Genomic DNA, 144179 nt, shown 5'->3' on the forward strand with positions numbered 1-144179 from the left:
GCTTTTCACTTGGTATCCCTCATATTTAACATCCATGACTTTTTAAAAATGCATTTATTTATTTGTTTGAAAGTCAGAGTTATAGAGCGGGAGAGGCAGAGGTAGAGAAAGAGCGAGCTTCCATCTGCTGCTTCAGTCTCCAGAAGGCTGCAACAGTCAGCGCTGGGTCGGGCTGAAGCCAGGAGCCAGGAGCTTCATCCGCGTCTCCCATGTGGGTTCAGGGGCCCAAGCATCTGAGCCATTTTTCTGCTGCATTCCTACGCCATTAGCAGGGAGCTGGACTGGAAGTGGGACAGTTGGGACTGGAACTGGCACCCATATGAGATGCCGGTGCTGCAGACGGTGGCTTTGCCTGCTATACTACAGCGCCGGCCCCAACTTCCATCACTTTCTAAAATGCACTTTGACGTGGGAGAAAGGATTGAAGGAATCTGATTCAATTTTGGATTATGCAGTATCATTTTAAGCTGTCGTCATGATACAGTTCAAAGACACATAAAATCATAACTGGTCAAAGTCTTTGGTCTTGCCGGCCAGGTAGCCTGGGAGAATCTTGTCCATGTAAATCACGATTATTGGAGCTGGAGTGGTGGTATAGTAGGTTAAGCCTGTATGGGCATTGCCAGCTGTATCTCTGGCATCCCATAGGTGCACCGGTTTGAGGCCCGGCTACTCCTTTTCCGATCCAACTCTCTGCTTATAGCCTGGGAAAGCAGAGAAAGCTGGCCCCATGCGTGGGCCCCAGGATCCATGTAGGATACTGGGAAACAGCTCTGGCTCCTGGCTTTGGATCAGCCCAGCTTTGGAACTTGTGGTCCTGTAGGGAGTGAACCAGTGGATGGAAGACCTTTCTCTGTCTCTTCCTCCACCTATAACTCTGCCTCTCAAATAAATAAATAAATCTTAGAAAAATTAGCATGATTATTTCTACCACAAACTTCCCCCCGAGCCTGGTCTGGTATTACTTTGAAGAGAAGCTGTTTCTGAACAAATGTGGAGCCTCATGACAGTTCATTTCCAATGCGAGACTAGGTCTTAGGAAATCCACAATGAGGTTTTGCTACATCAAGCACAGGTGAATCACCTTACCTCGCTATCAGTTAAGGCTGGAATTTAACTACAAATTTAGCTCAGCTCCATGAAAGTCATTCATGGTGCACATAAAACAATGGCACAGGAAGCCAGACAATGTGGGATTGTCTCCCTACCAGCCTGAGGATGGAGGCAGCCACCTCGTCATATTTTCTCACTCCTGGAAGAACATTCGAAGCACTAACTATATCATAATAGAGCCAGCCTACTCAGACACAAAGAAAAAAATGTAACAAATGTAGCTAATTACCCACTGGAATGCAGTGGGTAATTATAGGACTCCTGTACTTTAACCAGAATATAACTCTCAATTATCTCAAAAGCCTAGCTTTATATAATCAGAAACAGTTACCAATCAAAGAGATTACACAAAATGATAAAACCTTCGATTGTGGAATTGTAACTGAGATAAAAAAGAAATTTAATATTGGTTAAAAATAGCACAGAGAATAAGAACGTTCATCTAATGTGGCATCAGGTCTTTGTGGTCCCAGTATCTTGGTAACACTTGTTCCTACCGCAAGCATTTTCCTTCAGTACTTTCTGTAGTCATCTGTTCTAGAAACATTCCTCTGACAGCTCAGATGGACTTGTTCTTTTTTTTGGTGTCCCAAGTCGGTGGCAGCAGTCTCTTCCTTCTATTCCACCCACTTCTGCTCTGGGAATGGTAATTCCAATCGTTGCATGCTTGTAAACAGAGATCAGTCTTAAACTCCTGCAGTTCACATCTATTCTGTCAACTAACCCTGTTCACTCTTTCTCTAAAACACACACAGAGTCTGACCGTGCTTCATACACTCCACTGCCTCTCCACCAGGCTACCTCACCCGTGTCTTCACTGCATTGTTGCAATGACCACTTAGCTGCTCCCTCCCTTCAACAGAGACCCAAGGAGGATTTACCTGGAAGCTAATGAACGTCTCTCATGGCCAATTAATGCATGTCTTCCTTCATACTTGTATATCTAATTTTTTACTTGTAATTTTTCTTAAAGAAATCTGCCCAGATTGTATAAAGCTCCCTAACATCTGTATTCACTTGTTCTTACCTGCTTTTGCCTTCCTAGTCTAGTCTCAATAACACAACCACAGTGAACTTTGAAAACCGCTGCTTCAAACCCTCCACTGGTTTCCCACCACAGAGATTTTCAACTGGCCCATGATGCATTCTGAGACACTGAGTCCTCCTGCTCACCCTGCCCTTGACTTCTGGCTCCTCCTGGGAAGTGCCCAGCAGGTTCTGCCTTGGGGCTTTTGTACTTGCCATTCCCTGGCCTTCATGCTCTTCCCAAGGCTCAATCTCTCACTGCCTTCATTGCTTATAGCTTTATTTCACCAGCTGATCTAAATTTCCTTTTAAATTCTCAAATTTTCCACCTCACGTCCTACATCATCTCGTTTGCAGTCACTATAATCAAACTGAACATTTCATGCATTTATCTTGCTGCTCATCTGTGGCTCCTACTCAAAATGTCCCCAAGTACCTCTGCAATGCCTCCTGGCACACAGGAGGTGTTTGTTGAAATAAGAGAAAGTAACTGCTTCTGGTAAGGGTGCCAGGGCAGGGTCCACAGAGAAGACGTGTGGAGGCTGAATGCTGATGGTCCCAAGGAACGTGAACACATGGCAGTGAGGAAAAGTGGTCAGGAGAGCATGAGCAAGGGCACACGAATCAGAACACGTCAGTACTCCAACGAACCCCCGGAGGCCGGAAGTCATAAAGCAAAGAGGTTTTCTTAGCTCAGTTTCAGGGGCTCAAAGTGCAGACAACGCGGTACAGGCAGACAAGGAGAGCACGCGCAGCAAGAAGAGATGACATCTCCAAACAGGAAGCAAGAGAACCAGTGAGGCCACACTCAGGCTCCTACAAATCGGGGCTTTTAAACCTCTTAGCAAATCTACCCATGGTCTCATGAGCACTGTCTCAATCCATTTCAAGATCAAGCCCCAGGTCACCTAAAGACCCCCAATAAGGTCCCGCCTCTTAACAGTTCCACTTCACCTCCCAGTACCACCACCCAAGGGTCCGGGCTCTCAAGCTACGATCCTTTGTGTGTGTCTTGGTGGCCAGGAATAGGGGGCAACATCTAAACCACAGCAGCATACAGACAACAAACTATATTGTGTCTTTGGCAGCAGGAGCTCTCTGGTCTCACACAAGACTCTTTTTACAAGAGTGTGGCCCACTGGGCTTGCAACTGGCCACCGTACCTATAGCACTAGACTGGCACTTCTGCATATACTGTCCCCGCCTCCTGTTTCACTTAGCGAATCCCATCCACTTTCAGGGATCATCACCATCACCTCTACTGGTGAGCTCTTTTGGACTGCTTCAGACTTGAGTTTAACTGACCAGGGTCCAGTGCCTTTCATCTGGGTTTCCACCGTGTTCTTTGCTCTAACATGGGCAGACCATCGCTTCCTTCTGGGCCCATCTCCCCACTGGTGCCTCCTCACTTCCCTGCCCAGACGGCATATGGAATGATGAATACGTAAACAGGTTCCCGCAGAGCAAGATGGAGCAATGACCCAGCTGGCAGACACGGACACAGCCAGTCTTGGAAGGAGTGGTTCTGCCCTCCAGGGGGGCATGGGAGGAGCAGAAGCAGAGTGTATGAAAACAGAGAAGGAAAATTCCACTTCCTGTAGTACACCGGGCAAGTGGACAGATGCTCCACTTCCTGTGGTACACCAGGCAAGTGGACGGATGCTCCACTTCCTGTAGTACACCAGGCAAGCGGATGGGTGTTCCACTTCCTGTAGTACACCAGGCAAGCGGATGGATGTTCCAGTTTTCCCCAGGGACAAGCTCTTTAGAACAATAAATTTAGACTCAGGATCCAGATATCGTAATCAAGGATGTTCTTAAATTCCACGTACACAGTTAAGCCCGAGAAAGTCAGCCTTGTGCAGACAGCACCCAGCAGAGGGACCAGAGGTGTTGAAGTGTGGAGGAACCACAGTGCCAACTGGGACAGGGGAGGAAGGCCGGGGAGGCAGGTAGCTATCCAACCACACAATGAGGGCTACAATGAGAAAGTGCATATATTGAGGTGTCTTTTTTCAATTTTATATTAGGAAAACAATCAAGGATATACAAAAGCAGAGAGGGTAGGATGATTAATACCCAAGAAACCACAATCAATAAGGATCACTATTTTTTCCCTTTTAATCTTCCCAGCAATGCTATGTAGTAAACAAAACAAATGTTACCATCTTTTTTTTTTTTTAATCAAGGAAGCCATACTTCAACACCACAAGTTTTTATTGCCGGCTAAAAAGTAGCAGGTGGCAAAACCGTGCTCAGGTTTAGATGTCTGATTCCAAGTCGAATAAATTCTACTACCCCTTAAAGGCCTGGTGAGAAATCAGGGATAAATTTCTCTCTCATCACCATCTCCCTTTTGCTGTCCAGCCCATCCTCTTAGAATAACTTAATAAAAGAATAAATTTGAGTCCATCTACTTCTTTTCTAACCAAATTAAACATTTGTTTCCCTGGAGCAGAGCAGCTTTCCTGGATGAGATATTGTTGACAGACATGAGGACATAAGTTCCATCCTCATGGCTTACAAGGCCATCCAAGCACACTAGTTCTTTACCAGGCAAAGAAAACTGGCCCACTGTGGATTACAAATGGCCTCTTTCACTCATTGTGCAGCATAGAGCTACAGTAATTTTCCCTGCTCTCATTACTTCCTGCAACACACAATGACAACTCCTGCAGCCAGAGGGGTGGAGTAAGAAGTCACTCTTGGATAGGAAACTTCCTGCATTTCCCTCATCACATGTGCTCATGATTTGGCACGAGCTCTTGGCCATCTGCAAGTCCCGCGGCTGACATGGACTGACCGACAGGGAGGAGCAGAGCATGCTGGGAAGGGGCAGCTTTCTGTGGGGAGGGAGGGGACTCCCCCTGCTGCAGTGCTTGCTGGGTGCCTTCCTCTGTTGCCCACTGGATTCGGAGCCCTGCAGGTAGTTCAGTGAAAGCCATAAGCTCCCTGTGGCACCAGGCATTCAAAATCCACAGCTTTGGAAAGTCAACGAGGGACCACAAATGCAAAAACTCCTGTCACTACCTTCACCTTTTAGCAGAGAGCTGTCAGGAATTCCATCTGGACAAAACTGGGGGCGATGCAATTAACCTGCTTTACAAGTGAAATTAGGAAAACGCGTCCAGAGTAAAGCCGGAATTTCTATTACTAATAATTACAGCTGTCACTTACTGAGCAATTACTGTGCCCTTAGCACCATACTAAGAGCTAGTGAGATAATTTATGTAACGTATGCTATAAGATCCACTAGCCTCCTAGTAATCCAAACACTTAGGAACGTCCTGCCTGCCCACTTGAGGAAAGGGAGGTTAATGCACTCAGCTCGAAGCTTGCGTGGCCAGCATTCAAATTCCTCCAGCTGTCCATGTGCAAAGATCTTGCTCTGATTCGTTACCTCTCATGGCCTAATACAAACAACACTTACGCATGTGATTTATATTAATCCTCTGATCATTGTTTGCAAGAGAAAATATTTTGTTTGGCAGAAGTTATGTATCATTTCCCAATTTGTATTAATTAATGGTTTTAATGATTGGATTAAAAGTGACATTGAAAGGGGCTGGCACTGTGGTATATAGCTAGTAAGGCCGCTGCTTGAGATGCTGCGATCCCATCTATCTATCTATCTATCTATCTATCTATACACATACATATACATATATACATATATATACACACAATGCTTTATGTTAATAAAATATACTGTTTCAAATATAATTGTAATTATATGCAATTATAGGAGCAAATTTGGTAATCGGATAATGTTGCTTTTTTTCTTGACTACCCAATGCCTATAATTTACTTTACATTGACAACAGAGAAATATTTGCTTTTCAGGGTCATAGAAATCATTCTAACATTATTTTCAAATTCTTATTTTCCTTTTGGGCATAATGAACAAAAAAGAATGATTCAAAAGGCAATAATAAGTGGATGTGAGGTATGGAATACAGGGATTCTGAATTTTTTTTATAAGATAGGAGAATAGAGATTCTGAAGATTATTCTATACATTTCTTAATCTGGACTCCCACTGGCTGCTCTCAAAACAGAACACTCATAGAAGGTAGCACCATCAGTGGAAGAGCAACCTAAACCTTGTCACCATAACCATCTAGGCCTGGCCAGAACACCACAAATCCCCACTGTCGCAGCAGACACCTGCTTTTGAAGGGACTTTATTTCTGAAATTGAGCTGCTTTGTCCTGCACTAATTCAGGAGGGTATGAAGAAACAGAGGAGCTGGCATTGCTATAGCAACTGAAGGGAGAATTCTAATTACTTCTATCCCATATGTATATTTCATAGGAACTTAGAAAGGCAGGAAGTAGAACTCAGGAAGCTAAGCACAGATTGGAAATCACATAGGATCTGAAAGCCTTCTTCCTGTGGGATGAACACCCTACTGTTCTCTATGCATCAATTTCTCCTTCGGACCACAGGAGGAGAAAGTCCTAGGCTGATTCATGGCATCTCTTGGTGAATTACTGATGGACTCCAAGAGAAAATTTCTGGAAACACCTCAACAGAATGGTCCACGGTAGAGACAGGTCTCATTCTCCTACATGCTCAACTCATCAAGCTCTTGAACTTGACGGTCATATTATCCTCTGATCTATTTTAAAGACATTGTCCTAAGAGGAAAAAAATAGATCTTGACAGACAGTGAATTATAAATAAACTGAAGATACAGAGCTTGAAATTCTAGCTGCTTCCCTGTCCCACCACCAATATTCTCACTCAACTCTGAGTACATGCAAAACTGAAAACATTTTATTTCATCCATTAATGACATAAAGGGATGCAGGAGAAAGACCTTACAAACAAACACCAAACTGAGCAGAAGCAAGTCTTGAATTAACTTATTGTAACTGTGAGCTCTGTAGAAAACTCTGCTCTCTTGTCCAGACGCATCATGGCACTTCCATCAGCTTATCCAGAACCGATATTTACAATGAGCTGTTTGATTTCAATCACTTATTCACATCTCTCAAATCAGGCTTTCATTAAAAATCCATTCACAAGTAACTGGTAATACTAGCAACCCAACGTGTATCTCCAGCTTTCAAACCAGATACTAAGACCCAATGACAGTTCATTCATGCAGGATGCCACTTAGCCCTGTGGGTGAAAAGCATAAACTTGTTTGTTCATAACTTGAGCATGACACACAGGCTCAGCTATCATTCTCTGTTATGCAAGTGCATACTGATAAACAGGAAGAAATAGTAGCCAAGTGTTACTTACCCTGAACAAATGAATTTAACTACTGTTTTACACACGTAAATCTTACGATCCCTTGAGTGGAGGTAGCAGTGCCAGTGTGTGCAGTGAAGTCAACCAGGCGCAGGATATCAGGATCATAAGGGCTCTCAGCTCTCACGGTATGATGTTGCTTCGCTGGTTCAGTGGGTGCCATCTTCCTGCATGTCTCATGCTCGAAGGTTGAGCCTGTTCTGACCTTGCCTTCACGAGGGCCCATCTACAATAAGGATTAAACAATATAGTCTTGGAGAGTGAGAAAGCATCTACACCTACCAGACAACTAAGGGGCCACAACAGACACCACTTAGGGATTCTCCTGCCCCTCCCCCAAGGACTGTGCATGTGTGGGTGTGGTCTGTATCAATGAGATTAATTTTCATGGATTATATATTTATATATTTTTATGTTACATATTCTTATGTTATATTGAATAATTATATAGGAAATAAGTAATTTTAAAAGGTCATTTCCACTATTACCTAAAGTCAGTAGAGAATATGTAGGATGCTCACTGTGATCTCAGCATTCTATACCTACTCCATCTCCTAGATCGGCAAATCTTATTTCCAAAATAAATACCCTTCAGATCAGGTACAGCCACACAGGTAATAAAAACACCAAAAAGAAAGACAAACATGAGTAGTAACCACTTTAATCAATCATTCGGTGGTCCTAAAGGACCTTCCTCAACCAGGTCTTTACCACGGATGTGTAAGCCAGTGGCCTAATTTGTGAGACAAAGCCAACAGATCTTCAAGTAAACACTGCTTTTTAAAATATTTATTTATTTGAAAGGCAGAGTTTGAGAGAGAGAGTAGGAGAGAGAGTGGGGGGGGGGGAATCTTCCATCCACTGGTTCATTCTCCAAATGGCTGCAACAGCAGGGGTGGGGGCAGGCTGAAGCTAGGCACCTAGAACAGGATAGTAGTCTCCCAGACAGGTGGCAGAGACTCAAGTACTTGGGCCATCCTCTGTTGCTTTCCCATGTGCATTAGCAGGGAGCTACACTGGAAGCAAGGCAGCCAGACTAGAACTAGCACTCATGTAGGATGCTGGTGTTGTGGGCGGCCGCTTAACCGGCTGCACCACAATGCTGGCCCCAGGGAAATTCTTGTGTTCTATATGTATCCCACATGCCAATGCCTATAGAGAAAAGAATTTTATATATATATATAGTTCCACAACTATAAAATAGGCAGGAACTAGAAACCTCCTAATCTCATTTCATGCCAAACAGTCTGGGAGAAGCCTGCATGCAATTTCAGATATGATTTGCTTCAACCTCTTGATTGTAGTTTAGAGGATCTTCAAGTTTTCTTTTAAACTATCTTCCCCATCAGTTCATCTTACTGTTGAGTAACAATCACAACCAGGGATAACAGGGCTGTGCCTTCTGAGAGCACCAAGCTGTCTGGAGCTGCTATCAAAGGGAGACCATGTGGGTGCTCTACGTTGAAGCCAACAATATACCAAGAAAAAAAAAAAAACCTTCAAGAAGTGTCTGCCGTGCCGAGAGCCTGGGAAACAGCTCCATCATCTTCACATCCTATGGTACAGATACTGCATTCCACATACTTCCAAATTTCCTGTCTCCACATCCCTAAACACCATGCTTCCTCAATGCCAGCATATCTAGACACCCTCCATCCTTGGAGGCCCTGTTTGTGTGAGGCTCTAGACCCCTCTAGACCCCTCTCCATCTATCCCTCTTATCTTCTTTCTATGCACATAAAACTCCAACCTCACCAGAATTTTCTTCTCCTTTGCATTCGTTTGTTAATCAACAACTTCCCATTTTGCTCAGCACCTGTGCTTTGACTTTATTTAGGTAAATAGCCCTTCTGGATAGTTCTCTCTCAAAGGCAGACTGTCAGGTCTGGTATGTGATTCAGAAGTATTTAATACAAGTCTTCTGAACAGACTTTTAAGACTCATTTCTATGGAAGAATGTATTTTCATAAACATTTTCAGAATCCAGTCTTCTAAATAGAAAGATGGAATCTCCATAGTATTTTATTTAAAATGAAGGAAAATGGCCATGTAAAAGATCAGTCTTGTTTTCAACATACATCACAGGCAGGCAGGCTGAGATACCCTCTTTAAAGTTTTGAAAAGGAATTTTGCAGTTCCTTAGTCATTGCAACCTCTTTGATCTATCTACCTTCTGTGTTAACCTGCTCACTACTCTATCCCCAAAATACCTTTTATGTCCAAAATTGAAGCATCTATGTGAAACAGTTGGCTAATACATACATTTACCCATGCTCTGGAAAACCACAACTTGGTTTTCCTTCAGTTATTTACAACACCTTTGGCATTGTCTGAAGTCACTAGTCAATCTAACATTTTGAAAACCTAAAGCCTATGGTATTCTCTTGGCTTATAGTCCCTCTTATTGTCTGATAAAAGCCACTGACCCTGTCTTCCAGAAAACACAAAACATATACAGCGAGGGCACATTTATCGAAACTTACAAAGCATACTCCCAACTTTACTAATGCTGACATGTAGATCAGAATGGTAACTCGTCCCACCTCCCAGAAAACGCAATGTTAACAGAGTGAGGATGTTCCCCAAAGCTCCACCATCCACCAGTGGACTCGAGGTTGGAAGTCCTTGGTCAAAGTCATCACCTCGGCTGGATGAGCATCTTGAAAGGATGATTGCCCTTACAGAACCCAGCTGATTCTGTGTCTAGAATACCCTCTTGCAAGAGGGTCCCGAAACCATCACTGTTGGACAGAGACAGGGGATAACCACTTAGTTCACCTTCTCTTAAACCATGGAATTAGTTGTTTCTTTGTTCTGAACTACAATGCCAATGTTTTCACTTATCAATATGATGGGATTTTGACAATAATTGCAATTTGCAGTTGTTTTCCATAAACCACCTATTTATGTGCCTGTTCTTTATAAAAGTGAGAAAAGTCTCATCTTTCTAGATTATAAGGTATGTGGAAGAACATAGAAAAACACCAGAAAATCAAGTTTTTCTGGATGCAACACAATAGCTTAGTGAATAATAAGATGATGGGATACAGTAATGGGCAGAAGTATTTGGTAGAGACAGATTAATCAATTCCAGCTTTATAAAAAGAAATTGCTTTGAATATCTATTTCCTCAGTTCTACAGCTGTTTAAAGAAAGGTTGACCAGCCGCAGCCTGAGTTCTTCCAAGGCTCCTGGGAATTTGACTCACAAGAGGAACTGTGATGCAGATTGTACCAATCAATTTTGTAAGATGTGGAGGTCATCTTCTCGTCTATTCGTGATTGACAAGTGGTAACTATACAAACTTACAGGATACGATGATGTTTCCGTCCATGTATACATTGCATAATGAGCAAGTCAGACAAGTAGCATGACCATCACATGCAACATTTACCATTTCTCTGTGACAACAACATTTGAAATCCTGTCTTCTAGGTATTTTGAAGTCACTAGTCACCTGACTATACAATAAAGTAGTGACTCTACTGTGCAACAGAACACAGAATTTAATCTTCCTGTCCAGCTGTAACACTGTACCCCATAATCAGTCTCTCCCTATTCCACCTCCCCTGTCTCCTCCTCACCCTGGGATTCACTTTCTTAGACTACATATATTTATGAGACTGGTTTATTTGACTTAACACATGCCCTCTGGACCATCTGTGTTACTACAAACAGCAGGATTTCAACCTTTTGTTGACTCAGTAGTATTTCACCGAGTACACGTACCATGTTGTCTGTATCCATTCATCATTGCTGGACACCTACGCTGATTCCATATATTTGTCATTGTGAATGATGAATCAAAACACATGGGAGTACAGTCATCGCTCCAACATTCTGATTTCTTTTCCTTTGGCTATATACCCAGTACGGAGACTGCTGGAATACAGGGTAGTTCTCTTTGTGGTTTTCGTGAGGAACCTCCATCCTGTTTTATGAAATGTGTGTAATTACCTTACAAATGTGTAAGACTTCCCTTTTCTCCACATCCTCAGAAACATCTGCTACCTTTGTTTTTAATAACAGCTTCTTTTTTAAAAAATTATTTATTTATTTAACAGCCAGAATTACAGAGAGCAGGAGAGACAGAAAGAAAGGTTCGCTCATCCACTGGTTCACTCCCCAAATGGCCACAACAGCTGGAGCTGAGCCGATCCAAAGGCAGCAGCCAGGAGCCTCCTCCAGGTCTCCCATGCAGGTACGAGGGCCCCAGCACTTGGGCTTTCTTCTTCTGCTTCCCCACGCCATCAGCAGGGAGCTGGATCAGAAGAGTAGCAGCCGGGACTAGAACCAGCGCTGATATGGGATGCTGATGTCACAGGCAGAGGCTGAGCCCACTATACCACAGTGTTGGCCCCTCTCACAAGAGTGAGAAGATATTACATTGTGGTTTTGATTTGCATTTCCCTATGACTAGTGATATTGATTATTTTTTCGTATACCTATTGGCTATTTGTACATCATCTTTTTAGGACTATTTATTTAGGTATGTTGCTCATTTTAAAATTGGGGTATTTGTATTCTGCTTTTGAGTTGTACAAGTTTCTTATATTTGAGAATACTCTAAAACATTTGTGGAAAACTGGAATTGGAAGATAAATTTATTGCAATGCAAAAACATTTGAAATCTAAGTATATTGTTTTCTTTTTATAAACAAATATTTATTTATTTATTTATGTATTTGAAAGGCAGAGTGAGAGAGAGAGAGAGGTAAAGACAGAGAAACAGAAATTTTCCATCTTCTGATTTACTCCCCACATGGCCACAACGGCAGGGGCTGGGCCAGGCTGAAGACAGAAGCCAGGAACTCCATCTGGGTCTCCTACAAGGATGGCAGGGGTCCAAGCACCTGGGCCATCCTCTGTTGCTTTCCTAAGAGCATTAGGAAGAAGCTGGATTGGGAGTGGGGCAGTCACCAATCCAACCATACTGAATGCCAGCATCACAGGCAGCTGCTTAACCCACAACACCAGTCCCCAGTTTTTTCATAATATGAATTTTCTATGAGCTTCTTGAAGCCTCCTTGTATTTTGGAAATTAACCTTTTATCAGATGCACGATATGGAAATTCTTGCTCCCTTCCGTGGGTTCTCTCCTTACCCTGCCAACTGTTCCAACTATTTCCTTTGCTATGCAAAAGATTTTTTTTAGTTTGATGTAATCCCTTTTGTCTATTTTTGCTTTTGTTGCCTGTGTTTTTCAAGTCTTAAGCACAGCAGTGACCTTTGCTGTGTCCATTCTGGTTGTGATATTGGTTGAAAATCTAAAGTCAAAGGTGTCTATTATACTCAGATTCAAACACCTCTTAAGAACAGGCTTTTTTTTTTTTTTTGACATAGGAAAAGAATTAAAAACCAATACAGTATTTGAAAAAAAAAAAAAACAGGAGAAAATAGATGATATGGTTATATAGTTTTTTGACAAACAGAGTGGACAGAGAGATAAGGTTATATTTTAAACACTCTGTGACCTACCTAAGTTCTAAATGAACTTCAAAATTTAAAGATGAGAATGCTATCAATCTCTCTCTCTCTCTCCCTCTCTCTCTTTCTGCCTCTCAAATAAATAAATAAATAAATCTGAAATAAAAGAAGGGAGGGAAGGAAAAAGAAAAAAACACAAAGCCAACTTGCAATCTCCATCTTCTGATGATACAACCGTTTTGAATAAGAGGCAAGGTGCTCATCTCCAGCCTCTGACAAAAGCATATTATGAGGATTGCAAGCTGACACATTTTCAAATGTTACAACTTTCAGGAATCAGTGAGAGAGAGATGCAAGAATAAACATCAAGATCTTGGGTCATACAACTGTCTGTTCAGAGAAGGCAATAAAAACAGCTTAATAACAAGTCATCAGATAAATATATGTCGCACGGATTCTTGTCTCAGGTATTTGCTGGTGAGCGAACATTTATATACATCACAGAAATGCCTAATTCTGTGGTCAGAAGACAATCATGCCCCAAATGTCTGCAACAGATCGAAAGTGCCACAGGGGACAAAACAGACTACTGATCTAGGTGGGAATAAGATCGAAACTGCCATGGGTGCTGGAGGAAGTAGTGCTTCGTGCAGGTACCTGGGAGAGAATAGAAGCCCAGCGGAACAGGCAAGAGGGCAAGATCTGCGCCAGAAGGCAAGCTCGGCAGCAGAGAGCATCCATTTGGGAAATAACACTAGGTAACTTGGAGAGGAAGCATGGGCATTTAGGTAACCGTGTTTAGAAACGATGCAGTGAGGAGAGAGGACACGACAACCCACACTAGCAGAGCACATGCAAGGTGTGCGGGACCCGCCCTAAGAGTCACCGCAGAAGGCTGCAGCCAGCCAGGGCTCTGAGACACACAGACCAGCTCCGGAGGTGAGCGGAGTAGTTGTGCTCACGAGATCAATTTCCATAATTTCCTCTAAAGACACAAAAGCTGCTTTTCTGACATTCTCCTTCTGGGTATCTATTTCATGTGTGCTTTGAAGAAAGCCCTTAGAAAAGTGGTAATTGTTCCTAATCATGTGTACCTGAACACGACACAGGTTAAACGACCTCCGTTTCTTCCTCTGGCTCAGAATCCGCTGAATGCTTTCCCTTTTGATCTTCTCAACAGTCCGCAGGATCACAAGCCAAGACATTTAATTAAAGCCAGAATTTAATAGATACCAGGTTGGACAAGGAAAACTTATTACATTATGAATTTTAACACTACTCTAGCTTCATTAAAACTGAACATTAAAGCACTCGATGGAACGGAAAGAAACTTGAAAGGTTGCTGTCACTGCCTGCTTGTCTTAACCCTCTCATGATTTCCTAGCTTTACTGTACACCTTTTCTATTAGAATAATTTCTCATTTGTTGGCTGCACATGACCAGACCCTGGTATATCTTTTCAAAACCTCCTGTGCAAGCATCTGAACAAGTCTGCTCTAAGAGAAATTCACCTGAGCTCAAAAGGTCACAAAGGCTCTGTGAACACGCGTGGCTTTCTACAGATCTCCATCAGCAAGAAGTGAACGCAGCTGCTCGCTTCCAAGTCCGTTATTTTTCCCAATGCGCGATGATGCTTCCTTCACATGAAATTATAATATGATTTCAAATTCACTATCAATTAGCACCAAGTTACTTCTTAATACCAATCTTTTTTTTTTTTAAGAAGCTTATTTTTATCTCCTTGAAAGGCAGAAAGACAGGGATCTTCCACCCGCCAGTTTGTTCCCCAAATGACCCAAAGAGCCAGCTGGACCAGACTGCAGCCAGGAGCCCACACTCCATCTGGGCTTCACTTGGGTAGCATGGGCTCAGGCACTGCCCCCATCATCCACTGCCTCCCACAATGCACCTGCAGGAAGCTGGTCCAGAAGCAGAGGAGCCAGGATTCAAATCAGCACTCTGACATGAGATGCATGGGTCCCAAGCAGAGGCTTAAACCACTGTGCCACAAGACCTGCCCCTAATATTAGTTCTACATCAGAGTGCATTTCTAAAACTAAAAACTAACTCCCAAACAGTCCTCCACTGTCCAGATCCATAAGTCCGTCCAATAAACAAGGAGCTGCCGGCTAGGGGTGAGAACAGCACTCGAGCTGCAGCAGGTGCCTCCTTATCTTCCATTGCCTGAGGTCCCTTCTGCTCACCTCCGTTTCTTTTTTTAAAAAAAGAAATCTATTGTATGTATTTGAAAGAGTTACAGAAAGAGAGAGAGAGAGAGAGAGAGAGAGGTCTTCCATTCCCTGGTTCACTCCCCAAATGGCTGCAAAGGTCAGAGCTGAGCTAATCGGAAGCCAGGAGCCAGGAGCTTCTTCTGGGTCTCCCATGTGGGCACAGAGGCAGAAGCACTTGGGCCATCCTCCACTACTTTCCCAGGCACATTAGCAGGGATCTGGATTGGAAGTGGAGCATAATAGGATTCGAGCTGGCGTCCATAGGGGATGCCGGCGCTGCAGGCCAAGGCTTTAGCCCGCTGAACCACAACACTGGCCCCTCTCCTTGGTTTCAATGTGTTAATAAGAAAGAAAAAACTTTGTCAATCAGTAGGCTCATTAGTACTTGTCAAAGACTTGGCTCCCAAGACAGGACTTGGCTAATTCTCCTTCCTTGTAAATCACCAGATTTTTAAAAAATTCTACTCAGAATCATTAAGAGGCATGGAATACAGAGGCTAAAAAGGTCTTTTCTGGGAATCATGAGGAATTGATTCCACAAAACCAGCAAATTCATTTACAAGTAGACACTTGCTAAGGTTCACTAAGATGGAGAGGCACTCCTTGGCTTCATCCTATTTGGTAATAATTTGAAAGGCTTAATTACATTTCTCCACGAGTGTTTGGATTTGCAAAAGCCTGACTCTCCCTGCAGGAAGCAGACTGAGTGGCATCTCCATTCCAGCATCTCCATAGCAATCCCGCAGACCAGACTCTGTTGGGAAATGAAGCTTCCCGAAGCCTGGGAATCTTAGCTGCCTTAGCTCTCTTGAGGATTCACACACAAGCAGCAAAAGTGCAGGTGGACAGCAGGGGGCGGCTGGAACAGCCAGCTCTCTGCTTCCTGCTCTGCACCAAGGCCTGCCATGCGGCTTCAAGAAGCCAGCCAAGCTCTGCAGAGCGCCGCCACTCTCTCCCGCAATCAGCAAGATGGCCGGAAAGGGCGCTCCTCTGTGATTGGCCAATTGCACGGTAGACCTTGACAGAGCAACCCATAAGCTCAAATCTCAAGAGCCCAGTAAATGGCTTTGACGTTCCCAGCCCGAGAACCCCAGGGAGGATGCAGCCTGAAGTTCCCCAGGACTCCTGATGAGACGCAGACCTCGTGACTCAAGATGTGATATTTGCCTACATTTTGTTCTTAGTAACAATGTGGGAGGGAGCTATAAAAACCTGCGTGGGAGAGGGTGCTTAAATTAGCCGCTGTAGCAGTACTGGTTAGTCACGAGAAGCCTGAATTACACAGGGGCTGGAAGCGACTCCCCATGCCTTCGGCAGAACTGGACACAGCACAGGCACCTCCGTGCCCGCTTTGTCGCCACACAACGTCAGCCACGGCTCCAAGTCCAACACGCAGGAGTGAAACAGGAAGACGGCAAGAATTTGGGGAGAAGAGTGCAGTTCAGTTAATAACATCCTTTGATGTGGAAAGTAAATGTCTATGAAAAAGAAAATAAGGACAGAAGCATGGCGACGCCATCGAAGATTTCCACCCCAAATAGGACAGATCCCAGGAATTCAGCTGTGACCAGGATCAGGAGGCTGCTGTTAAATCCTTCCCAGCTGATGAAACCAACCAATCAATGACGGAGGAAACCGGGATTAGAAAGAACCAGCTTCTTACAGGCATCCCCGTCCTGCTTCAGCTGAGATAACTAAGCTCAGCCAGCTCAGCCTGCAGGGAAGAAACGCCCACGGAAGGCAACAGTGCGTCTGACAAAGCATCCACACGGTGTAGCTGTCCCACTTGAAGACGCAGGGCTAACTGTTAACGTGACCTCTCATTTCACGTGATTTCGAGGTCTCCAGAGATTTTTTATTTATTTATTTATTTTTTTTTTTTACAGGCAGAGTGGACAGTGAGAGAGAGAGAGAGAAAGGTCTTCCTTTGCCGTTGGTTCACCCCCCAGTGGCCACTGCGGCGGGTGCACTGCGGCCGGCGCACCGTGCTGATCCGAAGGCAGGAGCCAGGTGCTTCTCCTAGTCTCCCTTGGGGTGCAGGGCCCAAGGACCTGGGCCATCCTCCACTGAACTCTTGGGCCACAGCAGAGAGCTGGCCTGGAAGAGGAGCAACCAGGACAGAATCCGGCGCCCCGACCGGGACTAGAACCCAGGGTGCCGGTGTTGAACGCGGAGGATTAGCCTAGTGAGCAGTGGCGCCTGCCTCGAGGTCTCCAGAGAGTTTTAACACTGGGTTTCCTCCTCTCTCGATGGTGAGGCAGGCCTGTGCCTGTGCCTGTGTATGGGAACAATTTGAAGGCCAGAAGGGTTCAGGGATGCAGCCAAGCTTATACTTTGAGTGGGAGGCAGAGGGGATTGGGCCTCTGAGGAAAGGCGTCTTCCTATTCTAATTCCCAACAACGATTTGGTTGGAATATGCCCTTGAGGTCCTCTTGAAACAAGGTGCCTTGTTTCACGTTTTGGTGTAGACTTATTAACTCACTACATGGTCTTCCCAGTTTCAATCCTGCTGCTAAATTTTTCCAAGAGGATGTAATGGTGACCAGAAGCACAAAGTTCTCTGCACAGCCTCGTTCAAGCATCACCTCTTTCCTTCCCTTTCATTCACAAAAGACATGATTAGAGCTTGTGAGGCCGGCACTGTAAACACAGCAATAATGCTGGCCCAGGGAAGGCGTCATAAAAACGCGTCTTCCCACGGCTGTCGGAGAGAACATAAGATGCGCCCCGGTGACGGGCCAAGCTCCAACAACAGAAGGGGGGCTTCTCCCTGCATGCCCTCGGCCTGGATGGCTTCGAAGCCTGAGTTCCCCTTCCCAGTCCCTCCCTGACGGATGACACGGTCATCTGAAAGGTGTGCTTTCACAGGGTAAAGGCCCCGGTCTAGATAACAAAATCAAACTGTTGGTCGGCCCAGTTGGTGGGACGCCTGTTCACTGAAGCAGAGGCGAGGAGAAAGCTGCCGCTGACCCTGCTGCGTCACGGCAGTTTATTTCCTGGGAAACCCCCAGGCTGATAAAGATGTGGGCAAGCACTCAGAGTGCACATGAGAGCCCTCTAAGCCTTCCCCCTCCGCCTCCCGCACTCCTAAATCTGAAAGCACCAGCAAGCATGGGTGATCCGATGTCACGGGCACTTTGCTGCTCATCTACGTGATAATGGCCATGTGGGGCCCAGCGTTAGTGCATTTCAGGGCAAGTGCTCTAACTTTCAAAAATATCTTACTGAGGCTTTTTCTTGAAAGGGAGAATAAAAAGAATAAGCTAATTAAGTAGGTTCAACCTTCAACTGCATTCAAAGGTAAAGTGAGCCTGAAGAGCTTGGAACTGGTGCCACACAGATGACAGACACGACTTTCTCAGTGACCTAATTTACGTGAATAGTCCGACCACCCTCAGGACGTGGCTCTCGGGCCCAACGCACGGCCACACGCAGAGATCAGAGGAGAGCTCAGCGCACTTGGACACGAATCCTGATTCATTCTGCCTTTCACCACGGACATCCCTACATTCAGAGGCCCTGCCCTAAGCAAGCACCAAAACTCTACCAGGAGAACCACAGAGAAGGCAGAACCTAGGGCCTGTTTTTCCTGTTCTCAGCCGGGAAAAGCTGTGGATCCAGATGCTGACTTGAGCCTCTCCCCTTCTCTTCCCCCCTATAACTGCGGTTGGATAGAAAGGCATCTATCTGTTCTCTACAGGTGCTGAGCAAGGGGGAGACACACCAGCGAGCCACGGTGAAACCTTGACAGAATGCAGAAAGCAGGGGATGTTGTCCCAAAGACCAGTCAAGGGAAACAGGCCCCAGAAAGGACACAGGGCAATGAAAGATGCCTCAGTGAGCAGGGATTTCCTTGGAGTCCAGCTCGGGGTAAGCAGTTATGGAAATGGAGGAATGGACTCAGGCAGAAATCAAAGTATTCAGAAAAGCTTATGGGGAAGTTGCCCAAGTTCAACTGCCCCTACTTCATATTCTTCTTTTAAGCAACACCAGAGGTTGTAATTAGGAGATGGAAATACAGAATTTATTCCTTTCTTTTTTTAGATTTTATTTATTTATTTGAGAGATAGAGTTACAGACAATGAGATGGCGAGACAGAGGTAAAGGCCTTCCTTCTGTTGGTTCACTCCCCAAATGGCTGCAATGGCCAGAACTGCACCGATCCAAAGCCAGGAGCCAGGTGCTTCCTCCTGGTCTCCCACGTAGGTGCAGGGCCATCTTCTACTGTTTTCCCAAGCCATAGCAGAGAGCTGGATGGGAAGAGGGGCAGCCAGGACTAGAACCAGTGCCCACATGGGATGCTGGTACCACAGGTGGAGGATTAACCTACTATGCCACAGCCTGGCGCTCAGAATTTCTTTCTAAAGAAATGGAATTAGCTACCTCTCCCAAAAAAAGACTCTCAGGATTCCCCAACCACTGTGTGTCATGAATGAGTTATGGGTAGGGTGACTGTATGATGTAGGATTCAAACTGACACTATTCAGAGTGAAATAGAAGGCTGTTAATATGCTTTTGTGGTGAAGTGACCTTGTGGTGCAACAGGTTCAATGGTGACTTGCCATGCTGGCATCCCATACTGGAATGCTGGTTCAGGTCCCTGTGGCTCTGCTTCTGATTCAGGTTCCTGTTAATGCACCTGAGAAGGTGATGAAAGATGGGTCTTGGATCGGACCACTATCACCCATGTGGGAGCGGCCATTTGGGGAGTGAACCAGTGATGAAGACATCTCTCTCTCTCTCTCTCTCTCTCTCTCTCTCTCTCCCCCTCTTTTTGAGTGTGTATTTCCTTTTCTCTGTCACTCTGCCTTTCAAATGAATAAATATTTTAAAAATAACTTTTCTGGGAAAACAGGTATACACTAGGACTGTCAAGTGCAGGTGTGTCAAGCAGTCACTGTAGCTCCTTGTTCTCCGAGATACTGAACACGGAAGTTGAGTGGAGCCTGGTCCCTGACCAGATGGTACCTCAGCCTGTTACTACAGCATAACACAGATATTGTCATTTTCTATCTGCTATATCAGGGAAGGGGAGCGGGGGGGAGGGGTTCAGAGTGCTAAGTTGAAAGGCAAGTCTCAAACCTACGACCCCGAGGGATGTTCTGTTGGACTACAGAGTATTTACAGAAGACTGGCAAGATATTTAGGAATCAAGAAGCTGCATACAGAAGCCTGCATTTACTGCTTAGAAGGGTCTCTTTCCATAGTAAGCCCGCATTCCCCCAATCCAATGGGACTGAATAGAGAAAAAAGTTCTCTCCCTGTGAAGCTTCACTCATTTGTCTTGCCTGCATGCTCATTCCCAGTGATTCTACTACTCACCGGCACCCCACAGTACCCCTCCCGCATTGGCCTGGAGGAAGGGGGACACAGTGACCTCTGCTTCCCAACTTCAGACTCCAGCAGGACTGACGCCTGCCCACAGACCAGTCCTCCCCAAAGTCGAGATCTGGTCTAATGAGCAAGTGTGGAAGCCACCTCTAGTAACCGAATGGCCCTTTGTCTGAAAAGAACAGGAGCCGCCCAGGGCTGGTGCCGATGTGCAAGGGGGTTGCACGGCATCCCATATGGGCAATGGTTCCTGTCCCAGCTGTTCCACTTCCAATCCACCTCCCTGCTAATGGCCTGGGAAAAGCAGTGCAAGATGGCCTAAGTGCTTGGGCCCATGCTAACCACGTGGAAGACACAGATGAAACCTCTGGCTCCTGCTTTGGCCTGGCCCAGCCATGGCTGTTGCATCCACCTGGAGAATAAACCAGCGGATAGAAGATCTCTCTCTCCCTCTGCCTCTCCCTCCCTCTCTCTGTGTCTCTCCCGCTCTCTCTGTAAATCTTTCAAATAAATAAATGAATCTTTAAAAAAAAATTAGGCACCCCAAAATAATGAGATTTTTGATAAAACTCAACAGCACGATAGAGAAGACCTATAATCCCAATATGAACAAACAAAATAACTGAGCCGTCACCACCCATCCGTGCCATTCCACGTAGTCACTACATCTCCTTTTCTCCATGGCACTTGCTGCTCCTGGAAAGTGCCCAGCTTTGTTTGTTAAGTCTCCTTACCATAAAGTCATGTCCACAAGAATTACCTAACTGCTGGCTATGCCTGTACACTGGGCACCTAAGCCAGACCTCGGACTGAGGCAGCACTTTGCAACTATACTGTTCAGTGGTGAGGAAACAATCACTAGATGGAAGACAGGAAGAAGCGGCTGCAAGTGCCTCCCTCGGCACTTGCACCAGAGCTAGAGTGGAGCGAACAAGGTGCCCTTTCATCTGTGGACGCTGCCTGCAACTTTGACTTTTATTATTCTAGGTATGCATTATTTTTAGAACAACCTGAAAAACAAGGAACGGGAAGAAACTGTTCGTGGAGCAAAAACAGCCCTTCCTAAGCTGGGAATTCTTTGCTAGCAGAAAAATTCTTCTGCACATGCGCCAGGAGCCAGTGGTTTCACCTCTGTATCCCAGGTAATGGACTACCTCTCGGCTTGCTTGTTAACAGACGCTATGAAATTCCTCAACTGGCTGAAAAGGAAATGAGGTGCAAGGAGGGATTCTGGAGTCAAACCTTTGTTCTCTCCTTGTCACCTGTGTGTCCTTAGCTCTCTGTCCTCAGCGAGTCTCCCTCCATAGCACAGGGGTGATGGTGAGAACCAAAAAACATAGCAGGCAAAAGCAACTGACCCTGGCTGGCCCAGTAAGTACTCCACAAAGAGCAGCTCTTCTAATACATACATACGTATGTGTATATATGTATATTTCTATATCTCTAAATAATTCAACCTCCCTCACACAGATGAAACTTCAGCTTTTTTTTTTTTTTTTGACAGGCAGAGTGGACAGTGAGAGAGAGACAGAGAAAAAGGTCTTCCTTTGCCATTGGTTCACCCTCCAATGGCCACCGCAGCCTGCGCACCACGCTGATCTGATGGCAGGAGCCAGGTACTTCTCCTGGTCTCCCATGGGGTGCAGGGCCCAAGCACTTGAGCCATCCTCCACTGCACTCCCTGGCCACAGCAGAGAGCTGGCCTGGAAGAGGGGCAACTGGGACAGAATCCGGCACCCCGACCGGGACTAGAACCCGGTGTGCCGGCGCCGCAAGGCAGAGGATTAGCCTAGTGAGCCACGGCGCCGGCCAGCATCTTTTCTACAACCATTAATTAAGCATCAGCTACATGCCAGAAGCTGTAATAACTCTGGAGGAGATGAATGAAAACAAGACAATGATGCACACTGTGCCTGTAAGATGTTGAACTCAACGTTCTTCAAGAGCTCAGACTTGGGGAGCTGAAAATCACCAGACGGCTTTGAGTAAAGATCTGTTACCTCCTTTCACACAATCCCTGAGTTTTGTTTGTATGCTTTCCTCCCAGCCTCTACTTTTTGGTGTATGAATGAGTTTTAAGATCAGTGACTCACTTCTTTGGCATCCGCATTGTCGCTCCCCCTCTTCGTGGAGGAACGACACAGGACCCTGCGCTGTTCTTTCGTCTGCTCAGCCCTCCCCGGGTTTGCTGCTGGTTCTTCCCGGGTTGGCTACTATCCCTTCCACCTCCGTGGAAGGGCGGTTCCCCCTGCCATGTTCCCCACTTCCGCAGGGGAGCGGCACACCGCCGGCCGGCTCTTCTCGGGGGCTGCACAGGTGTTCCTTCAGCTAGATGTTCCCCATAGATGTTCCTGGTGCATGCCATCTCTCTCCTCCTTTATAGTCCTCCTCCGCCAATCCTAACTCGGCTGCCCACACGCCGAGTACGCTGCTCTCCTCCAATCAGGAGCAAGTCCTACAGTTTATTGGTTGAACTGGAGGCAGCTGCGCAGAAGCTGTTTTCTCCTCTCCCAGCGCCATATTGTGGGAGAGCAGATGCATAGAATAAGTCTTAATTCCAGTAACAATATAGTCCGAGTTGCTCCCCACAGTGGGAGAGCAGATGCATAGAATAAGTCTTAATTCCAGTAACTTAGTCCAGTCCGGATTGCTCCCCACACGCATGTAGGCATCAACTACATTTCAAATGTTAGCCTTACATTCAACTTCTGTTAGATCTAAGGCACCTAAGTTAGGATAAGGGAAAAATGCTACGCCAAATCAAAATAATTTATAGACATCAGCTGAAAAAAATAGGAAATAATTATTTTAAAAATCCAGACAACTGTCACAGATTCAAAATATTTCTATTCTTTAATAATCTGACAATCTTATATAAAATAAAAGCAGAACTTCTAACGTTTTAGACTTCCTGCAGCCTTTCTCTCTCACATGGGGCTCTAAAAAGTAGAGAAAATATATCTTTTATAAACTCAATTATTGGGGCTGGCATTGTGGTGTACTGGATAAAGCTGCTGTCTATGACACTGGCATCGCATATGGGTACCAGTTTGTGTCCCAGCTGCTGCACTGCAATTCATCTTCATATAATGGCCTGGGAAAAGCAATAGAAGAGATGGCACAAGCGATTGGGCTCCTGCCACCTGCATGGGAGATCTGGATGAAGTTCCAGACTCCTGGTTTTGGACTGGCCCAGCACTGGTTGATGTGGTCATTTGGAGAGAGAATCATCATTTGGAAGATATTCTCTCTCTGTCTCTCTCTTTCTTCCTTTCTCTATGACTCTCGCTTTCAAATATATAAACTTTTAAAAAAATTCTTTGAATTCATTGACTGGAAAAGTATAAGAGGTTCCTGGTGAACAAAAATCAAAAAAGAAATCGTGGGAAGAGAAAAAGCAGAGGGATCATTTTCAAGAGGGAAAATCCCCAATGGGAGGCCCTAGGAGAGGCAGAAGTGGCTCTGCTCTTGCCCCGGGCATGGGTGGTGAGATGCTGCGCTCTGGCCTCAGCAGTGGAGGGACTAGGTGGTTAGTCCCAAGACAGAACCATGTAGAATGGCTTTTCAGTTTCTCTGCCCTACCAACCAACACCACACATACACAATAGATCCATGTGTTCCCAGCTGGGGACATACACAGGAGAAGCAGGGTGGTTCCAAATCACATGGGACATGCAGAAGGAACGAGGAAGCCATGTGCCCACAAGCACAGTGATGTGGACTGAGGGTTTCCCTTTTGGGAACACTCTCCTGCTCCCAGCCCCATCCCACCTGCCCATTGTCAGCGGGAGCACTACTCATCGTCAGCGGGAGCACTATTCACCAGTTTACCACGTCCTGATCTCCCCTTCTGCTTGCCTCTTTCAACAGCTGTGTGAGCTCTGAGCTGTGACTTCTACCCTGGGATGGCCACTGGACACTCGCTGTGTAGTCTGGAAAAGACAGTCGATGAGAACGGGCCGCAGCAAAAAACAGCACAAAGGGCTGCACCGAAGGAAATAACTGGCCTTAACCTGAGAGCTTTACGAAATCAATCGTGCGATTTGCTGGATCCAAACATGACGTAGCAATGAACAGAAAATGTTCCACAGGAGGACCCTCAGAGCCTCTGCAGAGACGGGCAGATCTGTGTCCCAAGGGAACGTGTTTGGGAAAGGGACAGAAGCCACCAAAAGGAGAGGACTTGGAGTTGGCGGGGATCAAATCCCGGGACTTCTTCCAAGGACTTCTTCCTTGAGTTTCTGTGCTCATGTGGTTTCTAGCCGGTGAGTTTACTGAGATGCACTCCTTAAGATAACTACTATAAAAGGTTGCTTGTACGAGAGATAAAATTTTATTTCTTTTTTTTTTTTCAGATTTATTTATTTGAAACAGTTAGAGAGGGGCCGGTGCCGTGGCTCACTTGGTTAATCCTCTGCCTGCGGCCCCCAGCACCCCACATGGGCACTGGATTCTGTCCCGGTTGCTCCTCTTCCAGGCCAGCTCTCTGCTGTGGCCCAGGAGGGCAGTGGAGGATGGCCCAAGTGCTTGGCCCTGCACCTGCATGGGAGACCAGGAGGAAGCACCTGGCTCCTGCCTTTAGATCAGCACAGCACTGGCCATAGCGGCGATTTGGGGGGTGAACCAATGGAAGGAAGACCTTTCTCTCTGTCTCTCCCTCTCACTGTCTATAACTCTACCTGTCAAATAAAAAAAAAATTTTTTTTAAAAAAAAGAAAGAGTTAGAGGGAGAGAAAGAGATACCTTCCAAATGCTGGTTCACTCTCCAAATGGCCACAGGGTCCAGGGCTGAACGAAGCAAAGCTAGGAGCAAGGAGCTTCTTCCAGGTCTCTCACATGGGTACCAGGGGCCCAAGCACTTGGGCCATCTTCTGCTGCTTTCCCAGGCCACTAACAGGCCACTGGATTGGAAGAGGAGCAGATGGGACTCGAACTGGCACCCATGGGATGCCAGCATCACAGGTGGGCTTTACCGGCGATGCCACAGCACCAGCCCCAAAACCTTATTTCAAATTCAAGGACCAACAAAGGACAGAAGCCCAAGTCCTCCCATTATATAAGACCTTCTCTGAAGATTGAAATTACAGCAGCCAAACATCCTGTGATATTGTCCATTATCCACATATAGTAAGAGACTGATGACTAGAAAAACTCAAAGCAAATACAATAACACGCTGAAACTATGCCCAATTCAGAACACTATACATGAAATGCATGACATATCTGATTTTAAAGTTACTCTTGAAGAGTGTAGATCTAAACTACAGATCCTAAGACTTCAAGAAGGAGTCACTCTTAAAACTGATTAATGATTTTCTTCATCAAGCTAGAAAGAATACTAACACAGCTATGCAAATTCTGAACTCAGGTAGAAAACAAAGTCACTGCTGATCTACAGAAGAAAAACGTCATTAACCTTGAGGCCAGTGTGGCTGCAGCACAAATAACAATCTTTGCAATTAAGATTTAGAGTCAGTCAGTTTAGAATATGTTAGTATCATAGTTATCGCAAGACATTTTGCAAGCTCAAGAGATTTGCTTACAAAAATCTCAATTAATAAAAAAGCTCCTAAATTAATCAAGGGTTAATGCACAGATCTAAAGAACTAATATTTAATAAAAATTCTTTCAAAGATACAAGCTGCATAGGTGGGATATAACACATATACGAGAAGCTGCAAATTTTCCTTAGGAAGAATTCTCCAGAAGATTGAAATCACATAATGTGAAGTCACATAGCATATTGGAAAAAAAAATACTTACGGCCATTTACCATTATAGGGTTAAACATACACACTGTAGGATAGTAGTGACCAAAATCGGGAGACAAAAATGACGATTTTGTGGCTTGTCTCTGTCTTGTGTTCCTAGGCAAATCCATTTCTTCAAACTTCCATTCTTTCATTTTTAGTATCATGACACAAATGTCTGCCTTGAATCTCTCTCAAGTTTTTGAAAGAAATAACTTGGAAAATTCATGTAAAAGCATTTGGAAAGTACATATCGAATGACTTCCAGTGCTGTTAATAACACGGACTCATCACTCCAATCCATGTACAAGGTTACTGTAGAAAAATGGATTTGAAAGTATGACACATTTTCCACTTCTTGTTAAAAATTTTGCACTAAAATAAACCCTAGATTTTATGCCATTCTCCCATGTAGTCTTGTATGGCTGGCCTCTCACATATTTTGGTATCCTAGAGAAATTCAATACATTCTGGCATCCTGAAGAAACTCAAAAGTCTATCTGCTCTTTACCCAAACTGCCCTTCCTACCCAAGAGGTAGAGCTCTGTGTCACCAGGATGCAAGGACACATCACAGGCATCGAGAATCTAGAACACTTTAGGATGAACATACTCTTAACAACAGCTTGTCCATGTGTCAGCATCTTCTGCACTAACAACTACAACATTTTTATAAAGCAGGCACACTGATCTGATAGCGCAGTCACTAGTTCACTTAACAGCTTTGATACAGGTGAAAAAACTTGAGTCAACGGGTGAAGAACTTTACCCCAGGTCTTGTAAATAGGAAGTGACAGAAATGAGCTTGAACTCGGGCATCTAACATGTGACACAGTGTCCTACACTCCGCTGCCTCGGACAGTGCAGTGTCATTGAGGCAAAAAATACAAAACCAGTGTCTTCTGTGTTTCTGATCTACCCTGAACAAGAGCTGTCATTGCATGTATAACCCTAGCTATCCACTGATGGATACCCTTAATCTTGAAAGAACTATGTAAGGGAGAGTTACAACCTGAATGTTAAATATGACAAAATTTGAAGCCTAGAACAGTTAGAGCAAAACTGTGAGTCATAAGGAAAGCAAAGATGGACCCACCAAGATCTGTGTAGGTCCCACATTTGCCCTTCTCAGAAAATTCTAGATATTTGCTGCAAGTTCATGAAAGCTGAAGAATATAGGAACCTAACTCGAGCAACACACAATGACTAGCCACTGCAAAAATACCAGAAAACATAAATCTCCAGTAGGCATACGCAGGCGGTTACTGCTTTCTGTGTACCATCATGGCCCATTTGCAGCAAGGATCAGGAAGAACTGCTAGAGTATGATTTTATTACAATTCTAAAACTTCTGGAATCCCAGATTTCCAAAGCTCATATCACAGAAAGAGAAAAGATCCCTTGCCAAAAGTGCTCAGAGTACCGAGGCTCCCACCTGATGCACTGTCACGGTCTTTCCTCTTGGTGTTCCCTGTTGCAATGTTATCCTTAGCGGGGATTTCGTCAGTGACCACAGAACAAAGTGGATAATTTCAGACAACTCCTTTAAGTATTTTCCCTGCGTGTCACAAAACGCAGCTATTTTGTGGCCCTTCAAGGCTGTACACAAACATGAATCATAGCTTCCTGGTTACAATGATTGCCAATTATTTATTATTTTATTATTATAAAATTGTTAATGAAGACAACAGTCAAAATCCTCCATCACACAGCCTTCTTTTGCCTGCAGTTTCAGTTACCTGTGATCAAGTGTGCTCCGAAAATATATGGAAAATTCCAGAAATACGCAATTCATGAATTACAAATTGCAGTCATTCTGAGCAGCATGATGAAATCATGTGCCATACAGCTCCACCCACATCGGGGACACTAATCACGCCCATGTCCGAAGTATCCACACTGTGTATGCTGCCTGCCTGGATTCAGTGAGTGTCCTCTGTGTTACTGGACTGTCTTGTCAAGTGCTCCAGTGCCGCAAAGTGCTTTCTTCAAGAGAAAAGATGAAAGTAAATGTATTGTATGCTGAGGTTGCTAAGCTCTAGAGTAAGAATGAATTTTCTGTCTTTGACATTGTGCAGGACAAAGAAACTCTTGCTAGTTTTGCTATCAGTCTTTAAACTGTAGAAGTTACAGCCACACTGTCTGATAAGGTTTGTATGCACAGCAAAAACCATGATATATTTATATAGAGTTGGGTACCACCTTCCATTTCAAGCCTCCACTGGGAATCCAGGAACATGGTACCCGTGGATAAGGGACTACTGCACTTCAAAATGTTTGTGGAAAACAGAATTAAACGATATGTAAAATTTAGTACAAAAAAAATGTTTGAAAGTCAAATCTATTAGCAATTGTCAAAAAAAGCTTACTCGTGTTAAATAAAAACTGGGCATGGATTTTGAGACATTCTTGCACCAAAATCAACATCTTTTAATTTCATTTTCCATGAACTTTTTGAAGTACCCTCATATTCTATTTGCCTTTTCTTGCTCCCATTTACAGAGATACAGAGGCTGGCGGTGTAGCATAGCAGGTAAAGCCACCACCTGCAGCACCAGTATCCCATAACGGCTCTGGTTCTAGTCCCAGCTGCTCCACTTCTGATCCAGCTCCTTGCCAATCCACCTGGGAAAGCAACAGAAGATGGTCCAAGTGTTTGGGCACCTGAACTCATGTGTGAGACTTGGAAGAAGTTCCTGGCTCCTGGCCTCAGATCGGCACGCCTCCGGCAGTTGTAGCCATTTGAGGAGTGGAACAGAGGAGGGAAGATTCTGTCTGTCTGTCTCTCTACCTCTCCTCTTTAACTGACTTTCAAATAAATAAATAAATATTAGAGAGAGAGAGAGAAAGAGAGAGAGAGAGAGAGAGAGAGAGAGAGAGAGAGAGAGAGAGATACAGAAGGGCAAGTGAAATCCAGCAAGTCAGGGATGGAAAGGGAAGGTAACTCATGCCTTTTCCCCATCTTCTCAGAACACAACTGAGAAGAAACAGATAAGCCAGCCTGAAAGCGATTAAAATAAAAATTAGAGTATTTCCAATTTTACAAAGCTATGTACCAGTACTTTACTAAAAGTATTAAGTTCATGGACACAGCTATTCAGGAGCAATATTTTCTGACTTATCTACAGGATCTACTTTCAATCCCCAATACTTCTTAATCTTTTCATTATTTGGTATGTGTGGATCTCAGGGTGTATTTCATTTACACATTTCTTTGCCTATATCCCTATAAATTTGTTCTTAAGAAACTGAGCTTTCTGGATTTCCTACTGCTGGGAAATGAGACCCAGTATTGAGATAAACGGTGAGCTTCCATTTCCTGGCAAATTGGTTAAATACTGAGTATGATTATGCCTCTGTAAATTTTCAATGGCATGGAAATTTCACAAGAAACAGGCTGTCCGGCAGCCTAGAATTCAGTTACATGATTTCTTTTCCTCTCTGGGGAAGGTGGTGAATTTCTCATTGCACCGGTTACATTTTACACAGAGAAAGTCACTTATTTCCAGAGAGAGCTTTAGGATGGGAGAAGACTACTGGAGAAAAAAAAAAATTTCTTTGCAGCTTTTGAACTTACTTTCAAAGAGCAGGAAAATACTTGATGAGTTTACTTTGGCATTACAACAGGGACCCAAAAGAGATAAAAGACATTAGGTGGATCATTTTGTCGCTAAAGTGACTAACTTCATCTGATGGGAAAAGCATCCTGTGGTCACCAGAGATGGAACCTCCCGGAAGGAGCCTCACCCTGCAGCCACACTCACCCTCCCCTGTGCTGAGGTCTGGGTCCTCCTCGTGTGTGGGTGCACAGACATCAGCAGGATCTTGCCTAAGCTGACGAATACAGCCTTGTCCTGTGCAAACCACACGCATGAGCCACATTCGTGACTTTCAATTTTCTAGTGCCACCTTTTAAGAGGCCAAACAAGTTTTAGTGATATGTGCTAGCTCAAGATATCAAAATACTATCTTTTGAACATGCAGTCCACGTAAAATAGTATTTTGCTATATTAATTATTATTATAATGCTTATGATAGTACTATTAATATATTCCCAAATCGATGGGAGCTATATTGATATTTTATATTATATTCATATTAAGTATTAATATTAGTGCCTGGCTTTGTACCAAGTCTTTGAAAGCCACACTACATTTATGAGCATGTCCCAAACCAACCTAGACACATTGCAAGCATTCAATGGTCACTTGCGACTGGTGGCTCCCATACTAGACAGCACAGGAATGGCTGGCTAACCACACTTGTGGAACTTTTTGTTATTAACATTTATTTTAATAATACAGTTACAGAGAGGCAGAGGCAGAGACAGAGAGGTCTTCGATCTGCTGGTTCACTCCCCCAAATGGCTGAAAGGTCCAGAGCTGAGCTGAAGCCAGGAGCCAGGAGCTTCTTCCGGGTCTCCCACATGGGTGCGGAAGCCCAAGCACTTGGGCCATCTTCTGCTGCTTTCCGAGGCACATTAGCACGGAGCTGGATTGTAAGTGGGGCAGCCAGGACTGGAACTGGAGCCCATGTGTGATGCTGGCGCTGCAGGGGGCAGCTTTACTTGCTACACCATAGCACTGGCCTCACTTGTGGAGTCACTAAAAACCTTGATATCAGGCTTCTCACTAGATTGTAAGTTCTTAATCTCAGAGCACCAGCCTCCCCACTCCAGAATCAGGCGACTGCTGTATACAGGAACACTGACAAGCCATGTGTCCCAGGCAACATCAAACACAAGACTTGCACTATAGGCAATACTCCTTTGGGGTTCAGAGTTCTGGGTTGAACATTTGCCCATTTTTTTCCCCTTTAAGATAAGTATTTGAAAGAGAGAAAGTCAACAGGTACGGTCAACCTTCTGATCACTCTCACTTTTCCAGCAAAACCTGGGGTCGGGCTGACCCGGCAGCTGAGTGTATCTCCCCTGTGTCACAGCATCACTGTATTTAAGTCACATACTGGCAGGGGTAGGAGTGACGCTACTGAACGGCAATGCTCTTAAATGACTGGGTGAGCACCTGTTCTGGCACAAGCACGGGACGTAAAACTCTGCTAGGGACATCTCCACCTGTGAGCACTGAGAACCAGGTGACAGTGTGGCACACAGCCTCTCTGCACTTGGCCAGAAAGCCTGACAGGTGGATTTTTGCCTGCCCCGTCTGCTCCTACCCACCCACATCCTGGTTGTCCAACCATCATGTCTGCCATCTGTGTGTCCACTGGCCCAGAACCACTCTGAGACTTGGATGTCCAGCCCCAAAAGCAGCATTCAGTCAGCACAGCACCAAGCACACAGATGAACTCCAAGAATCTGAGGGGGTTCTCCAAGATCCTAGCTTTCCTCTGAGCTGGGCTCCATTCTAAAGGCACTTAGGGAAGCTGAAGATTTACCCCACTGACTTGGAAACGGGATCGTCACAACTGCCTACTAAGCACGTTCAATTCTGCTACATGCTTGGAAGTCACAGCTAAAACTGTATCTATTAGCATCGTTGAGAGGCGCCGGGTTAAACCACCCAGGGAGACAAGGAGGTTGGGTGACACACCACAAACCAGAACAGGAACCACTTCTGTCCACACCGGACCCAGTGCTGTGTTCAGCCTCATTCCCTGTGCTGGAGGCTCCAACACAAGTGGAAACTGGTACCTTTTTTTTTTAATTTTGAGGACGTGTATTAGCAGTACTTATCAAAATGTGACACAGGCATCTTCTTGGCTCATTCGTTTCACCTATAAGAATGTATCCTATAGAAGCACACACGTGAGCAAAGACATTTAAATGTGGTAATGAAACCCTGACATTAACATAGACGTCAGTTAATACAGCCTTCAGGATGAATGGCATACATCTGTGTATACTGATACTCAAAGATCTCCAAGACGTAAAAGCACTCCAAGTGCCAGCCTATGTATACAGAAGAGGAAAAACATATGGTACACATGCACAGCAAAGACTTGGAAGAATATTTGAAAACCCCTGAAGAGTGGTGATTTCTGCTAAATGCAGGGGTATTGGGGGACGTCATTCTGCAGCATTTGACGAGTTGTGTTGAAAACTATTTCCACAGAGCTTGTATAATTAGAAAGTAAACATATTAGGAAAAATATCCCCTAACCCCATGGCAAATAATGCAGAGCATTCACGAGGGGCATCTTATTTAGAAATGTAGATGTTCTTTTTAAATAATAATAAATGAAGTTTTTTTAAAGTCCCACTGTGCTAGAACATTGTTTATAAGTCATTTGTATTATGGCTAAAGAATAAAGAAAAACTAATTAAAGAATAATTAGCTAATTAAATAGACCTTCTTTTCTCACTGTTAATTCTGTTGGGGTTTTGGTGTTATAAAAGAAATTTATCACAATTCTGGAAAATACAATTTCATCATGCTTTCAATGTTTATGCTTTTAAAAACAGGGTTTGTAAATTATAGTCAGAACAAAATAAATTCCTCATAATGTATGTTTAAAGTAAGGGAATAAAAGAATTGATTCAATATGCCTTCTTTAGCCAATACTGATGGATTTCCCAAGGTCTGACCTCACAGGACAGGAGAGGGGCTCGTATTCACCTGGGACTGCCCCAAAGGGGAGGACCAGAGGAGCCCTTGACAAAGCAAACTTCCAATCACAGCACCCATGGCCAGGGTGTGTGCACAGGAAGCGGACAATGCTGGGGTCTTTGCTTCTAACTCTGATTTGCACCCATTCCCACACTCCCTTCATTCTCCCGTAGGCACTGCAGCTTCTAGTAATCTTTATTCTGTGCTTAGACTGAAGTTAATTTTAGCTTCCAAATACCAGGGAGAACATACAATACTTGTCCTGAGTCTGGCTTGTTTCACTTAACATGCTGTCCCCAAGTTCTATCCATTTTTGCTACAAATGACAGTTCGTTCTTTCTGTAGCAGAATTGTATCTCATTGTGTGTATCTGTAGACCACACGTTCTGTAGGCACTCATTTGATGATGGACAGCTTGGTTGATGGCCTATCCTCAGTACTGGGAACAGTGCTGCAATAATATGGTGGAGCGAGTACCTCTTTGATACAGGGATCTCATGTATTTTGAGTATACATTCAGTAATGGGATTGCTGGGTCTTACGGCAGTCCCATTTCTGGTTTTTAAGGCATCCATACTGCTATCCATAATGGCTGCACTAATTTATATTACTACCTACTAGTTCCCTTTCTTTCTATCCTCACTAGCACTTGTTCATTTCTATCTTTCTTATAATACTCATTCTAACATAGTTGAGGTAGAGCTGGATTGGAAGTGGAGCAGCCGGGACTAGAACCGGCACCCATATGGGATGCCAGTGCTTCAGGACAGGGCGTTAACCCACTGTGCCACAGCGCCACTATCATTGTGCTTTTGGTTTGTATTTCCCTAATGGCTATTCACATTGAGCATTTTTCCTTTATTTATTTTTTGGCTATTTGTATTTCTTTTGAAAATTGTTCATTCTGGTCCTGTGCCCATTCCATAACTATATGGTTGTTTGTTGTTATTGTTGAGTTCGTTGTGTTCCTAACATAATTCGGATATTAATCCTTTGTTAGGTAATAGCTAATATTTTCTCCTATGCTGTCAGCAATCTCATTACTCTATTGACTGTCTCCTTTGCCCTACAGAAGCTTCAGAGTTTGACATAATACCATTCGTCTACTTTTGCTTTTTTTTGTCAACATGGTGAGGCTCTTCTTCAAAAAATCATTGCCAGAACCAGTGTCCAAAGGGTTTCACCTATTTTCTTCTGGAAATTTCAGTGTCAATTCTTAGATTTAGTTCTTTTGAGTGGATTTTTGTATATGTTCACAGGTAGAGATCTAATTCTTCATATGTATATCCAGTTTAGTCAGCACCATTTATTGAAAAAACCATCTCCAAAATATGTTGTTGGCACCATTGTAAAGAATCAGTTGGTCAGGTCTTCAAAGAAGGAGGTACCTTTCTCTGAAGGGAGGAGACAACCTCCACTTTGACTATGACCTTGTCTAAACAAGATAAGAGTCGGAGAACTCAAGGGGCTTCCATAGCCTTGGAAACTCATGACTGGAGCATAGGGAGATTACTGATGCCATAAACAGGAGTGTCAATTTGTAAAGTCAACAACAGGAGTCACTGTGCACTTACTCCTCATGTAGGATCTCTGTCCTTAATGTGCTGTACATTGAGACTTAATGCTATAACGAGTACTCAAACAGTATATTTCACTTTGTGTTTCTATGGGGGTGCAAACTGTTGAAATCTTTACTTAATGTATACTAAACTGATCTTCTGTAAAAGAAGAAGAAGGAGGAGAAGGAGAAGAAGAAGAAGGAGAAGAAGGAGAAGAAGAAGGAGAAGAAGAAGGAGAAGAAGAAGGAGAAGAAGAAGGAGAAGAAATTATCAATTCCCAACTTGACTCTCACTGGGATTAAACATGACAATAGGTCTGATCTGATTTCTTCATCATTTAAAAAATCATCTATTATTTTTCACTTTATGTTTCTGTGTGGGAGCAAACTGTTGAAATCTTTACTTAATGTATGCTAAACTGATCTTCTGTATATAAAGAGAAACGAAAATGAATCTTGATGTGAATGGAAGGGGAGAGGGAGTGGGAAAGGGGAGGGTTGCGGGTGGGAGGGACGTTATGGGGGGGAAGCCATTGTAATCCATAAGGCGTACTTTGGAAATTTATATTCATTAAATAAAAGTTTAAAAAAAAAGATTAGAACATGCTAAAAAAAAAAAAAAAAAAGAATCAGTTGGTGCTGGCGCCGCGGCTCACTAGGCTAATCCTCTGCCTTGCGGCGCCGGCACACCAGGTTCTAGTCCCGGTCGGGGCGCCAGATTCTGTCCCGGTTGCCCCTCTTCTAGGCCAGCTCTCTGCTGTGGCCAGGGAGTGCAGTGGAGGATGGCCCAAGTGCTTGGGCCCTGCACCCCATGGGAGACCAGGAGAAGCACCTGGCTCCTGCCTTCGGATCAGCGCGGTGTGCCGGCTGCAGCGTGCCGGCCGCAGCAGCCATTGGAGGGTGAACCAACGGCAAAGGAAGACCTTTCTCTCTGTCTCTCTCTCTCACTGTCCACTTTGCCTGTCAAAAAAAAAAAAGGTTAAAAAAAAAAAAAGAATCATTTGGCTATATGTGGATTCATTTCTGCGTTCTCTATTCTGAGCCAGAATTATGTTGTTTTAATTATGGTAGATTTGTAATTACCTTGAAGTCAGTTATTGTGATGCCTCCAGCTTGCTTGCCTTAGCTAAGAAATTCCTTGCCTATTCTGAATCTTTTGTGATTCCATATGAATTTTAAGATTTTTTTTAATTCTGTAGAAAACATCATTGGTATTTTGAAACCAGATGTATTGAATCTGTAGATTGCTTGAGGGAAGTGTGAACATTTTAATGATATTAATATTTTCAATCCATGATCTAGGAATATCTTTCCTTTTTTGTGTGTGTGAGTTCTTGATTTCTCTTACAAGTGTTTAGTAATTATCTTTGTAGAGATCTTTCACTTTTTTGGTTAAATTTATAAATAAGCATTTACATTTTTATAGGTGTTGTGAATGGGACTTTTCTCTTGATTTCCCCATAAGCAAGATCACTGTTGCCGTGTAAAAAAAAAGAATACCCACAGTGGCTGAGGCTAGCCCATACCAAAACCAGGAGCCAGGTTTCCCACCTCAAGGGCTCCCACATGGGTGGCAGGGACAGGACTTGGTTGTCATCCCCTCTCCGGTGGAGTGGCGTTCTGTTCCACTAGGTTAGGCCCTGCTGAAGAGGAGCAGCCAAGACTCAGACCAGCACTCTAATAAGGGATGGCTGCATTACAGACAGTGGCTTCCTCCACTCTGCCACAAAAAATCCCACCCCACAGCATTTCTGTGAGCTGTGTTCCTTCTATACATGATCAGTTGGGAGATTTTTTAACTGTGAAACTATGGTGAATTAAAAAAATCATTTCATTGATAGATATGCAATATGCATATCAAGAAATGTACATAAATAGATAAATGAGATACTGACCTCTGATCACACTCACAACCAACACACAAATAAAGAACAAAACATTACTAGTACCCCAGGAGTTCTCACTACCCCCCTTCTCCACATTTGTTTTAAACATGCGAAGAATAGTATAATGTCATTACATGGTATGATTCAGTGAAGCAATATTATAACTATATACCAAATGATGAGATACCTACACAATTTTTATACTCTGTGTATTAACTACTACAAATAAGAGAGAATCTATGATATTTTTATTTGTGGGTATGATGAATTCCCTTAGATAATGATCTCCAGTTGCATCAATTCTGTTATAAATCCTTGGATTTCATTCTTATTTATAGCTAAGCAATAGCCCATTGTGTATATATACACACACCAACTTTTCTTTATCCAATCATCAGTTGATAAACAGCTGGACTGGTTCCATATCTTAGCTATTGTGATATGATTGGCTATAAACATGGGAGTGCAGGTATCTCTTTCATATACTGATTTCATTTGCCACGTGTTTTCCTTTAATAATTTGATGTTTTCAGATCTTAAGTTTACATTATGTATTCACTATGAGTTGACTTTTGCATAGGATATAAGGTGGGGTTTTTTTGTTTTGTTCTGTTTTTGTTTTCCTTTTTTTATTTGACAGGTAGAGTTATAGACAGCGAGACAGAGACAGAGAGAAAGGTCTTTCTTCCGTTGGTTCACTCCCCTAATGGCTGCCACGGCTGGCGCGCTGCATTGATCCAAAGCCAGGATCCGGGCGCTTCCTCCTGGTCTCCCACGTGGGTGCAAGGACCCAAACACTTGGGCCATCCTCCACTGCCCTCCCAGGCCACAGCAGAGAGCTGGACTGGAAAAGAAGCAACCAGGACTAGTACCTGGTGCCCCAACTGTGGCTAGAACCCGGGGTGCCGGCACCGCAGGTGGAAGATTAGCCAAGTGAACTACGGTGCCGGCTGGGTTTTTGTTTTTTCTTAAGATTTATTTACTTGAAAGGCAGAGATACAGAGAGGGGGCGGTGGAGAGACAGAGAGAGAGATCTTCCATATGGTGGTTCACTCCCCAGATAGCTACAACAGCTGCGGCTGGGCTGGGCCAAGCCAAAGCCAGGAGCCAGGAGCTTCATCCAGCTTCCCATATGTGTGCAGAGTCCCAAAACTTGGGCCATCTGCTGCTGCTGTCCCAGGCACATTAGTCAGTAGCTGGACTGGAAGTGGAGCAGCCTGGACTTGAACCTATACTCATTAGGGGATGCTGGCATTGCAAGCAGTGGCTTAACACACCATACCACAAAATAAGTGCAGGTAAGGATCTTGTTTCAAACTCCTACATGTAGAAATTCAATATTTTCAACACTATTTGTTTAAGAGATTGAGCTTTAGCCAGGTAGTCATTTTAGCTCATTTGTCAAAGGTTAGATCATTTTAGATGTATGGATTAATTTCTGGAGTTTCTATTTTTGTTCCATTTGTCCATATGTCTAGTTCTGTGCCAGTATCAGGCTGCTTTGATTACAACAGTCCTGTAATATGTCTATAATCTGGTACTGTGATGCCTGCAGTTTGTTTTTACAGTTTAATATTACTTTGAGGGGCCAGCATTGCACCATAGTGGGTTAAGACACTGCCTGAAATGCAGGAATTTCCTATGTGCACAGAGTTGAGTCCTGGTTGCTCCCTATATGATCCAATTCCCTGATAAAGCACCTTGGAAAACAGTGGGAGATGGCTGAAGTACTTGGGCCCCTGTACCCTGAGGGACACCTGGAAGAAGCTCCTGGCTGCTGCATGACTCAGCCCTGGCCACTGGCGACCATTTGAGGAGAGAACCACAGGATGGAAGACAGCTGTGTGTGTGTGTGTGTGTGTGTGTGTGTGTGTAACTCTGTTTTTCAAAAAAATTTTTTCAAAAATTGCTTTGGCTATATGTAGCGAAAATCTTTTAAAAATTGTATATAGACGCAACATATCAGCATAATTTAGACCAACAGATAGCATCATGAATGGGAAAAGTTTGAAGCATTTTTCTAAAATTTATTTATTTGAAAAGTGGAGTTACACAGAGAGAGAAGGAGAGAGAGAGAGAGAGAGAGAGAGAGAGAGAGAGAGAGAGAGATTTTCCATCTACTGCTTCATTCCCCACATGGCCGCAATGGGTAGGATTAGTTCAGACTAATGTGAGGAGCCATGAGCTTCTTCTAGGTCTCCTAGATGGGTGCAGGGGCCAAGGGCTTGGGCCATCTTACTCTGCTTTCCCAGGCATATTAGCAGGGAGCTGGATTGAAAGGGGAGCAGCCAGGACTCCAACTTGCACCCATGTGGTATGCTAAAGTTGCAGGCAGCAGCTTTACAGCATCGGCCCCAAGTCTGAAGCATTTCTACTAAGATCTGGAACCAGATAAAGATGCCTACTCTTACCACTATTACTCAGTATACTTCAGAAAGTTTTAGCTGGAGCCATTAGGCAAGAAAAAGAAGTCAGATACAAATTTGAAAGGAAGAAGCCTGATTATCCCTGTTTGCAGATGACAGGATTCTTTATACGGGGGAACCAAAATATTCCACTAAGAGGTGGTTAGAAGTCATAAGAAACTTTGGGAAAGCTTCATGATAAAAAATCAACACAAAGCAATCAATATCATTGTTATAGACCAGCAATGCTGTGGCTGAAAAGGTACTTATTTCTAAGATCAATCCCATTCACAATAGCTGCAAGAAATTTAAATGCCTTGGGATAAATTTAACCAAGGATTTGAAAGAACTCTACAATGAAAACTGCACACCATTAATAAAAGAAATAGAAGACACAAAAACCAGAAAACTATTCCATGCTCATGGATTGGAAAAATTAATACTATCAAAATACCCGTGCTACGCAAAGCAATTTATAGCTTCAATGATATTTCAATCAAAATACCAAGAATATTTTTCAGAAATCTAGAGAAAACAATCCTAAAATTTACAGTGACATTGAGTCTGATCAAATGCTTTTTCTGCATCTACTGGGACGATCATGTGGTTTTGTTCTTCATTCTGACGTTACTTATTACATTTATTGATTTCTGACTGCTGAACTACCCTTGTATCTTGGAATAAGCTCCTCGTGATAGAGATGTCTGATCTTTTTGATGTAGCGTAGAACTTGGTTTACTTTTGAATCTATGTTCATCAAGGATATCAGTCTGTACTTTTCTTTCTGTTTGTATTTTCAGTTTTGGTACCAGAGTAATGCTGGCCCCATAAAAAGAGCTTGGCAGAGCTCCAACCCTTCTGAATTGTCTGACAAGCATTGGTTTTAGTCCTCACTTAAATGTTTTGTGGAATTCAGGGATAAAACCATCAGGTCCTGGACTTTGCTTTGAGGAGAGACTTATAATTATCACATCATTCTCACGGCTTGTTATGATTATGTTTAGATTTTCTCCATCTTCTTGATTTAATCTTGGTCGGATTTAGGTATCTAGAAATTTATCCATTTCTTTAAGATTTTCTAATTCATTAGCACACAGTTAGCTGTTCATAGTAGTTTCTTATGATCCCTATTATTTTTGTGGTATCATTATGTCTCTTTTTTCTCTGATTTTAATTTTTTTAACTTTTTTGTATGTATGGTTAAAGGATTCTCTATTTTATCTTCAAAAAGCCAGATTTTCAGTTTGTTTGTATTTTTTTAAAAATTGTGTTTTTTAAAAAAAATTTTCCATTTCATTTATTTCTGATCTGATCCTTATTACTTCTTGCCTCCTGCAAATCTGGGGATTGGTTTCTTCTTTCTTTTCCATGGCCTTCAGATAACCATTAGAATATTTATTTTAATTTTTTTTATTTGAGAGGTATAGTTATAGACAGTGAGAGAGACAGAGAGAAAGGTCTTCCTCCCATTGGTTCACTCCCCTAATGGCCGCAATGACTGGAACTGCGCCAATCTGAAGCCAGGAGCCAGGAGCTTCTTCCAGGTCTCCCATGTGAATACAGGGGCCCACACACTTGGGCCATGCTCCATTGCCCTCCCGGGCCACAGCAGAGAGCTGGATTGGAAGAGGAGCAGCCGGCACTAGAACCCGGCCTCCATATGGGATGCCGGCGCCACAGGTGGAGGATTAACCTACTGCACCATGGCGCTGGCCCCGATTTCACTTTTAATTTCTTTAGCGATCCACTGGTCACTCAGTAGAATGTTGTTCAGTTTTCATGTATTTGTAAAATTTCTCTTGTCTTTCTGACTTCTAGTTTTATTCCCTTGTGATCTGAGATGATACATGGTATGATTTCAGTTTTTTAAACTTTTCTAAGACTTGCTTTGTGGCCCAATATCTGGTCTACCTTGGAAAATGTTCTATGTGCTGTGAGAATAATGCATGTTCTATGGCTGCTGGACGACAGGTTCTGTAAATGTCTGCTAGTCTATATGCTCAAAGGTATGATTCAACTTTGATGTGCCTTTGTGATTGTCTGTCTGGATGATCTTTGTATTGATGACAGTGGGGTGCTAAGGTTCCCTGCTGTTACAGTGTTGGAGTAGATCCCTGCCATTAGGTCCAGTAACTTTTACTTTGGAGATTTTGGTGGTCTTCTGTTGGGTGCATATGTATGTAACATTTTATTATCCTTTTTTGAATCAATTATTTTATCGATATATTAATGTCCTTCTTTATCTCCTCTTACAGTTTTTATTTAAAGTCTTCTTTATCTGAGCACAGCTACTTTAGCTTGGTTTTAGTTTCCCTTAGCATGGTTTATCTTTTTCAACCCTTCTGTTCAATCAATGTGGATCTTTATCTCGATTTTAAGGGAAGAGCTAAAGAGGGAGGGAGAGCTAGATTTTCCATCCACTGGTTCACACCTCAATGGCTCTTAGAACCAGGGCTGGTCCAGGCTACAGACAGGAGCTCAGAGCTCCATCCAGCTCACCTGCATGGGTGACAGGTGTCCAGGCACTAGGGCCATCTTCTGCTGCTTTCCCAGGTGCTTTAGCAGGTGACTGGACCAGAAGCAGACCAGCCAGGATGCAAACTGGTGAATCACTATGGGATGCCGGCATTGCAGGATGCAGCTTAGCTCACTGTGCCATAATGCCTACCCTGCAGCCAAACTGTTTTGCCTTGGGAGTTTAATCCATTTAAACTGAAGGTTAATACAGATAAATAAGAACCAACTCCTGGCACTTTGTTGACTGCTGACTATTTTCCAACTTCTCTTTCTTTCTGCCTCTCTTACTATTTACCATTGTATTTTGGTAGCTGTCATGACAGCATTGGACTTTCTTCTCTTCCTGTCTGTCTTCCATGCTAGTAAACTTTGTACTCTGTGTTATGATGCTTTTATTTCCCATGTAGACTGTCCTCAGGATTTCTTGTAAGGCTGGTCTGCTGGTGGAGAATTCTCAATTTTTTCTTGTCTGGAAATGCTTTGTTTCTCCTTCATTTCTAGAGGATAGATTCACTGAATATCACATTCTTGGTTGGAAGTTTACTCTTTCAAGACCTTAAGCATATCATAGCAGCCTTTCCTGGCCTGTAAGTTCTGCTCAGAAGTCTGATGTCAGTTTAACACACACAAAACACGTGGCAGATGTCACTATTTTAATTTGTCTGCCATTTTTGCCCCCAAGGCTGTTTATCTGTCTCAGGTGCTGCGCAGAGCTGTGACAGTCCAAGTATCTGCCAGGATTTTCCAATTCTGTGTTAACAGCTTTCATCAAGTCATTTACACATCTTATTTACACAGCTATGCTGAGAGAGAGAGAGAGAGAGAGAGAGAGAGAGAGAGAGAAAGAAACCCAAGCACACACTTAAGGAGCGCCATTGCCGAGAGAACACATTCCAGATATTCTAGACTAATGTGACACAGACAGGTGGACTGACCATGCTTACATCACCGAGATGACGGGGCATATCCAGTCGCTGCGTTCCTGTGGAGGTTCTAACTCTGCTCAAGTTCTGGGTCCTTACTGTCTGAACAGCGTTTTGCAGCCTGTGTATGGTTCCCTAAAAAATTTTCCACTTTGCAACAAAATATAAAATTCTAGACAATCTCTCACTCAGTTTGGTCCTAATTAATAAGTGTTTTCACAGGGAGAAAAGCCAAAATTAGCATTTAAATTGTGCATTTGCTTCTTTATAATTTAACCAGACAATCACATTTCCTCGAGCACTGGAATTCAAAAGAACAATTCCATGGGCATCAAAACCATCCCCTGCGCACATAGGAAGAGGATGCACTTCGCAGAGACGGCTAAACGCCGACAACAGCAACAAGAAATGGATGGCTTATTATTATTTTATAATCCGGGCTCTACAAGGTCCAGCGCAGTTAATGACGTGTCCAAAAACGCACAGTTAATATTGTGAGGTAAAAGGCAAACTGGAATGGTAGAAAAACTGAGTGTGCTGTGGAATTCTGAACTTGCCTCTGACTGAAGTGTGAGCCACTGTAACTCCTGGCAGTAAGTATACAGCACTTTATGGAAAAATCACTCTCACTATTCACGGTCTCTTTTCCTTTTAATAAACAGGTAGATTTCTAGTATTAAGATTCTATGTTTGCTCACTGCCACGGGTGACCGATCTCAGAGCATCTTCCATAGCTAAGAAGATTCATGCTTAAGGAATGGATGTCCGTGGTCACCCCACCCAGACACTGAAGTGGGTAAGACAGGGGTGTCACTTGTGTAAACACATCACAGAGAAAATCCGGCCTCCAGGGGCTGCGTCCCATCTGTGCCAGATGGGAACCAAAGATGGGGACTTCTGCGTTACATTCTGGTCAGGAAGGAAATGCTTTAACACTAGGTCAACACTGAGATGCTAAAACAAAAACAGAGTGTGGGGGGATCTGAGTGTTGATCCATGGACCGAGGGCTTGCTCCCGAATTAGTGTTCCCATGGCACTTAAGTTAATTCTCACACCAGCCCGTGAGAAGGCGTGCCTGCTCTCTTTTATCAAGCAAGAAACTGAGACTTGGAAGGAGCAGAGTTACCTAGCCCGCCTGGAGCGACACAAACATGAGCCCCAGAGTTCAGTCAGCTTTGCCCACCCACAGTTCAGGAAGTGCTTTATCCATGGGGCTGGAAGTAGGTGTTGAAGGAAGAGTACTCTGAATTCGATGAAGACCTGGAACGCGCTGGCTTGCCCTAAACCAGCCAGATTTCCTGGGTCAGACCTTTTCAGAGTGTTCACTATGGAACAATGCACAAAGCATCTGTGTCTAGGGCGTGGCCCTCACTCTTGGCCCTGTTTCAGGGTAGCTGGCTGCAGAAAACCTTCCTTCCAGAATGCCTGTTTCCACTGAGGACAGAGCTAGCTCACTGCAGGGAAGGTGACAATAGTCCCAGAGAGGGGCCCCACGCTGCTTCCAGACCACATACCGCAGACCACCTCCAGCGGCTAGTGCCTGGTGCTGTCCACGGCAGCAGGTGCTTCCTCACTTTCCCACACACCTGAGAAGACCGCTGCTAAGACTCAGCACATTCAGTGCTGTGACTCAACCCATGGTGGAAACCGTCCTCTAGTAGCATCTGTGTCTGTCCAGTTACACACACACACACACACACACACACACACACATTCAGGGATCATTCTCAGTGCCAAACACTGCCCTGGGCCCCCAGAGAAACACACAGAGGAACAAGAACCGGAACTGCGGGGGAGTACAACACAATGGAACACAACCATCAACACACTCGAGCGTGCACTGACAAGGGGCACAGCAGGTGCACAGCACAGCCTGGGGAGGTGCAGGGTCAGGGAGAGGTGCTGAGCTTGAGGCACGGCTGTACCTATGGGCTCTGGTTTCCCTGCGAGAAAGCTTTCACTACCTTTTTCTTGTGCCCTTAGTTGAGTACAGGCTTTTCAAACCCTAGAAAACAGGAAAAATCATTTAATTTTTCAAAAATCAAGAACCTCTGAATAAGATTTTATTTCCTTTTTTCCTTTCACAATATCAAAGACTTCACCCATAACTTCCTGATAGCTTATTAAAAATTTCACTTAGCCATGAAGACCTGAAATAAAGGCCAAAACACTACCTACCACCGTGCTTTCTGAATAATTGATAATATTAATAGTAATCATTTGCTTCAAAGGTTATATTAGAATATTAATGAGAAGGGGAAGTGCTTTTATTCTATTAAGTAACTGTGTCAGGACTGTAAACAGATGTTGTCACACGTAAGAAACAAACTTGAGTTCGATCTGCAAAGAGCTTTCAGAAATGGTATAGCAAAGTGGATAGTCACAATCCTGGAAGTTAGTTTAGCACAAGCTAACAAATCAGAACCCAGGGGGCCCTGGACAGAGGCAGGGACCTGAAGAGCCCAGGAGCAACAAGCTTTGGCTCTTTGTTGGAGTTTAGGGAGCTCTAGCTGGGTGGAGGGCTGGGGGGCAACAGAGCAGCCCAGGACAGACCAGCTTAGGGCACGCCTTACACCATCTTCATGACTATGACGACCACACGGGGGCCTATCTCTAACCAGTCACCATGTCTCCAAGGAATTCTTTTCTAGCTCAATTTACCTACAGAGATAACTTTAGGACTCAGGAAACACAGGAAAAAAAGACCCCTTTGACTCTGAGGTTACTCTGTAACAATCAGTATCAATTCTGCTTTAGTAGTGCACTATCAACAACCCCTCAAAGGCAGTCCATGGGCAGGTGTCTGGCCCCAGTCAGTAAGATGCTGGTTGAGACATTTGCTTCCCATATCCAGGGACCTGGGTTTGACACCCAGCTCAACTTACAGGTCTCACTAACGCAGATTCTGGGAGACAGCCGTGATGGCTCCAGGAGTGGATCCCTGCCAACCTCATGGGAGACCTGAGCTGAATTACTGGCTCAGCTTTAGCAGGGCTTTTAAGGAGTCCCTCTGTCTCTTTCTCTTTCTTTTTCCACTCCCCTGCTCCAAGTATCTCTGCATCTCAATTAAACATATATATATATATGTGTGTGTGTGTGTGCGTGTATATATATATATATATATTAAAAACCTCTATTCTACCATTTCTAGGAGAACCTACGTTATTTGGAAATATCTAAAATGTTATTTATTTAGAGACAGCAAGCAGAACCAAGAGCAACCTGCTCTGTGTCTCGTTGGTTCAAACTACAACTGAAAGCAAGCTCCTCTATGTTTTATTAAGGCCACTTGTCTGCTCCCCACTTCCCTTCCCAGAAAAGGAATCTAATCATGACCAATAACATTCCCGTTAGCTGTTCTGAAGCAGCGGGGTTGCCATCGGTTTGTGGCGTGTTGAGAGCTGCGACTGACAGTTCACCAGAACTAGAATAATTAATCGGAGAGGCACAGCCCTGCCAGCCCACTCCCTCCGCTCTGGCCACAGCTTCCAAGGTTCTCGAAGGGTGAGCACCAACCAGAGCCCACAGTCCCTGGAGACTTTATAAATCATATTAACAAATGCTCTTCTATTTCTCATTCCCTGTCTTGAACACTTTGTAGAAAGGAAAAAGAAAGACAGAGGGAAGGAACAAACTTTTTTCATTGTTTGAAATCACCTACACCAAACGTTAATAATAGGGCTGTATCAGTCCATAAACTAGACTCTAATAAGTCAAAAGGAGGAAAAGAAAAAGTGTTATATCAAAAATGTTGACTTTCAAAATGATTTTCAAATAAAGCACTCTCATTGTTCAAGTGAATCTGAAATAATTTTAGGGCAACTAAAATATAAAATAATACCATATTGTTTTCGTCTTAAGTATTTTTTTTAACTTTTATTTAATGAATATAAATTTCCAAAGTATTGCTTATGGATTACAATGGCTTCCCCCCCCATAACGTCCCTCCCACCCGCAACCCTCCCCTTTCCCACTCTCTCTCCCCTTCCATTCACATGAGGATTCATTTTCAATTCTCTTTATATACAGAAGATCAGTTTAGCATACATTAAGTAAAGATTTCAACAGTTTGCTCCCACACAGAGACATAAAGTGAAAAATAATAGATGATTTTTTAAATGATGATGAAATCAGATCAGACCTATTGTCATGTTTAATCCCAGTGAGAGTCAAGTTGGGAATTGCTAATTTCTTATTTTTTTTTTAACAGAAGATCAGTTTAGTATACATTAAGTAAAGATTTCAACAGTTTGCACCCCCATAGAAACACAAAGTGAAATATATTGTTTGAGTACTCATTATAGCATTAAGCCTCAATGTAGAGCACATTAAGGACAGAGATCCTACATGAGGAGTAAGTGCACAGTGACTCCTGTTGTTGACTTTACAAATTAACACTCCTGTTTATGGCATCAGTAATCTCCCTATGCACCAGTCATGAGTTTCCAAGGCTATGGAAGCCCCTTGAGTTCTCCGACTCTTATCTTGTTTAGACAAGGTCATAGTCAAAGTGGAGGTTCTCTCCTCCCTTCAGAGAAAGGTACCTCCTTCTTTGAAGACCTGTTCTTTCCACTGGGATCTCACTCACAGAGATCTTTCATTTAGGTGTTTTTTTTTTTTTTTTTCCCAGAGTGTCTTGGCTTTCCATGCCTGAAATACTCTCATGGGCTTTTCAGCCAGATCCGAATGCCTTTAGGGCTGATTCTGAGGCCAGAGTGCTGTTTAGGACATCTGCCATTCTATGAGTCTGCTGAGTATCTCACTTCCCATGTTGGATCACTCTCCCCTTTATTTATTCTATCGGTTAGTATTAGCAGGTACTAGACTTGTTTATGTGCTCCCTTTGACTCTTAGTCCTTTCATTATGATCAATTGTGAACTGAAATTGATCACTTGGACTAGTGAGATGGCATTGGTACATGCCACCTTGATGGGATTGAATTGGAGTCCCCTGGTATGTTTCTAACTCTACCATTTGGGGCAAGTCAGCTTGGGCATGTCCCAAATTGTACATCTCTTCCCTCTCTTATTCCCACTCTTATGTTTAACAGGGATCACATTTCAGTTAAATTTCAACACTTAAGAATAACTGTGTATTAATTACAGAATTAAACCAGTCATATTAAGTAGAGCAGACAAAAAAAACTACTAAGAGGGATAATGTATTAAGTTGTTCATTAACAGTCAGGGCTATGCTGATCAAGTCACCGTTTCTCATAGTGTCCATTTCACTTCAGGTGGTTTCCTTTTTGGTGTTCAGTCAGTTGTCACCGATCAGGGAGAACATATGGTATTTGTCCCTTTGGGACTGGCTTACTTCACTCAGCATGATGTGTTCCAGATTCCTCCATTTTGTTGCAAATGACTGGATTTCGTTGTTTCTTACTGCGGTATAGTATTTTAAAGAGTACATATCCCATAATTTCTTTATCCAGTCTACCGTTGATGGGCATTTAGGTTGGTTCCAGGTCTTGGCTATTGTGAATTGTACTGCAATAAACATTAGGGTGCAGACAGCTTGTTTGTTGTTTGCCAATTTAAATTCCTTTGGGTAAATTCCAAGGAGTGGGATGGCTGGGTTGAACAGTAGGGTTATATTCAGGTTTCTGAGGAGTCTCCAGACTGACTTCCATAGTGGCTTGACCAGTTTGCATTCCCACCAACAGTGGGTTAGTGTCCCTTTTTCCCCACATCCTCTCCAGCATCTGTTGTTGGTAGATTTCTGCATGTGAGCCATTCTAACCGGGGTGAGGTGAAACCTCATTGTGGTTTTGATTTGCATTTCCCTGATTGCTAGTGACCTTGAACATTTTTTCATGTGTCTGTTGGCCATTTGGATTTCCTCTTTTGAAAAATGTCTATTGAGGTCCTTGGACCATCTCTTAAGTGGGTTGTTGGTTTTGTTTTTGTGGAGTTTCTTGATCTCTTTGTAGATTCTGGTTATTAACCCTTTATCTGTTGCATAGTTTGCAAATATTTTTTCCCATTCTGTCGGTTGTCTCTTAACTCTCCTGTTTATTTTGCAGTACAGAAACTTCTCAATTTGATGCAATCCCAATAGTTGATTTTGGCTTTGACTGCCTGTGCCTCCCGGGTCTTTTCCAGAAATTCTTTGCCTGTGCCAATATCTTGAAGGGTTTCTCCAATGTTCTCTAATAGCTTGATGGTGTCAGGTCATAGATTTAGGTCTTTAATCCATGTTGAGTGGATTTTTGTGTAAGGTGTAAGGTAGGGGTCTTGCTTCATGCTTCTGCATGTGGAAATCCAGTTTTCCCAGCACCATTTATTGAATAGACTGTCCTTGCTCCAGGAATTAGTTTTAGATCCTTGATCAAATATAAGTTGGCTGTAGATGTTTGGGTTGATTTCTGGTGTTTCAATTCTGTTCCATTGGTCTATCCATCTGTTTCTGTACCAGTACCATGCTGTTTTGATTACAACTGCCCTGTAGTATGTCCTGAAATCTGGTATTGTGATGCCTCCGGCTTTGTTTTTGTTGTACAAGATTGCTTTAGCTATTCGAGGTCTCTTGTGCCTCCATATGAATTTCAGCACCATTTTTTCCAGATCTGAGAAGAAGGTCTTCGGTATCTTGATTGGTATTGCATTGAATCTATAAATTGCTTTTGGGAGAATGGACATTTTGATGATATTGATTCTTCCAATCCATGAGCATGGAAGATTTTTCCACTTCTTGGTATCCTCTTCTATTTCTTTCTTTAAGGTTTTGTAATTTTCATCGTAGAGATCTTGAACGTCCTTGGTTAAGTTTATTCCAAGGTATTTGATTGTTTTTGTAGCTATTGTGAATGGGATTGATCTTAGAAGTTCTTCCTCAGCCATGGCATTGTCTGTGTATACAAAGGCTGTTGATTTTTGTGCATTGATTTTATACCCTGCTACTTTGCCAAAGTCTTCCATGAGTTCCAATAGTCTCATAGTAGAGTTTTTTGGGTCCCCTAAATAAAGAATCATATCATCTGCAAAGAGGGATAGTTTGAGTTCTTCCTTCCCAATTTGTATCCCTTTAATTTCTTTCTCTTGCCTAATAGCTCTGGCTAGGACCTCCAGAACTATATTGAATAGCAGTGGTGAGAGTGGGCATCCCTGTCTGGTCCCAGATCTCAGTGGAAATGCTTCCAACTTTTCCCCATTCAATAGGATGTTGGCTGTGGGTTTTTCATAGATTGCTTTGATTGTATTGAGGAATGTTCTTTCCAAACCCAGTTTGCTTAGAGTTTTCATCATGAACGGGTGTTGTATTTTATCAAATGCCTTCTCAGTGTCTATTGAGATAATCATATGGTTTTTCTTCTGCAGTCTGTTAATGTGGTGTATCATATTGATTGTCCTGCGCACATTAAACCATCCCTGCATACCAGGGATAAATCCCACTTGGTCTGGGTGGATGATCTTTCTGATGTGTTGTTGCATTCTATTGGCCAGAATTTTATTGAGGATTTTTGCATCTATGTTCATCAGGGAGATTGGTCTGTAATTCTCTTTCAGTGCTGCATCTTTTTCCAGCTTAGGAATTAAGGTGATGCTGGCTTCATAGAAAGAATTTGGGAGGACTCCCTCTTTTTCGATTGTTCTGAATAGTTTGAGAAGAATTGGAGTCAGTTCTTCTTTAAATGTCTGGTAGAATTCAGCAGTGAATCCATCTGGTCCTGGGCTTTTCTTTGTTGGGAGGGCCTTTATTACTGTTTCAATTTCTGTCTCAGTTATGGGTCTGTTTAGGTTTTCGATGTCTTCCTGGTTCAATTTAGGTAGGTTGCATGTGTCCAGGAATCTATCCATTTCTGATAGGTTTCCCTGTTTGCTGGCATACAAGTCCTTGTAGTAATTTCTGATGATTCTTTTTATTTCTGTGGTGTCTGTTGTTACGTTTCCTTTTTCATCTCTGATTTTATTGATTTGGGTCTTTTCTCTTCTTTTTTTAGTTAGTTGGGCCAATGGGGTGTCAATTTTGTTTATTTTTTCAAAAAACCAGCTCCTCGTTTGGCTGATTTTTTGGAATGTTTTTCTTGATTCAATCCTGTTGATTTCTTCTCTGATTTTAATTATTTCTCTTCTCCTACTAGATTTGGGTCTGGTTTGCTGTAGGTTTTCTAGATCCTTGAGGTGAATTGAAAGCTCATCTATTTGGTGCCTTTCCAATTTTTTGATGTAGGCACCTATTGATATAAACTTTCCTTTTAACACTGCTTTTGCTGCATCCCATAAGTTTTGGTATGTTGTGCTGTTATCCTCATTTACTTCCAGAAAATTTTTGATTTCTCTTTTAATTTCTTCTATGACCCATTGTTCATTCAGGAGCATGTTGTTCAATCTCCATGTGTTTGCGTATGCTCTAGGGATTCCTGAGTTGCTAATTTCCAACTTCATTCCTTTATGGTCTGAGAAACTGCATGGTATGATTCTAATTCTTTTAAATTTGTTGAGACTTGCTTTATGGCCTAGTACATGGTCAATCCTAGAGAAGGTTCCATGTACTGCTGAGAAGAATGTAAAATCTTTAGCTGTAGGTTTAAAAGTTCTGTATATATCTGTTAGATCCATTTGGGCTATAGTGTCATTTAAATCTACTGTATCTTTGTTGATCTTCTGTCCTGTTGATCTGTCTATTTCTGAGAGTGGAGTATTGAAGTCCCCCAGTACTACTGTATTGGGGTCTAAGTCTCCCTTTAAGTCACTTAATAAATCTTTTAGATAAACCAGTGCCCTGCAGTTAGGTGCATATACATTGATAATTGTTATATCTTCTTGTTGTATTGATCCCTTAATCATTATATAGTGTCCCGCTTTGTCTCTCTTAACAGTTTTTGTGGTAAAGTTTATGTTGTCCGATATTAAGATGGCTACGCCCGCTCTTTTTTCATTTCTGTTGGCATGGTATATCTTTTTCCAGCCTTTCACTTTCAGTCTGTATGGATCTTTGTTGGAAAGATGTGTTTCTTGTAAGCAGCAAATAGATGGGTTTTGTTCCTTAACCCAGTCAGCCAATTGGTGTCTTTTAACTGGACAGTTCAGGCCATTCACGTTCAATGTGACTAATGATAAGTGGTAACTTTGCCCTGCCATTTGCCAAAGATAAGTTCTAATATATGCTTTGAATTCCCTGTGATCTTTTGCTGTGAGCTTTCCTTCCTTTACCTTCTTTCATATTGATGACCGTGTTTCTGTGTTTCTGTGTGTAACACATCTTTAAGCATCTTTTGCAGGGCTGGACGAGTGGCAACAAATTCTTTCAATTTCTGTTTGCTATGAAAGGTCTTTATTTGACCTTCATTCACAAATTATAGCTTTGCAGGATATAGTATTCTGGGCTGGCAGTTTTTCTCTCTTAGTATCTGGGCTATATCTCACCATTCCCTCCTAGCTTGTAGGGTTTCTGATGAGAAGTCTGCTGTGAGTCTGATTGGAGATCCTCTGAGAGTAATCTGACGTTTCTCTCTTGCACATTTTAGGATCTTTTCTTTATGTTTCACTGTGGAGAGTTTAATTACAACGTGTTGTGGTGAGGATCTCTTTTGGTCGTGTTTATTAGGGGTTCTGTGAGCTTCCTGTACTAGGATTTCTCTGTCCTTCTCCAAACCTGGGAAATTTTCTGCTAATATCTCACTAAAAAGGCCTTCTAATCCTTTCTCCCTCTCCATGCCTTCAGGAACTCCTAGAACCCGAATGTTGGGTTTTTTAATAGTATCCTGAAGATTCCCGACAATATGTTTTAGATTTCTAATTTCCTCTTCTTTTCTTTGGTCTGACTGTATCCTTTCCTGTTCTCTGTCTTCTAAGTCCGATATTCTCTCTTCTGCTTCACCCATTCTGTTTGTAAGGCTCTCTATTGTGTTTTTCATTTGATCTATTGAATTCTTCACTTCATTATGATTTCTCGTCACTATCACAGTTTCCTGTTGTACTAGTTGTTTCGTTTCATTTTGATTCCTCTTTAATATTTCATTTTCACAAGAGAGATTTTCTATCTTGTCCATTAAGGATTTCTGTAGTTCAAGCATTTGTTTTTGAGAACTTCTTAATGTTCTTATCAATTTTTTGAGATCTGCTTCTTGCATTTCTTCTATCTCATCATCTTCATAATCTTGAATTGGGGTGTCTTTTTCATTTGGGGGCGTCATGGTGACTTCCTTGTTTTTATTACCTCGGTTTTTGCGTTTGTTATTTGGCATATTGGAGATATTTGGTTTCTTCACTGTGGTGCTTTTTCTTGTTATACTATGACTCTAAATTAAGTGGACTGTCTTTTTTTGATGGAGCCTTAGAGGCTTGAGATGGGTGTGGCCTGAGAGCTCTGTTTGGTGTGCCAAAGGTGACACTCCCAGGTTAGGCGTGGTAGATCTCTCTCTCTCATTTTTTTGATTCAAAAGGGAAGTAATTCCACACAGCTGAACAAAGTTGGAGGTAGTTAGCAAGCAAATGATATACCCACAGGAGCCAGAGATCAGAAGCTCTTTCCCAAGGACCACACAGGGAATCTGTTCTGCTCTCAGAGTGGGCTCAAATTCTCCTTCAGTCTCCCACTGGGTTGCCAAAGTTACAGAATTGTAGCGTCTCTGGAGAGTACTCACATGAATTCTGTGAGTTCTCTCCCCCACCGTCTCTTTTCTCACAGTCTCAGTTCAGTAGCACCACAAATTTACTAGGTCCTAATCTCCTGTTAATTCGCCCCGCCCAGAGTCAGGTTTTTCTGCTAGGCTCAGGGCCGGTGCAGACCTGAGGTCACCCTGCTTATGATGTATGTCCAAGATGGTGCCTGCTCTTTGTCTTGCTCGCCCTTGAGAGGTGAGCGGAGAGAGAGAAACCCGTGTCCGTACCAGTCACCTTTTTTTTTTCTCTCTCTCTCTCTCTTCCAGTTAGCCTGGTGAACTCCCCCCCCCCCCCGGGGGTCGTTCCCTCTAGTCTCCTCTCTCCGCTTGCCTGCTGGTGTCTCGGGCTATTGAGGTTCGGCTCACCTCGCGTTCCAGCGCTGGTGTGTTGAGTCTGCCGCTGGTGTCCCGAACTGTGGGCTCCCATGCTCTCCACGCAGGTCCGCTGTGAATCACGCATTCCGGAAGAGTTTCTTCTGCTGTTTCCTCCCCTACTCTTCCTTGAACCTGCAGTATCTCCACTTTTATTAAACTGTCTCTCCCCGGACTATCAGTGTGCTCCCTTCCTATTCTGCCATCTTGCCCCCTCCGTCTTAAGTATTTTAAAAATGAAGTTAAGCTAAATATATTAGATAAACATTTCATTAGGAGTGAAATAAAACTGCCTTAATGTTTTGTCATTTCAAAAAATATAGCTCTTATAATGCATGTATTTTAAGAAATTCTTCAAATGTATCAATCCCTTTTATTTAACCATTTTTCAGCTAACCAGAGAGACAAATACTATGGTTTATGTAAGCAAATGCCATCTTTTTAGAATCTGAGGGAAGGGGTTGGTTTGGGCAACTTGTATCACACATACCATTTGCGCATATGCATAGATGATGTATTCTGTCAACTATCACAAAACTCTGCACTACCAGGAATTCTAAAACCACGTTCAAGCTCCTCCTTTGCCTCCATGTGACACTAGTCTTTTTCTGCCCATGAGATCTCCCAGGTCTTTTCTTCAGCGCCTTCCCTATTAAGTTGCTTAAAAAGACAAGGATTCCCTGCAACCCACGGCTGCCTAAACCTTCCCATCAAGATTAAGATCTCCAGGGCCAGCGCTGCGGCTCACTAGGCTAATCCTCTGCCTTTCGGCTCCAGCACACCGGGTTCTAGTCCTGGTCGGGGTGCTGGATTCTGTCCTGGTTGCCCCTCTTCCAGGCCAGCTCTCTGCTGTGGCCAGGGAGTGCAGTGGAGGATGGCCCAAGTGCTTGGGCCCTGCACCCCATGGGAGACCAGGAGAAGTACCTGGCTCCTGCCATCTGATCAGCGTGGTGCACCAGCTGCAGCGCACCAGCCGCGGCAGCCATTGGAGGGTGAACCAACGACAAAGGAAGACCTTTCTGTCTGTCACTCTTTCTCACTGTCCACTCTGCCTGTAAAAAAAAAAAAAAAAAAAAAAAAAAAGAGAGAGAGAGAGAGAGAGATTAAGACCTCCTATCCCTGACTGCTGCCTCCACCAGGCAGCTCACTCATCCTCCTGGCCGCCCTAAGGAGCCCTCTGAAGCCAGGCAGTGTGTCCTTTCTCTCTCCTTTTTCCCAACAACAAACACCAATGAGTCCTGAGGAAGTAGGATTTTCTCTGTATACTTGGGAAAAAAAAGAAGCTCGAGAACCAATTACTGGGAAGGTCTTAGAGTTTAGGAAACACAGCCCTCTGCCCCGTCCCCTCCCCCCATGGGAGAGCTCACAGGTGTTTGGGAGAAGCCCAAAGATCTGTCTAATGGGCCACAGAAGATGCACTTAACCAGAAACCTGGGCTCTGCAGCACACTGGGCAGTGGGCATCAGGGTCAACGTGACAAGAGGGGAGCCTGACCAGGCCACACTCACATCCCAGGGCTTTAACACCCAGACCTGCAGGCAGGAGGATGCTCTCCTGGACAGCCGACAGCCTTCGTGCCGCCATGCCATCCGCAGGGAGCACTGTCCAGACCTGCAGGCAGGAGGATGCTCTCCTGGACAACTGACAGTCTTCGTGCTGCCATGCCATCCGCAGGGAGCGCTGTCTGAACAGGGAGGGAGCAAATCTCAACTCCAGTCCTCTTCCCATCCTTAACTGACACGGATCCGTTCTCTGGATTCCTGGGACTCGTTTCTAGAAAATGACCGGCTGGACAGGGCAGACCTTGACCGCCCTTTCAGTCCCAATCTATGGGAGCCGCCCCACATGCGTGGCTGAGCGCTTCTGAAAGAATCTTGTTGTAAACCTAGAGCCAACACCCAGCAAACATTTCTGAGCTCTGAGCTCTGAGCTCCGGCTGGCCCTCCTGGCATGCTCAGGGTGAGCGCAGGGCTGTGTTCCTGAGCCCGGCTCTTCCAGCAGGTCACACAGGCTGCCAGACCACAGGCAGCACCCACCACCGAATGCACTATTGCTTTTCTTCTGCTAAGAAAAACAAAAACTCTCCCAACTTCTCCTGACCTCATTTCACTCCACTTCTGTCTTCCTTGAAGCAAAATTTTCCAGAAGACCTGTTTACCCTCACTCTTTCCAATTTCTCTCCTGTTCCCTTTCAAGGATCCTCCTCTCAGCTCTGAAACTCCACAAAATGCCTCTGGAACTGGCCTGTCAAGATGAACAGGGGCCTGCGCCGTGGCTCACTAGGCTAATCCTCCACCTTGCAGCGCCGGCAGCCCGGGTTCTAGTCCCGGTCGGGGCGCCGGATTCTGTCCCGGTTGCCCCTCTTCTAGGCCAGCTCTCTGCTGTGGCCAGGGAGTGCAGTGGAGGATGGCCCAAGTACTTGGGCCCTGCACCCCATGGGAGACCAGGAGAAGCACCTGGCTCCTGCTATCGGATCAGTACGGTGCACCGTCCGCAGCACGCCGGCTGCAGGGGCCATTGGAGGGTGAACCAACGGCAAAGGAAGACCTTTCTCTCTGTCTCTCTCTCTCACTGTCCACTCTGCCTGTCAAAAAATTAAAAAAAAACAAAGATGAACAGGACGCTGGTGCTGCAACCCTGGTTCCATTCTTAGCCTTCCCCTCCATCCAGCTGCGTGTTTTACAGATGGGCCACTCCCACCTCCCCCAGACTCAGTCTGCATTCTCTTCTGCGGAAGTGAAGAAACTCCTTAGTCTCCCATTTCAGTCCAGCGGGTCTTGCTATTTCTTTGCATCCCTGAAATGTGTTTAGAGATCACTGGACAAGTATTCCCTGGCATTTACTCACTGAACATTAACTGGATGCTTGCATATGTGGGACACGCAAAAATAAATCAGACTTTGTTCTGCTATACAGGAGATTAAAATCTAGAGGGAGAAATGCAGCAGAAGTATGAACGAATACAATGCCAGGTTCATATGAAAGATAAGATTTTCAGGAAATGTGCAGATTGGGTGCTCCTGGAGTTTAGAAGAGAGATTACTTCCATGTACAACACTCTGGCAAACTTCAAGAAGGAGGTTAAACACAGAAGAATCTAGAAAGGTGGGGGCACAAGGGAAAGGCATGCAAGCAAGGAAAGAGGAAACAATTTGAATAAATGTGAAAAGGAAGAAAACGAGAGGTCAGCCGGTACCCAGTCGTGCTGGAAGGGGGCTGTATGAAGAACCATGTAAAATGTGGGTGGGGTGTGTGGGTGTGAGTTGAGTTTTAGGTACAGCAAAGTTGAAGGACTAGTTGGACAATAAAGTGGAGTCGCCCAACATGGAGCTGGAAGTATGGAACTGAAATGACTTGAAATTCAGGTGAAAGTTTTGAGGTCTTCAAAACAGAGGTGGCCAGAAAAGCGATGGCTTTATTAAGGGAGAACACAGGAGGAGTGAAAGTGAAATGATGCAGAGTTGCTTTCATATGTGCCATTCTCAGTACATAAGAGCATGCGAACTTCAGCACATTCAAGGTCATAGTCAGTCAGCAAACAGTCACTGAGCACTGCGGATGCTGACGCTGATGGGAAACAAAGGCCCTGTCTCCCCTTAAGAATCAGGTGTCCTAATCAAAGGCAATAATCACACAAAAGCAAGCACATTCATAACTCTCAACTTGTGAGTGCTAGTGTGGTATCTGACTCCACTTTCTGATAATGTAGACCCTGGGAGGCAGCAGATGATGGCTCAAGTCAACATGTCCCTACCACCCACATCAGAGACTTAGATACAGATATATAGAGAGAGATAGCTATGGACACACACACGCACACACACATAAACACACACACATTTGTGATTCAGAATAAGGGAGTGTGGTAGGCTGCTTTTCAATTTCTCAAAAAATAACAGCTGCCATTTATGGAGAACACAAGCCTTAGCAAAGACATTATTTCATATACGCCTTAGCAAAAAACACCAGTTATGCAGAAAAAAGCTGGGCTTAGAGAATTTTAATTACTCCCTGAGTTCACTGAGCAACCCAACGGGCCAAGCCAGGATGCGGTACCTGGTTCACCTGACTCAGGCTGTCCTCTGGACCAGGGTGAATATCTATTCTCTGTATGTCTGCTCTGACCCTAGAAGGCAGACTCCCGCTTCCTGGTTCTGTCACCCAAGCCTGCTCTGCTTCTGTGGGCATGAACTTGTACCCACTGCACTCTCCTTGAGGCTCCTACTGTGACCAACGCAGGGGAGAGCCAGTCAAAGCCATTGCATCCATTTACCATTGCTACGTACGTGTCACGCTAAATGTGGTAAATTAGGAGAGCATCACTACATTACTCCTCCCAAGTGCCTGGGACTACTCATGCTGCTGCACAGCTGGTGACGTGCAGGGACTGCTGAATCCCAGGCTGCTCACTCCACAGGACCCTTCTCATCCCAGGCAAAGTGCCGAGGGTTTTAAGAGTAAAACAGTAGACTCTTATAGGCTTCTTAAGGCTGATTCTCAGAACCCACGCGCCGTTTCTCTGGCCACGTTCGATGAGTTCTAGCCAGCACTGGGGCCTGCTCAGAGTGCAGGGGTGAGACGTGAGACTCCACTTCTCAAAGGGAGGAGCTGAGAAGCATTTGTGGCCACTTTTCATCTACTAAGCATCACCTTTGGCCATGTTCTTCTCACATGAAAATACGTTTGTCACCTCCTAAGAGTCCCCAACTCAATCCATCACAATGTGTAATCCAGCTTCCACAATCTCTAGCTCACTATGAGGTCCTTGAAGCAAAGTTCCCTTGATCCAGAGGCCAATTATCTGCCCCCCCCCCCATCCAACAGACTGTGGTTAACAAGGATAGAATTTCAAAACAGTTCCCAATAAAAAAGGAAAAGAGTAGGAAACACAGCATCTCGTGTGTAACAATTCTGAAAACCTTCCAGGGACATGTAGTCAGGGTCTCCTGTGCTAATGGTAGGAACTGTCTCTGGATTGGGTCTCAGCTTCATTCCTCTCCAGGAATGGTGCATTAACTGATGGTGCATTAACCGTTCTGTGACTCCCGGCTCCCTGTCAGGGCTCTTGCTGTCATGCTCTGAGACAACCTTCCCTCATCATTAGAGAAATGGTCCATGTTCACATCCAAGGAGCCTTCAACTCCTGGCCATAGACAGTGAAGCCATGGAGTTATCTTTTCTTTTTTTAAAGATTTATTTATTTATTTATTTGACAGGCAGAGTTACTGACAGAGAAAGTTCTTCCTTCCGTTGGTTCACTCCCCAGATGGCCGCAATGGATGGATCTGCGCCAATCCGAAGCCAGGAGCCAGGTGCTTCCTCCTGGTCTCCCATGCAGGTCCAGGGACCCAAGCACCTGGGCCATCCTCCACTGCCTTCCCAGGCCACAGCAGAGAACTGGACTGGAAGAGTAGCAACCGGGACTAGAACCTGGAGCCCATATGGGATGCTGACGCCACAGGCAGAGGATTAACCTAGTGTGTCATGGCGCCAGCCCCAGGGTTATCGTTCCATAGTGGACAGCCACTGGCTTTTCCAGGCCAAGTTGATATAATGTCCTTAAAACCTTTGTGGGTTCTCTGTAAAAATGATTGAGGTCTACTCCATCCCGAAGAAGCCATACTCATAATTCTCTTTTAGATGAATTCTCTTTTCGTGAGAAGAATGCATGAGAAAATGTCTAAGATTTTTTAAAGTCCTTTTGTCTAACTTAGAAAGCCTGTCATACATCCTATTAAATCTTTTCATTATCTCAACGGGGGCTGGCTCAGCCATTATACTTCTTATTTCTTCCTTTTGGAATATTCTGCCAATAGGGAGGATGAGAAACAGTTTTATACTCCAACTCAGTCCAGAGCTCTCAATATTTTTCAAATTTTGCTTGAAAACTCTGATTCCTGTTTAGTTTATTTCCCTTGTCTTGATAGGATTACAAGTGAGTCCTCAACAAGTTCATGATAAAAAAAATCCATGAAAAAAAAAAACTAGCCAGTAATTTAAAAAATGTTTTGCACCAATATAAACTTACCTTTTAATTTGATTTTTCTTGAACTTTGTGAAGGACCCTCACCTATTCCATTAAAAACAAGAACATGTAGGCCAGTACCATGGCTCAATAGGCTAATCCTCCACTTGCGGTGCCGGCATACCAGGTTCTAGTCCTGGTCGGGGCACCGGATTCTGTCCTGGTTGCCCCCCTTCCAGGCCAGCCCTCTGCTGTGGCCCGGGAGTGCAGTGGAGGATGGCCCAAGTGCTTGGGCGCTGCACCCCATGGGAGACCAGGAGAAGCACTTGGCTCCTGGCTTCAGATCAGCGTGGTGCACCAGCCGCAGCGGCCACTGGGGAGTAAACCAACAGCAAAGGAAGACCTTTCTCTCTGTTTCTCTCTCTCTCCTGTCCACTCTGCCTGTCAAAAAAAGAAAGAAAAAACCAAGAACAAGTTTTCAGCATTCTGTCCAGAAATGTTCTCTTCCTGATACACAAGTTCATTAGGCACATTTTCCAGCTTCCACATCACTGCAGGCAACTGAGCAGAGCACTTTGCCGCTCTCATCCAGTCTGTGCAGCCTGACACGGCCTTTACCAACTGCTCACTAGTTTTCCAGCCTCTGCTCGTCAAGCAGTCCCAGAGCCAATGGGAAATCATTCGAAATGTTTGCTACCAACAACACTGCATTTCAAGGGAGTGCCACTGTAACACATTTCTATATACAGAAATGTCCCAAGACTTGATAGACTTCAACAAGTATCATTTCTGGTGACTGTACGGGATGACTGGGCAACAGGTCTGATCTTCTAACTAGCAGAGGCCTAGGGATTGGTGCACCTTGCAGTCAGGACTCTGTGGTCAGCTTAGCTGTGGTTGGATGGTCTAACAGGGCCTGACTCACAAGTCTGCTCACTCAGCCAGGAGGGCTAGCACAGGTGAAAGGGGGGCCTGCCTGTCTCTGCAGACGTCCATCCCAGGCTTCCGCAGGGGACAGCAAAAGTGGTCCAAGAAGGTGAGCGTGGAAACGACAAGGCCTCTTGAGGCCAGGTCCTGGAAGTCAAATGCTACTTTCCTGGTACCGTGTTGTGGAGCATTACACAGGACCAGCCCAGAGCCAAAGGTGAGCACAAAGACTCCTCCGCCTCTGGACGGGAGGACCTGTGACGTCTCGGGGGCCTGTTTAATCCACCACAGTTAAAAACTCAGTGCAGCGCTGAGGAATAAAGACGCTAATGCTGGTCAAGTTTAGACACTGAGAGCAGTGGAACCGACAATGAGAACCAGGTGCGAATCCTCTGAGTTGGTGAACCAATGGAAGCTGCACTTCCTGTACTGGCGCAGTAACCCTGAAATTCAAGGCCATTTACTGAAAGGAATCAGAGCATCCTAATTATGGGTAGATCCTTAGAAATCCAAATTCAGCAATTTATTCTTTCACATAATTATGATGACATGCATTAATTAAGCAATATTACTTTAAATTATTTAATATGTACTTTTGATTAGCACATGCTCAAAAATATTATCACTGATTAATAGTAATAACAGCTCAAATATTAACAAACTATGTTCATTCAGCATATATAATATATCAGCTCAATCAAATTAGAATTTTGAAAGGGAAAGCAGCCTTAAAACTGAGAAAAACAACCTTTCTCAATTCTTTTGAATTCAATTCTTCTGAATACCCAATTCATAAGGAGCTAACTCCACACTTCTTTAACTTCTCCATGCATGTATCACTTCTAAGGACAAAACTAAGCACACGCTAACATGGACGGTACTTACAATACTGTTTTCATTCCCGTTCTCATGAATCCGAATTGAAGGAATGGATCATTTACAAATTCTTCAGAGTTGGGGGCATCAGCTGCATTTAAGGGAGAAACAACATTGAGTGGAACTTCAAATTATTCCTTTTAGGCCAGCGCCACAGCTCACTAGGCTAATTCTCCACCTGTGGCACCGGTACCCCGGGTTCTAGTCCCGGCTGCTCCTCTTCCCGTCCAGCTCTCTGCTGTGGCCTGGGAAGGCAGTGGAGGATGGCCCAAGTGCTTGGGCCCTGCACCCACACAGGAGACCAGGAGAAGCGTCTGGCTCCTGGCTTCGGATTGGCGCAGCACGCCAGCTGTGGCAGCCATTTGGGGGGTGAACCAATGGAAGGAAGATCTTTCTCTCTGTCTCTCTCTCACTGTCTCTCTCTGCCTGTCAAAAAAAAATTACTCCTTTTAGAAGCATTTATCTAATGCTACCAAGAAGCAAAATAGGAACCACATAGCTACCTCCAGAACATATTATGGCAGTTAAATTTTTCCACTAATAAACACTATGTTCATGAAAAATACAGACCATCTTATACCTACTTTAAACCAGAACCTGTTCTTAGTATGGAATTCTTTTTCTTTCTTTTTTTTTCTTTTTTTTTTTTTTTTTTCTTTTTTTTTTTTTTTTTTTTGACAGGCAGAGTGGACAGTGAGAGAGAGAGAGAGAGACAGAGAGAAAGGTAGAAAAGTCTTCCTTTTCCGTTGGTTCACCCTCCAATGGCTGCTGTGGTCAGCGCGCTGCAGCTGGTGCACCGTGCTGGTCCAAAGCCAGGAGCCAGGTGCTTCTCCTGGTCTCCCATGGGGTGCAGGGCCCAAGCACCTGGGCCATCCTCCACTGCACTCCCTGGCCACAGCAGAGAGCTAGACTGGAAGAGGGGCAACCGGGACAGAATCCAGCGCCCCGCCTGGGACTAGAACCCGGTGTGCCGGCACCGTACGCGTAGGATTAGCTTAGTGAGCCGCGGCGCCGGCCATTAGTATGGAATTCTATATGCACTACAGTTGGAGAAATATTATTTCAGAACAGAGATACATTGCCACCTTTGTTTAATATTACTACAAATAAACATATTTATTCGTACCAATGAGTGCAATTCTTTGGATACAACATACCGACAAACAGGGAGATAAAACAATTTCTTCTAACAAGGAAAGGAAAACTCAGGTAAGAAATTTCACCAAGGGCTGAAACACGGAAGAGCCAATGGTAAACCCTGAAACGGTAGCAGGGGTATCAATCACTTTCCTTCTCAGTGTGTCTCTGGGAATAGGAAATGCTGCCACAGCTTACAACGAACATGGAGCTCTGCTCACTGACTGTGACACAAACCTCCCTGTCGTAGGAGGAAACAAGGACCCAGGGTCCCCTCCGGTGACGTCCAGTCAGCTCCGGCTGTCTCCACCAAGCAGGCCCAGAAGCACCCGAGGGAACGTCACGGGGGAAGCTGCAGTCCCATTCTCCTTCCTCAGCCTCCACCACTGTGTGTGAACCCAGCACAGGCCTCCCCGCTGCTGGAAGCTGCACTCAGCCCCGTCCCCGCCCTCTCACCACCACCACGCCACGCCAGCCAGGCCCCAGGGTCCCGTTCTTCTCCCCAGGCACATTCTTGGTGAGGGCCGCCATTGTGGACTGAGTACAGGAAAACGCTTCTGATTTATGCTGGTTTCGCTCCGAGACACTCTTTCGCAAGGCCTGGTTTACAAACAACCCATTAAGATTTGGGCGTTATCCAAATTCAGTAAGAAAAATGATCTGGCGGTCAAGCCGAGACATAATGAGGTCTCCCAGGCCCACAGCTAAATGCAGGGCTGGGTGCTGATGGCAAAGTCACCGGAGGCAGTCCAGACTGTGAAGACACTGGTGATGGGAATCTTAACAAATTAGAGTCCAGAGCCCCTTGCTTCCCTGGCAATCTTCTGCTCGCAGTCAGTATTTAATTTGGTTATAATTTACCAGATTTGTACTCCTTTTACTCAGTTGTATGCTTTATTCCCTTTTTCTTCCTACCTCTTTTTTATTTTAATTTCAGATTTTAATTGGTATTCAAACATTTCCCATGATGGTCTCCACTGAAATTCATAAAAGCTCAAACCAAGGGCAAATTTAGAACAGAAAATAGCATAACATGTAAGTTAGCTCCATCAAGTTCTATTTTTGAGCCTGAAAAACAGGCTGATTTCTTCAAAGCAGAGCACGTTCAAGGTCCAGAAGCAATTAAAACATGCAGTGATGTTCTCCTTCTCTTTCAGCGTGGAACTCGCTGCATTTCCGAGCCCACCCTGCACCACCCTCTCACACAGCAGCTCCTCTCATCCTGGGTCTTCCCCTCTGCTCCCTGCCCCTGTCTGCACAGTCACTCTCTGTCTTCACCCTTGCAGAACACAGTCCTTCAAATCCCTCCTCCCAAGCATCGTCATTAGATTTCCTATTACTGCCTGAGAAGATATGCTACCGAAAAATTGATTCTGACACAGTTTTCAGGCTCTGATCACGGAACGTAAGAGCTCACAGATTCCAAACAGAAATTGAGGTAAAGTCAGCTTTCACAACACTCAGCTCAGCGCTGAGTAATTGCCACAATTTTGCACACCCATGCATTTCCCAGAAAAATATCCAATACTCTCAAATCAAGAAGCTGGTTTCAAAATATCACTCCATGGGTACAAATTTTTATGGGACACCTGACCCAGGAAACCTGCCTTCTCTCTTGAGAATCTTGACGAAAGGAAAATGGCTGTTTATCCTTTGCATTTTCTTATAAAAGTTACGCATATCACTTGGAATGGAGTTCTTTTCATCCTTGTTCGTTAGCGTAAGTATTCTGGTTGCCTCCACGTGTGCGAGCAGATACCATCATGAAATAGTTGCTGTTCAAGGCCATTTTTCATCCGAAGGTTTTGACGCTGCACTGAAAAGTAAGGGCTCTATCGTGCTTCACAAAAGGCATGCAACAAAAAGCAAGGTTTCTTTCCAAAAGATAACAGAAAAGACAAGAATTTTACCTTAGCCCAACACGTGTGCAATGAATCATCAGCCCCGAACACAACCTAATGATAGTTTCCAGCTATATCTCAGGGCCACACGACTGAGAAACAAGAGAGAGATGTGTAGCCTCCTCTTCAACAAGCGAGCTCTGACAATGATTCAGAAGCAAAAATGATTAGGAAGCAAAAAGCCATGTATTTTTGGCTTTTTGATTCACCATGAAAGTGCCAGGTTCTCAGGATATATATAGCAAATGAAAATAGAAGGTAATCAGAGGTGCCTTGGCTACCAAATAAACTCAAAAGCCTGCATGATCAAAAATTGTAGAGGTGCTTATTAAAAGCCCAGGAAAACATACGCCTCCATCTGAGAGCTATCCTTAGAGGCTGACTATTGGAGGTGCAACCCTGTGCACCTGCTGGGTGCAGGTGCCAGGGAACACTGGTGGAGCAGCAGGAATCCAGAAGAAACAGTCTCAGGTCCACAGCTCTCATGAGAGCCTCCTGGTTGTGGGTAGCAATCAAAGCGTTTCTGAGTGGGAAATCTTACAGCATAAGCACTCTCTTGTTCAGAAGCAGAGGGGCAAAGCGCAGTGATGGTATTGTCAGCCAAGCACCAGGGACACCCACAGTTCATGCAGGAGTTCCACCTGCCACCATCTCCAGTGACAGTCAATTCACTCCAAGGCAGTTACTGTAGACCATGAATCAGCTTTCCCAAAGCACCAAGGGACATCTGAGGTTTCAGTTACAGGCCGGCAGGAATTCCTAACCAGATGTTTGGCTTTGGAAGCCCCAGCATCAGGGGCATAGCCCCTGCAGGCCAGACAGAGCCTGGGCTACTGAGCACGAACTAAATTTAATCAAGTAGACTCGAACTAAACGAGAAGGAAAATAGAGCAAAGGAGATGAAAGTATCTACAAAGCATGCTTATTACCAGGGCACACTGGTGGAACTTCAGAAAGTGGTTCTCTCAAACTTAGATTGGGTCCAGGGGTGTGTCATAACAGGCAAAACTGCTGCCTGCAGTGCCGGCATTCCATAAGGGCGCCAGTTCGAGTCCTGCCTGCTCCACTGCTGAAACAGCTCCCAGATAATGACACTGGGAAAGCAGCAGAAGATGGCCAAAGTCCTTGGGCCCCTGCACCCATGTGGAAGACCTGGAAGAAGCTCCTGGTTCCTGGCTTTGGATTGGCCCAGTTCTGGCCGTTGAGGACATTTGGGAAGTAAACCAGCAGATCAAAGACCGATTCATTGTCTCTCCCTCTCCCTCTCCCTCTGTGTAACTCTTTCTTTCAAATAAATAATCTTTTACAAAATGCTTAGATTGTGAGCAGACAGTTGGTGGACATGAATCAGCACCTTACATGGGGCAGTCAGGTAAAACAAAACAGAAAGCTAATGCAGCACTACTAGTTTTAATGACTCACTCCTAATATTCTCAGCATGCACTTGCTACACTGTCCCCCAGTTTTACACATTTATTCAACATCACCTTCTAAAATTATCAAATGGATTTCACAGAAGTCAATGTCATTGTTCCTTTCTTGTTTGCTATACCTTTCTTCACTCACAACAGTGGTCAGGCCTCCAGCGACCAGCTCCAGAAACAGCTACCCAAGCTGCTTCTACATTCCCTGATGCCAAACTCGAAAACGCCGTGATCCTGGTGTACTAGCTCATCCCCTTTCTTTGGTGGCTCGCTATTGGAAACAGCAACAGCAATAGCACCTGTAAGCTTGTGGCGTCAACGCTGATGTTTTCCTCACCTCCAGTATCTGGGAATTTTACTGTGCTCAATTTCAGTCAATTGCATGGAGTGCTAATTTTTGTCTTCCGCAGAGTGGATACAACATTAGAATATACATGGGAGTCATTTCTACTCCAAAATCACAAACTGAACATATTCATGGTTTAGTGAATTTTTAAATAGCAGTCCTGAGCAACACTTTGATCTCTTTTGGGTTCTAACGTAAATAACATATAAACCAGGCTTCTGCAGGTAAGGTCCATGCAAATGAACAAATACATCCTTTTGAGAAATGGGCACTCTCATAAGGATTTTGCTAGTGTAGATAAATAATTGTACAATCCCTGGGAACCAGACAATATCTCCCAAATTACAAAAGCTTCCCCTCTTTGACCATTTCTAGGAGTCTAACCCAAGGACACACTGAGATCGCCAGGGAAGTCCTATTTGTTCTTCAATAGAGAACCGATTTTAAGAAATAGGAACTCATAAAAAGGAATGAAGAGCACCACAGTAAACATAGGCATGCAGATCTCTCTACTTGAGTGATTTCATTTCCCTTGAATAAAGAAAATGTGCTTGATACACATGACAGATAGTGTTCAGCCATAAAAATGATGAGATCTTATCCTTTGCAACAACAGGAAAGGAACCATGTTAAGACAGGCACAGAAAGGCTATGCATGACTGCACTCATAAATACCGCGTGATCTCACTCATAGGTGGACTCTAATGGATTGATCTCACACAGGTTGAGAGCAGAAGAGTGGTTATCACAACCTGGGCAAAGCATGGAGTGAGGAAAAGCTGGAGAGAGGTTGATGAGTCGGTACTAATACAGTCAGCTGGCAGAGAGATGCTCTGAGGCTCCATTGCACAGAAGGGTGACTACAGATAACGATAATGCACTGCTTTTTTTTTTTTAAAGAAAAACTAAAAGGAATAATTTTCAATATTTTCACCATAAAGAAATGATGAGTATTAGAGGAGACAGATACATTTACCCCAATTGCACATTATTCAACTTATGCAGGAACTGAAACACACATGGTACCCCATATATATGTGCAATTTTCACCAATTAGACATTTAAAAATTATTTTTAAAAAGGAATGAAGAAGCTGCAAGGAGATATGTAGGAAAACACAAGGTGTACAGTAACATTTCTCAATGCTAGCTTCTCTGTTAAAACAGGAAGGAAATCCAAGTACGTACTTTAATTTCTTCATCATTTCAAATGGAAACAACAGAATAAACCAAAAGCTCCTAAGAATGATTCCACAAAGGAATCAATCTTTGACAACTAGTTAGAGTTTCTACTTTGAAATCAGGTAAGTGCTTTTGTGTAGTTAGAAGGACAAAATTAACTTTTAAATGAAAGATTAAATAGCAGTTTTGTTTAATAGAACACATCCTAAAACAAAGGAACCTGTTGATCATGTTGCTAGCAAATCCACATCAGAAACAACTTATGCCGGCGCCGCGACTCACTAGGCTAATCCTCCGCCTTGTGGCGCCAGCACACCGGGTTCTAGTCCCAGTCGGGGCGCCGGATTCTGTCCCCGGTTGCCCCTCTTCCAGGCCAGCTCTCTGCTGTGGCCCAGGAAGGCAGTGGAGGATGGCCCAAGTGCTTGGGCCCTGCACCCACATGGGAAACCAGGAGAAGCACCTGGCTCCTGGCTTCGAATCAGCACAGTGCGCCAGCCATGGCGGCCATTGGAGGGTGAACCAACGTCAAGGAAGACCTTTCTCTCTCTCTCTCTCTCTCTCTCTCTCTCTCACTGTCCACTCTGCCTGTCAAAAGAAAAAAAAGAAAGAAAGAAACAACTTATGTCAAGTGACTCTAATGGAAGTAACTGCTGAGTTCTGATAATTCACAATCAACAGGCAAACCACAAAGAAATCTTATTATGAGTCTAGTGATTTTATTGTTATTAGTGTTATTTTAAGTTTGAAACTGGTGTGAATTTATTATGTTATAAAGTAAATCATTATAGTAATTTTTTGAGAAACAATATTTTGGCATGAGGCAAAAAAGTATAAAACTTCTGAAAGTAATTTAAATCTCTGTAATCCTGGTATGGTTGGGAAATATTAGCCTGAAGTAATGACAAACCCTCCTCTTTTATGAACCCACATGTTTTGAGCTCTTTCTGCTGCACTCGGACTATGGCTTCTAACCGTCCTTCCTCACGGGAAGACAAACATTCCTGGAAACAAGACTGGCTGCAGGTCTAAGGTACGGAATGTGTGGAAGAGGCCTATGACAGCGTCACACCTTCCTTGCACCACTGGACGTGATTCTTAGTGGGGTCCGTTGGAAGAATTGGAGCATCCAAAAGGCAAATGGTTGACTTCAAGTTTAGATAGAGAGGCTGCACATGGGTAGTCACCAAGAGGAAAACTGAATATTGATTACATTTTATATAAATTCTAATACAGGATTTATATAAAATGTAATCAACATTCATTGATGAAGCAAGGTTGTTTTTGTAAAAATAGAATTACAGCAAGTGAATGCATTAGGAAGTAGATCCTACTCTGATCTGAATATTCCCCCAAAAATACATACATTGAAGCCTAATCCCCTGTGCAATAATGTGAAGAGGTTAGGGCTGGTGGTGAGCACTGTGCACAACACGTAAAGCCACAATGTGGGATGCCAGCATACAGTATCAGGATGCCTGGAACTGAGTCCTGTAGCCCTGCCTCTGCTTCTGATCCTGCTTCCTGATCATGTTCCTGGGAGGCAGCAGCCGACGGTCCAAGGACTTGGGTCCCTGCCACCTGTGTGGGCGACGCAGATGGAGCTCCTGACTCTAGCCTCAACCAGTCCTGCTGTCGTCTGCATTTTGTAGTGGACAATTGGATGAAAGATATTCTTTCATATTCATTCATTCTCTCCTTTCAAATAAATATTTTTTTAACAACTTACAGAGAGGTGAGCCCTTCGTAAGCCCTCATGAGCAGCATTAGCTGCCTCGTCCAAAAGGCCCAGCGAACCCCACTGCCACCTTCTGCCTCTTGAAGACAGCAACCATGAGGTTTCTTTTTTTTTTTTTTTTTTTGACAGGCAGAGTGGACAGTGAGAGAGAGAGAGACAGAGAGAAAGGTCTTCCTTTTGCTGTTGGTTCACCCTCCAATGGCCGCCACGGCCGGTGCGCTGCGGCCGGTGCACTGCACTGATCCGATGGCAGGAGCCAGGTGCTTCTCCTGGTCTCCCATGGGGTGCAGGGCCCAAGCACTTGGGCCATCCTCCACTGCACTCCCAGGCCACAGCAGAGAGCTGGCCTGGAAGAGGGGCAACTGGGACAGAATCTGGTGCCCCAACCGGGACTAGAACCTGGGGTGCTGGTGCCGCAAGGCGGAGGATTAGCCTAGTGAGCCGCGGCGCCCACCTGAGCAATGCATTTCTACTGCTAATGAATGACCCAGTTGAGGTGTTTTGCTACAGCAGACTATACTGACTATGACAGATATCATTTTGCAACTCCTAATGAAATGATCGATACAGACATTGACCATCAATGGTAAGAGCACCATTAGCTGAAACTGATGGAGAACTTTCTAACGAAATGGGCCAGTCATCACCAAATGACCACAGTGATCCATCGTGGCATTCAAGAAAAAGGGGGAAAATGAGATGCCGTGTGCCTTCTTGTGTGATGCAATAGGAGAGCCCAGTCTCGCCTGTGCAGTGTTCTTGTCAAAAAATAACTGAGTGGGGCTGACGCTGTGGCATAGAGGGTAAAGCCGCCACCTGCTGTGCTGGCATCCCATATGGGCGCTGGTTCGAGTCCCAGCTGCTCCACTTCCAATTCCAGCTCTCTGCTATGGACTGGGAAAGCAGTGGAAGATGGACCAAGTCCTTGGGCCCCTGCACCCACATGGGAGACCCAGAAAAAGCTCCAGGCTCCTGGCTCCAGATCGACATGGCTCTGGCCATTGTGGCCAATTGGGGAGTGAGTCATCAGATGGAAGGACCCCCCACCCTCCCGTGCCTCTCCTTCTCTCTCTGTGTAACTCTGACTTTCAAATAAATAAAATAAATCTTTAAAAAAAAGTTACTGAGCATGATCAAATGCAAACCTCAAAACCAGTAAGCAGTTAGAGGCAGTATAACAGAGGAATTATTGGGGATAGAAGAACATTTAAACACCACCATGGAGAAGTAAACAGCTACATCCAGAAGGCAGAACTTTCTTCAAAATGAAGGATTCTTTTCCACAATAAACCAAGCATAACAAGGTGGTGATGGGGAGAGAGTCTACTGTACAGTGAAAGAAAACAAGATCCTGAACATCCAAATGCTGTGAGGAGATCTATGGAAACAATACACCCACTTTCTCTAACTCTACCCAAGAGTTCTATTATGAAGTTCACAAAAAAAAAAAAAAATCAGTATTCACAGCACACATTGCTTTGTCTCAAACAGAAATCAGATATTTTATATCATTGTACAGACATTGTAGACACTCATAATAGTCATACAATTTGAATTTGTCAAACCTTTGAAATAATGGTAGTCATGAGACCTGACGCAGGATCTCCTGATTTAATGCATAGGGCCACATAGACTGGCATGACAAAAACTTGGTTTCTTAAAACATATTGAGAGTAATTTTAATGTACTTCCTTTCCTCTATAATCCTATGTATTTTATGTATTTAAAAGCTGTTTTCAAAAAGGATTACTATGTTTCATCAGACTGCCATGACATGCACCCAAGTGCGCGCATAAACTCCCACACACAAATGTTCAGCTGCCCCACAAAACCGCCTCAACTCTCCTGGAAGAACATCCCATGTGCACAGGGGCATGGAAATGCAAGAGGACAGACCCCTGCTCCAGCTCATAGGACTGAATTGGGAACGGTTATTCCTACAATTCTCTGTAAACAAACATCAGCCCCAACCAATGGAGAATTCCATTCTTTCATTCTGATCATCAAAGTGCAAACCAAACGGAGGCATGCATTTGGCCTAGCAGTTAAGCCACTTAGGATGTTTGTGTCCCACTTTGGGGAGCCTGGATTTGGCTCCCAGCTCTGGCTCCTAACTGCAGCTTTGTGCTGATGATAAACCTCAGGAGGTAGACATGATGGTGCAAGCATTTGAGTTCCTGACCCACGCGGAGACCTGAATTGAGTTCCTGGCTCCTGGCCACTGCCCAGAACCCCATCCCAGCCCTGGCCATTGGGAGGCGTTTGGGAAAAGAACCAGCAGATGGGAACTCTTAGTCTATGCTTCTCATGTAAATAAATAAATAAAATACAAACAAAGCAAATAATATTGTTAAAGGACTTGTCTATGTGCTCCCTTTGACTCCCAGTCCCTTCACCATGACCAACTGTGAACTGAAACTGATCACCTGGAACAGTGAGATGGCATTGGTACATGCCACCTCGATGGGATTGAATTGGAATCCCCTGGTATGCTTCCAACTCCACCACTTGGGGCAAGTCAGCCTGAGCATGTCCCAAATTATACATCTCTTCCCTCTCCCATTCCCACCACCATGTTCAACAGAGATCACATTTCAGTTAATTTTCAACACTTAAGAATAACTGTGCTACCTGCTAACGCTAACTGATGGAGTAAATAAAGGGGAGAGTGATCCAACATGGGAAGTGAGAATCTCAGCAGACTCATAGAATGGCAGATGTCCTAAATAGCACTCTGGCCTCAGAATCAGCCCTAAAGGCATTCGGAGCTGGCTGAAAAGCTCATGAGAGTATTTCAGGCATGGAAAGCCAAGACACTCTGGCAAAAGATCTCTGCGAGTGAGATCCCAGTGGAAAGAACAGGCCATCAAAGAAGGAGGTACCTTTCTCTGAAGGGAGGAGAGAACCTCCACTTTGACTATGAGCTTGTCTAAACAAGATAAGAATCGGAGAACTCAGAGGGCTTCCATAGCCTTGGAAACTCATGACTGGAGCATAGGGAGATTACTGATGCCATAGACAGGAGTGTCAATTGGTAAAGTCAACAACAGGAGTCACTGTGCACTTACTCCTCATGTAGGATCCCTATCCTTAATGTGCTGTACATTGAGATTTAATGCTATAACGAGTACTCAAACAATATATTTCACTTTGTGTTTCTATGGGGGTGCAAACTGTTGAAATCCTTACTTAATGCATACTAAACTGATCCTCTGTAAAAAAAAAAAAAAAAAGAAAGAAAGAAATTATCAACTCCCAACTTGACTCTCACTGGGATTAAACATGACAATAGGTCTGCTCTGATTTCATCATCATTTTAAAAAATCATCTATTATTTTTCACTTTATGTTTCTGTGTGGGAGCAAACTGTTGAAATCCATACTTAATGTATACTAAGCTGATCTTCTGTATATTAAGATAATCGAAAATGAATCTTGATGTGAATGGAAGGGGAGAGGGAGTGGGAAAGGGGAGGGTTGTGGGTGGGAGGGACGGTATTGGGGGGAAAGCCATTGTAATCCATAAGTCGTACTTTGGAAATTTATATGCATTAAATAAAAGTTTAAAAAAAAAAAAAAAAAAAAAAAAAAAGAAAAAAAAAAAAAAATATTGTTAAAGGAGAAACTCTGCATAGACATCTAGGCATCATCCTAACCTACCCTCATTAATGTGTCTGCTTAGTCTGTGCCTGGATTATTATTTGCTCTCTCCTTCTGCTCACTTGAGCTTCCCATTCAGTTTCTCCTGCATTCTCCCAGTGAATCTCATTATGCCCCACTACCCTTCCCCAGTGCGACTCCCATACTCGGCACCACCTGCAGGATCCACCACTGTGGCTCTGGGACTGCAGAGCGGCATGACTTTAGATAAACCAAGCTTTCCAACCTTGAGTTTTATTGTGTTTCAAATGGCAGTGATAAAGTCGACTTAGACAAAGTTTGCAGCGATTACTCTTGGCAAATGTAAGTGTACGGTCATATATGCCATCACCCCTCAGTATCTGCAGGGAGACTGATTCTAGAACCCCACACTTGTTGCTATAGATACTAAGGTAAAGGATATTCAAATCCCTTATAAACAGTTGTGCAGAACTTGAACTTGCATATAACAAATACAAGTATCCTCCTAAATAATGTAAATCATTCTAGACTACTTATAATAGTTAATACAGTGTACATGCTATGCAAATAGTAATTATACAACATTCTTTAGGAAACAATGACAAGAAAACAGTCTGTATACATTCAGTAACAGATGCAGTTTTTTTCTCAAATTTTTTTTTGACAGGCAATTAGAGAGAGACAGACAGAGAGAAAGGTCTCCCTTCCATTGGTTCACCCCCTAAATGGCCGCTATGGCCAGCGCGCTGTGCTGATCTGAAGCCAGGAGCCAGGTGCTTCTCCTGGTCTCCCATAGGGTGCAGGGCCCAAGCACTTGGGCCATCCTCCACTGCACTCCTTGGCCACAATAGAGAGCTGGCCTGGAAGAGGAGCAACCGTGACAGAACCTGGCACCCCAACTGGGACTAGAACCCGGGGTACTGGAGGCACAGGCAGAAGATTAGCCTAGTGAGGCACGGCGCCAGGCATCTCAAATATTTTCAATGCATGGTGGTACACTAGACAGACATAAGTCCAACCTATAGGTGATCGTGGTTTGATCCAGGTCTTTGTTGGCTACAGCAGCCTGGGTGCCCCATTTAACCTCTGTGAGTCATAGTTTCTTTATTTCTTCATCTGTAAGTTGGATACAATATCTAGGCTGCTGATTTCATGAAGCTGGAATAAAGATCATAGTTGTACTAATAACCTAAGAAGGCAAGCATTGACGAAAGAGCAACCATTTTTCATATGATACAACCTAGGCTCTTTTAGTAAAAAAAAGTTAAAAACTGGGCAACAAAAGTTGCAACTGTGTTGTTTCATTTCAAGACTTTGAAGTTTCCAGTTTTGTGGGTATTTTAATCTATTCCTAGTTGATCAGAAATTCAATTACTGTACTTCGAGATAAGCATAGTAGGGTTAGAAGAAAGCATTCATGTAGACAACAATTCAAGTCAACCACATTCAACAGATAATGCTTTCTTTGCTTTGCTTTTTAGTTTGAGATGTTCATTTTCTTTCCCACGCCATCAATCATGGATGATGTCATCATTTTGAGGGGTTCAATCAACATCTCAGGAAAACAACACTACTGAGTGACTATGGCAGTCATGGAGCACGTAAGTCTTTGGTCTCAGTGTTAAGTCACGGCTCTTGATTTCACAGCCCCACAAGCCCTCACTGAAATGACACGAGGATGGGACTGCCACTGGGACCCCATATCGGAACTGGTTCAATTCCTAGCTGCTCCACTTCTGATCCATCTCCCTGTTAATGGCCTGGGAAAGCAGCCGAGGATGGCCTGAATTCTTCAGCCCCGGCACCCAAGTGGGAGACTTGAAAGAAGCTCAAGGCTCCTGGCTGTTGCAGCCATTTGTGGAGTGAACCAGAGGATGGAAGGTCTCTCTCCCTCTCTCTCTCTGTACCTTTGCCTCTGCCTCCCCTTCTCCATCTCAGCAACCCTGCATTCCAAAAAAATAAATAAATCTTAAGGAAAAGAAAGAGACAGAGACAGAGAGAGAGAGACAGGGAGAAATGACATGAGGATAGCAGTCTTCTAAATCCACCATATGCAATGAAAGATGATCATCCAAGTAACCAGCAACTGCATATCCGGGGAAATTTAGAAAGCTATCTTCCAGCATGATTCATCACACTAACAAACTACATCTACCGGGGGAAACTTGATGAAGCATCTTCTAGAACATTCCATCGAAATAGCGAACCTCTGCAGGAGGCCTTTTCTCCCACACAGAAAGTCTCAGCTTTAGGATACAGGGCCAGCAGTTATGTTCTTACTACAAGGAATGTTTACACTGGAAAAGTAAAACTAAAAAGTTAAATTTGTTTTGTAAGTGAAAAGGATGGATCTGGGAGAAGTCAGAGGACTTTCTGTTTGTCACTCACTGAACCAATGGGCTCAGGGGATTGCCAGCCAGTGAGCCAGGAGCCTAGCAGCAAGAGAAGGGACCGGGCCACTGACATCAAACCTGTGGGATTTTACCCGTGGGGTCCCAAGCACTTGGCTTTTCATAATAAAAACTGCCTTAGGCATAGGCAAGCTCAGAATGCAACACAAGAGTTCAGAATCCCAACACAGGTGAGTCTGAAACACTTCCATGATCGAGACAGGGCTGCTGAAATATGGGTAGGAAGAAGTCTGCCTCTCTGCTATGTCACAGTTCTCTCTCGATTGTTTTGTGTATATATGAATTTTAGTGATTTATCTTCATTTGATTTGAACAGCAGGCAGACAGATCCGTCTAACCACTGCTTCACTCCCCAAATAGTCAACAGCTGGGGCTGGGCCAGGCCAAAGCCAGGAGTCTGCATCTCCATCCCGGTCTCCCCATTTCTGGTTCCACCGACACAGATTTGGACAGGAAACTCCTGGAGAGCCCTGAGTGCTTGACAGAGAGATGCGCTTATGACCTGAGTCTCTCTGAGATGTGAGCACTTACAGGAGAGCCTCTGGGAAGGAATGGCGGCCACACAGGACAGCACGACTGTACAACCAGCGAGTACAGAACTCGCAATTATCATGTCCTTGAACAGCGCGGCCAGCGAGCCACTCAGCACTTCCCTTCCGCGACAGACCTGGGACAGCAGCTCCCATGCTGCTCCTCCACTGTGGCCTGGACACACCGGTCTGCAGATGGCAGTGTGCAGGGTCTACACAAACAGAATAAATGCAGCAAAAGAGCTTGAACATGAGCCATTTTCCAATTCTATACATTAGGAAAAGGCACACGGGAAACCATTTACGTGGGAAAATGTCCTATAGACTTAAAAACTGTTCACGTTCTCATCTATACTGCAATATTTTTATATCAAAAAGTAGGACATTACATATAACAGACTTGCCTTTACAGGAAAAATGAGGCAAAATGTCTAAAATTTGAACAGAATGAGAAAAACCTTAGAAAAAAAAATCATACACTTGATTTATACTCAGTTTGACCAAATAGGAAATGGCCAGAAACAATAACTATGCATTTATTCACAGCACATATTTTAACAAAGTTTTGAACGTGTTAGGGTCAAACTCAATGTTTTCAAAAAAGAATTTCTGGCACCCTGCATTACATCCCGAAACTCAGAAATATGCCTAGAAGTGCAGCTAGCATATATGATATTATGTATGCATAATTCTAATTAAGTTTTTAAAAATTAAACATAACTGTGTACTTGAATTAAGAGTGTTGGCTCAAATTTCCTGTCATAAACCTAAAATTTTCATGTTTCTTTAGCTCGTATGAAAGTTTCTGCTGTGATAATCCTTATTAGTTGCAATAACTTCTAATCCCTTTAGATAAGCAATCACATGGTTTTGCAAGCTTTGCTGGCTGTGTTAAATCACTATTTCTAAAAACAAAAGCCTGAGGACAAATCATATCCCTTCCTCCAAATGTTTATTAAAATAATTTATCTTAAAATTCCAATTAAAATAAAAACTCAATATCTTAAATATTTACTGTGCTACATATTTGCTAATCTGATTATAAAATCACCCCTCATTGAAAATCCCATCAACTGATTATATAAAGCACCATACTGCTTATACAAATTAACAGTGAATTGCTATTTGCTATTTTAAGCTTATATAACAGAAATCCCAGTATTTTCTGGTCTCATTTTTCACATTGACATATAGATCACAGCCATCCATCAATTTTTAGTATTCAGTAGGAAAACCTGCTTGTGAGAGGACTCTGGATATTAAATCTAAATAAGAAAGATATGGAAATGGAATATTCAGAGAAAGTCTAATGAGGAAAACAGCGAGATCTCATAATACAACAGATATAGAGAAAGAAGGTCAGAGCTAAATCAGTAATTGCTTTAGACTTCATCCTAATATCAAGCAATGTGGTGATGGAGGAATGAGGAGGGAGATGGGTGACAGCTCTTTATTTGTCGTGTGCCCTTCGAGCAATATAATAAATCTGGGCCATATCTATATTAAAAATACACATATACATTGATACATAAAATATACATATGTAACATATATTTCCCAGACCCTCACATAATGTGAAAATCTTTTTCCTCTTATTTATACATACTTCTATGATAGAGATTTCTTTGGGTTATGATTTTTTGCTCAGAAAATAAACTTCCAGAAGATTCTTTAAAAAAAAAAAGTCCACTTACTCAATACATATTTATTGAGCACCTACTATGGATCAGACACGGCATCAGTCGTGCGGTCCTGACTGCACAGAAAAGACACAAGCGCTGCTGCTGAGACAGCTCCAACAGCACCCTCAGGAGACCTCACGGCATCATGGGAACACAACATCGACGTCTTCGTAGTCAGACTCCAACTTCCACTGCCCACTTGGAATGTTCTCTGTTACCCTTACATCTAAGGGCAGGCTAAAGCTATTGGTATTGATACTGTTTGTATGCAAGTTAAAAGCTCCTCCAAAAACTGTCAATGTTTTCACAAAAGGAAATGGCACTGAATAACAGTGAACTTAGCCATCATTTGTCAATTCCTAACCAGAGAGGGATTATGTTTCTAACATGAATTATAGATTCCACTCCAAGTTTCCAGCATAAGGGGAAAGAAAGAAGACACATTTCATGGGACACGTGTGTAAGGACGTGCAGGTGGCACTCTGAAGCAGCTCACTGGCACTGACCCAACAAGAGAGTACGGTGAAACCTGAGACAAACCACACAATCTGACTTCAGTAACAAAACCAGGGCAACATTCGCACTATTCTGTTAACACAGAGACACAGAGCAGGGCCAGATGACAGGTACATGGGCTGAGCCCCATCAGCCATTACGGCAGGTTCACCAGCGGCGAGCACCCAACAGTCTCCCTCCTTACCCCAATCCCTGCGGGAGAAACCTGGGTCCTTCCTAACCCATCGCTGGGAACGGCAGAAAGATCACACATCGTGTTCTTCTTAAACATCTTACACGAAGAAAAAGTCAAACTGGAAAGGTTGCTGAACTCCCTATGGACCTATCCGACCCGTCCCACAGCTGGGCACGGGAGTGTCAAGGACGATGGGAGGAAGGAAGACAGGAGAGGAGGAGGGAGTGAGGGAGGAAGGAAAGCAGGGAGGCCGGTCAACCGGCAGGTGGGCAGGCAGGCCCGTCAAACTGCTGGCATCACCATCAGGACTTGGGTTCCCCAGTGAGAACTGTCATGCCAAGTCTCATCACTCGTACCTTACGTCACTTCTTAAACTTCTCGTGCTGTCAGTATACTGCCCACCGCTCCTGGCCAGACGGCTGCTTAATGAGTGTTCTACTCTAGCGCAGTCCCAGCTATAAATGCTGACCATCCCTGCGGTCCAGCTTCACCCAGCAATTCTGCTATCTCCCCTTTCCGAGGCGAATCACTCACAAGCGCATCTGGGATCATTCTCCAACGAGTCTTTTTCAAGTCGAGATCTATCTGGTGACACCAGGAACAGAAATCTGGCAGAAAACGATGCCTACTGGGCAATATGCCTCCAACCAAACCACCTGGCGGCTCATCCATTTTACAGCTCCATGCTTGAAAGGGCACAGGTGTTTTTAATTCCATTTTTCCTGGTGTACACTATGCCTCCACATACTGTGGAGTCGGAAGGAAGGGGTCTTAGGCAGATGGGGCTGCGGCAGCGAATCGGGTCATCTGGAATAAACGGGCCCCTCACAGTTCTGGAAGTGAGAAGTGCAAGATCAAGGTGCTGGCAGGCTCAGTGCTGGGGAGGACTGCTCGCAGCTTCAGGGACAGCGCCTTGTCTCTGCTGATGAGGCCAGGGGCCCCGAAGCTTCACCCTCCACCCCCCAAACAGATCTAATTCATTCACAAGGGCTGAGCTCTGCTGACTTAACCATTTCCCAAAGGCCCCGCCCCTTCATCTGTCACACTGGGTGTTAGGTCCCAACACAGGAAGCCTGGGGAACACCAAGATCCAGACAAGAGCACAAGGCAACCCAACCCTCCAAGCACCCACAAGGTGACAAATCCTAAACATTACTCAGGTGCACAAGTCTTGCCAATGAGCTACAGTGAGAGCTCAGGGGAGAAACCTACTTGGCTTTCCAGGCATTTGCACCAGAGTTGCTACATTTGATCATTAAAGACGCATTCATTTTCCAGTAGTGCCCTTCTAATGCGCCACTTAAGTTCATCACGCTCGTGTGTCCCCAGCTCAGGGACTTCACCAGTGAGGGCTTCCTTCCCATCACAATGACCAGTTCCATGTCCTGCTGCCTCATTCTTGAGGGAGCAGTAACAGAAGTCTGATGCAAAAATTGCTGCAAAGTCATCAGTGGGTCTGAATGATGTAGAGGGGTCTTCAAAGCAAGTTAGAAAACAGGCATTACAAAAAATCTACTCACAAATTTCAGAATTTTCTTCCCCAGACATCTTTTCATTGCATTTTACACTAGGCTTCCGAAGCACTCTCATCCACATTATGCCTCAAGTGTAACTGCAATTGCGGTCTGAAACACCTCTCCCTCTCCCACCAACACTGCACATTACGAGAAGTTCCTCGGTCCACCGCAGCAAAGAGGCCATTGAAGAGAGGCCATTCTGTTCCTTCTCCAGTGTAAGTTATGAGAATAAAATGTGCAATTACCAAACCCTCGGCAGTACAAGAATAAATAATTTACAGTGTCTTAATAGGAAATACTCATTTCACTGTTAAACGTCATATTCTTGCACACTTTTTCATAACATGGGAAAATATTTACATCCACAGCAAAAAAACAGCATATGAAATATCTTACACCATCTCAGGTTTGTAGATTTGTGCATGTTTTTTCTCTGAATGAACATTTTCAAAATATAAAAATGAGTATGTACCTCTGATTTCTGATGAGAAAAAAAGAGAGGAAGGCCTTCTATCGAGACAGCTGCTTTGTTTTACTATCTCGTTTGGAAACTTTGGAGAGAAATCCTCGAAGCAGCGTAACTTTCAGTCTGAAGCACAGCTGGAATCATGGACATCAGCCCTGGTTACAAGAAAGACGACTCGACCAAGGGCTCGCGTTTCAGCGACATGCGGTCAAAGCCGCGAAGGAAAAGACTGGCGTGTAACTTGGCTACAACTCTAACAGCACACACCGCTTGACAAAAAAAGAAGAAGCTGTCACTGGAAGCTGCCTTCATTAAGGACTTGATCAGTGGAAGCGAGAACTTGGCACTTCAGGGGACAACACGGAGCGTGCGCGGTTTCTCAGCAGGGTAGGCTGTGCGGTTCACACCTGTCTCTGCACGCCAGGCTTGTCACCCTCTAACGAGGTGGCAGCAGGTCTCCCGTCAACGGAGAAGACCTCAGCACAAGATATTTTGTGAGTTCAGCTAAGCAAACACAGACACCTTACAAACGGGTTTTTGCAACCAAAACAGGATTCGCTGTCCTAGCAAAGCCACAAGTTCACCAGAGCTCACACCAATCACAGGCTGCGCTGTATGCAAAGCTGCTTTGTTCCCATAATGTTTAACACACAGTATTGCAAAGCCTCTGATTCCTCAAACTACTCTTAAAAATCTTACATGTTCTTTTTTTCAAACCAAATAGCACATTTATTTTCAATATATATATAAGGAGTGCACACTGCAGAAAACTGGGTTACAAAACATGGCTATTTGGGAAGGCAAGCTTCTTAGAGGTGACTTGGTTACTCCTGGCCCTTTATTCTTCCAGCACATTTGGAGTGTGCTGTTGTGTGCATGCAGTTTGGCCCCCAAAGGTTCCTGTGCTGGGAGCTGGGTCTCCAGTGCATTGGTCCCCTGTGGGAGGTGACGAGGCCATGGGGGCATGGGGGCACCACCCTCGGAAGGGACTGATGCTGTTCTCACCGACCGTCCTCTTGTTTGCGTGGGGCTGGATTCGTGGTTGTCGCAGTGATGGTTACAAAGGTGAGCCCGGCACCTTCCCAGGTCCCTTTCTGACACCTGCCCCTCTGCTGCCTGTGCCCTGTTCCTCCTCACCACAGCGGGAGGCAGCACGAAGACCCTGCCAGATGTGGCCGCCCCACGTCAATGGAGCTGAGCCAAAATCAAGCTTCTGTTCTTTATCCATCACTCAGCCGCAAGTACCTTGTTACAACAAAACAAGACAGTGTGCTTACAGCTCTTCAAAAGCGCACCCGAAGCGTGAGCGTACGGCATAGCAGTAAAGACACTGCGTGGCATGCTCACAGCTCCTATCACAGTGCAGGTTTGAGTCCCAGCCCTGCTCTAATTCCAGCATCCTGCTAACACACACCCTGGAAGGCAGCGGGCAATGGATAAAGAAATTGGGTTCCTGCCACTCATACGGGAGACCTGGATTAAGTTTTCAGCTCCCGGCTTCAGCCTGGTCCAACACCTGTTGCCATTGGGCATTTGGAAACCAAGCCAGCACAGGGAAGTTCTCTCTGTCTCTCAAACAAGTCTTAATAAATCTTTTCTGAAATGCCAACTGGAAACTTGATAGCTATAGCACTTAACTTACAGATCAACTTGGGAAAAATGGACATTTTCATAATTTTAGGTCAATTTGTTTATTTGTTTATTTTATGTCCTTGATTAAGTTTCACTCCCTATTTTCAGTTGAGTTACTATCTATATAGATCATGGTTTTGTTGCTATTACACTTACACAATTAAATGTTATCTCATTCTTAAGACAGATTTCTAAACGCTTTAAAGACAGGATTGTCATCTTTTTAAAATAAGATTTAAAGATGTATTGCAGTTACAGAAACTGCTTATTCCTAAAAACAATAAAACTGTTTATAAATGTTACACTTTATCCTTTTATCATTGCTTTATGAGATGAAAAAAAAACACAAGATTTTGAAGACTGAACGAGAATCTTACTTGATGCACACAAGGTGCATCTCTGCGAAATGCCATCCGCAGGTGAATTTGAAGAATAATTTTCACTCATCACAGTTTTCCTTCCAATATCTCTTTCTTTGCTTGAACTGATATTCCTTTCTGGGTAATAAATTAATCAGTGTGAGAGAGTAAATGTCTGAACATTATAGCAAGAGCAGCCACGTCTCAGTGGGCAGTGGCTTTATTGGGCATCGAGTCCTGGGTGAGCCCCTCCCATCTCCTCTGACACCGCCCACCTGCCCTCCATACAGACTTTCAAGGAGCACAAAATTATCAGTAACCTAATAATTTACTAACTGTTATTACCAAGAAAACTGCTTTTGGCTTCATTCATTCCTGAACCAGCTGAAGTCTCTTTTTGTACCCTTAGGACTGAGAATCAACAAGGGAGGCTCCCTGGAGTCCATGAGACGCCACTCTTCCTGGCGGTGCCCTGGTACTCGTCAAAGACACTGCCTCAACCTGGGCCCAGGAGTGAAGCTGGGGTCTTAGGGAGTTTTCCAGACTCAGCACACGCAGTGCAACTCACCCAATTCCCCTGCTCAATAAAACTGAAAACTCAGACAGTAAAAAAAGGATTCATTCACATGGCAAGGACACTGCAAAAAGAAATATTTATATTTTTTGATTTGTGATATTGTACGTGATGTATGTATTATTACTAGTTATTTAAACAATCATAACTTTTCAAAAAGTTGCAGATGTGGAGGGAGGTAATGAACTTACCACCCATGCTACTCAGTCTTGATCATTAGTGTTAGATTTAGTGGAAGTTTGTATTGACTAACTTGAGGGCTACTAAAATTGAAAAACAATAGTAGCCAGTAGAAGGGACACACAGTAGAGTTCACTATTGTACTCCACTCCCTCCCCCATCCCCCCTCCCCCACCTCTCCCTCTTCCTCCTACCCCCTCCTGCTCCTCTTCTTCCCCCTATTCCCTCTCCTCCCCCTCTTCCTCTGCCCCCTTGCCCTCCTACTCCACTCTCCCCCTCCTCCCCCTCCCCACCCCTCTTCCCTCCCTCCTCTTCTTCCCCCTCGCCCTCCTCCCCCACCCCCATGCCTCCACGTCCCCCCTTAGCTCAGCACCCACTTCCTCGCCCTGCACAGAGGACTTTCTGAGCGCCCTCGGCCCACTGCTAGGATGGAGGATGGAGGATGCTTCACCGGGCTCTGTCAAGCTGGTGGAGTGGAGACCAGAAAGTGACCCTCACGCAAGCCGTGGGCTTTGGCGGACAAGGGTTTGTCCCTGCGGGTCTCGGTGGGCGCCAGCGTGCCATGCCAGTGCTGAGACCCAGAGTGGTGGGCTTTCAGTCCTACTTCCTACTCATGTATTGTTAATTCACTGTAAACTAAAACTTCTCAAAAAAAATTCTATTAATTTTCTAAAACATCAAACAGGCATGGGCTGCGCTGGGAGCCTCAGTGTCTCTACGGCACAGGCAGAGCCACAGACTAACACTTTCCACTCACAACACGGACCCCCAGCAAAGGGAAACAGGCCGGCGCCCAAGACCCAAAGCAACCTGTGACTCGGGTCTTGTCTATACATGCAAAGCCAAAACTGTAAGCAGCGAATTCCAAACTAAACACACGTGAAAACGCAAACCCATTGCGGGTGAATTCGTAGCATCAGCATCTGTGGGGAGCCTAGGAAGGGTCAAGGGAAGATGGAATTAAAAGCTTATTCCGGTGCCAAAAAAATGTTGAAAGCCATGCATTTAAGGGGTTGTTAAAAAATGTCATAGGGGATGGCATTATGAAAAAACTACACATAGGGTTCAAATTTTTGTGCATCAAAATCAACTTATCTTGTAATTACCTTTTTGCAAGAAGCTTCCCAAGTCCCCTGGTACCGCACAGAGATACACCAGGGCTTCCGCCTTTCTGTGCTCAGTTCTGCTGAATTCCTGGGATCGGGGGGCTAGCAGGCAGAAAGAGGACTTTCTGGGGGCAAAAACAAGTCCTTTTTACCTCAACTCAGGGCATTTCAAAAATAAAGGTGAGCTTTATTTTCTCTCCCATGAGAGTAAAATTCAGTTTCTCTAGGAGAGTGTTGGCGTCTTTGTTTCTCGGGTGGTGTTGTTTCAGTCTCCCACAACACACACCACTTGGAGCTCTCTTTTCCCAGCCTTCTTTTCTTTCTCTAGAGAGAGACAAGCACATGCTGGTTCTTAGCCACAGCTTTGAATGCACACTTATATCCCCCCCTGGGGAACACAGCAAAGTTTTCCCTTTCTTTGGGGAAAAGAAAAATTTGTTTTCAATTTTCTAAGCCAGCCTCATGGAACACCACAGTGAGGCAGCAGCCATATCAAACGCTATGAGGGGATAACAAAAGGGACAAATAGAAAAGACAAAATCAATTAAAGAAATGTGAAGCTCAAGTGGGGAACATAAGGCTGTCACAGTAATTTCAGAAAGCTTTTCATTCAAGATGTTAAAAAAATGGAAAAAATAAAAAAAGCCAGAAAAGCCTTGGACTAGCCACTCGAGACAGAAAAGTGTGCTTTGCACTGAAGGATTTTTTCTAAAAAAGCAATTGTCATTGCTTTGGGAATTCATGGAACTTTTCAGATTTTCAACCAATACAAGCTAATTCTCTGAAATGAAATGGGGACTTATTGAGTCCACAGATAAGGCTTACCAAAGGCGATGGGCAGACACAAGGGCACTGTTCAGCGGTGACTTTCTGAGTTTATTCTGCACTCCAGCTCCTTAGGATCCATCTGTGTACAAAGGGGACCACCCCTCCTCCTCCAAAATGCCTTCAATGGGAGAATCTGCGTTCTGTTTTCTCAAAGGAAGAAAATGAACCTTAAACGTGAATAATTACATGTCAGGACTGGAAAGCCTATAGGAAAAAAAAGAAGGGGATGCAAGGCAAATGGGTATGCGGAGGGCAGGCCCTTCCAGGAAGGGACGTTACAAGACAGGGAGCCTCACCCCCAGCCAGTGCAAGGTGCATCTGATGGGTGCCGGCAGGGTCACAGCTACCAGGGAGCCACACAGACACCCTGGAAATGCAAGATCAACCAAGACTAAGAGGCAGAACCAGAATGAAGAATTCTGAAAACGAAAGACAGGGAGTGTACATCTCAGAGGACTGAAAGCCCCCAGAAGAGTTGAGAGCTTAAATGAGCCTTGAGATGCCTCCAAGGAGCCTCTTCCCACAGGAGTGACGTCAGCAGCCGTGAGCACTTCCAGCAGCTGCAAGGCCGTCACAGAGCCCAGGGATCACATCAGAGCAAACGTCAAGTAACAACACCCTGGGTGACTCCCGGGTATGCCACGGACTAAAAGAACTCAGCCGCTTTCCACGCCACTTCCTCTAATGCTTGCTCCAGCCATCTCTTGCAGAGAGAAACAGGCCTGCCCCATGCCTCCTTTCCCACCCTTTTCTGAATGTCTCCATCACTAAGTGCATGCTTAACTCCCATAGGCCCATGGCGCTTGTCTTGCCTGAAAATCCCATGCATATGCTTCATGTTGTCTTGCTTGCATTTTGCACTTTAAATCATGCAACATGGCCACCTTGCAACTGTCTCCTCCTTCGTCACTCGCCTTTCTCCTCCTACCATTATGTTCTAGTGCTTGCATCAGTCCCTAAACAGCAGGCAGTGTTCTGTACTTGCTGTCTTCAACATATCTCTCCGCACTTTTTCTTAAAGCCACTCAAATCCGATTCTCACTCTGCTATCCACTTAAGTTAGTAGGTAAGCGTAGTTACCAGTTTCTCCACTGACACCTGAGTAACACCAGGTGCCACAACTCAGTAGCGACAGACTCTCCGTTTAATCTGCATGTTGCCTGTCCCTTTACTGAACGAAGCACAGGATCTCCCCAGCCCTGCCTCTGGGGCCAGGACCTCGTTCCCACGCTGCCTTCGGAGGCTCCCTAACGCATCAAACTCAGCAGAGCTCTAAGGATATTTTCAAGTTTCAACAAAAGCCCACCGGCCAAATTCTGCACAATGAATGCCCTAGGTCAGATCACAGCTTCAGTGTGAAACTGAACGGCCTTCCTTACAGTGATGCCATATGTCTGAAAGCTAGGTCCTTGGTGGTGTGATTGCAAAAACAAATAAATAAAAGACTGCGCAAAAACCAACCTTTAACAAAAATTGAGTGGTCATGTCCAGGGAGGGTCCAAGGTTCCAAGGCTTAGAATTGGCTCAGTATCTGAGAGGAACACACACGACCCCATCAGAAGGTTATTATGGTCACGTCAGAATAAAATAAAATATTCGCTTTTCCCTTTTGGCTTGTAGGTTCTATGTTTCTAAATGGTTACTGAATTGATAGGATACAAATACTCATGCAGTTGGTCAGACAAAAGCACTTACTAAACAAGTTGCCATGTTTTGCTTTTAGATCAATAAAGTACAGGTGAGCAGAACCAAGGCGGCCTGGGCCCTCTGGTCAGGCCTCACCTCACCACCCACCAGCAGCGTGTGCCTTCTGTGTGCTTCCTTCGCTCAGCTTCCAGGACGCACACCTTGGTCACACCTTCTCAGCTCCTTCTCCGTCTTCAGCGACTCTCCTCAAACTCTTACCGTCCGGGGGCCCTGGCCCTCACACTTTGTCCCCTTCCTCTTTCCATCCGTAACCCCTCCTTCATGGTTTCATCCAGTTGCATGGCTTCAAATACCAGCCACATGTTGGTAAGTTCCAAGCTTAGAACTCCAGAATCAACTTCATCCCTCAATTCAAACTCCAGGGATCCCCTGCACCCCATTTGCACTTGGATATGGAAAGGCCACTGAGGCTTACAGATAACAAGCACCCCTTCTTTCCCTTATCTGCAGCTCCCACCCCGACTCCACCTCTACAGAACTCAACAACAACAAAACAACAACCAACAGACACACCCGTCCTATCTCAGCACAAGGTCTCTCCATCCTTTTGATGCTAAAAGGCTATCATCCTAGCCGGCGCCGGCACACCGGGTTCTTGTCCCGGTCGGGGCACCAGATTCTGTCCCGGTTCCCCTCTTCCAGGCCAGCTCTCTGCTGTGGCCCGGGAGTGCAGTGGAGGATGGCCCAAGTGCTTGGGCCCTGCGCCCCATGGGAGACCAGGAGAAGCACCTGGCTCCTGCCATCGGATCAGCGCGGTGCGCCGGCTGCAGCGGCCATTGGAGGGTGAACCAAGGGCAAAGGAAGACTTTTCTCTCTGTCTCTCTCTCTCACTGTCCACTCTGCCTGTCCAAAAAAAAAAAAAAAAAAAGGCTATCATCCTTGCCTCTTCCCCTTCTTGTAAACTTGACTGATTCTAGGCTGGCGCCATGGCTCACTAGGCTAATCCTCCACCTGCAGTGCCAGCACACCGTGTTCTTGTCCCGGTCGGGGCGCCAGATTCTGTCCTGGTTGCTCCTCTTCCAGGCCAGCTCTCTGCTGTGGCCAAGGAGTGCAGTAGAGGATGGCCCAAGTGCTTGGGCCCTGCACCCGCATGGGAGACCAGGAGGAAGCACCTGGCTCCTGGCCTTGGATTGGCGCAGTGCGCCGGCCGTAGTGGCCATTTGGTGGTAATCCAAGGGAAGGAAGACCTTTCTCTCTGTCTCTCTCTCTCACTGTCTAACTCTGCCTGTCAAATAAAAACAAAAACAAAACAAAACAAAACTTGACCAATCCAGCAACAGCTCCTGTTGGCTCTATCTTCATATATAATCAAATTCAATCCCTCTTCTTCTTCCCTTCTGACCACACCTGGTCCACACTACCATCACCTCACTTCTGGATGTTCTCAACAAAGCAGCCAATAGGAGCCTTGTGAAAGCTAACTTTGATCCTGTCTTCATCCTGTTTAAGGTCTCCAAGGACACTACTTTGTGTTGGAGTTGAAGTCCTCAGCCTACCTGGAGCCCTGTGATTCTGAGACTTCCCTCACCATTCTTGTTGCTCAGTGACCCGTAAACCCCTGCTGCACCAGCTGCCTCTGCTGGGAGTGCTCCTCACCCAGCCAAGTACTGACCGCTTCCTCCTTCAAGTCACTCTTGCCTGACCATCTTGTCAGCTCTGCCATCTGCACCTGACCCCACTCAATCCCTCTTACCCAGGTCTGCTGTATCTTACACCATCATATCACGCCTTCATTTTTTTCTTCATCCTCTATATTTATCTTCTTCTGTGACCATCATACTCATCGTATACTTCCTTCTCCAACCTCTAGGAGCTCAGGACTCATTGTCATGTTTACTCTATTGCTAAATGCACAGAATTCCTGGAAGCTGTTAAACATTTGTTATCTGTTGCACAAATGCATGTGAGAGCAACTTCACCCTTTTCCAAGGTTTTAGTTACGCATAACCCCTAACAACCCCAAACACATCTCCAATCCACAGCTCTCCTCAGACTCAAATCCATAGCCATAGTCATCTGCCTGCCTGACAACCTCTCTATGCTGCTTCAAAAGAACTTTAGATTGATTTAAGTCCTTCGGAAAGAAGCCGCACCCCTAAACCTACCACAATCCTCATGTACTGGGCAGCTTGAGCTGTCACAAGAAGATACCAGGGACTACAAGGCTTGCGCAAGGACACTGATCGCAGTTCCAGAGGCTGGCAGTCCGAGATCGAGGTGCAGCACCTGGGTTTTCTTCCAAGTGTGTGTGTGTCACACACACATACACACAGAGAGAAAACAAATGAATGAATCAAGTGTCTCTTCCTCCTCTAACAGAAATGTCAGTCCAGGTGGATGAGGGACCCACCCTTAAGACCTCTTTAGAGGCCCCGGAAACCCGACATTCGCTCTAGATTTCTTCTTCTGCCTCACTACTTATAACTAAAGAGTACCAACCCCAGGCACCTCCTTGGCCCATGCCATCCTCTTTTCCAAGGCCCTTGCCTAGTAAGATCCTTGCTTTAACATGGACAATGTCAGGAGACTTCTTCCATCCTGTGTGCTAATGACCATCTCCCTAACATGCAGCTCCAACCTATGAATTCTTGACTAAAGACCACACAATGATATCCCGTTTCCTATAGGTAAACTCCCCTCTGGGTCAGGTCACCTAGAAAGTCTTTTCTATGCTATCCTCTCCCTCTGCCCTTACCCTCCACCCAGTGCCCACTCCCACTTGGCACTTTACATCCCAAACATGAAAAACTGTTTGCAAACCGCAACTCAGTGTTTTCACTGTCTTGACCTGGACTGTTCATAGCACCTTGTTAGTACGAGACACCCTGGTCCACCTGCAAAGACATTGTATTACTTACCCATTCCATGCAAGGTGTCTCTGTTTTCTTAAGAAGGGTCAAACATGCATTTTTTTTTGTCCAAGGCACCTTAAGCATGCTCTGGGAGAGATGCTACACGTTGTACTGTGATTGTCTATTCACACATCTCCATCCACAAACCCTGTGAGGCCTGGACTTGTGTTAATGACACCTGCACCTCCTGTGCCAAGCATAGAACTGTAAGTCTCCATGCAAGTTTACTCAGTGACTGAACTAGAGGAACGAAATCAGGGGAGTTCACTGTGCAAGCTCTCCTCTGACAATGATTCTTTCAGCAAATATGTAAGTTCTTCATACTCCTATGTTCAGAACGGAAATTGATATTGGTAGAGTTTCTAGCGATTTTTATTTTCTTGCTTTTTAAAATTTCTTAAACTCACAGGGCTGTTGAACAACCAGTCAAAATGCAGGCATTACCTGTTCCTAAAGTCTGGCTCAGTGAGTTTTCTAGCGATCACATTTAGCAATGAGAAAGCACGTACCCAATAAGGTAAAAAGAAATCTCTGAAAAATTATAAATGTTGACACTCCCAGCTAAAAAAAAAATGGAATGCATTTCTAAGCACGGCCTGGCTGAACATTTAAACTCAATTTTGGAACATGCTAAGCCTATAAAGCTGAACATGCATCAGTGATTTTACACTTCGCATTTTGCATGAAGGAGGGTCCATAAAATGTGAGTTTCAGAGTGTGTCTGCGTATTAAACAGAAAATCATATGCATCGTGGAACACTGAACATGTGAGAAGGATAAAGCAGTGAAAACCATAAAGATTAATGCAACATTTCTGGTGGTTTTTTTTTTTTTTGACAGGCAGAGTGGACAGTGAGAGAGAGAGACAGAGAGGAAGGTCTTCCTTTACCGTTGGTTCACCCTCCAATAGCCGCTGCGGCCAGCGCACCGCGCTGATCTGAAGCCAGAAGCCAGGTGCCTCTCCTGTCTCCCATGCAGGTGCAGGGCCCAAGGATTTGGGCCATCCTCCACTGCACTCCCTGGCCACAGCAGAGAACTGGCCTGGAAGAGGGGCAACCAGGACAGAATCCAGCGCCCCAACCAGGACTAGAACCCAGTGTGCTGGTGCCACAGGCGGAGGATTGCCTATTGAGCCACAGCGCCAGCCAAGGCAACATTTCAAGAGAGACCAAACAAACTTGAAAAAGAAACATTAAGATAATTGAGAGGATGGATAGATGGATGGATAAACAAAATGATTATAAACAGAAGGCCAAAGCTGTGCAGGTGGTACAAATACAATGAAATATCGAAATTAATTAATCTACATGTGAACATACATGTAATGTGTTCGAACTGGGAGTAGTGCAGTGAACTGTCACAGTTCTATCACCATACTTGCGCTATTTCAGAAGTGTTTTTTATACTGGAAGAGAACAATTCCATATATTAACTTCTTCAGTGTGTATTTTGTTTGTGTACTTTGACCAAACCCTGTGTATAAGCCAAATCTTAGTGGCTTAAGAACCAAAGATGTTTTTCTGCCATAGATCTCAGCCCAATGTAAGGGACACTTACACTGGAGTATTTGATACTTAATGGGTAATGAATCTGTGTCAAAATATTGAATTAATGAACACAAGATAACAAGGGTGGGAGGGAAGGAGAGAAAGAGAGAAAGGATGGATGGATGGATGGATGGATGGAAGGAAGGAAGGAAGGAAGGAAGGAAGGAAGGAAGGAGGGGAAAAGGGAGAGAAAGAGAGGGGAAAGAGAGAAAGAGAGGTAGAGAGAGGGAGAAAAGGAGGAAAGAGAGAGGGAAGAAGGGAGGCAGGTCCTATTTAACTTTGCTCAAATTATTTTGCCAACCCAGCCCCAGTTCTATCATCGTTAATACGGGATAATAGTGCTGTGATTAACAGGAATCATCATCATTATACTAAGCACTAAATGTGTAAAACAATAACCTATAACTGCATGTAAGAGGTGACCTTGGTAAACAAGATGGACCTGGGGCATAGCTCACATTTTCCTTAGCTAACTGCTTCCGGACCTCCCTTCCCTACCTTATTCCTATATTTCTCTCACTTACCTCCCACACTCTGTGCTACATGAGAATTTCATTAAATCTGCTCTCAGCTTGCTTCCAGTGAGGAAGATACTTTCTTTCCCAACACTTCCCTGCCAGATGAAGGAAGTTCAACAAAACAGAATGGAGACAGCGTTGGAACTTGGCCTTAAAGGAAAGATGCCAACAGCCTGGAAACGGAGTCATCGACAGCCAAGGGGCTGGACCATTGTGGAACAGAAGAGACCGTGGCCAAGTTACTATTTCTTTTCTTTTCTTTTCTTTTCTTTTCTTTTCTTTTCTTTTCTTTCTTTCTTTTTTTTTTTTTTTTTTTTTTTTTTTTTTTTTTTTTGACAGGCAGAGTGGACAGTGAGAGAGAGAGACAGAGAGAAAGGTCTTCCTTTTTGCCGTTGGTTCACCCTCCAATGGCCGCCACGGCTGGCGCACTGCACTGATCCAAAGGCAGGAGCCAGGTGCTTCTCCTGGTCTCCCATAGGGTGCAGTGCCCAAGCACTTGGGCCATCCTCCACTGTCTTCCCGGGCCACAGCAGATAGCTGGCCTGGAAGAGGGGCAACCGGGAAAGAATCCGGCGCCCTGACTGGGACTAGAACCAAGTGTGCCGGTGCTGCTAAGTGGAGGATTAGCCTACTGAGCCGCGGTGCCAGCCACTTTTCTAATTCCTGTAACAGAACTAATATTAACAAGCAAATATGTTCAATAATACTGTCATCTGTTATTCCATAGACGTTAGGATCATATTGACACTGTTGATTACAAAAGATACCTGGCAATACTTAGTGGCCGTGGATACTGGAATAGTACTGGAACAGTACTGCTCTGCTACCAATACTATACTCTGTGTAGTATCTGGTAAGCTGCTTACCTCACGTGGCTTCACATTCCCCGTCTGTAAAATGAGCAGGGCACGGATTTGTCACTCTTTCAGCGACGCAGCTTTATGCAAAGGGAAATCCAGCAATCTCAGCAGAATTTGCAGCACAGCTTCATGGGCAAGGAGCCCTTTCACCAACTTCTGTCTGACACCCAAGACGGAGTTTATCTGTGATACACAGGAAAAGGTGTCGGGAGGCTGCCACAGATCACCCACTGCTTCTGTGAGTGCCGCACACAGCTGTGACTCGGTGCCGTGAGCCTGTGAAGACCCAGGAAGCTCAGCCCAACGTAAGCCACCAAAGAGCACCCTTGCACCAGAGCTCTGAGCCAGCTTGGCCAAGGCCTCACCAGGCCCGCACCTCCGCTGAACACACTCTGCCCTCTGCCCTCTCTGCTTCCCTTTAAAGGTTGTGATCCCTTTGAGCATACTGCTCATCCGATCGCATCTGAGTGCTGAACCCCAGTTAACTCAGCCTGCAACAGCAGCATGGGAAACAAGCCCATTCGCAGACAAGAAACCTGCTCTATGGCACAAGACCAAGTGATTTAGATATCTGAGCTCCTCAAAGAAATGCCACACCTTTACTTCTTTTTGCAGCCTGAGAGATGGTCTTCCTACAGCTTCGTGGGACACACACATTCTTCTGGTAGATGTCTCACTGAACACTGCTGGTGACATCTTCCAGCATTAATCATACTCAAGAGTTTTGGATACCATCCAATTCAATACATTTTGGCAACCGTATTATTCCACTTGGACCTTTGGTTTAAAAGCCTTTGCAGCTGTACTTCTGTTGCTATATTACTGCTCCATCTTATACAGGGCTTTGGTTACAAATCCACCTGCTGTCTAAATGTGGACTGGGAAAATCACTCTCCCGCTGTTCCATCAGACCGATGAATAGTCACCTCACTCAAGATCTGGAAGAGGACATTACTGCCCCCTGGCGGAAATACTGAAGACTATTCTAGGAACGGCGGGAAAGAATGGACCCTTCACAGAAGCCATCACAGGGCGGCTTCAGTTGTAAACAAACAAGTCCGGAAAAACTACCCTCATTTCTGCATCCTAAAATTCAGCTGGCTGTGCAGTTACTGCCCTGCTCTCTTCTCTTGATCCCAAGCAGCGTCAGCCACCTACACGTCTCTAAAACATTGATCCACTAGGACTTACGTGGACCTCATCACCCAATGTGTTTAGCAACACAGTTCCCAATTTCATTTTCAGATAGGAAAAAAAAAAAAACACCAGTATCTGGAAACAGCAGCGTATTAAAAACATGAGTTGTGAGGACAGTCATTTCCACTTACACTCTTCAAACGGGTCTGTTTTCTGGGACATGTGCCAATAGACAAATATTTGACTTACTGTTGTTTTTTCCTTTCTCTACTAGATGATTCCATTAAGACAGGAAACATGACAAATCACTTATGTGACTGGTTTGCTTGATTAAGTGGCTGAGGGCATATGTTTCCTTCATGTGGGGTGAAATAAACTAGCAGGCAACACTAATTCAATTTTGAAGAACTTATGTTGATTTCTTCTATCTACTCTGCCTCCTAAGTATAAAGAAAAGAATGTGAAGCAATCATCCTTCAAATTAAAATTAAATACTATACAAAAAAGTCAAGTCAGACTATTTGATAAGGAATGAGAAAAATAACTCTGGTCTTTAACTTCGCCAAGCCTCAACTCTTCATCTTCAAAATGGGTGCAATTATACTTTAAGAAGCTAAAGAGAGAATTAAATGGGATTATAGATAGAGAGAGAGAAAGAGCTTAAGCACTGGGCCTGATATTTATACGCTGATGGATTTGTTTTGAATCATTTGAAAAATTCAAACATGGTGTACCACAATCCCCCATTATGACCTTTTAAACAGGCCATTTTCCGTGGAGGTTCCTTATCATGTTCCAGTTCTTCAATGCCTGAGAGTGAGTGATGTTGCCAAGTCACTGGCACTGGCCTGTTCTCACATCCAGACCTCAGCTGAAGTTTGAGCTCTCAGACATTTCCCTGGCTTCGCTGTCACGTCCCCTCCCAAACCCATCAACACCCACTTCCAGCCACAACCCCCGGCCTAGTGGTCCGCCTCTCCCACCACCTGTAAATTGCTGAAAAGTGAACATGGTGTCCTATTCCTGCACCTAACACATAGAAGAAAAACTGCTGTTTCCTGATAGGTGAAGCCATTTCCCTAACCTTCTCAGTTAAGTGACAAAAAGCACTAAAAGCTCCTAGCATGAAACTGGAGAAAACCTGGTTTCTTGTGAGTTACTGACCTTCCATCCCACAGAAGAAGGGGGCACACAGGGAGCAACCTCACCCCAAAAGGCAGGATAATGTTTCCATCAACATGACCAAGCATAATCCAACAGAAGGCCCTCCCTCCAGAACATCAGTGCCATTGCCTCACCTCGCTATCAGGTCTAGACTTACAAGGGACAAAGGCCCAAGTCTGTCACAGGAATGTCATCGCAATCCACTGACACTATGGCTAGCAACAATTACCACCTACCCCAGCACATTTCCAGAGTCCATGAATGACTTTTATGACAAAAGCAACACTTCTTAATTTGTTGTTGTTTTCTTTTTTTTACTTATTTGAAAGGAAGAGAGAGAAGGGAGGGAGGCAGGAAGGAATGCAGGATGGGGAGAGAAAAAAATAGAGTTAATCTTGGTAAATGCCCATGACAGCCTGGACTGGGTCAGGCTGAATCCATAAGCCAAGATGTCAGTCTGGTGCTCCCACCCTGGCTGCAGGAACTCGGCCACCAGAACCATCACTGGAGGCTGGAAGCAGGTGCACAGCTGCCTCTAGTAAGAAGTTCTTAATCTCAGTTGGGAAGTAGTTTCTGAAGATGCTGTCTTTAAGAGTGCCTTTTCAAACAATATTCAAAATGCAGAGACACAAACTAAAATACAGACCTCCTGTATCCCCTACTTCCTACCTAGAGGGTCCAGATTTTGTGAACAGAAGCACAGAATACCATTCAGTTTGAATTTCAAGAAAGGATACACATATGTCCCATGCCTCCACATGTAGGTGCATAGTTAGATGCGTTGTCATCTGAAATTCAAGCTCGTCTGGGAATTCTGTGCTTCACCGGGCAGCTCCACTTCTGCCCTGTGCCCTGCCTCTCTCCAGTCTCCCATCAAATGGCCCAGCAGAGATCTCCACAGGTAATTGGACTCTCATTTGGTCACATCTCACTTAACGATTCTGTCACCATCAGCAGTAAAGGGGATGGTCTGCAGGGTACTGACAGGCCTATTAGGTGACTGACACAGCAGATCTCACGCGTGGAGACAGGCTGGGATCCCTGAATTCACTAACAAATTCCAGGAAGAAGAAAAGCAGTTTTTGTGGTTTTCAAGTTGCACTCATGCGTTGTGCTGTCACATTTTACTGGAAACTTAACAAAATAAGACCTATTTCCCATCTTTTCAGTAGATAAAAAATAGAGTTGGTAGATAGTCTAAGCGAGGCACATTTTTAAAAAACATTCTTTTAAACATAAATAGCAGCATGAGCTTCTAAAACATTCAGTAGCTACACTAAAGGATGTCATTTTATACTGTTAGGTGAAGCGTTCTGTGCTTCATCTGGCTGTACTGAATACCACGACAAACGTACTCACCAATTCTCAAATTCTTTTAGAATGACCAAAATTGACATGATTTATTGAAGAAAAGACAATTTTGGTTTTAGAAGATATTAATATACATTTATATGTACCTCCCAATGGTAAACAATTTCCACATGAAGCAAGTTTCCTTCAAGGTAAATGTCAAGTTTGCTTTCTAAAGCACCATTAATCAAATTATGTGACTAAATAAGTATCGCGCTGCGCTATCTTCAATGTGGAGCATTTTACGAAACCTTTACCTCTGTTCAATTGGAATATGTGACTGTGAATGCAAAGAACAAGTCTGAAGTCTTGGAGGGGGTTGATGTCAGTTCTCATTGTTGTCAATGGGCACTGGTAACATAATGCTTTTTGTGCATACATTTGAGTCCCTGCTACCCAGGACACAGGATATACCCAGAGCCTGGGAGGAACTCAGGAAGGCCCTGTTATCAAGTAGGTGAGGACATTTGCCAAGATAGGTGTTATGAGCTGTACAATTTAAAATACCTTAGCACAGAGAATGTGGCATTCTTCATGCTTTAGTTTGACTAATGTTCTAGGTGTCATTTGTTGCCCTAATCAGAGAGTCGGCTAGTACTTAATCAGCAACATCTATACTCCAGAAGTTGCTACTGGAAGTCTTTCTGCTGTCATTATCTCTAATCAATACTGAAGTCTTAGTTAATTAGCATGATGAAGGCTAGGAAAAGGTTTGGTGAAAAGTGGTAGGCTGTTCATGAGGTAACAGATGTTCAAAACAGCGTTCCCAATGATAAAGTCAGGAAACAAAGATTAACTAAAAAAACTGTATTTCAACCCTCTCATGGACGTGAGATTCTAGTGAACTTCATTTTTTGGAAAGGCTCTCAAAGACTGGTTTTATAGCAGAGCTGTGTCCAACCACTTAACGGATTCCAGTGTCTGAAGCTGATTAGAAATCCAACTGACTTCCGCCTTCAGGATCTTGTCACATTTGCCTTGAGTCATTATTTCATGCCAGGTCTTCACAGAACGCAGTAAGGAACAGAGCTAGGGATTCGTTACGGTACAGAACGGATCACAGGAACTGTTTCATGTCGCTGGTTAATGTGTGTTTGCTTCCTGCCAGTCAGTGTGTATGACAGCATCTGGCCTCAGGCTTGCTTCCTTTAAGTGATTGGCAAGGGTGGGGGACCATCTCTGCAATTATTTATCAACGTGTTGACCAAACTGCCTGAGTCAAATCATTTCAACAGACACACCTTGGGGTAGGACCTGCACACAAGATTGTCTGAGTTACAGAAAGATCTTAGTGCAAAACTACCAGCTTCCTTCTTTTGTATGAAGAAGTCTTGTAATCTATCCTTGAACTATAACCAAAATATCTATAGATGCTGCTGGACTTCCCTAATGGCTTCCAAAAAAATTAGGAAGTTAAAAAAAAAAAAAACTCTCAAACTCTGAATCCATTGTGGACTAGCATGCCGTAAGGAAGCAGAGAATGAGGAAGTCATGTGAAACGTTTGCACAAAAGAAGCACCACATTTGCTCTCTACAACTATTTGGGCAGTGCTCCACATGACCTGGGTCTCCTCTCTTGTTTAGTCAAAATTTGTAAACTCTCTCTTCCTCCATATTTTATATGTCATAAAGGAATGGAAAGGGGACAAAGAAAAGAAAGGGACAGAGAAGAACACTCTGAGCTGTCCCGACCAAGGAGTAAGTCTTGCTTCTCTGTAAGGAGCCAGGTGATGACCGCAAATCTGCATTTTCCAGTGTTCTTCCCCAAACATAGGTTCAGCCTCTGGAGTACTTCCCCTGCCTGCAGGTCCCCTGGAGGAGGCTCATGGCCACGGGTAGGCTGTACCGCTCCCTGCCCTTCTAACTCTGTTCTCAGATGGGGAAGAGCTGAGGGAAACACAAACACAAGGCAGCTTTGGGGAGGAGCAGAGGTCTCCACAGCCACGCCGAGGTTCATCTTCAACAGAAGGGGGAGGGAGGGAGGCGCACCTGCGCTCGCAGGACAAGAGGCAGAGCCGTACTCCTGCAACCGCCTGCCTCTGTTTCTGGTACTGGGAGTGGGGGTGGGTGAAGAGAAGAGCACATGCTGGTGCAACCATCGTACTCCTGTTCCCCACTCCCCTGCCCACGTGGCCATCCACACGCTGAGGCTGTCCCATGTGCTTCTTCCGCCCCAGACTAGCAGGTGCACATCAGCCCCAGTGAGCTACTGGAGACGTCATCCCCAACTTAGAGTTCCTCAATAATGTCTGACGGATCTGCATAGTCTTAAGAACACAACTGTACTCAATAGCTTGGCCCTCAGGGTCCTCCACAACCTGGCCCCTGGCAACGCTTCTCGCTGTGGTTGTGCCCTCAGTATACTGCCTTCTGCCTCCCCCATCATGACATGGTAGCCAGCACCAGCCATGATGAACTACTTACAGGACCCTAGAATCCTCACTGAGGCACATCTCCTGGCCAGCCTGAGTGAGTTTGGAATGCGTTCTCCCCACGTGGCCCCAGGTAATGGGACGTCAGCGCTCAGAGCTTGGACACTGGTACTACCAGATCCGAGCTACAGCTTATTTTCAGACAGTCACACAAGGACGGGTTGATGGAGGAGGAATGGAGAGAAAGGAAAACAAATGGACCAAGCACTCAGACACAGAGAAGTTTACCTGAAGACGTTCCAGCAAAGGGTCACAGTTGTGGAAAATCACAGCTCAGTTTCTGAGCCACATTCAACTTCTCCCTTTGGAAATGAGATCTCTGCACATTTTTACTTTGGATTGTGTGATTGTGGAAGGTGGACAGAGATGTGTGTGTGCACACACACAGGCTCCCACAACCAAGCTACTCCTGGGAGTAAATTATAAACCACGGAGCTCTGCAGAGAGGAGGGGTGCCCTCCACAAAGCCCTTACTGTGCCTGACCTCGTTTAGCTTGGCCCACGGGGCAGCTCCAGGAGCTGCTGGCTCAGGAGTGTCAGCCAAGAACAGCGAATGCTTTGAGTCAGGCCTCCATCCCTCTCCTCACTTCTACCTCCACTGCCGGCCTCCCCAGCACACACACAGCCACACCTGTAACACACTCAGCCATGTGGAACATTCGGTCCCATTAGGGCTCTGGGACTGGCTCTCAGAGGCATTTGCACACTGCCAGCAGAATCGATATCCACTTTGTTCTACATCGTCTCCACTGCCAACAAAGATTTACTGGATGCACGATTCAAGCAAGGGAAGACCTGAGTTGCTGCATAAGAATGCCAGTCCCTTCTACTTCACTCCCTCTTTCTTCTACGATGTCCGTGCAGAGCTTATTAGTCTTCAGGGGCTTATTGGTATTTTAAGCTACAGTGCTTTTATAAAGATAATACACATTCATCATGAAAAAGAAATCCAAATGAAACAAAAATAGAAGTTTCAAAATAACTTAAAATCCCACAAACCAGGACTATTTTTCTAGACATTTCTCTCTGGAAACATACGAATATGCCAAATGTTTTATATGTACATGTAGGTAAAAATAAAAATGCACCTGTCTTGAACACCCAGATCACCAGTGAGCACTGTTCTAAAAACCTCTCTGAAAGGGTCCCGTAATATATCCTAACTGCCACTTCCCACCCAAGCTGTACCTGAGGCAGCCACAACTGCACAAAGCAGGATTCTCTTCCCCTGGTATGGACCCCCATAACCAGAAATCCCTGCGGTGAGGGCAGACCTTGGACTATCACGGCTCCAACCTCCTGAAGGTCCAGGCTACAGGGCTTGGAACTCAAGCATGAGTTCCTATAAAATTCTTAGTCCAGGGGCTGGTGCTGTGGCATAGCAGGTAAAGCTGCCGCCTGCAGGGCTGGTATCTCATCCCGGCTGCTCCACTTCCATTCCAGCTCTCTGCTATGGCCTGGGAAAGCAGTAGAAGATGGCCCAAGTCCTTGGGCCCCTGCACCCATGTGGGAGACCCAGAAGAAAGGTCCTGGCTCCTGGCTTTGGATTGGCACGGCTCCAGCTGTTGTGGCCAATTGAGGAGTGAACCAGTGGATGGAGGACCTCTCTCTCTGTCTCTCCTTCTCTCTGTGTAATTCTTTCAAATAAATAAATAAATCTTACGTAAAAAATAAAATTCTTAGTCCATCCTCACATCTTGAATATCTCTACCCTCAGTAATTAGAGCCTAATTGTAACACGCTGCTAATTACCAAGTCATCAACTGTACCAATGAACCTCTTTTCTGACATCATCTAGCTAAGTGTGAGCTTCCAAGGCTGATTAGGGCAGAGGTGAGAGGCTTGCTTGAGTCCCTGCCTGGCTAGCTCAGCAGCCTTGGACTATGGCTGCCTGCTTTAAGGGATGTAGCTTAGCCTACGTACTGCCCATGTGAAACTCAGTACATCAATTACAGGACTTCTAAGTCCATACAGACTTCCTGACAGGCACAGATGTGCCCCGATGTTGGAGTCTAAAGTCTGGATTCCGGGTCTGCCATCAGGGACCCGGCTTTGTCACTGTGTTCTGTCTTACTGCCCCTTCCCATAGCATGGCGTAAGGGAGGTGAACACTTGCCACTGCTGTGTTATGCATATAGCACCTGGAACACCAGTCACCCAGTAACTACTGGATGCATTTTAAAATGAAACATCTGTGAGCTGCAATAGCGCAGAGACACCCTCCTCTAAGAAAGAGAGAAGTTAGGGGAGCCTGCACACACTTCAGCTTCCTTATAGGTTTTTCTCTTAAAGAAGACAGGGATTAAAGGAAACATAAAAAAGGATGTCAGCGCCTTGTCCATCTCAGGTAGATACTCCATGAATACCTTGAACAATGGAAGAGTGAATGTGGAAATTCACATGCCCCCACCCCCACCCCCCATAGATTCCTCCTTTAACCTTTAACACGTTGGCTGAAAAGGACCTGCAAATTGTGCACAGGGCACACCCGGCAAAGAAAGCCAGGTGGTGTGGCTTTAAATCCCCAGTTTCTGTGGTCCGGGGTCTCCACTGCTCCCCTCACCCTCTCAGCATTTCTGCATCCTCTCCCATGGAGTGAAATGCACTTCTCAGCCCCTTGAATTCCACTTGTGGGCCACTGGGAAGCCAGGACCAGGGCCTCAGGCTCCTGCGTCTAAGTCTCTGTGCTCCCCGAATGTATTCAGTCCTCTCTCCCTCCATCAATGTTGCATGCGGCGCTGAGCCGATGCACCACTTCCCCCACAGCCCGCGGCCGTCCTCAGGCAGTGCCTGGGGAATGTGCCATCATTTCCAGTACTGGCTCCCAGGGCCTGTTTGAAGTTTCTACCACATCAACTTCACTCGGGGCTGGACCCGTGACAGGGACAAACCCTGACAGGGGCTCTGTCCTCTCGCTCCTCAGCTGGAAGGAAGGCTTTTCTCACAAGCGCACACTCTGTCTTCCCTGCCGGGGGCTCCTTTAGGAACCCACTCTGCCCTTAGATTCATTTTTGGCACCATGGCTGGAGTAATTTTGGAACACCAAAGTGGCCAAAAGAGTCCTGGCCATCCTTCCAGGGACTGCTGGGTCCGCGCACTTGCTTGTGCCCTTGTCTTCAGCTGCTTACAGCCCTGAGAGCAGGCATCCTTGTCCACAGAATTACCAATGAGCTCTGACCAGCTGGAGTTCTACTCCATAGGAGTTACCCCAACGTGGCGTTTTACCATCCTGCAGGATACTGTCGGGTTTGCGTCTCTGAGCGAGTTCATTTCAGGCTTCCTGATTACAGATTGGCTTTTTTTTTTTTTTTTTTTTTTTGACAGGCAGAGTGGATAGTGAGAGAGAGACAGAGAGAAAGGTCTTCCTTTTTGCCGTTGGTTCACCCTCCAATGGCCACCTCGGCCGGTGCATCACGCTGATCCGAAGCCAGGAGCCAGGTGCTTCTCCTGGTCTCCCATGGGGTGCAGGGCCCAAGCACTTGGGCCATCCTCCACTGCACTCCCAGGCCACAGCAGAGAGCTGGCCTGGAAGAGGGGCAACCGGGACAGAATCCGGCGTCCCGACCGGGACTAGAAGCCAGTGTGCTGGCGCTGCAGGCGGAGGATTAGCCTAGTGAGCCGCGGCGCTGGCACAGACTGGCTTTAGTGCGCGTTCTTTGAACCTGTTATCACATCCTATGATCTACCTAAATCTCAGCGCATTAAGTGAGCTAAGGTGAGTGAAACGTTTGATGGGCAGGATTTTGCTTCAGGTTTCTTACTGGAGTATCATCACTCATCCTTTGTCATACAAGTCAGCAACCTAACATCCAGGTTCTGTTCCCCAATTCTCCAGATTCAGGGAGTCACCAAAGTTTAAAAAAAAAATCTATATTTTCAGTATCTTCTGATACATCTGTGACCCGCCCACACCCATGATGAGAGCTGATGTGCCAACTCTATGTCTCGTCTTCTCTACTTAGTTTTGATTTTCTCACCAACTTCCATCTCTCTTGCAAATATCTAAATTTCTAGAACAAGAGATCACATTATACCCTGTAAATATACACAATTATTAGCTTAATTCCCCAAAGCAAGAGTGGCCATTTAAATACTATATTAGATTAGACCAAGCCCCTGCATGAGAGACCATGGTCTGCCCATTGCTCCCAGGCCAGGGTCATGAAGCCCTCCCTGCACTTCTTACTGTTTTGTGTCCTTCAAGAACTGTTTCTCTCCTAAGCAGCAGGACTGAATTGCTTTTGTGTCTATTGGAATAAACCCCAAAGCTGCCCCTGCATCGACTTCCACTGCACTCTACCTCAATGACTGTTTCACTTGTCTAAGTCTCTGGGGAGACTGTAGACTACAGAAACCAGACCTTCCATCCATGTTTCTGCTGGTTTCCTTTCGTCATGTAGAAGTTACCAAGAAGGGATCAACCCAAAACATCACAATCCCTGGGAAGCTGCTATCTGGGACGCTGGCTTCCCATACCAGCACTGGTTCGAGGCCTGGCTGCTCCACTTCCATTCCAGCTCCCTGCAAATGCCCTTGCCATTCACATGGGAGACAAGGATGGAGCACCTGGCTCCTGGCTTTGGTCTGGCCCAGCCCTAGCCATTGCAGCCATTTGAGGAGTGAACCAGCGCATGGAACATCTAATCAGTTCACTCTCTCTCTCTCTCCCTCTCTCAGTTGCTGTGTCTCTTGGCCTTGGGGAAAGGGCCTGGCCTTCCAGGCTCCCTACAGTAGTTAACAAAGCCTGCTTGCGACAGTAGGAGGATGTAGAGAAGCCTGTCTCTCACAGCCAGCATTAATGCTGGACCTCTGGAGGAGCCTGCTGGCCTTCTTGATGCTTCTTCCAAGGATGCAACAGACTCACGGGGGTGCCGATCCAATGCCACCTGCCACGCATGAGGGGCAACTGCTGTCCCAGGGGCTTGCTCCCAGGGCCAGCTGCAGGTTGAAGCATGTGCAAGGGAAAGGTGAGGGAGGAAGCAAGGAGAAACTGACTTGCAGTTCTGCTGATTCCAGGTGCTGGGTACACAGCTGACAGGAAGTCCCCCTGGTGGTCAGTGAGGCCCCTTTCTTAGATGTGTGTTTACACCCAGGTGTGCGTGGGTGTGGGAGGTGTGCTTTGGGGAAGCAGCCGGCCGACATCACCAGCTGTACCCTGCACTTTTTCAGCTCCCCTCTGCTACATCCACAGATGCATTTGGGGGAGAAAATATCTGACCACAACCTCCTTATTCCGCCTGCAGGTGCCCGGCGCAGCTCAAGGATATTCTCATGGGCACCCCACATCCTGGCACCTGGCGGTTTCCATGAAAGTGTTCTGATCGCCTCCCTGAGGTTATGCAAACTGCTTTTGGACACCTGATAACGTCCCATTTCCACGCTCAGCTGCCTGCTTCATTGCCACTCTGTCGGGAGGCCCCTGTTCCCGGGTTATCATCAAATTCAGTTACTTAAGCTGTGTAAGGGTGACTTTGCTCCACTGTCTTACTTGAACGAATGGTCTTTCTGAACACCGTGGCTGCCCTGTCTCCCCATCCTGTCCACATCTGGTCAACATGTTCTAGCTGCGCCCTCTCTCACTCCTCCACACACGCTCCAGGTCCAGATGCACAGAATTTGTCTTCAGCTATGTATTTATATTCCTCTTCAATTTTGCTCGATAGTCCAATACAGGACAAATTGCTGATGCCTCAGTGGTAACACCACGCCTCCTCCACTGCCTGTGCTCGGGCTTTGCCCTTGCACACTGACTACTACAAGACTCAGCTCAGCACTTGCCATCTCTAGCAATCTTCCACCACTCCCCCCGACCCCGGTTAATCTGCCTTTAAAATAAGATGATTGGAGACCTCCTCAAGGAGCTCGTTTGTCCAGTACATGCTGTGTGGGCAGAGCCTAGGTACAGCCCAGCCGTGCGAAGCCCTTAGTGACCATGTGGTGAGTTAGACTCTTTGTCGGACACAGCACCCATATCCCACACCGCAAGGCTGACTGTGACAGAATGCTACTGGACACTTCACTCCAGACCAATATCAGGCTATTCAAATTAAGAAGTTTTTTTTTTTTTTTAAAGTGGTTGTGGCTTATTCATAAGGACCCTGAGAGACTCTGCTAAATAATCTGATGAAAAAATGATTTATCTGAGCCATTCCTGACTTGATTACCTGGAGAACTCCATCAGCAAGCAAATTAAGTAGCTGTGTAATTATCTGTCTCACTGCACCCCTACTGAGCCCCACGTGTAGCTGCCACCTGACAATGTCTCTGCCCAGGACCACCTTCTACTTATGTCTGGAAGCCACTATGGCTTTCTTTGATAACAGCGTCTCCTCCCTACCCCAATCATGCTAATCTGCCCCCGCCTACCTCCTTGTCATAGGAAGGTTCCCCATCACTGCCACAGCAATGCTAAAGCGCAACCTGGCTGGATCCGTGGCCAGCGAAGCCCAGGACTCCTCAGCAGCGAGTGGCTGGGATGATCACATCTTGCTGGATCAGACCTCGGGCAGGGGGACTCCCGGGACAACGAGGCCCAGGAACAGAAAGAGGGCGAAGGCAGCAGTGAGAGGAGGAGACGCTGGGAGCTGGGGCCTGGTTCATGGGAACCTCCTTCCTTCCTGGACCCTGTCTACTCCTTTCTTTCTTTAAAAAAAAAAAAAAGATTTATTTTATTTATTTGAAAATCAGAGTTACACAGAGAGGAGAAGCAGAGATAGAGACAGAAAGAGGGGTCTTTCATCCGCTGGTTCACTCCCAAATTGGCCACAACAGCCGATCCAAAGCCAGGAGCCAGAAGCTTCTTCCGGGTCTCCCATGCATGTGCAGGGGCCCAAGGACTTGGGCTGTCTTCCATTGCTTTCCCAGGCCACAGCAGAGAGCTGGATCGGAAGTAGAGCAGCTGGGTCTTGAACCGGCACCCAGATGGGATGCCGGTGCTTCAGGCCAGGGCGTGAACCTGCTGTGTCATAGTGCCAGACTCTCCATTTCTTTTTTAAAAATTCTTTTTTTTTTTTTTGTCTAGGATAGACAAATTGAATTTTTGTCTCTTCCATGAGGTCCAGATGCAGACAGCCTGAGAGACAGAGGTCCTTCTCTCACCCACAGCGAAGGCTCACACACACACACAGTTTGGACAATGTAGAGCAAGAGCGAATGTGCAGTGACTCCCAAAGGAACAGACATGCTCCCAGTCGACAAGAAAAACCTTAGCATACCGGGGGAAAAAAAAGGTTGTGAGTGAAGACTTTTATCACAAACAGTGCCTTTGTTTTTAAAAATTACTTAACAGGGGCAGCAGTGAGATAGAGCGGGTAGAGCCACTGACTACAGTGCCAGCATCCCATATGGGCACCAGTTCGAGTCCTGGCTGCTCCACTTGTGATCCAGCTCCCAGGTAATGTGCCTGGAAAAGCAGTGGGAGATGGTCCAAGTGCATGAGCCACTGCAATGGGAGGCCTCGAAGAAGCTGCAGGATCTTGGCTTTGACTTGGCCCAGCCCCAGTCATTGTGGTCACTTGGGGAGTGAACCAGTGGCTGGAAAATCTTTCTTTCTCTCTCTGTAACTCTGCCTTTCAAATAAATAAAAATAAATCTTAAAAAATTACTTAACAGAGGATTCCCTTAAATAAGAGATATAATTTGGCTAATTGAAACTTTCCAGAAATATTTACTATACATTAAATAGATAAGAATATCCATGAAGTGCTAGGGACGGATATTTGTCTTCTTACACCTTGTGCGGACAAAGAAATGCTCAACTCTGCTGTGAACTCCAGCCATGGTCACACGGCCAGAAGCCAAACAAACATTGTTTGTTCCATGGACAAACACATATTTCGGTGAAAAACATGTCAAATTCCCAAAAACGGTCTACATAAAAATTTAATCCTTCAGAAGTTATTTTAAAAATGGGTGGGATAATTGAATACTCTACTTCAAAATGAACTGTTAGTCACGACTTAGCTATTTACTCAGTTCTTTCTAATACATCTGGGACTTTCCACTGAAGAACCTTAAAAATCAAACCAAGATGGAGTGACTTAAGCTAACACTATTAAAAACAAGAAGTCACCTTTGCCCCAAATAAAATTAAAGTTTAAAAATTATAGCCCTAAACTTTTTCCCCCAAAGCTAAAATTAGGTGCAGCTATAAAAATAAGGGACCCTATGCTTAGCTAGCTGCGACACTTGTGCCTGGCTGTGCTAAGACCTAACCCAGTTTGTATGCCTCCTCATACTCAAATAACGGTGTGGGAAGCGGGACGCTGCTCTCCCTCCAGGGGAACGAAGGGAGCGAGATGTCATCCCCCTCAGGGTGAACAAGATGGCGCTGGCAGGGAAAGGAACTGCTAAAGAAGTAAACAACAAAATGGCGACGAGGTGCATGCCTCCATGTGACCCCGTAGCTGATTGGATAGAAGACGCATGCCCTTCACATGATCAGCTCACGGATTGGACTGCTGTGTGCATGGCCTCCCATGTGACCCCGTAGCTGATTGGATAGAAGACGCATGCCCTTCACATGATCAGCTCACGGATTGGACTGCTGTGTGCATGGACACTATAGTGCTTTTGATTGGTCGCTGCGGGTAGATAAACCGTGTGGCTCTGTGCTGGGGGCGCTCTCTGGACTCCTGAGTTCAGGAGGCCCATCTGCACAGACGCCGAATAAATCCTCTTGCTTTTGCATCAGCTGGTCTGGACTCTGAGTCTTTGGGGTGTGCCTCTCAATGTGTTAGCATCCTCACTCCGAGGGTCTAACACCACATATGGTTAGCAGCATATAAGTGAACTAGATTGAAATGGGAGAATATTCTTCCATCAGATTAAAAACAAAATGTAAAGACAGATCAGAAACAATTCCATCAAAAAGGAAGATTGAAACATATTTCTGTGAGGATATCAAAAATATTCTTTCCTCTGTATGGACACAAGATCACTAAAAGTTCATTAATAATCTCTGGCACAGAACACAGGCAGCTGTCTAAGTGTGAAAACACGAGACCACACGGACACAAGCCCCTGGACTTTTTCTGTTGGCACATTAAAGCCAATTTCATTCTAAGAACATTACCAACAAGTGTCTTATCTCATTTTTTCATTATTATATGAAAAGGGGCTCTGAGTTGCAGAGCCTGCTTAGGAGTGATTTAAGTGCTAAACAAACAGCTTACAATTTGACCAATATTGTTGAACTATTATGATATGCAAATCATTTAAACAAGCTTTGTAAAAGTTACTGGTCTTCCACCATGAACCCCATCTTCAGTTTTCACCAAGGGCAGACATCTCCCCCTTCCAAATCTTTAGGATACTTTCAGTGGACAAAGGCATCACTCCCCCCGCAACAAGTGAGGATGAAAGAACACACAAAAGATTAAAGAGCGCTCTAAAGCCAGACATTCAACGTAGGCTACGTGGCCGTGTGGACCACGGTGATGCGCGCACTTCGGTAGGTTCTGTTCATTCATTCATAACTTCCAGCATTGCAACACAGAGCCACATGCAGGGAGGACTCCAGGACTGCACAGAGCGCAGGGCCGAAGGCTCTCATGAGGGGAGGTGGGGGCACAGCCAGGGGCCGGAACCCAGGCGGGCAGGGGACTCCCAGCTGCAGCCCTCCAGGGGCCTCCTGGGCTCACAGGACTGGTGACTGCAGAGAGGCACGGCACAAGTCTGCAGTGGGGTCACACGGCCAAGCCATTGTTTTTCCTATTTTCCTGCTTTTCTAAATGAATGCATATGCTGTTTTCTTGTCAAAAATGAAAAGAAAGTAAAGTAGGGTGACCATCAGATAATTAGTATTGTGCCAGACACAGAGGTTAGTTCCTGATGGCTTCCTGTATCATCAGCTGCTATGACAAAGAAATCAACATCGGCAATTTACCTTTTTTTTTTTTTTTTTTTGACAGGCAGAGTAGACAGTGAGAGAGAGAGACAGAGAGAAAGGTCTTCCTTTGCCGTTGGTTCACCCTCCAATGGCCACTGCGGCCGGGGCGCTGCGGCCAGTGCACTGCAGCCAGCACACCGCGATGATCTGAAGCCAGGAGCCAGGTGCTTCTCCTGGTCTCCCATGTGGGTGCAGGACCCAAGGACTTGGGCCATCCTCCTCTGCACTCCCGGGCCACAGCAGAGAGCGCCCCAACTGGGACTAGAACTCGGTGTGCTGGCACCACAGGCGGAGGATTAGCCTAGTGAGCCACGGCGCCGGCCTTGCCATTTACCATTAATACATTAGAATATCCAGTGTTCCCAGACAGGCCCTCACACCAGTCCTCTTACACCTGCCCGGTGCTCAGAGCCATCCACGAGGGTACAGGTGGATGCAAACCAGTCCACGTTCAGCACTCCCAACGTGAATCCCAATCAAGTTTACAGCCAACAGAACTTTGAAGGAGAAACACAAAGATGCTCTCTAGAGCTGGGTGGAAAAATCAGAGACAAGGAGTAGCCGTGAGTCTCCCAAAGCTGGAAAAGGAGAGGGGAGGGAAGTGGAGAGAAGTGGAGGGAAGAAGAGAGGAGGGGAGGGGAGGGGAGGGGAGGGGAGGGGAGGGGAGGGGAGGGGAGGAGAGGGGAGGGGAGGGGAGAGGAGAGGAGAGGAGGGGAGAGGAGGGGAGAGGAGAGGAGAGGAGAGGAGGCAGCAAAGAGGAGGGGAGGGAAAGAGGGAGGAGGAAAGAAATGAAAAAAAGAGAAAAAGAAAATGCAAAACAGGACAGGAGAACAAAAAGAAAACTCAAACCTGCGGAACTTTGGAAATGCCAAGGGCCGGGCCCTGCGCCCAGCGGGGCTGCCTGCACTGCACAGCAACCCCGAGCACCGAGCACAGTTCCGACGTGCACGGGATCCCACAGAGCGGAGCAGTGCACACAGCCGTCCTGCGGGGTCCCGCACTCCTGTTTCTGCAAGCGTGATGGGGCTCCTCTGCTTTCAGAAGGACTCTTCTCACCCACAGTCAGCGTGCAGAGCTGCTGGTCTAAACCGTTTTCCCCGTCAGCTAATTACATGCCTTGGAGGCCCGTGTTGGGAGGGTTATTGCTTTCAATATCTGCCTGCTGAGCAGGTATGTTTCTCCTCCATTAACCACCTCAGGAATCCATCTTTTTCATATGTCTGGCCATAATCTGTCCCCACACAGCAAGAACATTGGCTTTCTTTTTTTTCTTTTTAACAGGCAGAGTGGACAGTGAGAGAGAGAGAGACAGAGAGAAAGGTCTTCCTTTGCCGTTGGTTCACCCTCCAATGGCCGCCAAGGCTGGCGCGCTGCGGCCGGCACACCGCGCTGATCCGATGGCAGGAGCCAGGTGCTTCTCCTGGTCTCCCAAGCGGGTGCAGGGCCCAAGCACTTGGGCCATCCTCCACTGCACTCCTGGGCCACAGCAGAGAGCTGGCCTGGAAGAGGGGCAGCCGGGACAGGATCCGATGCCCTGACTGGGACTAGAACCCGGTGTGCCGGCACCGCTAGGTGGAGGATTAGCCTAGTGAGCCGCGGTGCCGGCCTGAGAACATTGGCTTTTGATACTACTTGCATTTACTTGGTGCCAACATCCTCAAAGTTTGCGGAAACAGGTTCAATCACACATTCTTCTACATCATTTTTACATAGATGTATGTGGGTGCTCTTTTTCAAGACACTTAATTTTTCTTCTTTTTCGTAAAGATTCTTTTTTTTATTTAAAAGGCAGAGTTAGAGAGAGAGGGAAATAGACAGAAAGGGGGATCTTCCATGTCCTGGCTCACTCCCCCGATGGCTGCAATGGCTGGGGCTGAGCCAGGCTGGAGCCAGGAGCCAAGAGTTTCTTCCTGCTCTCCCACGTGGGTGCAGGGGCCCAAGCACACGGGCCATCTTCTACTGCTTCACAGGCACGCTAGCAAGGAGCAGGATCCTAAGTGGAGCAGCAGGGACTCAAAGCAGCGCCCACATCAGATGACGCCAGTCCCCCTTTAAACAATTCTATTTAGGAAATACGTGTAATTTTAACAGCAGCTATCTTCTAAACATTATTCCTGTTCAGTCCTTCCTTTTTTATGTTTATCTTTGAGAGCCAGATGGAGAGAGTAAGCTCCCAGCCGGTTTCATCAGGAACTCAATCCAGGTCTCCCGGGTCTCCCAGGATGCACATCAGCAGGAAGCTAGGAGCCGGGGGCAGCAGGGATTCCAGGCCAAGCCCTCTGATGTGGGGTGGGGCACCCCTGAGCACTATGTGACCCACACATTTTAAACATCCCTACAGCCTCCTTACAAAAGAAAAGCCGCACCAGCCGCTGGATCATTTGCTGGTGGTGCAGGGCAAGTTTCCCTGTGAAGGTTTGATGACTGAGTCTGTGAGATAAACCGACAAGAGATGGATTAACAGAAGCAAAGCTCAGACAATTCCATCTGATGCTTGACATCCCGTGGGGTGTGAATCGAGGGTGAATTATCCATTTACATGTTTATGTCCCGTCAAGCACGGAAGCCATGCAGCAGAAATGACTGGACAAAAATGCTGTTTTACTGAGAGGAGACAGCAAGGCCTGGCCTCCCAGATCCTTGATGGCCTCAGTGTGGCGCTGCTTCCTGCCAGCCATGGGCCCTTCTAGAATGAGGCGCTTATGACCAACAGTCAAACAATGTACTGCAAAGAGCTCCTCTAAGGCCAGCTCTTGCACAGAAAACTGGGGAAAGTCAGAGTCGTATTTGTAGGTTTTATGGCTGGCCTTCAGGTCGGGAAGATTTCTAGTTTCTACAGCCAGCCTCAGAGGAGAACAAAGGGCGAGAGGCAGGTGCAGAACCCTGCTTCCGAGCCTACACACAGGGGGATCATTCCTTGCGCCCCAGAGGCAGTCGTGGGCTCTCTGGTTTTCCGTGGGGGCTGTCTGTCTCCCACCTTTCCTGGGTGATGCTCTGTCTTCGTACCACGTGGGGTAGGGGGCTTTCTCTCCAAGGGCCTCTCTCTGCGGAAATGATCTTTCCAAGATGTTGATAGCATTGGCCTGATTTTAACTCAAGTAAAACTTGGGCAGAGCTGAATTTATCAATATGTATGCAAGCACCTCAAGTTCTGCTTCGGACGCGCTGGCTAAGGCACTGGGGGTGACTTCATCAACCTGCATCCTGCTGGGCCTGCTAAACACACAGAGGCTAGGACATTCTCAGTGTAGACTCGGGGGCGGGGAATGCTCGGCCCAGGCCCTATGAGGTCCGTGAAATCATCCGGTCTGGCCCTGCCACGGCAACCGCAGGCAGGACCCAAAGCTCAATAAATCCATTGCAGGCTCATTTTTACGTTGATGATTGTATATGCCCCTGAATGACGTTATACATATCCTAATGCCACTTGGCAGAAGAAGGGTTCTGCACTCGGGGTAGACGAAGGAACTTGCAGGGCCGGCGTTGCGACTCAGTGGGCTAAGCTGCTGCCTGCACTGTCGGCACAGCATGTGGACGCTGGTTCCCGTCCCACGGCTCCATTTCTGATCCAGCTCCCTGCTGAATGTGCTAGAAAAGCAGTGAGGGGGCCCAAGTCCTGGGCCCCTGCACTCACGCGACTCCCAGGTTCAGCCCAGCCCAGCCCCAGCCACTGAGGCCAGGTGGGGAGCAAACCAGCAGATGGAAGATCTCAGCTCTGTCTCTGTAACTCCACCTTTCGAATACGGTAAATCTTATTTCAAAATTAACAAAGAAGGAACTGAAACAATGAGCATGTTAGGTTCACGGTGCTTGTACCATGTTTATCTATGAGAATATTAATCAACCCTTGATTCCTGCTACAGAAAATGATGGGGAGAAAACGCGATTCTTTTGCGTGTGGATGACTGGCTGTGATCTCTAGAACCATGAAGGAGTCAGAAATGGCAACAAATAAGAGGGACTCTCCAGTCCCAGCAAGTTACATTGAAGTCCGGAGTGACTGCACCCAGGCAGTCCCGTCGGCACGCAGGGAGGGGGAGAGGTGTGGTAATTGGACTGCAGGAAGCCTAAGGACATGCAATGATCTGACGGGCTACACGTGAAGTTCCTGGAATAAAACCAGCAAGCCGTCACCCAAGCCCACACCCAATCTGTGCAACAGGAGAAGCCGTCTGGCTCTTGTGAGCAGCTGCACCACAGAGCTAGCCTGCTCGTCTCATTGCCTCGCAAACAAGCGAGAAGCCCTGAGCCAATTCACAGACCCGGAGGCCCTTTTAAATACTAAGGGGCTGGGGAATATTGAAAGGAAATCCCAAATCAATCCCTTTTTTTTTTTTTTTTTTGACAGGCAGAGTGGACAGTGAGAGAGAGAGAGACAGAGAGAAAGGTCTTCCTTTGCCATTGGTTCACCCTCCAATGGCTGCCGCGGCCGGCGCGCTACGGCCGGTGCACCACGCTGATCCGATGGCAGGAGCCAGGTGCTTCTCCTGGTCTCCCATAGGGTGCAGGGCCCAAGCACTTGGGCCATCCTCCACTGCACTCCCTGGCCACAGCAGAGAGCTGGCCTGGAAGAGGGGTAACCAGGACAGAATCCGGCGCCCCAACCGGGACTAGAACCCGGTATGCCGGCGCCGCAAGGCGGAGGATTAGCCTAGTGAGCTGCGGCACTGGCCAATCCCATTTTTTTCTACTTGATTCTTCCTCTGAACCACCTCCAAAGGAAGGGGTGGCCACTGGGTCTTAGCCAAAGGGGAAGCTTCCAAATTCTCCGGGCGATTCTGGAAGTCAGTCTCCAAAACAGCACTCAAGTCAAGGACGCCCCCGCAGCCACTGGTCAGGGCGCACACTCCGGGATCCAGACAAGAAGCAGGATTCCAGCCTGAGTTTCTCTCTCACACCCTCAACCCACTCTTTGGTTATTTCCCCAGTTCCTAATCGTAAACTCTGAATGCTGTCTTAAGCAATCCGCTGCACCTCCACACTGGCCCCCCGATGGTTACTGAAGCCTGTTATGAGAGGAAAAGCCATGTGAAAATCACTGTGAATTCCCTGGCCCGCCGTACAAGTAAACAAGACACTACGAGCACATTACGTGGGGGATTGCAGAGAATGGTGCCATCATAAACACTTAAAAGATGTAACTGCTGTAATTATATCATCGCCTCCACTCATTTTCCCATTTGGAACATGCTGAAGATGGATGGGTGTGAAAGAATGGCAGTAAATTACCATAAGCAAAATTAGTGACTCCAATTGCCTACATGTCTCCTTCCCACGGCCCCCAGATTAACACGCTGTCTGGCAGTTCTCGCACAGTTACTAACCCACAGAAGGCTGCATCTGTGAATAAACAAAGCAAAATAACCCAGGCCGGCGCTCGCCTCTTTCACCTGCCAGGGGCGGTAGTATATGTTTAGGCATATGCCCAGGTGCCTGTGGACACACACGCACTCACACACACTGCATTCGGCTCTGTCACCGGCTCATCACCGGGCGCTCTCTGCTCTCACAGCCCTGGGTAGGACCCCATCAGGCAGGACGGGAAAGCTCGTCCCTTCCAAGCTGCCAGATCCCCTACCGAGTCAAAGTCCTTTATGTCACTGGCTTCAAGAAGAGATTTTTGCCAGGAGATTTACGCCAGGAAACTGCAGGCAAGCACAGGACCGCTGACCTCCGACTGAACGTCAGGAGTGGTGGAGAGAACACTTAAACCAGCTGAGCCCTTGTCACCGCCAAAGAGACAAGACCTGTAGCCTGCATCTCCTGGCATGTTCTATACTCAGCACACAGCGTTACAGTTAGGTTTTCACTGCAGAGTGAACTCTGCCACTCAGTTCTAATCAAACAACCTTCTACTGCTCACGCAGTTTCTAAAATCATCTGACTTTTAACCTTACTATCCAAGGCATTTAACAACTTTGTACCTACATGTCTGAGACAGGCTCCAGGCAAATGCACTCACGAACAGCTGGACCAACTTCCATCCTGTCACCTTAAAGACTGAATACTGGTGCTAAATCCAATGAAACGTTCACAAACAATACAGGATTAGATCATTTTTTAAAGTTTTATTCATGGGGCTGGCGCTGTAGCCTAACAGGTAAAGCCACCGCCTGCAGTGCTGGCATCCCATATGGGTACCAGTTCAAGTCCTGGTTGCTCCACTTCTGATCCAACTCTCTGCTATGGTCTGGAAAGGAAGTAGAAGATGGCCCAAGTCCTTGGGCCCCTGCACCTGCAAGGGAGATCTGGAAGAAGCTCCTGGCTCCTGACTTTGGATCAGCACAGCTCCAGCTGTTGCAGCAAACTGGGGAGTGAACCAGCAGATGGAAGACCTTTCTCTCTCTCTCTGCCTCTGCCTCTCCTTCTCTCTCTATAACTCTGACTTTCAAAGAAATAAATAAACCTTTAAAAAAATAAAGTTTTATTCATGTATTTAGTGGAAAGGCACAGTGACATAAATAGAGAGAGAGATACTGAGAAAGATCCTCAACCTGCTGGTTCACTCCCCAAATGGCTGTAACAGCCAGGGCTGGGCCAGGACGAGGCCAGGAGGCTAAGACTGAATCCAGGCCTCCCATACGGTTGGCTGGGGTCCGAGCAGTTGGGTCATCACCTGCTGCCTTCCCAGGTGCATGGGCAGGGAGCTGAGTTAGAGTCAGGGGCAGGGGTTGAGCACTGGCACATGGGACGCAGATGTCCCAAATAGCAGCTTGCTGGCACCACCAGGCATGTCCCAATTAGGTCATTTTAAAACACAGTAGACCCCGAGTTATACAAAGTTTAAGCATAAATGCTTACTCAAACATTTTTGTTAATTAATAAACATAAAATTTTAGATAGGAGTAGCATCATGAAGGGGCAGGCACTGTGGCACAGCAGATTAAGCTGCAGCTCAAGATGCCCACACCAGAGTGTCAGTTCAAGGCCAGCTGCTCCAGGCTGCCGGCCCAGCTTCCTCCTGTCAGCTCAGGTCCCGCTGCAGCCACAGTCACCACAGCGGGTCACGCACGGCTACCCCATGAGGAGCCATGCTGCAGACAGAACAGACTTCACACAACAGTCCAGACTCATCGCTAAAGAAACAAGCAAACAGCAACAAAAACAGGGTCTGAATGGGTAGAGGTCAGTAATTAGAGCTGCTACAATATAGTATCTAAGATGCCCAATTTTCACCGAAAAAGGGAAACAAGATACAGAAAAAAAAAAAAAAAGCTGCGACAGATACACACAAATGCAGAGAACGTGTGTGTGAAGGGGAATAGCGGGTAGAGTCAGTGCATCAAGGCAGCTACCATAAATGTGTTCTGAAAACCAAGGGAAACCACACATGGGGACAATGTATCACCAGACAGTGAATGCCACTGGGGACAGAAATGATCTGTGAAAAGAACCAAACGAAAATTCTGAAGACAAAACGTATGATTGGCACTAGCATTGTGGTGCAGTGGGTTCAGCCTCCACCTGCAACGCCAGTACCCCATATGAACATCAGTTCAAGCCCTGGTTGTTCCACTTCCAATCCAGCTCCCTGCCTGGGAAAGCATTAGAAGATGTTCCACGTGCTGGGAGCCCTGCAGCCATGTGGGAGACCTGGAGTTCCTGGCTCCTGACTTCAGTCTGCCCATTCTCAGCTTTTGGGGCCATTTGGGGCCATTTGGGGGGTGAACCCATAGATGGAAGATATCTCCCTTCTCTCTTTCTCTCTCTCTCCATGTTTCCCTATATGTAACTCTGCCTTTCAGATAAATAAATAAATCTTTTTCTTAAAAAATGTGTGTTTAGTGACTCTCCGCTGCTGGCAGAGGCTGTAGGTGGCTCAGCCAATGCCTCTATGACTTTCCCTAAGCCTATCAGCCCTAAGAAGCATGCTGGGATGTGCAGTACCGTGAGGTCGGGGAAGGGCCGGTGACCAGTCCCCAGTGTCTGTCCTGCCCTGCTCCACCCTTGCATGCATTTCAGCCCCTACCGGCTGAGCCATTCCGGCACCATCTCCTTCCTTGCATGGCCTGGCTTGGGATCTGCTCTCCACTGGCAGAGAGGACACAAGTGGCCTTCACAGGGCCCAGTGGTCTTCAGGAGCACGCTAGGACATCCTGGAGGCTGGGAAATGAACCAATAGAGCCGACTCAAGATGCCCACAGTTGCAAAATCTCTTAAAGTCGGATGAATTTCAGCCCCTTGTGTCACTTCTGCCAGGGGCCGGCCTGCAGACTGACTGTGACCTTCACCCAGGAGACACGGGCTCTGCTGGATCCTTCTCCACAGAGCTGTGACACTGGAAAGCTTCAAGAACCTGACCTGTCTAGGAGAGAAAGGTGAAGACGAGGATCCTGGTAATCCTGGTAATGAGTACCGAAGTCCAGAGAAAAATCTAAGAATTTTAGATTATAAATGGTAGCGACACTCTGGGAAAGTAAAGAAAGCAGTCCTCGTGGAGAAACATCAGACGACTCCAGACCCTACTGGGAACAAACTGCTGGAGTGACACCCAATGAGAGCAGTGAGAGGCGGATCCTTCATGTGCCAATCATCCCTTAACAGGCAGGGCAGAGCTCACACTGGACCCACAGCACCTGAGTCTCAGGAATTCAGAGGGAAGACATACACTACGCAAGGTGGGAAAACCTTCAGTTCCTTCCAGTTCTTTGGAATGCATGGAAGGACGGAAGATGGAGAGAAGCCTTATGAATGAAGGAATGTGGGAAAACATTTATTTCTCTCCAAGAGGTTCAAAGGCACATGGCAACTCACAGGGGCCTGGGTGTTATAAATGGGAGGTATGTGGCAAAGCCTCTGACTACCCCTAATTCATGAAAGAACTCACACTGGAGAGAAACCCCAACATGAAAGCATCGTGCAAAAGCCTTCAGTTATTCCACTGCCCTTCAAAAACAAAAGGAGACACACTGGAGAGAAACCCTACACATGTAAGAAACAGGGGGAAGCTTTCGCTTTTCAGGAAATTTGTAAAATACCAAAAGACTCAAACTGGGAAAAGCCCAACGTGTGTCAGCAGTGTGGCAAAGTCTTCATTTATTCCACTTCCTTTCTGAGACACAAAAGAACTCACACTGGAGACAAACCCTGCGCATGTAGCCGATCTGCGAAAGCTTTCAAGTCTCAGAGCTCCGGGCAAGTATGTGAAAGAATTTGCACCACAGAGAAGCCCCCGTATGTACTCAGTGTGGAAAAGCCTTTGCACCTTCCACTTGCTTTCCAATACATGAAATAACGCGCACTGGAGAGAAGCCCTACATGAGTGAGCACTGTGGGAAAGCCGGCACCTTTTCCAGCTCCATTGGCTATCACGTGAGAACTCATACTGCAGCAGTGTGGGAGGGCCCGCTGCTTTGCCAGTGACTTTGGAGTTCACGCGAGAACTCACACTGGAGAGCAGCCCTGTGTGGGTAAGCAGTGGGGGAGGGCCTCTGCCACCTCTGGTTATTTTACAAAAATAAAAGCACTCACAGTGGAGAGAAGCCCGATGCATGCTCGCAGTGTGGGAAAGCCTTCACCATTTCCATCTGTCTTCAAATACATGAAAGAACTCACGCTGGAGGAAAAGCCTAGGAATGTAATGAATGTGGGCAGCCGTTCAGTTCTCCCAGTGACTTCAGGAAGCATGAGTCACAGTGGGGAGAAACCTCAACACAACAAAGCAAAGCTTTCATTATCCCATAATCCCTTTGCATATGTAAGAAGGAGCACTGTGGAGGCCTTGAATAACAGTGCCCTGAAACCTTTTGTCACCACGTGTCAATTCAGAACCAAAAACATCAGTAAAGAGAAACTCCTTGCATAGCAGAAAGGCACCTGTCCTCCGGTGGCACTCTAGCAAGAATGCACATTATACTGACACCCAGTAGATGTGAAGAACACAAAAAGTTGTCAGTTTTAGAACTTTCAAACTTTTATGAAAACTGCTTATGTGAAGTCCTATAAACAGTTTGAAGAGCCTGATGCAAAATAATTTGTGTGGAATGTTAAAGAAAACACACAACTTCAGAAAATATCCCCAAATGTATTTTCTTTGTTGGTAGTTCTTTCCCAGAGAAAATCTCCAGGGTGTGGATTTCTAATTCCTATTCTGCAAAAGAAACCTTAGCACAGTTCAGGTGTATGACTTCATAGGTAGTGCTATTTCTCAAGGCAGGTAATAGAATTTCTCCTTCCACTTACAAGCATATTGGCTCCATGAGTGAAATGAAATGTATTTAAAGTGCAAATTTAGGTTTAATTTGTATGTGATTTTTGAATGGTTGTATGAGCAGTAAGCCCCTAAGTAATCAATTTCTATGGATTTCAGAATCTTCGCGTTGGCCGCACATGGTAATATCTAGGTATTTCTTTTTTATATCCCACCTTTGTTTTTATGTACAAAAGGTTTGGCACAAAGAATTTTACTCCATTTTCCTCAATAATAAATAATTATCAGTTGATAAACCAAAAACAATGTATGATTGCTGAAATTAAACATCTAGGAGAGCCCAGCAGATATCCGATGACAAAATAAAGAAATCAGAAAGCCAGAAGACAGAGCAGTAAAGAAGAGATAATTTGAAAATGCGGGGGTGGGGAGCATAAGAGAAATGAACCACCCAGAATTGTAGAACAGCCGTCAGTGGTCAATGCACATGTGACAAGAGTGTCAGAATGAGAGAAGAGAAAGCAGCGAGAATAAAAAACATCCAAAGAAACAAAGGCTGAAAAATTGCAACTTGGGATGAAAACATCAATTTACATACACACAAAGCTAAACAAACTCCAATGAGGAAAAATGTAAAGTGATCCATAAAAAGAAACAGTATCACACACGTCAAAAAAATTTTAAAAAAAGTTCAAGGCCTAAGACAAAATCTTAAAATCAGCAAGTGAAAAATGTCTCATCATTTACAAGAGAACCTCAGTGGATCAGCAGTTGGCTTTTCACCAAAAACTGTGATCAGAGAGAAAAGGATGACACACTGAAAGCACAGAATTCAACTGTCAGCGAATAAACTTAAATCCAGCCAAAGTGTATTTCTAAAATGATGGCAAACCCAGACATTCCCAGATCAACCCAAAGGCAGAGAACAGCCCTGCCCATCGAGACATCTGATGGATGTTCTTTAGACTGAAAGCAAGAAGTCTGGGCAAGTAACTCAGATCCACACCAGACAACAGGGAGGCCTGGTAACACTGGGTAATTAAAAAAGACAATGTAATATTTTCTTAAGATTTTTATTTATTTCTTTGAAAGGCAGAGTTAGAGAGAAAGAAGGAGGAGGAGGAAGAGAGAGAGATCTTCCACTCACTGATTCACTCCCAGATGGCCACAACAGCCAGTGCTAGACCAAGCCAAAGCCAGGAGCCAGGAGCTTCATCCTAGTCTACCATGTGGGTGGCAGGAGTCCAGGTACCTTCTGCTAACTTCTAAGCTACTCTCTAAGGCACATGAGCAGGGAGCTGGATACAAAGTGGAGCAGACAAGATTCAAACGGGTACCTATATGGGAAGCTGGTGTTGCAGATGGTGGCTTAACTTGCTACACCACAATACCAGCTCCAACTCTTTGTTTTGCTAACTGATTTTAAAAGCAAGTGTAGCTTCTACAACCTATTAGAATAACCAGAACTAAAAACACTGACAATACCAAATGTTGAAGGGGACGTGGAGCAAAAACTCTTACTCCCTGCTAGCTAGAAAGTAAACAATATAGCTACTCTGGAAAACAAATTCACATTTTCCCATGTAACTAAATAAACTCTAAGCATACTATCCAGCAATTGTGTTATTTGGTAGTTACACAAATGACTTGAAAAGTCATGTCCAACAAAAACCTGCACACAGTGTTTGTAGAAGTTTTCTTATTATTTTTTTTTGACAGGCAGAGTGGACAGTGAGAGAGAGAGAGACAGAGAGAAAGGTCTTCCTTTGCCGTTGGTTCACCCTCCAATGGCTGCCGCGGCCGGTGCACCGTGTCCATCTGATGGCAGGAGCCAGGAACTTATCCTGGTCTCCCATGGGGTGCAGGGCCCAAGCACTTGGGCCATCCTCCACTGCCCTCCCTGGCCACAGCAGAGAGCTGGCCTGGAAGAGGGGCAACCAGGACAGAATCCGGTGCCCCGACCGGGACAAGAACCCGGTGTGCTGGTGCACAAGGTGGAGGATTAGCCTAGTGAGCCGCGGCACCGGCCATGTAGCAGTTTTCTTTATAAATCCCCCAAACCTGGAAGCAACCCAGATATTCTTCACTACATGAATGGAAAAATAAACTGTGGTACATCCAGATAATGGAGTAGTCAGCCCTGGAAAGAAAGGAGCTATCTCGCTATGAAAGACACGGAGGAAATTCAAATGCACTTTGCTAAGTGATAAAAAAGCCAGCCTGAAAAGAATACATACTGTACGAGTTCAGCTACACAGCATTCCAGAAAAGGCAGAACTGTAGATGTAGTAAAAGGATCAGTGGTTTCCAGGGGTTGGGGAGGGAGTAAAGATGAAAAAGAGGAGCACAGAACTACTCCACCTGATGATGATGATGATGATGGTAATGATAATAACAAATCCTAATGCACACCACAGACCTTGGTTGATATGACATGCCAATGCACATTTACAGACGAACGTGCCACTCTGGTGGATGCTGTTGACACTGTTAACTGTGGAGAGGTTATCCATATAGAACCAAATGGTCCATGAGAAATTTCTGTGCCTTCTACTTGATGTTATTGTGAACCCAAAATATCTCCAGAAACTAAAATCTATTTTTCAAAAAAGCAACACATGTATATAATTGCATTGTTTGATCTATAACATACAGACATGTAATTTATTATAAATAAAAACACAAGGAGGTAGGTGAGAATAAGGCTCTATGGGCTAAGGGACACACTCAGCGCACAAGAAACAGAATATAAAAACGGTAATATAGAGGCAGGTGTCTGGTGCAGCAGTCGGGATGCTGCCTGGGATACCCACATCCCATATCCATGTTCCTAGGTGCAAGCCATGGCTTCTGCAGATTCCAGCTTCCTGTTAATCTTTTTTCTTTGAAGTCAAGGAACAATTTTTCTTAAAGATTTATTTATTTATTTGAAAGTCAGAACTGGAGAGAGAGAGAGAGAGAGAGAGAGAGAGAGAGAGAGAGAGAGAGGTGTCTTCCATCCATTGGTTCACTCCCCAAATGTTTGTGATGGCTGCAGCTGAACCGATCAGAAGCCAGGAGCCAGAGGCTTCTTCTGGGTCTCCTTCATGGATGCAGGGACCCAAGGACCTGGTCCATTTTCTGCTGCTCTCCTAGGTGCATTACCAGGGAGCTGGACAGGGAGTATAGCAGCCAGGACTTGCACTGGTGCTTACATGGGATGCTAGTGCCACAGTTGGAGGCTTCACCAGCTAAGCCACAGCGCCAGCCCTTCTGCTAATCTTCAGTGTGGATAGGTGATGGCTCAAGAACTTGAATCCTTGCCACCCATGCAGGGCACACAGATTGAGTTCTGGGATTCTGGCTTTGCTTGGCCCACCTCCAAAGTTGTGGGCATTTGTGAAACAGTGATGAGAGACACTGCTTTCTCTCTCCCTCTTCTTCTTCCTTTCCCTCTCCTTCTCTCTCATTCTGCCTTTCAAATAAGCATAAACAAAATTTTAAAAAATAATAAAGAAAACATTCAACAATATTTACTTTAAAATGGTAATGTAGCAAACTCTATACATATTTATTAGCTATCCTTTCTTCTCAAAACTCCTTTAAATAAAATAAAATCATGTGAGGTAATAATTATGACAAAGTATTCTTTAGACTTGAAGGACACATGGATGCTATGGGTTGAATTATGTCCCCCCACAACAGATGCTGAAGTATTAACCACCAGTCCTTCGAATGTGAACTTCGTTAGCAGTGGTCGTTGCAAACACAGTCACGACAAGCCCTAACCCAGCTGGAGTGTACTCTCGTCTGTGTGGTGCTCACATAAAGGGAAGTTTAGACCCAGCTGCAGACTTGCCCAGACGTACCATCATATAGCGGATGTTGCTAGAAATATGGATGTGAACACACTGCTGGTGAGGTCTCAAAAGGAAAGGATTAACACGAAACTGGGATCTGGAGGAAAGGCAATCTCATAAAGTGGTAGAGAACTTGGTGACATGGTTCTCTGTTGGGTGAAAAGTCAAACTTGTAAGCAATGAACTTGGGCATTTAGCTGAAGAGACGTCTAAGCAAAGTACTGAAAGTGCAACCTGATTTCTTTCTTGCTGCTTCTTATAAAATGTGAACACAAAGATCTAAGTTGAAGAACTTGTTAAACATAAAGGAACCAGAATGTGAAGTCATAGAAAATTCTCAGCCTGGCTATATTGTATGGAAGGAGACAGTGTACTCTGCAGAGAACCCAGAGAATACAGATGGATGACCACTTGCTTAAGAGATTAGTCCACGTGGCTTGAGCTTCAATCAACCATCTGAGCAGAAACGCTGCCAGTGTGGACAGAAGGGGACAGAGACAGGATAAGATGTAGGAAAGCTATCCAATTCCCAGGTTTCTATAGGCGGCAAACAGGCCAGCAGGGACTACAAAGGTAGTTTAGAAGCACACGGAGCTACAGCTGCTGCTGCAGGCTCAGCCAGCACAGGCTTCATGACGTGGGCCACCTCCTCTGGATACAGGCGATGTGGTGACAGAATGGAAGCCTCCCCTCCAGTATCTGACAGATACGCACATTCTGTCTTACTTCCTCCTAATACACATGAATTATCTAACTCCTGAGCAGAACCTACCCCTGTGTCTCTGTACTCATTTCAGTCTGTTTAATAAAAGGAAATTGTTCCAGCAATCCCTATTTCTCCCTTATCATCATTATCCCTTTCAAGATGAGCTATTTTAGCATCTAGATATGAAGTTATTTATGTTGGCTTATTAACAAGTATTATGACGATTTAAGTGTCATTAGAGTTTAAGTTTCTACAGTTTTCTTTAATGCAGATAAGAAAAACACATGTGTGGGGAAGTTCCCAGCTCATCTGAAATAATCCCAATGGTCTACAACCGCACCACCCTGAACATGCCCTGGCTTGTCTGATCTCAGAAGCTAAGCAGGGTTGGACCTGGTTCCTATACTTGGATGGGAGAAATAATTGCAACAACATCTAAAAATTATCAGCACTTGGGGCCAGCACCGCGGCTCACTAGGCTAATCCTCTGCCTTGCAGCGCTGGCACGCCGGGTTCTAGTCCTGGTCGGGGCACCAGATTCTGTCCCGGTTGCCCCTCTTCCAGGCCAGCTCTCTGCTGTGGCCAGGGAGGGCAGTGGAGGATGGCCCAAGTGCTTGGACCCTGCACCCCATGGGAGACCAGGATAAGTACCTGGCTCCTGCCATCGGATCAGCGCGGTGCGCAGGCCGCAGCGCTCCGGCCGCGGCGGCCATTGGAGGGTGAACCAACGGCAAAGGAAGACCTTTCTCTTTGTCTCTCTCTCTCACTGTCCACTCTGCCTGTCAAAAAAAAAATTATCAGCACTTGGGACATCTATTTCATCACTCTTTTGTAAAATAAATATTTCTCTGTCCACAGAAATTCTAATTCTGTGAAGTAAATCTGACAAGAGAAAAAAAAAACAAATTTCACAAACCAGTAAATCATGCAAGAAAAGAAGACAGAATGCACACAGCTGAAAACCAGAAAGCACCTGCTCTGACTTGAAAATGACCTGTCCCCCAGAAGTCATGCAGGAGTTCAGCCTCCAAGCATTGGTGTTGATGGTACTAAGAAGGTGAGAATGTAATTAAACTATGGCACTTAGAGGTGGCGTCTTTGGAAAACGATCTGATTAAACCCCTGCGTGGATGGTGCCCCATGACTGAATCCTGGTGGCTCTACGAGGAAGCAAAGAGACCACACAGACAGATCAGACATGTACACTCCCTGTCTCTTACCATACAACACTCTGGGACTATTCAACACTCTGCCAGCAAGAAGGTTCCTGCCACATGGAAATCCTAATTTTGCACTTCCAGAACCACAAACCTTAATAAACCTCTTTTCTTTATAAAGTCAGTCTGCCTCCAGCATTTCATTATAGTCAAGAGAAGCTAACACATCTTCAGAAATAAGAACTGGAAGACACAATGCAAAAGTCACATTGCTCCATTTGCCCTAGTCAGATAGCTGCATCAGGTCCCTGGCACCTCTCCTGCATTTGCTGCACCACGTCCCAACCACTTAGGGATCCATCCCAGGACCAGGCTCTGAATAGGTCCCTTTGTATTATTCCAGAAGCCTTCACTCAAAAGTGTGTATTGAATTCCTACTGCTTGAGTTATCAATCACACAGGAGCAAACCAAACAAGCAACATCTCTGCCCTCAAACATCAGGTGTTCCTGCAGGAGGCAAGCAAGCAAGCAGTAAAAGACAAGGGACAGCACTCAGTCTCCGCAGGGGCTGACTGTGATGGTGATGACTTTAGACGGGAATTCAGAAAAAGGTCCTTTTGAGAAGATACTGAAACCAAAGCCAGGAAGTCATTGAGGAATTCCACGTAGCAGAGGGGAAAGTGAGGCTTACAGTGGTTAAATACCTTGATGATGTCGCAGAGCCAGCACGTGAAAGAGCCAAGGTTCTTGGGTAGTACTGACAGTGGGTTAAGTCTGAGGACAGCATTATTTGCAAATGAAAAAGTAATTCCCTAAGGTGGGGATGAGCCTAAGCACTGTTAGGAATTTCTCCTCCTGGTTGTCATTTATTTATTCATTGTGCAACAGCAATTTAATTAAAAGACAATGCAGCTTTAAAATTCACGATTGACTCAGGGTTGTGGTACAGCAGCTTGGATCTCCACTTGAGACACTGGCATACCTTGTGGGTAATAGTGTGAGTCCCAGATGCCCCACTTCCAATACAGCTCCATCTTAACACGCCTGGCAAAACATGGAAGACAGCCCAAGCACTTGTGCCGGTTGCCCACGTGGGAGACCCGGTTCCAGCTTTGGCCTGGCTTAGGCCTAGCAGTTGTGGCTATTCGGGGAATAAGCCAGAAGATGGAGGATCTGTCTCTCACTCTCTCTTTGGCGCTGCCTTCAAATAAGTAAGTAAATCTTTGAAGAAACACACACACACACATACACAGAGAACAGTCCAACTTACAAGAGTTCCACTTACTTTTTTTTACTTTATGATGGTGCAAAAGTGAAGAAATACTAGGCATTCAACAAAAGCTGTCCTTACTGTTTGGAGGATTTTTTTTTTTTTTTTGACAGGCAGAGTGGACAGTGAGAGAGAGAGACAGAGAGAAAGGTCTTCCTTTGCTGTTGGTTCACCCTCCAATGGCCGCCGCGGCGGAGCACTGCAGCCGGCGCACTGCGCTGATCCGATGGCAGGAGCCAGGTACTTATCCTGGTCTCCCATGGGGTGCAGGGCCCAAGCACTTGGGCCATCCTCCACTGCACTCCCGGGCCACAGCAGAGAGCTGGCCTGGAAGAGGGGCAACCGGGACAGAATCCAGCGCCCCGACCGGGACTAGAACCCGGTGTGCTGGCGCCACAAGGCAGAGGATTAGCCTAGTGAGCCGCGGCGCCGGCCTGGAGGATTTTTTTTAAAAAGATTTATTTTGTTTACTTGAAAGGCAGAGTTACAGAGAACCCGAGGGGAAGAGACAGAGAATTTCCATCTGCTGATTCACCCCACAAAATGGCCACAAGAGCTGGGGTGGCCCAGGCTGAAGCCAGGAGCCAGAAGTTTCATTCTGATCACTAATACAGGCCCAAGGACTTGGCCATCTGCTGCTGCTTTCCTAGGCACACTAGCAGGGAGCTGGATGCGAAGTAGAGCAGCCTGGACTTGAACTGGCCTCTATACGGGATGCCAGCGTTTCAGGTGGTAGCTTAACCTATTAATGCCACTATGCCAGCCCCTGAGCTTTGAGGTTTGATATTTTTCCAGGTTAGTTTACATGGTTTACACTCTCTTGCTCTCAGCCAACCGCAGGATCATGACAGTGACCGACAATACTCTACAGTGTACCGTGCTGCCAACTTCTGATTCAACAGATTGCCTGTACTACACACATTTTTACAATATTTTCAACTTTTGTGGGTTTATGAGGACAAACACCATCAGAGGCTGAGATGCACCTATGTATATACACACATTCTATATAGTGACTCCAGTAATAAGATGTGGAAAACTTCATTCTGGGTGTGAATTAGCAGGCAGGCCAATTAGAAATGAAAACACTCTCGATGATTTTTTGCAGTGGTCCACAGGTCATGTCTGTAAGTTTCCTGCTATGGTCTACTTCAGGATTGTCAGACTCGTGTGCAGCACCATCAGCAGACAGCCTTGTTAAAGTGGACTGCAGGACCCCACCCGAGTCCTTGAGGCAGCAGCTCTGGGATGGCCCTGAGAATGAGCACTTCTAACAAGTCCTCGGGACAAGGCTGGCACAGCTGGTCTAGGCCCCACACTTTGCAAACCACTGGTCTATTCAACAGAGAAGTTTCCCAAATAATGACAGGAAAAGAGCACTGCCTTACCATTGCCTCAAAAATTCCTGCAGCAAAGAAAGCATAAAATGCACAACCTGTCCCAGAACTTGGAATAGAATCTGTCATGGTCACTGTTGCAGCCTCGGGAGTCACTGACCTCGACCACCAGATGGGGAAAAGGTGAGCAAATGTGCAGCAGGCAGTTCTGATTACCAGCACCCGCACCTGCTAAGCCAGAACTCGAAGGCATCCTTGGAGTCCTGCTTCACAGGTCTGCTGCCGCCTCGAGATCTGGAAAGAGCCAGCATCTCTCATCTGCCCATGTCTGAGCGCAGCGGAGCAGAAAGTCGTCCTGTGGATTTCACTGGTCTCATACAAGGAGACAGCCTCATCGCACCACCTCAGCTGGTACCAACCACCTCTAACTTGTCCCCTCGTGACACCCAGGGTGTACATTTCCAAACAGAGCTAGACAGAGGATGGGACTGTGGGGAGCAACTCGGACTAGACTAAGTTACTGGAATTAAGACTTATTCTATGCATCTGCTCTCCCACAATATGGCACTGGGAGAGGAGTAAACAACTTCTACACAGCTGCCTCCAGTTCAACCAATAAACAGCAGGAGCTGCTCCTGATTGGAGGAGAGCAGCGTACTCGGCATGTGGGTAGCAGAGTTAGGATTGGTGGAAGAGGACTATAAAGGAGGAGAGAGACAACATGCACGAGGAACATCTAAGGGGAACATCTATCTGAAGGAACACCTGTGCAGCCCCCGAGAGAGCCGGCCGGCGGTGTGCCGCTCCCCCGCGGAAGTGGGGAAAGTGGCAGGGGGAGCCGCTCTTCCACGGAGGTGGAAGGGTCGGTAGCCAACCCGGTAAGAACCAGCAGCAAACCCGGGAAGGGCCGAGCAGACAAAAGAACAGCGCAGGGTCCTGTGTCGTTCCTCCACGAAGAGGGGGAGCGACAGGGACCTGCTGTGGCATGCAACACTAATCACTCTGGGATTTTTGCTCTTCCATTCCACATTTCCTGGCTAGTGTGTTGTTTCCATCGACACTGTGTCACTGCCACACACTGACCAAAACTCTTGCAAGGCAGGCCTGTCCTGCACTGTCCACCCCTCAGAGAGCTCATCACCGTGGCAGCAAAACTGAGGGGCAATGTAGGGAAAGAAATGCCCACGCACAGCCAGGTTCCCAGGGCAATACCAGAAACACTGACACTGGCGAACCACCTGCTACCCCACCTTCTCCAGGAAGAGCGAGTGCAGAGGACACAGAGACCAGATGGTCACGGTGACGTCTAGAAAATGAAATCATCGTTTGATGAAAGGTTATACCATCACTGGGCACAACTGTGAGGGGAAAGAAACGGACAGGACCAAGATGCCGTGCTGTTGTTAAAGGCTGTGGTGCAGAGGGCAGTCGGAGCCCCGACTGAACGGCACCCCAAGAAAACGCTCTAATGCCATGCTTGGCACTGCCCAGATCCACTCCCCATCCCACAGCCCTGGCCTTCAGCCTGGGAGCCCTTATGTGGGCCATCTTTGGCTCGCACATCCTTCCCAGCTCCAAGGGTCCTCACCCCCGTCCACCTCCCCATCGTCTCTGTCACCTTCTCAGGGCACCGCAGTCCCTCTGCATGGCTTCTCTCCCTGCCCGTGGGCACTCCCGCCAACTACAAGTAATGACTCACAGGCAACACTGCCCAGATTTTCCAGGGTAGCGGGAAGCAGACTGGCTCCTCGCAAGGCAGCTCCAGGGAATGGTGCTTGGCCTGCAGCTCAAGGCTCACATTCCTCTTCCGACTACCTGCTAATGCCCCCCCACCCCCGGGAGGCAGCAGGTGACTGCGGCTCAACTGTGAGACCCAGACGGAGCTCCCAGATCCTGCCTTCCACCTGGCCTAGCCCGGCTCCTGCAGGCATCTGGGGAGTGAACCAACAGACGGAGAAGCCCTCTGCTTCTCAAACACAGAAAAACAACAAGCAAAGAAAAAACACGAAAAGGACCCTCCCACCACCTGTCCACAGACCAGAGCAGGGACCTCCCCCACGCCGGATGAGTGTGCACCGGGATAGGCGCCAAATACTCGCCAGGAAGCAGGTTCATTTGGAGCCTGAACCCTCAGTCCTATGTAGATCCCTACACTAGGCCACGGCTCAAACGAAGCCACGCCACCTTTGCCCTCCCCAGCTGCGTGGGTGCCTCCCCAGTCCTCCATCACCTTACCACTGCCACTGCTCGCGGTTCCCTCACTCGCACAAAATTTGTTCTCTTTGCTTCTGCGTGTTGCAAGCAGAATGCTAAAGCTCGGGTGCCCGGGGCTTGAGAATCAGGCTCCACCCCGAGATGCTGGAAACGTCATCACCATGCTGGCTGCCTCAGTGTTCCCATCCACATCAGCAGGGATCCTAATCTGGAACCCGGATTTGGGGATGCAGACCCCTCCTCATCAAACTGCATGCATTACAATGGAAAGAGGCCTAATGATGGGACCAACTCCTCTAGTGCTGTGCCAAACTGCCGGTGATGGATGGGAGGGAACCAGCACAGCCCGGGATCCCGGGGTTGTGGGGTGTGTGGCCTCAACACATGCCTCACCGAACTCAGTGTGTGTAGCTTAGAATGTGGACTGTCAATCACATACTCATTTATGAAATGCAGAATCAAATTCTGTGCAACCCCAACAAGAACGCAGCCTCCTCACCAGTATTTCCAGCCACATCTGCCTTGACTCAGATTTTCATATTGTTTTCTTTCAACAAGTAACTGCAGGTTAAATGCCATGATTACTGAAGTTGTCAATATCTAATATTAATAATTTAGGGGGAAATAAGACCAAATTGTACTGACTAAAGACTAAGCCACTGGCGCCGCGGCTCACTAGGCTAATCCTCTGCCTGCGGCACCGGCACACCGGGTTCTAGTCTTGGTCGGGGCGCTGGATTCTGTCCCGGTGGCCCCTCTTCTAGGCCAGCTCTCTGCTGTGGCCAGGGAGTGCAGTGGAGGATGGCCCAAGTGCTTGGGCCCTGCACCCCATGGGAGACCAGGAAAAGCACCTGGCTCCTGCCATCGGATCAGCGCAGTGCGCTGGCTGCGGCGGCCATTGGAGGGTGAACCAACGGCAAAAAGGAAGACCTTTCTCTCTCTCTCTCTCTCTCACTGTCCACTCTGCCTGTCAAAAAAATAATAAAAAAAAAGACTAAGCCATTACTGACAATTCTAATTATGGTTTTCAGATCCTATAAAATTTGTATTTCATGTCTGAGGAACCTTTTCAATATGCAGCAATGTCTTCCTAAGCCTTATTTTCCACTCTTTAAGGAAGGTTTGTCTTCCTCAATTTCTTTCAATCCCTTGGAAGTTTCCATTTACTTGGGGATATTTCAGGCAATTGAAAGACTAGGAGAAAAGCCTGCTGACACCAGCAGCTGGCTGAAGGGAAAAGGAGTCACAAGGAGGATTGCATGTGGCCTCTTACCCCTCACCTCCACCCACAGCAGGAAAACATGGCTTGCAATTTTGTGTTGACCATCATCCATCACACCTTTATACTTTGCTATGCATGTTATGATATGAAAGCTTATGTCTCCAGAATTCCTGAGTTGCAATCCTAACCCCCAGCATTAGGTGAGGCCTTTGGGAGATTGTAAGGGATTAAGATGGAGACCCCTCTCTCTGTTGCCTTGTGAGGTTACAGCAAGCACAAGCAGTCTGTGACCAGAACATGCGCCCTCATGGCCACAGAGCAGGGCACCTTGAACAGCTCAAGCTGGCTTGAAGTTGCCGGCTTCCAAAATCACAGGAATTCAATTGCTGTTATAGAGCAGCCACAGACACTGCTGAAGCATACATCTTATATATTTCATATACTTTCAATAAAGATTTATTTACTTGAAAAGCAGAGTGATAGACCAAGAAAGAGAGACAAACAGGGAGAGGTCTTTTATCCACTAGTTCACTCCCCAGATGCCCTCAATAGCTGGGACTGGGCCAGGCTAAAACCAAGAGCCAGGAATTCTACTCAGGTCTCCCATGTGGGTGGCAGGGACTCGAGCATTGGGGCCATCACCTACTGCCTATCAGGCACATTGTCAGAAACCTGAATCAGAAGTACAGAGCAGCCAGGACTTAAACCAAACTCTCCAATGTGGGTGCAGGCACCTCAAGATGTCACTTAACCTGCTGCATCACAATATCCACCCCTACAAACTTAATATAATGAATAATCTCCTCGTATTCTTTGAAGATTTTCTTTCCCTTCCTCAAAGTTACACTTTTAAGACTCATCTATGTTGATAAGTATCTGCTGTTCATTTGATGATGTCAGAGAAATAACAAGGAGAAGCTAAGGACCGCCCCAAACCAGCCACACCCTTTTCATGCCTATGCAACATGGCTGCAGACTCAGCTCACTCACTCCCTCATGCAGCTGAACTTTACTCCCCATCATGCACCAGAGGCCATGACACTCCTAGAGAGCACCTGTGCGCTGCAGCCCTCTCCCAAGCTCCACCTCCTTTGAATAGTCAATGAGGCCCTGCCCTGGGCACCACCCATATCCTGCAAAAGTAGGACTTGCATCCTGCAAGTTGCAACAGTCATTTTCTCCTGAAGCTGCCCACACTCTCATGTGAGTGTGTACTTCCCTTTGTCTTTGAATAAATCTTCCATTTCTGCTTCCCTTCATCCCTGTCTCCTCTTTAAACTCTCACAGGTGTAGGCAAGAGCCTTAGACAAGGCCAGCAGGAGGGGTGGGGTCTCCCTCTGCCGGCTGCAAGGCATTCATGTGACTCCCTCAAATATTCACTCTGCTCCTGAAAGACGCTTCCACGGTGCTTTGCTTTTCAAACTAAAGGCTGTTGTGAATCTTTGTACTTATTCTGTCCAACATTATTGCAGAAATTCTCCAAGTATTTCCATAAGAGAGAATTGACAGTGATAAAATAGGTTCATATTTTCTGACATTGAAACTTAGGTTAAGCAAGTGGAGATTTTTATTTTATTTTTATTTTATTCATTCAGAAAGTGTTCAGTAAGCACAGGTGATATGCCAGGCATCAAGCTCAATACAGGGGACGGAGCAGCAGACCTAAGAGGCCTGGACTCAATCCTCACGGTGCTTACAGTCCTGCAGGGCCCTGGAGGAGAGTCACATGCTACAGAGGCTTCCTAAGTCTTCCTGAATTCTCAAGTTCTGTGAGTCTGTAACATCAGATATGATTCTATTAACCAAAGTGGTCTTAAAACCAAAATATTTTTTCTTCCTTTCAGAAGCACTTAATTATTTAAAATGCAGCCACAAAATGAGGCAATGATCCAGAGCATTATGAAACAAAGCAATCAAGGGGATTAATCTCTACTCTCGGGTAAGAAAAGAATATTCAATCAGAGAGACTGTTCAGTGCGAAGTACGTGAATAATTACCCCCTACCAAAAAGCTCCATTAAAGGAAAAGTAACAATGGTTCCAACAAAAGGAGACAAAAAAGGGTTATATTGAAAGCTACTCCAAGAAAGAAAGGCAAGAAAGTGAGGGGAAGAGTTGACAAATAGATGCCTAAAACGTGATGCTAGAAATTAAGTTACATTACGAACAACCACTTCTCTACAAGTCAAAGTGATCAAAGAGAGACTCTGAAACACAGAACCAAAGACCTGCACAGGACCTCAAAGGTCCACAACTCTCCACTCACTGCGGGGAGACCAGCACAGGACACGGGAAGGAGAGGACCCCCAACGAGAGGCTTCCAAGTCTTGGGCAGCAAAAGAGCTATGGAAGGGAAGCAATTCCTCTCCCACCCCTTTCCCGTCCTGCTTCATTTTCTTCCATCTGGTATAGGACATTCATTCAGCTCTTTTTAAATTTTAATTTCTAATTAGTTTTTAACAGACTCCATGTGATTTGCAGATACAATTCTAGGAACATAGTGACATTCCCTTCCTCCCTCCCACTCTCTGTCCCACCCTCTTTCCTCTCACGCTTTTTTTTTTTTTTTTTCGGTTTTTAAGATAACATTTTAAAAATAAATTACACTAACAAGGCTTAATACCTCACCAGGTAAAAAGTATAATAAATAAAAAGCGAAAATATCCTAGTTTAGTGGGAATACAGACAATGGCTCTAAATAATAAATAAATGGAAAAATGATCATTTCACCCATATATAGTAAATTTTAAAGTAAGCACAGATCTTTAAAATGACAGTAGTATAACATTCATAACCATTGGCCAATCAGCCCAAGCTCTGGTCCTGCAGCTAATAACGCCATGGCCATGGAAAGCGAGGCAGCTAACCTTGGTCTGATATTTGAATCTGCCATCCTAAAGCAATACCTCCCTCCCTACTCACTGCAGGAAACCTAGAACTTCTTTAGTTCAGTTTACAGGATTAGCTCAAGAAGGAAACACCAAATAGAGGACCCATTTGGGGTAAGAACACCTTTTACATTCAAGGGGTTCTGCATCAACTCTGGCTTAATGGTGAGCATCCTGAGTTTGGGGTCACACCCTGCTTCTGCAGGATATATTCTTTTCCCGCTGTTGGAGCTACCACAGTCTCTGGCATACAACAGATGCCCATTCATTCACTGTTGAGCGATCAGATGAACAAACTGACCACATTAACAGGAGCACTCAACTTAGCAAAATAGGAGATTGATGAGGTTAGGGAAATCTATACTTTTAAATAACCAGACACTTCCCTGCTTCCCAAGTTAGTTTTTCTTCAAAGTTAGAGAATCAGGAAATCTAAAGAACATGTAGGCAGCAGAACACAGCAAGAAGGCAAGCTGCAGTGTCCTACACAGGACGCAGGATGCTGACTGAAGGCTGAGCGCCTCGCTGCTGCAGATCCCAGGGAGCACTCGGGCCAGGGTTCTCCTTCGAAACTTCCATCTCTGTGTGCCACCTGTCCCTGGGGAGGAACAATGCACCATGGCTGTGTCACCAGTGGGAACAAAATTCCACACTGTCCCAAGACACAGGTCTTCATCGTGCCTTTTATAGTTGCTGTCAAGTATGGATTACTAACATTTTCTTTCTTTTTTTTTTTTTAAGATTTATTTATTTATTTGAAAGTAGAGTTACACATAGAGAGGAGAGGCAAAGAGAGAGGTCTTCCATCTGATGGTTCACTCCCCAGATGGCTGCAACGGCCGGAGCTATGCCCATCCGAAGCCAGGAGCCAGGAGCTTCTTCTGGGTCTCCCACGCGGGTGCAGGGGCCCAAGGACTTGGACCATCTTCCACTGCTTTCCCAGGCCATGGCAGAGAGCTGGTTCGGAAGTGGAGCTGTCAGGACCAAAACCAGCGCCCATATCGGATGGTGGCGCTTCGGGCCAGGGCATTAACCCACTGCACCACAGTGCTGGCCCCAACAACATTTTCTTTCTAATCAAAGTGCTTCTCTCTATTTGTAAAAGCCTAAGAGTCTGGCCTAGAAGGACTTGTACAGAAAATGTGAACTACAAACAGACTCACCTACCACCACATCCACAACGTGTCACCCCACCTCTGAGACTCCTGTTTCTCTCGACTCATTGAGAAGACAGGCAGATTGAACTAAGCTGATTGTATAACTGAGAAGAAAAAAAAAAAGAAATCCCAACAGGCTCGTGTGTTTCCCTGGTGACTGATTGGCATTAGTGAGCTACCCGGCTAAGCAGATGCACTCTGAGAGCATACCACAGTCCCTGGTGCTGAGGTGCTGCCCTGGAGGTCGTCAGGAGACCTCCACGAGCAGACTAAATGCTTGGAATCCACTTTCTCAAAGTACAGAGGTCACATTCTTTCTGTGAGTTTTTTTGGTAGCTCATTAGCATTCATGAATATGAGAGGATACTATCACAAGAATGATAATGTTTTTAAGTTTGATAAACATAATGTGAGCCAAAAACATAACTTACTAAAGGCATACAGCTATCCATCAGTTACGTCCTTTTGTTGTTTTCTAGTTGATATTTTTGGAAGACTTTGTATAATTTTAATTTGCAAGTCAAACAATCATAGCTGTTAGTTTTTAGAAATGTTAGGAGAAGCCACCAGTAGAACTGGCAAGGAACATTTGTAATCTGCTTCATGATGGAAGAATCAACCAATAATACAAGCACATTTACCATTAAGTACATATCATTTTACACCAGTAAAATGGTTTGTTTACACAAGTAAACAAAAATCAGCCTACAGTTTTGAAAATAGAGTACATACCCACAGGATATTGAACCACCTCTTGCATCATAATAAAATCAAGATGGCAATTTTATACAAAATGGAGCCCTCAGTGCACCCCAGGAAATACCGGTTCCTTCACCATCAGCATCATCTCCCCAGGCCCATAACAGCGAAAAGGCCAGGACTGTTCCGACTTTGCCTGGAGCGCCGTGGACTGCTAAGAAAAATCACCCCAAATCTGACAGTAAGGCAAAAGCAAAACTGCACAATCTTCATGGTAAATCTAAAGGTTTCCCAGTACATCTGCGGTTGAAGGAGCTAACAGATAAACTCTTCAAACCAGGAAGTTAAGTACAACTTGGGTACTTCAAAAGAAGCCTCAGCAGGTAATTTCTCTCTTATTTTTTTTTTTTTTTAATTTTTTGACAGGCAGAGTGGACAGTGAGAGAGAGACAGAGAGAAAGGTCTTCCTTTGCCATTGGTTCACCCTCCAATGGCCGCCGCGGCCGGCGCGCTGCGGCCGGCGCACCGCGCTGATCCGATGGCAGGAGCCAGGAGCCAGGTGCTTTTTCCTGGTCTCCCATGGGGTGCAGGGCCCAAGCACCTGGGCCATCCTCCACTGCACTCCCTGGCCACAGCAGAGAGCTGGCCTGGAAGAGGGGCAACCGGGACAGAATCCGGCGCCCCAACCGGGACTAGAACCCGGTGTGCCGGCGCCGCTAGGCGGAGGATTAGCCTAGTGAGCTGTGGCGCCGGCCGGTAATTTCTCTCTTAGATTGCACTGAGATGCCCATGAAGATGCAATGACTTGCTTGCCAAAGCTTCTGCCATTACAGAAACAAAGAACTGCTATCTGGGGGCTGCAGACGTGAACATCACGGGGATAGGGGAGAGGAGGACAGATGCTTTGGCAAAACAACACAAACCCACAAGGTGCTACAGCACTAATATGGCTCTGTGCTTTGGCTCTCACTTTAAAAATTCAATTTACTCTCAATGACCCATATTGGGATGTTATCTACAGAAATGTCTTCCTCCACATCAACCCTCAAATAATCTGCTCTATAGTGGGACTGACAATCTTGTTGGAACTAAAAATGTGGTGGTGAAATGTCAAGAAAACCCTCAGGTTATAAAGATACAAAGCCACCTGCTGCTTTCCTGGTCAGCCATGGTGTTACTTCTCACCACAGTTTTGCACTCTATTTTTGCAAACAGAAAAATTTAAAGAAAAAAAACATGAAAAGAACGCAAGGATTACCAAGGTCAGTCAGTGGAAGGGAATCCAGGGCACCTGAAGTCTGGAGACACTGCTTGTGGGGAGATCCTCTGACAAATATTTAATACTTCATTCCTGGGAGCTCGGTATTTTAGGAAACAAAATAAGCTTCATAATTAGACCCAGGCAAACAGCATATATGGTGTATACAGTATATACGGTGGATAAACTACAAAACCCTACCACGTCAGCAAGCTTTGGGATAAATCGGAGCAGGTCTCAGACTATCAGAATGCAGAGAATCTGTTGTAAATGAATTCCATCACTCTGGCTTTCAAACAAGAACAGGATATCATAAGGGCATCCTATTTGAGGAAGAAGGTGAGAAACAGCAAGTCCTGTGGTGTGAGAAACAGCAAGTCCTGTGGTATGAGAATGGGGTCATTGTATAGAGCAGACCTTCACAACACACTAGGACACCGTGGTGGGAACAGACTGGTGCTCTAACCCAAGACCACTTTCCACGTTATTGCAGATGGAGGCAGAAGCATCCCAGAACCATGTACTGAATACTACAACACGGGAGTTCCATTCATGGAAAACATTTCAGGCCCTCTAACTCACGAGAGTTCCTAAGTGGAGCCTGTTACTTGTGTTGGTGCCATGAAATGCTGTGCAACCATGAACAGACTGAAATAAAATATACACATTGTACAATGTGTGGGGATAGGAGACACTTGTATATTAAATTTTATTTACGCATACCTACTAGGAAGCTGATATGCACCATCAACGACCCCTCCCACTGGGAAATCATTTTATTTCAGTCTTGTGCAACGAAGGAATATATTTTAACGCGGAATCCCAAACTCAACCAGACATGGTCATTGGCTTACATCCCAGTGCACATCAATATTCCATATAAGGAAGGTCACTACATAATCTTTGGGGATATTTGACCACTTGTCCAAAACTATGGGAAGGGAACTCAAAGAACACATGCCTTCTCTGGAAGAAAACCCTCACTACCCCAAAAGGAAAACTTAACAGGGTTACGGTCTCCTCAGGGTTTGGTAATAAGCATGAGATGGAGCTTGCACACGAAAGCAAACCAGCCTCATTTCAGAATTGAGGGGGAAAGGACGATTCCAATTTTACTCAATTCTCATCATTTAGCTACCTCTTAAACACCCCAAGACTACAGCACCATGGAACGAACGATATTATTATACTTTAATTTGTCAAAGTGCAAGAACTGTGGCAAGCCTTCAGTGAGACTTCAACTTCAGTTACCACAATGACTAGCTCTAGATGAGTGTGTTTATGTGCCGGGAAAGCAAAGGTGTAAGGGACATTTTCAATCTCTGTATGGGAGTTTCCTCATTTTCTAGACTACTTGCAGTCAGGCTGGTCCACCAAGGATTAGTGACCTGGTTTTCAGGAATGGATTAGCTTCTCTAGAAATATCTGCAAGAAGCATTTTATTTTCTGATATAAGGCTGTCTGAAAATACCCTTTGATAACTCGCTTAGCTACACAAAGATTCAAGTGTGTCAATATTCTATTTTGTATATTAAACAAATGCTACATAATAGGGACCAATCTATATTATACTATGAATGACATTATTAGGAAGGCTTTTCATTATTTTTATCACGGTAATTTAAAATCTATAAAAATTAAAACCAGAGACTCCTGTTTAAAAATATTTTTAAAAGGTTCCTACCTCCTGGAAGGACAGTCTTAATTGATGAGTTGCTTGATAACTGTTAACTGCAACAACACTGCAAATTACTGGGGAGCCCAGTTTGCTAGTGCTCTGTAAGAGTTACGGTTGCAGATGATCAAATGCACTTGAAATCAGAGTCATATGTCATCAGTATCTGATCCCATAGAAGATGATTATCCTGGAGAGTAGTGCTCTAATCAGAAACCAGTTAATTCTGATTCTACACCAATCCAAACAAATCTATCAGAGTCTAAATTACAACAAAAAAATGGTGAGAGAACGGTTAAGTTGATGAAACAAAAATTGGAAAACTTCATGAATAAGATGCTTGACTTTTTAAATATATAGCCATACTTAAGTTATTATGAAAATAATCACTGACATATTGCTGATTTGTCTACTAGCTCACTGGAGGAAAAGATACAACCCTACAAAGCTAGATAAAGAAAAATCTCTTACGAGAAGGGTTTCACTGATAACACTGGGTTAGATTTCATTGTGTGGTTAAATCTCACTGGGTCTGGGTTGACCAGTTGTTTGATACAGAACTGCCCAGATCAAGGCATTGATTATTGACACATACTAAACAATATCTGAGCAGAGCACAGTCGTATTCTGTAACCAAGGGTCAATGAGTAGCTTCAAAGGCAGATATATCAGTCTGAGAACACTGTTCAGCCATAATAATTTTATGCTCTGATCATGATTTGCCTCTGGATTTGGGGGACAAAGTTTGGATGTCTCCAGCTGGTCACATGTCAGAAACACAACTATCAAACCAGCTCACTGTCAAACACCCTCACTCCAAGCAGGCGCTGGACTTCCTGGTACTCAAAGGTTCATACACCTGCTGATCTGTCAGGACCTTGAGACAGAAAACATGCAGTGTGGATGCCGGCACCGCGGCTCACTAGGCTAATCCTCCGCCTTGCGGCGCTGGCACACCGGGTTCTAGTCCCGGTCGGGGCACCGGATTCTGTCCCGGTTGCCCCTCTTCCAGGCCAGCTCTCTGCTGTGGCCAGGGAGTGCAGTGGAGGATGGCCCAAGTGCTTGGGCCCTGCACCCCATGGGAGACCAGGAGAAGCACCTGGCTCCTGCCATCGGATCAGCGCGGTGCGCCGGCCGCGGCAGCCATTGGAGGGTGAACCAACAGCAAAGGAAGACCTTTCTCTCTGTCTCTCTCTCTCACTGTCCACTCTGCCTGTCAAAAAAAAAAAAAAAAAGAAAAAACAAAACATGTAGTGTGATCCAACAACGCAAGGGAACAGAAACCTGACCTTGACAGCCACAGGCTGCTTTTAAGACAAATTCTTCTGTTGTTGCTAATCTGTATCCTGCGCGTATAATACAACTGTTCCATAAATATAATATTCAAGTCCCAGAAGTCCTTTCAGCAGTCAAACACTTCATGTAATTAGCTCCTAATTAGTGCAGCGTACCAACAGGCTCTGGTGTTTTGACAATTGACGTGGAAGCTGTAACTGTCAAAACTGAAAAATATTTTTATTTATACACAGTAACTGAACTGCACTGTTTCTGAGACAAAATTGGTGCTGACTACCAAAGCCACGAGGCATCATGGCAGTCACCATTTCCTCTGTCCCACGACGGTACAGAACATTTCTGTGAACCTCTCAGTTTGGGTTGCTTTGTCAATCCATTGTCAACCTTCAACGACATTATTCATTGACTAGCACTTAAAAATTAGCTTCTGGGGCCGGCGCCGCGGCTCACTAGGCTAATCCTCCGCCTTGCGGCGCCAGCACACTGGGTTCTACTCCCGGTCAGGGCGCCCAATTCTGTCCCGGTTGCCCCTCTTCCAGGCCAGCTCTCTGCTGTGGCCAGGGAGTGCAGTGGAGGATGGCCCAAGTGCTTGGGCCCTGTAACCCATGGGAGACCAGGAGAAGCACCTGGCTCCTGACTTCGGATCAGCGCGGTGCACCAGTCGTGGTGCGCTGGCTGCAGTGGCCATTGGAGGGTGAACCAATGGCAAAGGAACACCTTTCTTTCTGTCTCTCTCTCTCACTGTCCACTCTGCCTGTCAAAAAAAAAAAATTAGCTTCTGAAGTTTCTGGTGAAGTTCTTGAGAATAAATCTGCAGTAAGATAGAGCTTATGATTTATTCTGAAAAACAAAGAATGAACTGAACAAATTGCACAATGACAATTGGTATGCAAGATTTCACTTAAAATCCTGTTTTTATACTTCATAAAAGTCATATTTCAACCTGTATGGAAAATATTTAATAAAGCTCCGTTTTTACTGGATAAATTTATATTCTGTACAGAACAGAATGAACAGACTCACAAATAGAGGAAATGAGTGTACAGGTTTGACTTTTAAAAATATTCTTACATTGCAGAATACAAGACCAACATTAAAAACTTTAAACCAGCAATAAACATTATGAAAATGATATTATGGAAGCAGTTCCTCTTTAATAACTTCAAAACAATAACATACTTAAGTATAACTTTAATAAAAGAAGTACAAGATCTGTACACTGAAAACACAGTTGAAAGAAATTAAATATCTAAAAAGAAAGACATCTCCTGTTCATGAACCCAGAGACAGCACAGTTCTCTCTAAACTGATCTCCAGGTTTGATGCAATTCCTGTCAAAACATCAGTTACCTTTCTAATAAAATGATAAGCTGCTCTTCAAGTTTCTATGGAAATACAAGGAACCCAGAATAGACAAACGACCTCGAAAACAAAGTTGAAGGAGTCACATTTCTTGATTTCAAAACTTACTGCAAAGCCAAGTAACCAAGATGTGGTGATGCTACTATAAGGTAGCAATAAAACTGAAACCAGAAATAAACACATTTATAGTTAAATGATTTTTATCAAACTTCTCAAGACACTTCAATGGGGAAGAAACCGTTTTTCTAACAATCACCGACACAATACGATATGTAATAAAGCCATCAGAAAAAACTTTGGAAGAAAATGAAAATAACTTAATGCCAATAAACCCTAAAACTTACATGAAATGAACCAATTCCTTGGAAAATATACTTTAAAGAAATGAAAGAAAAAACCATGGGACTTCTCTCGTATTTATTCAAGAAGCTGTATCAAGAAGCTGTATTTGTATTTTCCCAAAAAGAAATTTTAGGCCCCTATAGCTTTCCAATAAATTGTTCTACCCATTTGAATAGGAATATCAATTTTACACCTTTTCTATAATAGAAAAATATATTTCCTAGCTCATTTTATTTATTCACGAATAATATAAACTCATTATCAAAATTAAAAAAGAAGACAAGGAAAATTAGCATCTGGCGCTGCAGTGTAGCAGGTTGAACCACAGCCTGTGACACCAGCATCCCCTATGGGTGCCAGTTTGAGTCCCAGCTACTCCACTTCCAATCCAGCTCCCTGCTAATGCACCTGAGAATGCTGCAGAAGATGGCCCAAGTGCTTGGGCCCACACAACCACATGGGAGACCAGGAAGAAGCTCTTGGCTTCAGCCTAGCCCAGCCCTGGCCATGGTGGCCATTTGGGGAATGAACCAGTAGATGGAAGATCTCTCTCCCTCTCTGTCTCTCCTTCTTGCTCCCTAACTCTGCCTTTCAAATAAATAAATACATTTTTTAAAAAGGAAAAATTTAAGTAATTCTCTTTCATGAATGTATTTAAATTACTAAGCAAAGATATTAACAAATAAATTCAGAGATATGTAAATAGGATAATACATCATGAATCAATTGGATTTTTTTCTAGGAATGTGAGGCTAGTTAAGGTTTTAGATCAACTATTATAATTTATAGCTTTAACAATACAAAGAAGAAAACCCCATAAAATGAGATAAAAAAATCTTCAAAAATTAGAGTTTCCTCAATCTGAAAGGGATATATATACAAAAAACCTACAGTAAATACAAAACATAATTAGTGACACATGTGTATTGTTCTCACAACACTGGGAGTTAGACAAAAATGTCTAAAATCTACACATTTCTCCAATATTTTCCAGGAGGCCCTGAGCAATTCAAAAGGATGAGAGAAAACAGAGGGGAGGCTTATCAACGGAGCTGCAGATACTTCTCTGGGAGTTAGGCTATTCGGAACCTAGGAGAAGTCAGGCCCCTGGCTGTCTGCAGAGGCGGAGATACAAGGACAGGGTCTGCGCTGATGATTACACCCCCAGGGATGGCTTCTGGGTCCTTGAGGAAGACATTCTTCAGTTGTCCAATCGGCTGGAGGCTAGGGTGGTAGTTATATACATTTCTAAGGAGTACAAAGAGTTTACAATTCCAAAATTCTCTACAGTCAGAGCACCAAGAAAAGGGAGGGGCAGGTGTTCAGTGCAGAGGCACAGATGATGCCTGGGCCTCCTGAACCCCAATTCATGGTGCGTGGGTTCTAGCCCAGCTCTGCACCTGCTAATGCACACTCAGGGCAGCAGCAGGTAAAGGCTGAAGTAGCTGGATTCCTGCCACCCACACAGGAGACCGGGACTGTGTTCCCAGCTCCTTCTTCATGGGGCCCGGGCTTTTCTCCCCTCACCAACACATTGTTTTTATTCAGTGTTTAAGGTGAGGAATTCTCTCTCTCAGCTCTGATCACTTTGCTTCTCTGGTGGGTGGGAACCATCTCTGTTTTTTGCAGGAAGATACGTGTTCTTCTTTCCCCAGCGTCAAGTCACTGGAAACCTGCTCAGTGTGTCTTCAGCAATACGGAGACCAGGAACTCAGAAAAGGACCAGGTCGGGGTTGCAGACTGCCAGCGCCGTCTAACTGAACAGAGCAGAGGAGTCACACTGGCCGTGCCTCAGTCTCCCCATCTAACTCACCAAGGACTCAGGTCCTGTCTCTTAGTTCTTCCCTCCCTCCTGCACTGCTCACCATTATCCTCGGACGTCTTTCCTTCCGGCTGACTCGGGCAGGGTGGGAGCACTCCATTCCCGTTCAACTAGATTGAAAAGTCAGAAGAGAGAGGGTTCCTCCACCCCACCTCTTCACAATGAGGAAGCCTTTCCCAGAAGCCCCCGAAATGCTCTAACAACGACTCTCATCTCTTTAGCCAGAAAGATGTCACATGCCCATTATTAAGCAAATAACTTGTCAGCCAAACTGGGATTCCTACACTTCCCTTAGATCAGTTCCTGCAAAGCACATGCCTGTCTGACCCCCGAGAAACAGCCCGGGCCCCTTGAAGAAGGAGGGTGGTTGAGGGTGGTGGTGGTAGCCGGGCAGGACGTCACCAGTGTCTGCCACACGTCTCCGCTCCAACAGAGCCACTTGCTGAAGTCATGAGGGAGAAGAGTGGAAGGAAAATGAAACTGCGGTGGTCTCCGTAAATCTTGCACTTAAGTGAAGAGCAGCGGTCCTAAATGTCCCTGTCAAACGGCGTAGAAATTTTCATGACAAACTAAGTCCCCATGTTGGCTTTGATTCTGCTGGGACTGTCACAGTACAGGGACTTACACATTTTCATTCATGCTTATAATCAGTGAAGACTTTGTCTTCTATTTGTTAGATGCCAATTAAAATTTCCTCCCTCTAAATGATTAAGTTTTCCTCTTTTAAAATTACCTTATTATCTATTATTATCTATATTATATTATATATAATATATATTATATTATTATCTATATTAGTACTATTTATTATTCCTCATTGCTGACTTGAATGTAAATAACTCCATTATAAAAGCCTTTTTAAACAAAAGTGTGAAGGACTCTGAACTGACTTATTTACATCAAAACAAAAGCTATAAATATTTTTAAATTAGAATTAAAATCCTTTCATAAAGTTCTGGTAATTATAATAGCGCACTCATAGTATTTACTACAAGCTAAGCACTATTCTAAGTTTTTACATACATAAGTTCATTTACTTTCCAAAGCGATGTATAGATGCAATGTAATCCCTGTCAAAAATCCCAATGTATTTTTTAGGGAAATAGAAAAAAGAAGACACCAAACACCTAAAACAACCTGGAGAGAGAAGAGCAAAGCTGGAGGCATCGCACTTCCTCACTTTGGAAAGATTACAAAAAATTACAGCACCTAAAGCAGTAACATACTGTCATGAAGACGGGCACACAGACCAATGGGAAAACAATAGAAAGCCAGGAATAAAACCCACGGTCTCAGTGTGCTCCATCTGCTTTGACAAAATACCGGCTGGGACACTCACCAACCCTAGCAGTGTCCTCACAGTTCTTGAGGTCCGCAGTAAAGGAACCAGCAGATTCCTCGTCTGGCACAGGCCTTTCTGCTGTGTCCTCAGACAGCAGACAGGACCCAGGCAGAAGGGCCAGCGGGACACACCGCTTTCTCACGCCTCTTTTGTAAGAGCATCGGTCCCGTTCCTGGGGCCTTCGTTACCTCCCGTAGACACTGGTGATTATGTTTCTGCGCAGGAATTTCAGATCGTGTTGTATGGTCAAACGGCATCCACTAAATGTGACAAGAATATATAAGAGGGAAAGGATTGCCTCTTGGGAAAACTGGGTGTCTGCAAGTAGTGAATGAAATCCACCCCTTACCTTACAACATACCCAAAAACCGACTCAAAATGGACTGAAGACCTAAAGTTTGAAAACTCCTAGAAGAAAACACAGGGTATAGTCTTCCTGATGCTGGTCTTGGAAGTGATTTATTGGATAGGACAGCCAAAGTAAAGGTCACAACAGCAAAAATGGACAGGTGGGACCACATCAAACTAAAAAACTTTTGCATAGCAAAGGAAATGATTAACAAAAAGAAAAGACAACCTAAAGGAAGAGAGAAAATATTCCCAAGCCATTTGTCTGATGAGGCATTAAAACCAAAAACGTATAAGGAACTGTTACATTTCAAATGCAAAAGACAAATAATCATAGTTTTCAAATGAGCAAAGCATATGAATAGTTGAAATTCATAAAGATACATAAAGTCCAACAGGTCTAAGAGAACATGCGTAACACGAATCACCAGGGAAACAGAATCAGCACCACAGTGAGGTGGCAATTCTCACCTGTTAGTCTGAGTTTAAAAAATAAAAAGCAAATAATAAACTTGGTGAGGACTGAAAAGCTGCAACATTTGTACACTACTGGTGTGAGTGTAAAATGGTCCAGC

General features: G+C 45.2%; 1 long non-coding RNA gene across 2 annotated transcripts; it reads right to left on the bottom strand.

Annotated features, from left to right (window-relative positions):
* Positions 1-7004: 7004 nt before the first annotated feature.
* On the bottom strand, positions 7005-62448 carry LOC149124773 (uncharacterized). Of its 2 annotated transcripts, XR_016213151.1 has the most exons (4): positions 62338-62448; positions 60754-60835; positions 7392-7626; positions 7005-7265 (listed from the first exon to the last, which is right to left on the bottom strand). It is a non-coding gene; the product is annotated as an uncharacterized LOC149124773 (long non-coding RNA). The 2 variants fall into 2 exon arrangements; XR_016213153.1 differs by lacking the exons at positions 7005-7265; positions 7392-7626 and adding an exon at positions 57365-59382.
* Between the last annotated feature and the right edge of the window lie 81731 nt (positions 62449-144179).

The sequence above is a fragment of the Oryctolagus cuniculus genome, chromosome 9 (genome assembly GCF_051225735.1).
Source record: "Oryctolagus cuniculus isolate XC-2025 breed Fujian yellow rabbit chromosome 9, ASM5122573v1, whole genome shotgun sequence".
In the NCBI taxonomy this organism is placed as follows: Eukaryota; Metazoa; Chordata; class Mammalia; order Lagomorpha; family Leporidae; genus Oryctolagus; species Oryctolagus cuniculus.